The sequence below is a fragment of the Dermacentor variabilis genome, chromosome 11 (genome assembly GCF_050947875.1).
Source record: "Dermacentor variabilis isolate Ectoservices chromosome 11, ASM5094787v1, whole genome shotgun sequence".
NCBI lineage: Eukaryota > Metazoa > Arthropoda > Arachnida > Ixodida > Ixodidae > Dermacentor > Dermacentor variabilis.
The window spans coordinates 57120838-57265016 of record NC_134578.1 but is presented as its reverse complement, the minus strand read 5'-3'; the positions used below and the strand labels follow the sequence as shown (position 1 = coordinate 57265016).

The following is a 144179-nucleotide window of genomic DNA, read 5'->3' as shown; positions in this document are numbered from 1 at the left end:
CAATTAGTAAGGCCTATAACTTCAGCACGTCACGTGAGGTTCCCGGCAGGAATGATTAAGAGAAACCTTTAGTGTTTAGTTTGACTTTATTTAGCTTTTTTGTTGGTTTCGCTTACTTTTAGTTTAGAAACTATGTTTTATTTTTATTTATCTTTTGCTTCAGGCACCACACTCTCACTCTATCGCTTCGTTCTTTATTTCTCCTTTCGACGGTGCGCATGCGCGTAACTTGATAAACGAAATTGATTTGCTTTCTCTCGGTTCATTCACAACTAGCGCCGTAATTTGTTAGTGCAGAAAACTCGCGACAATTGGTTGAGCCCTATTTCAGAGAAATTGCTTATGACGTGAAGCGAGACGGGCATTTTAAGATTCAGTGGCAGCTTTGTCGCACATTCGCCACTATACAAGCGCATAAATGTGCACAATCTTTTATTAATTGCCCTTTCGCTCGAAGAGCGAAGTAACAGCAAGCAAGCGCAGCGCAGCGTAACTGCACCCCGGAGACTAGCTATACGCGGGCGTCAAAGATGTGTGTCCGACGCGATGGTGAGGGCGTATGTGGCGAAACTGCTTCGTCAGAACTTCGGCGATATCGCCCGTGCGCGTGTCCATACATCACAATTACGTTCACAAAGGTGAGAAGGCACGCGAAAACCGCGTGAAATGCCGCAGCGCCACCGAGCGGTGGCATTCGTTGAATCACTTTCGAAAAAAAAAGCACCACGAACGCACCAGCAACGCGGCCACCCGTAAACGCCCGCCGAATCCGACGGCCTGACACTTCAAATCCCTAATATATATTTAATTATTACCCGCACAAGTGGCCAGACTTCCGGCCTCGTTTTGCGCGAAATCACTCGGTGATCAAGCAAATATACCTTGGTATGCTCATCGCAACACACATATATGTCAGCAAGAGCGCAGGTACATTAAAAAAAAATTCTCATTTTTCTTTCTCCGCTTTCCTAAACATTGGGCAGCCACAAAAACGGGTAAGTGTCGCCATCTCGCGGAGTTTCCCGATGTTGACTGCGTGACGTACGAATGCGGGACATATTGTAACTGGAGCCTGGCAAAGAGCGCACTCTCGTGTTAAAAATTTGCATTCTTTTCACTATCTATCCATCTATATATATCTATATATTCCCTTGAGGCTCTGTGTGCACAACTGCGTACACAAAAGCACAGACGAAAAAAAGACATTCAGAATATGTTGCATTCATCGTGAGACACTTCTGATGGAACCTATGTGTAAACAGTATTGTAATACAATTTGGTACGGCTGGATGTTTTCTCTGGTCGTCATTTCAGCAAGAAGCGCGCTCAGTTCTCTCATTGTTTCATTGCGATATCGATTCTACGAAGGCTCAAGGCGTGCTCTCCCGTTGGCAGCATAGTCGGCGTCGTCGTGCCGTCCCGACGTTGACGTCGCATGCACTGCTCACGCGAGGATCGATTCCAAGGTCTCCAGTGACGGCGGAGTGCATTTGGCTGCCACAAAAAAGAAAAAAAACGACGACGCGAAGCGGACGCACCGTCAACGTTCACCGCTCATTAGGCTCGCGTGATGGAGTCAGGCCAGCGTGTTCTGCCTTCCACTGCTTGCTTTACCGTTGCGCGCAGGCACGCCACAGCTGATGTGCCTATTGGTCTGAGCGTAACGGGCAGTAAACGTCAAGCTGCCGTTACGTAACACTTCAATGGGCGCTAACTACAGCCGACGTCTTCCCGACGATCTCAGCTCGAGCGCCATCCGAGATGCGACCGACGTCCGCAAGTGCCACCGGTGGCGCGCCGGTCACGTCAGCTTTAAAGACCCCTAAACTTCGTAAAGTAGCGACACTCTCTTCCTCCGCCTTCACTCTTCCTCGTTTCTCCTCTCACGCTCCCTCCTCGACAGTGGCGCCGCCTGCACCGCTCGAGAATAGCAACGGCGCCAACACGCGCTCCTCGCCACTCTGTAAACGCTTCTCGAGCGAAAATGGCGCTGAAGCACGGCGCGACGGCCCACGTGATGGTATTAGGCCAATAGCGACGCGGCGTCGGCCTCGGCCAGCGCGTGCAAGGAGGAGGCGGCATTCTCCATAGCGTGGCGCTACTTTACAAAGTTTAAGAGACTTTAGCCAGCTTAAAGCCCTTACGCCAGTGTTGTGAGGCACCTGCACTGCCAGGACGCTGTTTCTTCTGCCAAATAGTAGTTTCTTTTCGCGCTACGTCGCGCCAATGTATGTGCATTCCGTTTAATGCATCCGGTGCAACGCTATGAAGGCTAGAGTTTCTTTTTTCAGTGGCTACGTTCGCACTTAAAAATATAGTCGGATGTTTTCGACCGATGTTTGCGAAAATGTTCCTTACATAAGCTTAGTTCTTAATGAAAAAAATTGGCAATGGCTTAGCTCGGCTATGCCAAGATATACGTAGCGAAAGGTAAGGCATAGCATGGTTAGCCTTGGTTCAGGTCAGGTCCAAGTCGGTTCGGTTGTCTAGCTATGTTGCGGCGTTTAGCCAGTCGTTCGGCGCGCTGTTCGTCTATTTCCTGGGCGATTCGTTTCCTCTCCATCTCGTTCCGATGTCGATTCCAGGCCTCATCCTGCTTATCAAAATGGTCCGCGTCCATACTGCCGCCAGAACTGTGGTTGCGGCGCACGCGAGCTGTCCTTTTCAATCCTCCGACATGTTATCAGGCATGCGACGCAGCAGTTGAAGCGAGCGGAGGCGAACGCAACGACGAGGAACACGGTGTGACGTCATGCGCCTCCTCGGAGCACGGCCACGGCGAAATCAGAAGTTCGCGGCCAGTAAAGCTTTAAAAAAAGAATTCACCCTTAGAAACAAACAAACCCTGTATTGATACAGCTGGTAACACGTTGTTTTAGATCAATTTGCTCTTCGTTGTTTTTTTTTATTTGCAGCGCGTTGCGGCAACCTCACGTGCATGCTCGAGAGAGCAAACGTTTCCTGGCACGCAGCGAAGCGTAGACAGAACGCGCGTAGTGATACATTTTGGTGACCGAACTTCTTGCGCACCTTCGACAGTGTTGCACCTGATCTATGCAACCGAGTATAGTCAGAACACTGTCCGAGCGGCTCCATGCGTAATGCTGAACCTTGCTATTGTATCGCTGCTTCGGTCGAAACTGTCAAACTTTCTCACTGTGGTTTATATCGGGCATATTTTGCAAGTGTCTGCAATATGGGCTTTTTTAGTAGACTAGATATGAAAGGGTCCACATTCTCGCATCTGGCGTCCCTGCAAAGAATTCGGCCATGGAGTCGACATTATGAGAACTTAGCAAAGCTCACTCACGAACTGGAAAAATATTTAATCCGTCCTGCAGCTGTGCGCTTTTCATGATCCTGATCAAAGGGGAAACTTGGATCTCATGACACACTTACTACTTACCTGCTCTTAATTGTTTGCGACGTTTTGTCGAATTTCAACAATTACACCCCCCCCCCCCCCAATCACATACAGCATTAAATAATCACATACATTGCTAGCACACGCTTTGCATACTTCTTTTTGTCAATGCATTAGAATCATGCGCAATCACATACAACATTATGCACTCGTTTATCAGTTGTACCACACGGTTCGCAAATATTTCTTTCTTTATTTCTTCCTTACATGCACTGGCATTACAAGATCGCCTGAAAAAGTTTCTTTTACACGAACACAAAATAAGGTAAAGCTTGTCCGCAAATTGGTATAACTGGCGCCTGAAGGGGCTTTACTACGGCCAAAAATGTGCTGGTTAACGGGTCCATGTTATGCTGGATTACACAACGAAATGACAAGCGCTATACTTTTATATCGTCACTGTAACAAACATACTCCTTCCAGTGCATCATTCCTTTGAAATAGTGAGAAGCTTTCCAGAAGCGTTATGCAATTCAATTACGTTGACAATCGTCGTCCAGAGTTTCCACAAAAAAAAATTGCGTGTTCGGCGTTTTTGTAACTGTCTACTTCTATCCGCTACGGAATGCACAGGCAGACTGTCTTCTGCTATATACCCTGCAAAATAATTTACGCCCTTAAAGGTGAATAAGAATGTAAATCTAGCTGCCTACAACTCATAACGTTACACCCTTTTTGGGTGTCACCGGTGTAAGGGTGAGATCACAAATTGGGTATAGTTCGATTCCCTGACTTAATGAGCCCAGTGCATACATCACACGCCATTATTCTATGGATCGTTCCCTCAGCGCTGAAAATATGTCATGCAACTGCTGCGGCGCAATATATTGTCAGTAACGCAGCAGCTAGTAAAGACTTGCTGTCGCTATCGACCTTCTATCGCTGTATCGACCTGCTATCAATATCTACCTGCTATCGCTGTCGCAGCTTTGCATATATTTTCGTTGATTTTTTTCCCTCGCTGCACTAAAGACACATCGTAAGATGAAATCCTTACAATTATTTATCGACCCAATTTCTCTGTTCTTTCTTTAGAGTACCCGTGCGGTCATTTAGCGATGTTTACGCTCCGTCAATACGAGCCAAAGAGAGAGAGCCCGTCATCGAGTACTTGCTAGTCAGAACTGCGTTTCATGCGGCTGCCGCCAATTGCTCTGCTGGACCGCGAGAAAACGTCAGTTTCTTTACAACCCGTGATCTCGTTCTTTCCTCCAGAAACATGTTTCCGGAGAACATCGTCCAAGCCTGCTTCCAGCTGCACCGTACAGTTCGCGTTGCTCAGCCGCCCCGCTATGTCCGCTTGGGTATTAATGCAAGCGAACTCGAACCGGACATCGTCAGAAAACTGCAGTACTCGGACGGCCTCAACATCTTTGGTGAGCGGCAGCGGGCATGGACGCTCAGAGTGATTCTCATTTTCTGCAAGATCTGTACGTGCCTTTCACGACTGGGCATACGCCACGAAAGCCTCGACATTTAGCGAACCACAGACCTAGCTATCTTTTGCTGACACTTATTATTTTAAAATGCTTCGTATGCAGTTTCTATGAGCCTAATTTTTAAAAAGAACGCAACGCACTATTATTGATATCATAGAAGCATGCCACTACGTGTCTCAAGTCTGCTTAACTATTGATTCTACTTTATTAAACGACTATGTGTCGTCGCAAAAAACAAAATGTGTGGTTATCCAGAGGTTAAAAGTTGTAAACGCATTCCTTGGTGAAAGTATTGTGTCCATTCGTCGCACAGTGCTGCAGAGGTATGTGCACGACGTATTGAATGCTCCCCCCCCCCTTTTTTTTAAACAGGAATCATTGTGTTCTGTTCCGTGTTCGGCTTGTTCGCCGGGCTCATGGGCGAGATGACCGTTATCATGGTGGACTTCTTTTCCGTTCTGAACGTGCTCACCATGAAGCTTGCGTACCTGGTCATGTGGTGAGTACTCCGCTATAGCGATACACACAGTGCACAGTGCTTAAGTTGGGCAAATAAAAAAGACAGGAAAAGATTACGCGGAAACACAATATGTGATTATGAGGCGCGCTTTAGTGAGAGACTCCGGGTCAGTTTCAACCACCTGGGGTTCGTGAAAGTGCACCTAACACATGTACACGAGCGATTTTCTTTTGTGCTTTTTTTCACTTCACCCCCCATCGAAATGCGACCGTCGGGGCCGGGATTCGACCCCGCGCCCTCGGGCTTAACAGCGCAACGCCAAAGACACTACGCCACCACGGCGGCTAGGAGCAGTTCGAAATATTAGGCATACTTGTTCACATTCATTGTAAATGGCTATGCTCATGTCTGCATTCAGCGCTTTCATGTTCAGCCGTTGTTTAACACTATAGCCCCCAAAACTTGCTGCCCTCGTAGCCTCTCTATGCCGCTACCGCAGCCTCTTTTATGTTGTTGATATGACAGACGCGTATGGGCTGCCGACGCTGGACGCATATAGCTCCTAAAGGTTGCTCAATACATGGCTGTTTTACGTCATGAAAGAACATATGTGAAACTTGACGTTCTTTGACGACCTATTAGCTTGATAATTCCTCGTCACAACCGAGACTTTTCCCGCCCCTCCCCACGCCTCCCCCCCCCCTGCCACCAAAATACATTAAAAGTAAAGTCACAAGGTAGCGGTTAAGATTTCTGGCCCCGGAAGCCTCATTTCTACGAAGGCTGTATCCAGGAACGCTCGTGTGCGGGGCTATCGCAGGAGGTAAATGAACCGGCAAGAGGGCGAAATTTAATACGGAACTCTTAACGTAACACAGCTCTAAGACACTGCTCCTCGCATTGCGCCTCGCACTTCCCTCCCCATTGCTCGTATTAGGACAAAGAGCCATCCAATAAATAAAACATTTATCCAATCAATCATACCCCCTACGAAGGTTTCACTGCGCATGTCAAGCAACAAGAAAAAAATAAGAACTTCAACAATCATTAAACGTATTGGTATATTAACAATATAGTTTCCATCACTATTCAACTCGCATGTTGGGAATGCTAACTCTCTGTAGCAGACAGGGAGTGCTCACAAACCTGTCCTCCAGGTTTGATAAGTTACTGCTCGTAATGTTTCACCAGCAAGGCGCAAATAGCTATGCATATATATACTACATCGCTGAACTGCGATTCCTCCGTGTTCCGTATCACTGCGCAGGTACTTCCCCATCGGCGTGGTCTTTCTGCTGAGCGCGTCCATCGGCCGCGGAGATGCCCTGGGCGAGCAGGCCATCAACGTGGGCGCCTACATAGGCACCGTCATGACGGGCCTCGCCATCCACTCCTTCATCGTGCTGCCCCTCATCTACTACACCTTCGTGCGCAAGAACCCGCTCGTGTTCGCCAAGAACCTGCTTCACGCATTCGTCACCGCCTTCGGCACGTCGGACAGGTGAGGAAGCCCACACGCGCGTTGTTGCTGCAACGAAGAACACGAATGTCGGGCCTGCGATGACGTGTGATGGAACCGCGAGTGAACCACCGTTCTTTTAGAAACGATCAATGATTCACGCATCCCTCACCGCATTCGGCACGTCGGACAGATCAGGAAGCCCATACGCTATCTTCCTGCAATAGGGAACACGAATTTCAGGTTCACGGTGACGTGTGACGGAATCACGCGTTGATGATGATATGTGGTGTTTGCTGACGCAACGGTCAAGTATGGCCAAGGAGCTCCAGGCCAGTGTTAATGAGCTGGCAGTGGAGCGTTGAATTACGGGAGGTAAACGGTGACGTGGCTGTAAAAGTGCGTAAAATCTAAATGCCATGATAATATGGCAATGTCTAATTATGTGTGTTCATCATTGAATTAATTACGAGTGAATCACGAAAGTCAATTGATCGCGTGTGTACGTGACAGAATGATTCTCAGAAAGAGATCGACCACGGTGTGGTGCCTCAGGCATTTTAGCAGATGTTTCGACAGGTGTAACACTCTTTGTCGAGGTGCAGGTGTCGTTATGTAGTCCAGCTGGTTGTCGCGGTGATGTCCGTGTTCAACGTTAACAGCGCCACTAGCGAAACCAGGTGGTGTGATCTTACTAACAACATAAAACGAACATGCTGAGAATATATATCAGGGTCACCCTATATATTCTATAATTCAGATTCTGGTCCCCAAGGTTCGACCACGAAATGCTCCGTAAGCTGTCGACCCAGGGAGAGAACGAGACAAGGTGGGAAACGCAGGAAGGTTAACCAGAAAGAAGACATCTGGTTTTGCTATCCTAAACTTGGATAGGGTTAAGGGGAGAAGAAAGATAAGGAAGCGGAGAGGGGCTTTCGGGAAAAGCGGGAAAGCATGTGGGACAAAAATTGCAGTTGATTGTCAAAGTCAGCGGTATCTTTCTTATGCTGCCCTGCTGTAATATCCATGCCATACCGTGATTGACGGCAAACCCTATGCGCGCATTCTCATTGAAAAAATAGCCTTTTGTATATACAGAACCAGTGACAACATTCGAGTAAATTCAGTGCAGTAGGTGTGTATTGCGCCGAGCCATAACTGGATGACAGCGATGATAGGGTGAACTGAGATGCCACACTACGACATCCGGGATATGTGGTGACCAGCGGGGGCTGCAAATGGTGGCTCCAACGAGGCACAGACTTCACGTGATCACGGCAACATCACACAGCGCGCGGCTGCTGTCATCTGCGCCAACCAATCAAGGCACCCCTCAATCTCGTCCCCCTACACCCACGCTTGCTTCACCGTACTCTCCTTCTCCTTACTCTTCTATCCTCTCTATATTTCGCACTCGCCATTTTATCGTGCGAGAAAGCCGTCCATCCATTCATCCAAAGCGCATTGGTTAGACACATAAACCCATAACTTTAGAAAAACGCGAAAGTACCAATGTCGTTCTATCGGGTTACTGAAGCGCAGGAACTTCGAGGCTGTCGAATCAAGTGTCGACTAAAGAAGATTTGGATCACGCGTCGAAACCTCTCGTTTTTACGTCCTTATCTACATTACAGGGCTCGAGGTAGAGGTGAGCTCTCGAATGTCACACAACATAGAAGAGTTAGCTCGCAAGACGAGTAGGGGCGTGGGAATATCCGATACTTTCGAATTATGAATCTAGTGTTAAGCGTTCCAATCGAATAGTTACTATTCGTAACACACGAATGTTTTTCGAACATCTCAGAATTATCGAGCGTGCTCAATCCAGCATAAAACTGGGGCAGAAGTGCGATAAGTTTAATCTCCCGTCGCCTCAGTAGCATATGACATGATAAGATACGTAGTGAAGCATGCTACGCCACTCAGAAAGCCAGGCTTCACCGGCTAAACCACGATCATTTGGACACTCGGTATGCTAACTAACTACATATATCTTCCTACTGTCGAAGTGGGCCGCTGTTCTGCGCAGCTCCAACCTCAAGACATAACAGTGGCACAGTCCAGTGGGCCCGAGAGCCGGCGACGAGGCAAGGCTTCAATGTCGCTTCATGGGAGACCTGAGCGCGGGTCGTTAAACTATTTTCCATTTTCCATTAAAGTTGTTTCTATTCATTCATTCCTACTGTTCCGCTATGTTTTAATAAGCAAGGCTTGATTACGTGCGATCAATTGCTAGAAACTTGCAAGCGTTAATGATACTAGGGGATGAACATTATTTTGCAGTAATGGCGAAAACAACTGTCTACTATTCGAGAACTATTGGAAATATATTCGATATTCGATTCGATCGTTTCTGGCACTATTCGATTCGCACACGATTCAGTCTAAACGATTACTCTTCGCACACACGTAGAAACAAGCTAATAATCTTGATGAGAAATAACAAGGTTTATTACAAGTATAATGTTGCAGATATAACCCGATGCAAGTAGTGCTTTTGAAGAACACTTAAAGCTCAATATTAAGTCACTGAACTGGCATTTACAGAAATATTGACCAGTTGTTAAGCCTAATGAACTAAATATGCGACATACATGACGGTTGACTGTAGTTTGAGGCAAAGAATCACCATGCAATACAAAGGGACCATCGCCTACAGAAAACTAGTTTCGCTATTCTAGCACACTGCTGTAGAGGAGGCTGTTTTTTTAAACCGATCTTAAAAGTCGCGCAAAAGTTGTATTTCGAGTGACATCTCGGTTTCACGCTTTTACATTCATGAATGTGATTGGGAGGGTTAACACGGTTTTTCGACCGGTAGAATAAGCGTACTGTTTGTACAGCAACTAGCGACGCCTGTAACAGGTGATCGAACCTTGCACGTACGAAAAACGAGCACGCTAGGACTTTATCGTTCTCCGTTTGCTACGTACTTTGTCCGGCATACTGTCGGAATCGGCAGGATTAACCGTGACACCGTGCGACTGCTGTTCCCCTGTCGCAGTGTGGCGACACTCCCCGTGACGTTCATGTGCCTCGAGCAGAACAACAAGCTGGACAGGAGGGTCACGCGGTTCGTGGCTCCAATCGCTTCGGCCTTCAACCTCGACGGCACCGCCCTCTACGCCGCCATCGGGACCATCTTCATCGCGAACCTGAGCGGCATTGAGCTGGACTTCGCGCACTACTTGGCCATATGGTGCGTTTCTACCGCCGGCGTCGTGCTTTCTTTGCGTGTTGTTGCACCACTCAAGGCCCGGCATACTCACAGACGTTTTCGCTACAAATGTCAGTTCACGGCTTCTTGCGGCTCGAAGTCGTGTTGAGACGTAAGAAGCTCTTGACCTACCATGGTGTGCGAGGAGTCGCCGTCGTGTTCAACTCTGTTGTAACAAGTTGCGCCAGGTTCTTTTTCTTTCTTTATTTTTTAAATAGTTCCACTTGGGGGGTGCAAGTGGGCCAAACCGCAATACTATATACAGGTTTGCACCGATGTTACGTAATCCGTAATCGAAGTTCAACGCCGTCCTTAAGCAGTGTAGATTAGCGTACGCCTTATGCGCCATTAGCAGTTATTCAGCCAGTGGCCTTAGTGCTTGTTAAGCTGTGTGCTACATGCGTCCTCTGAACACTGCGCGATTTACGATGCATGTAATCAGGCCTGCCTGCGTTAACGATCCTTGCGTGTCCCTTTAATAGTTGGTGTTCGGCTAAAAACCGTTTACGTCTGGTCTTGAGAGAGCTTATGCTTGACGCTTTAGGGGTCGTTGAGTATCACTGTCTCCCGTCTGTGAGATCCGAGCAACGGGCTGTTTTACTTTCTTTTTCTTTCTTTCTTTTTTACGTGTCTTGTTTGCGTCACGATACCGAATGTCATAAGTCGTCAAGGCCCACCGGGCCGCTTCCTCGACAACAGGTAATCGGTGACAAACGTTGGACATACCCATGCTGGCTCGGTGATGCAATCGTATCCCGTCACAAAAATCAGCCATCACAAACAGCTCGTTGTACCACCGAGTGACTCCGAATTAAGCCGAATATTTCCGATGCTCTTCGGGAGCTCTCATCCAGAAGAAACTTGGCTAAAGTTTTGCAGTGTTATTCAAGCCATATTTCGGTATCGCCGCTTAGCACAACGATTTGATTTGAAAGTAACGTACTGCATACAGTAACGTAAATGTTTGGCCTCGTTGCTTGCGTAAGACGGATATAATTTCAGCCTGGTAGGCTAAATTAGGTATTCTATATGCTGTCGCCTTTTCGATGTACATACTCCCTTGCACTAACGGTGACGCTGCGTGGAAAGCGCGGCTGTGCGAACGATGAATAGCCGTTGTTTGGATGATTCAGGCAACCTATTCGAAGTGCACACTAAAGCAGGCGAAAAATCAAGCCAGAACAATTGCAATATATTTATTTTTCTTTTCTGAAGATATTCTTTATTAATGTGTTGTTCAGTTATGTATTCTTTGTTTAATTATTCATCAACGTTGTGGAATATCTTGCGTTTCAAGTCTCTGATATTCACGATCGCTACCACTGGTGTCACTGTATGGGAGCAGAAGCGACGAACCCTGTACTGATTCTTATGGCACCAAAAGTAATGCATCGTTATATAGGTAGACATCCATCGCTAAACCGATATGCTTTAACAAACGTATTTATTTATAACCTACGCTCAGATAATACAGGGAGGAATCGACGTGTCACATCGAGTGAATAAGTCAAACATACCAACTCCTACAGCTATCGTATGAGAATGACGGACCCACCAATGTGTGTTAAGTGCAAGTGTGAAGAGACGATCAGTCATCTTCTGTGCCACTGTTCTCGCTTTGATAACCAACGTCAGACTCTCCAGTGTGCCTTGAATAGACTGGATGACAGGCCATTTACAAAAGCAAAGATCTTGGGAGCCTGACCTCACAGTTCATTAGCCCAGAAAGCAGTTCGAGTGCTTCTTCACTACCTGAAGGCAACAGACTTGAGTGCCCGACTATAGACATCCTACACCTAACTTAGTGCATATGAAAGGGCGATATAGACTCATGTTTCACTCGCTTTCTGACTCCCCATTCCTCTCCCCACGTGTAAGGTAGCAAACTGCACTCAGTCTGGTTAACCTCCCTGCTTTTCCTTCTTCCCTTCTCTCTCTCTCTCTCTCTCTCTTAGCTAAAACGATTCACACTCTGTTTTAAATGCATTTCAGCGTCGCCGCTGCCCTGACAAGCTTCGCCAACCGAGGGATACCCAACGCAGGCGTGATCACGATGATCCTTGTGCTGAAGGCCGGTGGCATCGGCCCGTCTCATATCGGGCTTTTGCTGGCCGTCGACTGGATAATGTAAGTGCGGGAGCCATATCTTAGTCTTAAGAGGAAGCTTTTAGCTCGGGGGCTAGCTCCTATCTAAATACACGGGAAAGGATAAGTCGTTTCTCTCGGAAAACGCTGCACCGCATTGGATGAGGTTTGTTGCATGCAAGAGAAAAAGAAAAAAAAATAGAACTATAGTTGAAGGAAAAAACCAGTAAAAAAAAAACAAAGGACAAGATGAGAGGTTCACACCACAACGACTGGACTATCAACTGTGAACCTCTCCTCTTGTCCTTTGTGTTTTTGACTGGTTTTTCCTTCAAGTACGTAACAACTGGCCCAGACTTCAACCCTTCTGCAGAACTATAGTGACTGTTGAGAACGATGGGTGTAATGTTAAGGGATAAGAAGAGAGCAGATTGGGTGAGGGAACAAACGCGAGTTAATGACATTTCTTAGGTGAAATCAAGAAAGAGAAATGGGGGCACGGGCAGGGCATGTAATGAAAAGGGAAGATAACCGATGGTCATTATGGGTTACGGAATGGATTCCAGGAGAAGGGAAGCGTAGCAGGGGGCGGCAGAAAGTTAGGTGGGTGGATCAGATTAAGAAGTTTGCAGGGACAACATGGCCACAATTAGCACATGACCGGGGTAGTTGGAGAAGTATGGGAGAGGCCTTTGCCCTGCATCGGAGTTGGGGGCCCGAGAGAAAGCTTCCTCTTAAGCATTGTCAGGAAGGAACTGTGCGAGAATCTGCCCCTAAACAGAGTTCACTTTGTTTTTATAATTCATATAGTGGAATAGTTTAAATGTACCTTACAGGTCAACATGAAGTGAAATCAGTGACGGGCGCTACGACCAGTAGTGCCTGACGAATTTCTTTCTGAACGATGGAAAGTACGGGAAAGTCATAGACATTAAAGTAACCAAAACATTCACTTGGCAGCTTTCCTCTATCACGTATAGTGTCTTATCGAGCAACGACCATTATGAGGCACATCAGGGCCCTGAAAATGGCCCTGGTAAAATGACTTTTTCATAGATAAAGTCTAGTTGACGTCAGAAGGGAGGAGTAGGGCTGGGCAGGCAATGTAATGCTTAGCACAGATAATTGGAGCTCTTCTTAATGTTACAAAATGGGTGCCAAGAGAAGGGAACAGCAGTCGAGGATGACAGAGAACTAGGTGGTGTATTGAAGATTAGGAAATTTGCAGGCGTGAGATGGGGTCGACTGGCACAAGACAGGAGTCATCGGATATCGCTGGGAAAGGCCTTCGCCCTGCTGCAGCGGAGATTAAATAGGCAGATAATGATAATGATGATGAAGCGATAAAGTTCGTGCTAGCGCAAGCAGCCTCATCATCATTAAATGTTGTCAAGAATAGTACAATATGTATATTTTTGCATTTTACTATCTGGGCATTTTTGTTTTCGACTCCTACAAAAAAATGCAGTCCGACAATTTGAAACAAGGGACATTTTCACATTCGTTTTCTTTAATCTGCAGGAACCGCTGCCGTACCTGCGTCAACGTCTTCAGCCAGTCCATAGCAGTTGCTATAGTCCACCAATCTGTTGAGATGGAGTTGAAGAGGAACCAGAACGCTCTGGAGCACTGGCCAGTTGATGAACTTACCCTGGAGCGGAAGAAATACGCTCTCAACCGCTAAGCACGCCACAACTTCGCTATCGATAAAGGAAGGCTTTGTGCTTAGTTCATCAGAGACCTCAAATATAGCCAACTATAAATTCCGCTCGTAAACAGCACATCCAAACTGCATACTTATCCCTAAGTACTGTGTTGAAGCCACATCGGTTAATTGTCAACTTGCACTGATGCTCAAGGTACAAACACTTCAGGAAAAGAAATCCTTATTATGCTCATGAAAAACAAGAGACCGCGTTATAAATCACTGTACACAAACAACCACACTCATAAACGCGCATGCTTCGAACCAAACGAGCGCATTCATCAACCAATGTATACTACACATCAATAAAGTTCACCTATATGCACGTCCACTAACTGAGAGAAGTCTGTTTCAAATCATCCAAGTTTATGATCCTTAATGTGCCACTTATTGAAGATGCCAAAGTCGAGCCGTTATAACTGCACAACTCATAACGTCCAGTTTTGTACTAGAATTATGGTAGTGATTAAAGAAAAGCTATACCTTCAATGCTCATAGTGCGCGGAAACGAAAATTCCATGGGTATCATCACCATCATCTTAATCGCAGCGCATTCAGCAACGCTTCAAGACGCAATATACATGAACTCATTAGTTAAATAGCATTTTGCTTGCGAAAACATGCTTCGATGCACGGTCACGCTGAAAAGCCATTTTCCAGAACATCTCCTGAATGTGAGGTCCTGGCGTAGTCTGTGACACTATGCCCAAGCAGGGGACTTTATATTTTTGTTTCCCATTGCTTTCTCCTTCTGTTGTAATGATAAAAGCTCCTGCTTTTTACCAAATAAAACATGTTATTGTAGTTTGAATGCATGCTTTTTCTATATTCACAGACTTCAATGGCTCCTTCTCTTAAGTCAGTAAGCGTACCCACTGGTCTCCAACTCCCCGATACGGCCAGGGAGTCCTATGTGGGCTTGAGAAACTCCACTTGGATGAAAAAAGTTGGTTGCGAAAATAATGATTGGTATTTTTAAAATGGAGTGAAATCAATTTGTGTGACCAAGTCCACGGGCCGCTGGTACATAAGGAGTGCCCGTGTGGCTGACCCTTCGCGATGTACGGCTTTCCCAGAGGATGGAACATTAACTCATCCGCCAGTGTTGCATCGCTAAGCTCTAAACGAAGAATCTAATCCTCGAAACGCTGGCAAGAGTAATCGTTTCGCTCGTTACACATCTCACGATGACTGTCGACCGTAATGCGTTAGCATTGAAACCATACAGTGACACAACGTGTTGTCATCGTCGAAATCGGTTATGTATGAGGCGCGTACAGCAGCGAGACTCCTCTTTCGCGGTTCCTTAAAAAACGCTCGGCGCCATCTAGCACCACCGCCAGGATACCTGCGCGTAGCGTCCGAAATGCATGGTGCGCCGGTGCGTGCGAACGCTGAGAAACGCTTCATGCAGCAACCGGGCTCCCTCTCGTGCTTCATTCTGTACACGCCGTGCCATCTGGTGGCACCACCGAGAAGTTCACGCGGCGGCTCCGAGTCGAGAAGCCAGGTGCGCCGGTGCCTGCTGACGTGAAAATTGTTCCCTCGCTTGCCGCACACTCAGTGGCACATACTCAGTGACTCAAGTCGGCAAGAGGTTCATTCAATAGCCGTACATACCGAGTGCTCCAAGTCGCCGCCTAATAGTTTCCTAGAACAGTGGTGCCAACCAAGTCCCACATCCTACAATGACTCATGTCGGCGTGAAAGAGGTTCGTTGAAGAGCGGCACGTATCTACACATTGCCACATGCTCAGTGGCCCAAGTTGTCCCGATGATTGGTTTCTAACACTGTTACCTTAGCACAGCAGCCCGATGCGCTACCATTCGACCACCGACTACCCATTAACCCAGGTAGGTGGGAAGACGGTTCGCAGAACAACTCGGAAACGGTTAGCAGTCGGCCCCAAGAATTGATGAAATGACTCGTCCATGGTCATTCGTGACCCCAGATTTGAATTGTTTGATCTTCTGAAGGTTATAGAATCTTGAAGGTAGTTGAACAATTGTCCTTGTCGCCTTTTTGTGTCTGGTGTCCACTCTTGAGCTAGTCACTTCAGCATGGAATACCAACTAGCCCGGTCTCACACCCTGCTTCAGTTCACTTCTACTTCGTCGGGCTTTGTTAATTGTGTTAATCTTCATCCGTCTGTCCTCGTAACCTTGATCGTAATCACTGTTTGCCGTGCCCGCGTCTTGTGATACTGCATTCGCAACGAGCAGCTTCCCGCAGACGTCCTAGCAGCCTTCGGTGGTTCTGGCCCATCAGCAGGACATGGAAAAAGGATCTGCAAGATCCTACGCTCCGAAGTGTTGAGGCAATCTCGATTATACTGAGAGTCCCTGCACGTTCAGCTCGACCGGGGTCCTGGAAGCCGTCAAGATAAAATGAAGATGCGGCGCGAATTGAGCACTCTCACAGACAACTCTGTGGAATGGCAATGGCGGCACGATTTGTTTTTGCTCCGGCTTCGTAACCGGCCGCTTCACCATCAGTCTTCCAGACAGGTCCACCCAGAAGAAGGCGTCTCCAGTTTTCAGAAAAATGCGCTAAGGAGGAAGACGAAGTCGAAGGAACACATACGACAGGACTGGCGCAGTCCTGTCGTATGTGTTCCTTCGACTTCGTGTTTGTCTTTAGCGCTTTTTTATGAAAACTGCCAAGATGAACCAACTCGCCTAAATCAAGGTATTAAGGCGTTTTCCTACGTCAGACGGACCCTTGCACTGGGCCCCACGTTTGCCGTCGAAAGACGCAAATAACCAGCGGAACTGCTCGCGGTGGTTCACGACGTGTCGAAGCAAGCCCCGGCATGTGAAGCGGAGCGCTGTATGTCTGAAGGCGTGGACATGCTGTGTAAGTTTGCGCCTGTCCTTGTCGCCTTTTTGTGTCCCGTGTCCACTCTTGCGCTAGTCACTTCAGCGTGGAATACCAACTAGTGCGGTCTCACACCCTGCTCTGTCCCCTGAGGCGATTTTTTTAGAGAAGAAGTTATTGTTGAGTAATTATGACTTTGGGTCCTCAATTCCCGAATTGCAAAGTTTCCTCTATAATTCCTAATTAAACAGTTATTGAATATATCCTACTTTAATATAGAGCGGACTGAACGAAAGAGGGACCCAAGAGCCACATCGCCATACTGTGTCTTTGGCGATGCCCTCTCCGCGCACGAGCGCACCCCACGAGCATACAGCACATGAAACGTTCCGCTAAGGCGAGTAGTTTAGCGACCACTTAGCGAATTAAACTTTTTAGCCCGCAGATTATTCAATTAATACGTAAGATGTTGATAAAGCTGCAGACGACAATTATGCTGCACTACACATCGAGTACATCGGGTACATGAGCTCGGACTGCTGGTTACCGGGGCATTCTTTACCATTTGCGCCCAGTCAAGCCGGCGGAAAGAGAGGCGTCTTCAGCCCAAGGTCCACGCCCCTCCTCCCCCCCCCCTTTACTACGCCACTGGCCTTGCGATTTAACTTTCTTTTTGGTCTGCTATTCCGACTTGCCTTTCTACTGTTTAGTGCCAGACAGTTTATGTTCTGTGAATGTTCTCGCTGTAACTACTTGAAGACTTTCATGGTCACTTCAAATGATGTCGCGAAGCCTACTGTCGACTTGAAGGTCAGTTGAGGTTTCGCTAGAAGCTGTTCGAGAATGCTGCCACCTCTTATGCCATTGACCAATTTGTCTCGAAGGCCGGTGTCCAGAGAGTCTCCGAACTTGCATTTCAAGGACCGTAGTTTCAGTTAGACTACGTAACCTGATATGGTTTAGTTTTTGGTCTGCTTCCTGTGGTGAAATATCTCTCCACAGTATCATTGCATTGTGGCTCAACATGCGGTTGCATTATTGCAGGAGTCGCTCATACGTCTTAGACGAGGTCTTGTCTGGAGCTTCCAGTTTGCGTATGAACCTGTACGTTTCCATTCCGAAAACAGACAGAAGATTTCACTTGCTTTTTTGGCGGCATGTCATTAGCAGTTACGAACAACTCTAGTCGTTCCATTTATCATGCCCATGACACTGCCTTTGTTTAGAAGACACCAATTGCCCTGATTAATATGTCATGAAGTAGGCTAAACTTTAAGAGCGGCACACACGGTTGCGCAGTACTGCCTTCTGTCGCCGTGATTTCCCAGTCAAGATCACCGCAGCCAAATTTGACACTGTGTAGAATCCAGGTAATCTCATCCTCGTCACCAGTTGAGGTTTACAAAAAAAAATTGACGAAGCCTGGATTTGACTCGAAAGTAACTGGGTTTATTTGGTATAGGTCTCAGAGCTATACCTGGTATTTCTCCCTCCTCTGGTGCGCCGTTGGGTAAGGACTCTTGCCAGAGGCTCGCCGTCGGAACTGCTTTTTAAGCTTCGCCCTCCTCCTCGACAGTATACCATATGCGGAGCCGGGCCAAAACGCATGGTGACGCGTGGGGCGGGGACGGTGTTTATGTATCCTTTCTTACGCTGTTCCGTTGCTCCGTTTAGTATACCACAGTAGCCGAAATGCAACTTTGTCTGACGAGAATTGAAAATGTGCAATGCTTGCTCTCTTATTTTTATATATTCACGCGAAAGCATCAAATACCTCATTGAGCGCAAAAGCAGGCGTCTGTAGCAGCGAAACGGCACCTAAATTCCCATTGGCTGCGACGCCACGTCATGTGTGCGCCTCGACGGAGCAGAAAGGTTGAAATGGCACACTTACTGCCGCAATTAATTAAATTAAATTATTGGGGTTTACGTGCCAAAACCACTTTCTGATTATGAGGCACGCGGTAGTGGAGGACTCCGGAAATTTCGACCACCTGGGGTTCTTTAACGTGCACCTAAATCTAAGTACACGGCTGTTTTCGCATTTCGCACTTACTGCCGCAATGGCGCACGAGGTATTGCGTGAGGGGAGACGGCATCGTCGCGACGCCACGTAACCTTCACTCTCGTTTTCGGAACCCTGTGTTATCTGCGCGTCCCTTCTTCGCGCAAGCTCTCGCCTGCGTTCTAACTACGCCTCAGTAATCGCAATAAAGAAATTATTGTATAAAATCTAAATACATTCGAAAGGGAAAACGTTGGTGGTACGGAGTTTTGAGCCTATGACCCCATGGCCAGAAGCCGAGTATTATACCCACTGGGCTAAGGCAGCGCCTCCTAGATAGCAGGCCTGTGCACTCTGCTTTATTACATCATGCTGCGTGGACCGAAATTTCCAATGCCAAGGCTGGCGTGACGAAAGCGGTTACGCCAAAATCACCGCAGCTTACTCGGGAGCGTCCTCATTAGATTCTATGGCAGTCGAGCAAGGTAGCATCACGTCTCTGATTGAAGTGCACCGGACATCTGCTATCTAAGAGGCTTTGGCAGAGTGCCTCAAAACGCTTGGCTGCCCGCGAGGAGTTCATAACTCGCAGGGCCGCTGAGCGGCGTTCAGTTGGACATTAATGCTTTCGCATCCACAACTGATTAGAAGTGCTTAGGTGTCCTGGGATTTTTAAGGTTACATATGTAGACCTACATCTCCAACCGCATGCATAATGCATGCCATATGTCTAGAGCGCAGGAACTGACGTAGGTACGTCAAGATGTGGCCTATTTATTATGAACAATACCTCCAAATTCGCAGTTAGCCGTGGCTACATTTGTTTAATTAAACAAATAATATAAGGCACAATCAGCCGCTTCAATGACACTTTAGCCGCTGTCAATGTCCTGCAATGATAAAATAAGGAAGCGTTGAGTAAAACCAAAAGATGCCTGTAACTTCGCTTGGCAGAGGCTTTAAAAATGACGATTATTTAAAGCTTCATCTCCTGCCGTCGCACTCTCAAAGCTTACACTAAGCAAAGATAGCTTTTCTGTATTGAATGCTTAGAAGGTGAATAAATTTATCATGCATGGTCAAATATAAAGAAATTTACCACTCGCGCTCGTCGCCGTAAAGCCCCTGAAAGAGGAAAAAAAAGGCCATTTAGTAAGTATGCTAGTTAGTAGTGATCGTCACTTCACTAAAAGCTATCATCTCATTTTCTTAGTTATTCGTCACAGCATAACGTCTAAAAAATGGGCAGGCTGTATCATGAACGCCGCCGCAGTGAGGGACGCGAAGCATCCTGTGCGTGCTGCAGATGGTGTATGGGCACTAGGGTGCAGCAATGACATAACCAAATACACAAGTGACGTTTATTCACGCATTAAGAATGTTACAAGTTTAACTTATGTCACAGCTGGTGGAGCTCTTACAGGGCTCGCCCGTATTCGTAGTGGGTCCGCTTGTTTTTCAGAGGGTGTTTGGGCATTATAATAGTGAAATGATCCCTCCGCTGGTGACGTCTTTGTGTACCGTGCGCCACTTGAGCCTGCCCCATTCGTAGATGGTTGAGAGAGAGAATAACATTTTATTGAATGAAGAGGAAAGAGGTGTTGGCAGCGCGTGGGTAGGTCCATATTCCGAGGCTCCACTAGCCAGAGCTACTCGCAGGGCCTGGTCGAGGAGACATTTCTGGGTCTCCAAGTCCGCCCCACGAGGATGGTCTCCCGCTGCTCACTATTTGTTGTTTTGGACCTCAACATGGGGGAATTGAATTTTGAGGGCCTGCTCGTACATTCCAACGTTACCTGAGCGAGAGTTGGCTTCCCCCAGCACCACGGGTCGTGGCCGGGATAGGCAGTAGGCAACATTACATGCCATAGCCCGAGGCTGTGGTGGGTATTTGCCTGAATTAATCTCAAATCCCGGGCATCCGCTCCCTGAGACTTGGGGCGGGCGCCTCGTATGTTCTGCGTTCCAGACGCTGGTGCTCAAGGCCGTCGCGTGGAGGCATCAAAGGATCCGATGCGGTGTCTCGGGCTGCACTCTAGCTCGGCAAGCCAATTTTCGAGCTACTAAAGGGCTTCTGCCCTTTAGTAGCCTGTAACCCCCGTGTGTCCCGGGCACCAGATGACACAGTGCGTTTCCCAGAGCGTGTGATCTAGTATGCGTATGGCACACACCGGTACTCTGCCTTGTATAAATACGCGACAAGCCACCTATGAGTTCGTGAGGATCACAGATTGCTGGCCAGCTGCGCCTTTGGCCTTAATTTCTATTGAAACGGCGGCTGTGTACACCGTGCCCTTGTATTTGCTCCTAACTGTGGCGCCAATTTGGAATTTCGATTCATCCATCGCGCTTGCGGCCACTATTCTATGGCCACCTGGCCCCGGAGCTACATCTGTGTACAGTGAGTTAGCACAATTTCCAAACCCCCTTTTTTTTTTTAGTTGGTGTGCCCGAGCCATGCGCCGGCCCTGGTGGTAAAAAGGGCTCACGTTTTCGACAATTGGCGCCACTGTGAGGTTTTCGTGTGTCGTTCGAAGTAGAGCCACCAAGTCTTCCTCGCAGTAGTCTGGTCGTGCTGTGTATTCCAGTGTTTCTAGCAGCTTTCTCCCGATTGTGGATAAGTTTAGGCACTGTATTTGCGATATGAATACCACTACCTTTAGTTCTTCGAATGTATTGTGCACCCACAGTGTATTTAGTCTTGCTGTGGAAGCGCACATAGGGAGCTCGATGGCAGTTTTGTAGGCCGTTCGTATAAGGGCGTCTATCTGCTCCAGTTCCGTTTTACACAACTGCTGGCAAGGGAGGCTGTACGTAATGCGGCTGATGACGAAGGCGTGAGCAGGTCTGGAAGTTACAGCCTCGCTAAACCCGCATGATGCTTCGGCCCTCTTCGTATAATTTTAGAGATTTGTTTGACTTTCGTTAGGATATAGCCCTGACTGTGTTATCTGTGCCTCTGTTACTTTGAAGTCAAATGCCGAGTACGCGCATTGTTCGGACCTCTTTGAGCTCTTCTCCGTCGAGCCAGAGTGAGGATTGTGGTTTGCAGTACCCCCTGCCCTGAACTCTGATGAATTCAGATTTCTCCGGTGCGCAAGCCATACCGCCCTTTACTGCAAACAATGCGCTGTTTGTATCACCTCTTGTAGCATGTTTTCTTTGTGGCCCAGTGATTTTTCTGTTACGCAGAGCGTATTGTCATCTGCTTAGAGCGCGAATTTCAGTTCCGTTATTTGTTCCAGTTCTTTAGCTAGCCTATTCACGCCCATATTGAAGAGCAAAAGAGATAGTATCGATCCCTGCGGGGTCCACGATTGGGCATCCTGAGAGATTCAGACGAGACTTCTACTATCCCTATTGCGAATTTTGGTCCCGTTAGGAAGGAGCCAATGTAGTTGTTCTTTATCCGTGCGCCATACTGCTTAGTTCTTGCAGAATATGGTCGTGAGCCATGATATCGAAGGCGCTTTTCACATTTAGTGCCACCACTACGTGTCCTGCCCTTGTTGAGATGTCGTTGATCACCTCGTCGTACAGTCTTAGGAATATGTCTTGCGTGGAAAAATGCAACATAAACACGTACACTTTGTAAAATAGGTAGTCGTGTTCTTTTATGTGTTTAGTTAATCTAAATATTGTGGGGTTTTACGCGCCAGAACCATTATCTGAATATGAGGCGCTTCGTAGTGGTGGGCTCCGGAAATTTTGACCACCTGGGGTTCTTTAACGTGTACCTAAATCTGAGTACACGGGGGTATTCTCATTTTGCCCCCATCGAAATGCGGCCGCCATGGCCCGGATTCGATTCCGCGACGTAGTGCTTAGGAGTCCAACACCATAGCCACTAAGCAAGCACGGGAGCAGTTAGATAATCTAGCTAGTATGACTCTTCCAAATAGTTTTCCAAGATATCAGGCGAGAAATATGAGCCGCTGGTTTTGCAGGCTCAGGGCTTTCTTGGCATTTGGTATGAGAACTATGGACGCTACCTTCCACTGCATCGCTAGCGTTCCCGTGTCCCAAACTTCCGGAATTAAGTAGTCTGGGAGCTTTTTTCTAGATGCTCATCACTAAGGTTTCGTAGCATTGCGTAACTTTGTTTGTATTGAGGGCGGTGTTCCGTCGTGCGAATTTCGCCGTTGCGAAAAGGTTGGCGTTTGAGATCGGAGCGTCTAGCTAGACCGTTGTACTTCCCAAGGAGGTTTTAAAAAAGTTCCTTGGTACTTCCGTGTGCCTAGAGCCACGGTTTCCGACTCTATGTATACCGCTCCCGAAGCAAGTTAATCAGGGCTTCGTTCGAGCCCTTGAACTTTCCAGCAAGTGGTTTTCGGGTCCTTCTAGTGACCGTTTTTTGTATTTTCCGGCTGCAGCATGCTTCGCAGGATTGCCGATGTTTTGGCTGTCGTTAGTGTGCCTCTCACAAATTTCAGCTTCCAGTTACCTAGCACAGTCGGTTGCCTTTTCTGTTGTTCGGCTATTTTCATTCTGAATTTCCAATTCAGTCTCTGCCTTTTCCACCGTCTGGTGAGCCCCCTCCTGCAATCGTATAGGTGCAGGAGATGGGTACCAATTAAGGTGTTTTCCGTGGAAAGGGTGATTTGCTTAGAGATCTTGCCGTGAGCCTCCCAAATGTGAGAAGCCCCTCTTCTGTGTTATCGAGCCCATTGTCGGGGAAGGGAATGTTTCGGTAAACCGACCACTCCATGATTACTACTTTCCCGGAAGTTCGTCTGATTTTTGGTGAGTGTATTAATAGGCTTATAATGCAGTGGCTATTCCCTAGAGTTTCATTGAGACTTTGCCAGGTCAAATTGTCCAACTGAGCGTAAATGTCAAATCGGGGAAAGTGTGTATGCTGACACTGTTTCCTATCCGCGTTGGAAGCGGATAGGCCACCCAACTCTTTCAGCGAAATGATAACCTTACATGCTGAATGATTTCCAGCTTGTTTCACTCCTGCTAAGAGACCTTCGATTCCTCCTTCGTGCCTCGCTCAGCCAAAAATCAACCTGACAATATCTGGCATCACAAAAAAGCTGATCTATCATCACCAGCCCTTAAACAGCTAATTTTACTGCTTTTGTACGAGAACCACCGTGACTCTATGCATTTATACACTAATAGATCTGTCCTGCCACACAGCTCCGCTGCGGCAATCGTGATACCAGCGAAAATTACAACCATCAAATTTAAGACGACTCACGCGACAACATCGACAGCAGCAGAGCTTCTTACCGCCCTTGATTACATCGGTGATGAAACGCCATACAAGTGAACGATCTTCCGTGATTCAAAGGCGGCACTGCAATCTCTACGGTCACCTTTACGACGCGGATCGCACGAACATCTGGTATTTCAAATTACAACGACGTTGCACCATATAAGTGATGTATGCCATGAAATAACTTTTCAAGAGCTCCCAAGTCACTGCGGGATTATCAGCAATGAACAGGCGGACAAGCTGCCCGTTCAACCCATACTAAGGACCACCGCGTACCAACACAACTTTCTAGATCTGGTTGGATGTTATAAGCATCCCCTTTGGAATCACGCGGTAGGTTGCGCCACCAAGATCTTGCTATCATACTGCCTAGTTGCCCTACCTACATTTAAGAAGAAAAGAAAAAAGAAAAAAAAAACACGATGAATTCCCATAACCAAATTTGCTGACCCCCTACTGTGAACTTTGTTTTTGTACGTCTCCGTTTTCTTCCGCCTCCCTACTTCCATCAATCTTCCTATCGCCTCTTACTAGTCTCTATTGCGAACATGTTTACTTTTCCACTGCTCTCGCTGATCCCAAGGGCTTCAAGGAGGCCAGTGGTGCCTAAATCGACCACTGGGCAGATGTCTTCACATTCTAATAAAACATGGTCCATCGTTTCCCTAGCTTTGCCGCAGCAAGCACATCCTTCTTTTTCCTTCGTATATCTCGCTTTATAAGTGGGTGTTCTAAGGTATCCTGATATCGCAGCACGGAAGCTCCGCTTGCTTACTCGCCAGTACCCCACGTCCCAATGGAATGAGCCACATTTACTCCCTTCACCCCAATTTACGCCTTCAAGTCCCATCAAAGCTTCGCCGTGGAGACGCCACGGTTTTGTATCGACTGTGGTTGGGCGTTGCTTTTGCCAAGCCCAACCTATGCCTTCCGCGTAGGGATGGCCGACACCGCAACCTGTGACCACTGCGGCCATGAAGAATCGATTAGCCCTATTTTGTGCGACTGCCCGCAGTACAGTCCACAGAGAGAATCTCTTCTCCACGAACACAACCAACTGGACGACCGACCGCTATCAGAAGAAGGAATTCAATACTATCCACAGGACCTAACGTCACAGAAGAAGGCCGTGCGATACTACTGTGCTTCTTTCGATCTGCCGGCCTTTGTGAACATCTCTAACTCGAAAGCCCTTCGTGTGTACGTCTCTGTGTGTGCATATTTTTACCCCTTCCTTCTCGGTCCTCTTTCTGACCCCTATCTCCCAACCTCAGTGTAGGGTAGCCAACCGCATACTAACATCTGCTTAACTTCCCTGCCTCTCCTCACCTATCTCTCTCTCTCTCTATCCGTGTTGGAGCCGTTGGCAGCTTTTCTAACTGGAAACCGTATCTGTCGGTCACTTGTATTAGTGGCGCCCCCTTGGGAGTATACCATTTATAGCCCCAGGTTGTGTGAGGGGCATCGAAGTCGCCTAAAAAGACCAGTCGGTTTTTCCGTTCTAGTAAGGAGATCGTTTTTGTGAGGATATTTTCAGAGGTCGTTCCTCTCTTTTTTTGTGGGCTATATACGTATGTTTATCATGATGCTTGTGGCCCTACCTCGTTTGTCGGCATGCATTTTTATAATTTGATGCTTCATAACACATTTTGCTGCTTAGCGGGCACTCGTTACGACGCCCTTGGCCACTAGCGTTGCCACCCGCAAATTATCGGGGTTAGAAATCATATAGTATCCGCGTATTTTAACTGGTATGGCACCGATTTCTTGTGAACATAAGATATCCGGTTTTATCAAAGCCGTGTTTATGAATTGTTGCATGACCACCGCTCGTTAAGCGATGGTGCGGCAAGTCCAGTGCCACATTTCTAGTCGGTCTGCTGTGCATGTTAGGCTACTCGCCATTCTGCTCGCTTTCTGTTGTGTGCGGTTGACGCGGCCGTCTGTTCGAAGGGGCGCCCGGGCTTCCCTTCGTACGTTTACGTGCTGTTTATTTGAAGGTTGGGGTTGATTCGTCAACATAGCTTTTAAGGTTTTGAAATTCTACGTATAACTGCTCTTACAAATTATCCATACTTTGCATTTGTTGCAAGATTTGTGCCAGCGCGTTTTCTATAGGAGTCTGAGCTTTTGAAGCCGGTGCCGGGCAGGGGGTGGGATGGGGGGTCGTTGCCGCGCCCAGTTTCGGGGTGTTTTATAAAGTGGCAGAATTTTGCGGTTTTAGGGACGCCAACTTTCTCGTTTAACGCTATAAATGACCATTTTCACTGAAATGTCCTGTAATAAGCAGGACCTTCAGACCCGACGTGCCGTTGCGCAAAATGTAAAACCCGGGGAATAAGAAACAGACAAAAAAACTTTTTTCTGCCTCCTTCTTTTTTCCCATGGGTTTCATAATTTGCACCACAACACGTCTGATTACCGATGCCCCGACTCGCCCAACATAGTACTCTACTTGGCATTCAAACCCCCAATCAATTCGTCGAGCTTATGATTGGGAGAAAAAACGCCTAGCCCACATCCCAGCTAAACATTCACTTGAGACAACAGCTTGAACATTCGCGTTAAACACTCGTAACTGTGACGTGAACTTTTTTATCTTATCCTAGCTAAGCTTCCTTCTTTCATGACCTCCCATGACAGTCGCCGGCCTCTTCATGCAAGGCGTGACTTATCTTAATAATAATGTAACCTTATTAACGTTTCTTCATTCTGTTTCTTTTGTGATTTTCTCTTTTCCAGATGGGCTTAAGGAAATGACCTTTTTCAGGATAGCATTATAGAGCTGCCACTTTTACCAGAAGTGCCGGCCAGCTCTCACTTTCGCTCTGCACAATTTCTTCCAACAGCGACGTGACTCCCAAAAAAATGAATTTACAAAGTTTGTTGACGTGCATGAGGCGTCCGTTTTCTTGTACTGTCATATATTAACTGGCAATAAGGTAATTTTCCAAGAATTGTGCGCATCAGAGAACTACGTGAATACAAAGAATAATGCAGCATTTTTTTTTCTTTTGTCAGGTAATCGTCGGTACAACTTTCATGGCGCCTGTCACGGAAAAGAAACAATAAGCAGTATTTCGCGTTATAACAACGTAGTTTTATCTATAAGAGTGCTATCTTAAGTTATTAACTGCAGTATTATTGTTCATCGCATGTGCAATTGGAATACAAGTTCTTCGGAAAATATACCCACCTATCTCTTCAGTTATAATGCGACAACTGTTGCCAGAGATTGTCGCATGGTTGTTTAAATAAAAATTTAGGTAATGAAACGACGATGTCGATAACATAATAGCGTATGAGTTGAAAACAGTGGATCACATTTAAGCATAGTAAAATGCTACCCGTAGAACTAGACACATCACTGTTATGTTGCCATGAAGCGTTTACAAAAGAAGTATAAGAATGGGTTTTAAGTGCAGTTGCATCATCAGCGTAGAAACTCACTTGCATTCTTTTTCACAGTAATAGGTGTTCAAGTAAAAATTTTGGCCTTCCAGGTTATCTGGCACTCCACAAGCATAAAACAGTTGACATTCCTGGGCCGTTATATTATAAAAGGCTCTTTTCTTTTTCATTCGTTCCATTTCTGTGCCCGAGCAACGGTTTGCCGCTGGTTCAACACACTGTGGTGGAACTGTACCTGAACAAATAAGGACGCGTAGAGTAAAATTAATTACAAGATGGTAAGTGCCTTCGTTCAGCCTAGTAAATAAATAGTCAAGATTACCTTGTGTAGAGTAGACGTGGAAGTCGTCGAGTAGCTAACTTTTCAATACTGACTTTTGTTTAAACTAAGCCCATATACGTAAATACCAAGCTCCTGAAGAGTGACGATTGTGTGGGTACGGTCATATTAACGTACACGTAATCGTTTTTTATCCCTTTAAAAATATTAAAAATATAAAATTTGAAGACCGCATTGCCCATATTTAGCACTGTTGTTTTCAGTTTGGACCCAGTTGCTCAACTATGGCCACGCATCTGCGGTAATGCGCCACGGAAAAGCAGTGCAGTATGAATATTTCAGACAGTCAGCTGTGTATCATATGTCATGCTTGTTCTAGAGCGAAGCTGTTTAAGGCTAGGTTTCTCTGGATTTTTGTGGCCCGTCAACAAATCTGCGTGTGCGAAAAAAACTCGGTTCCTAAATTTGATGCAAAATCGCTTCATTTTATGCAAAAGCTTGTTCGTCTCATCACAATTGGATATGCACTTTAGCAGATTAGTTATGAATAGGCACCATTTTCAACATCAATAGACTCTCAGGTAGATTTTTTTTATTTGCTTGCTTACGGGAGTATGAGCCATTGCTGAAGCGGGTATGAGCCATTCATTGTGTTACGTGGCGGATAAGTTTCTCGTTGGTGTAGGCATATAAATGCTTACGCATTTAGTAACCGAGGTGATACGAGCGTGTGCGTGCATACCTATTGTCACTTCTGTTTTATCAAAACTATCCCCAAAAGATTAAATGAATATTGGCAGCTAAGACTATTCCATCATTGCACCAAAGTTCATTTACTCGGTGCTTTTCACTTACTGCACCACGTTCATTTACTTTTCATGATTTGGTAGCTCACAGTGAAGTTCTAAATTTGCTGAATTCCCGTCTGCTGTCAATAACTAGGCTTCTACGGGTGGGAAATGGACATCCCCATGTTTATCCAATAGGATAAAGCTATAGCCTTACCAAGTTTCATTAAGCTAATTAACTAAGAAGTATGCTCAATCGCAGGTCACAAACAAACGCGTTTTGTTTCGTGCACTCCTTTGGACTGTACCTCTGTCAATCGTGCTTTGTTTCGTGTGCTCGTTCGGCTGACCTGTCCAACCACGTTCACACCGTGGACTGAGGGCGGATTTGGGAGTACAACGACAGCTTCGCTGGCATTCCACCTTCAGAGAGTGGATTGGCCTCCAATCTTATTTGTTTTTTTTTTTGCAATGTTTTTTAAACAGCATGGAGCATATACGCAGTTTGTCCTGTTTAGTTTGATTACGCGAAGAGGCGCACGTTACTTGTGCGGCAACTAGCAATGTCCCAGTGGCTAAAAAATCAGTAATAGCGTTTTTCTTAATCATTTTCCGGCCGATGTTCAAATTGTTTGATTCCTAAATCTAGCGCCACTTTCTAGGACATCATCATCATCATCATCATCATCATCATCATCATCATCATCATCATCCCATTTTATGTCCACTGCAGTACGGAGGTCTCTCTCTGACATCTCCAATTACACCTGTCCTGCGCCAGCGAAATCCAAATAGCACCCAACAAATTTCCTAATTTCGTCGCACCACCTAGTCTTATGCCTTTTTCTACTGCGCTTCCCTTCTCTTGGTACCTATTCTGTCACCCTAATGGTCCAATGGTTATCTAATCTGCGCATTACATGACCACCCCAGCTCCTTTTCTCCTTTACTATTAATGTCAATCAGAATTTCGGCTATACCCATTTTCTCTCCAATCTAAACCGCTCTCTTTCTGTCTCTTGACGTTATGCCTTGCATTCTTCGTTCCATCGCTCTTTGCACGGTCCTTAACTTGTTCTCAAGCTTCTTTGTTAGTCTCCAAGTCTCTGCCCCATATTTAAGCACCAGTAAAATGCACTGATTGTACACCTTCCTTTTCAATGATAATGGTAAGCTTCCAATCAGGAGCTGACAATGTCTGCCGTATGCGATCCGACCCATTTTTATTCTATGAATTTCCTTCTCATGAGCAGCGTTCCCTGTGTTTAATTGACCTGGGTAAACGTATTGCTTCACAGACTCTAGAGGCTGACTGGCGATCCTGAATTCTTGTTATTGATCCTGAACTCTTGCTATTCATGATTATCTTTGTCTTCTGAATATTAATCTTCAACTCCACTCTTGCACTCTCACTGATAAGGTCCTCAATCATTCGATGTAACTGGTCTGCAGTATTGCTTCATATAACAATGTCATCGGCAAACCGAAGGTTGCTGATATATTCGCCATCGATCCTTACTCCTAAGCCTTCCCAGTTTAATAGATTGAATCGTTCTTCCAAGCACGCAGTGAATAGCATTGGAAAGATTGTGTCTCCTTGTCTAACCTCTTTCTTTATAGGCATCTTCGAAAATATATTTACGTAGGCAGTCTGTACTCCTTGATTACGTAATGCCTCTATGACTGCTGGTATATCTACTGAATCAAATGCCTTTTCATAATCTATGAAAACCATATAGAGAGGCTGATTGTAATCTGCGGATTTCCACATTACCTGAATAATGAGATGGATGTGATCCATTGTAGAGTATCCCTTCCTGAAGCCAGCCTGTTCCCTTGGTTGACTAAAGTCCAGTGTTGCCCTTATTCTATTGCAAATTATCTTGGTGAATATTTTATATAATACTAAGGTTAAGCTAACGGGCCTATAATTTTTCAATTCTTTAACGTCCCCCTTTTTGTGGATTAGTATAATGTGTGCAGTCTTCCAGTTTTCTGCGACCCTTGCAGTCAATAGACACTTCGTATAGAGAGCCGCCAGTTTTCCAAGCATTGTCTCCTCCATATTTGATTAAATCGAATATTATTCCATCTTCTCCTGCCGCTCTTCCCCGTTTCATGCCTTGCAAGGCCCTTCTGACCTCATCGCTAGTTATAGGAGGAGTTTCTGTATTCTATTCATTACTGCTTCGAATGGAGACATTCTGACTCCCCTGAGTACTGTACAGGTCAGTATAGAATTTTTCTGCTGCTCTTACTATAGCTTCGAGATTGCTGATGATATTACCCTGCTTATCTTTCAGTGCATACATCTTGATTTCCCCTATGCCAAGTTTCCTTCTCACTGATTTCAGGCTGTGTCCATTTTTTACGGCTTCTTGTCTTTCTCACGTTATAATTTCGAATACCCCTTGTTTTCGTCTTGTTCATCAGTTTTGACAGTTCGGCGAATTCTATCTTATCTCTTGAGTTGGACACTTCCATTCTTTGTCGTTTGTTTATTACGTCCTTTGTTACTTGGGAGGGCTTGCCTGCTGGTTGCCTTGGTGCCTTGCCTCCCACTTCAATTGCTGCCTCTGAAGCCAGCCTAGTTACGGCTTCATTCATTACCCCTATGTCATCTTCATCTCTTTGTTCCAAGCCTGCATATTTGTTTGCGAGTACCAGCTTGAATTTGTCTGCTTTTACCCTTACTGCCTCTAGGTTGACCTGTTTCTTCTTGACCAATTTTACTCTTTCTCTCTTGAAATAGAGGTGAATAGTAGCCCCCACTAACCTATGACCACTGCACTTTACCCTACTTATCACTTCTACATCCTATACTATGCGGGGATCGGCAGAAAGTACCAAATCAGTTTCATTTCTTGTTTCACCATTAGGGCTCTTCCAGGTCCACTTTCTGTTGCTACGATTCCTGAAAAAGCTGTTCATTATTCGCAGCTTGTTCCTTTCTGCGAACTCTACCAGCATCTCTCCGCTAGCGTTCCTAGAATCGACGCAGTAGTTGTCAATTGCTTGTTCACATGCTTGCTTTTTCCCCACTTTTGCATTGAAGTCGCGCATTACTACAGTATACTGAGTTTGCGCTTTTCTCATCGCTAATTTAACATCTTCAAAGAACTGACCTACTTCATCATCCTAGTGACTGGATGTTGGAGCGTAGGTTTGTACTACCTTTAATCAATATCTCTTATTAAGTTTGATTACGACTACTGCTATCTTCTCATTAATGCTGTAGAATTCGTCAATGTTGCCCGCTATGTCCTTATAGATTAGGAATCCTACCCCGTATTGCTTCTTATCTGGGAGACCCCTACAGCAGAGGACATGGCCGTTATTCAGCACTGTCAAAGCTTCACCAGTTCTGCTAATTTCACTAAGGCCAATGATATCCCAAACCATGTCGATAGTTCCTCAAGTAGTCCTGCTAAGCTAGCCTCACTCGACAGATTTCGGGCGTTAAAGGTTGCCAGGTTCAGTTTCCACTGGCGGCCTATCCGGGTCCAGAGATTCTTATCACCCTCTGCTGCGTTACAGGCCTGACCTCAGCTTTGGTCAGGTGCTCCGCAGCTACTGGGAACTGAGGGCAATGTGTTAAATGTAGGAATCATGAGGGAGGGAATGGCTGAATACTGCACCAGGGAGGCCAATTCCTGTTCTGGTGAGGGAGTGTCTTTGTTGAAGCTTAGTGGGGCTTCCTAATTTGGTTGTACCTGGATTAATATTGCCCCACTCGCTCTCGGCATCTTTTGCCCGTCTCAGGCGTCACTCCAAGCCTGCAGTTGTAGTGTACTGGAGGAGGTGAAATTCAAGCTCACCATCGTCAAAAAAAGGTATCCGTCCCCTTATATAACAAAGGCATTAGTAATGCAGTAAAGATCATCCCAAACTGCTTGGCGCATTCTTTGGTAAATTGTTATATAAAACGGCAATGTATTCCTCAGCAGGCTTTACGACTAGACATCTCGAAAGTGGCGCTAGTCTTGCAAGTCTTAACTTTTACGAGAATCAAGTTCTTGCTACTAAAACCTGGGGATGTCAACGTTAACCCGGCTCCATGGACAGGCTCAGAAAGTGATATGAATTTCAACGCCAAAGTGCTAAAGATTTAAACAAACAAAGCAATTAAGACACACAGTACCTTGACGGAACTAGTTTCCCACATAAAACAAATCGACCAGGCTATATCCGGCATTCAACAAAATTAATCACGATTCAAGAAAAACTGGTTCGTATTCAACTGCACGAACAAAAATTGCTTGAATACGAATAATGTTGTGCAGGCGTAATCAACTAACTCTGTGAACTCGCTAACAAAGTTTATGACTTTGAGAATACAATCCGTCGCAATAATTTCGTAATCTACGGTGTAAGCGAACAGCGTATATTGAGGACACCAAGTGCTTGGGAAAAAAGGTCAAACAAAACAACTTTAATTATATACTTAACCTCAAAATCAACTCTCTAGAGCGAATCATAACCCGCAAGAGCCAGCGATCAGGCCCTATCTTGCGCCGTCTTCCATCTTCCAGGTGCCTGCACTCTCTTCCATCGCGCGCAAGGCACCCAGGGGGTGGGGGGGTCAATCTACTCTGGTGGCGGCTGCGTATGGCGCGGCCGCGCGGGCCCTATCTTGAAAGCGATCTGCGATGGGGACAGGGTGCGCCGAGGGCTGATAGCGTCGTGTAAGCTGTGTTCTAGCCGCTTAGTTGGTGTTGAAGCGAGAGGCAGCACGAAGGTCAATTCGCTCGCTGCTGCTGCCACGCTTCCTCACTCCAGCGTTTTGAAAGCATGTTTACGCGGTCATCGAGTGATCTGTGTTCATGTTTGCTTGTGCGCGCGTGACGCCATGCTTGTTATGTTAGTAAGTGAATGTTCAAAGTTCATACCACCGATAAAACTACTGTCCTTACTTCGTACGGCAGATTTATATACTTATAGTTCGTATGCTAATTTATTACCGCAATCAATGCTTCGCCTATCCGGCGAAACTGCGACTTTTTTTGTCTTTCGGCTGACGAGCTTGCGACAGGCCACAGCTGAATTCTGCGGCGGACACCCCCGCACGCTGCCCCCTGCAGCGCCCGCTTTCGTGAGTGACTGACCACCCCAGAACCCAAGCGTGGATCCACGCTACGTGAGTTCAACCCTTACCAGCATATATTGTGTTTTGCCTGTTTTGTGGTTTTCACCTCAGCCGTGTGGAACGCGCCGCCGCTGTTGTTTTGTCTGTTTTGCCTGACTGTGCTGCCTTTGTTGATGTGAATAAACGCCTTGAGTTAAATACTCACCCTGTACTCCTGACCTGAACCCACCGTGGTCGCAAGTCACTGTGAACCACGGGTTAGGGATCACAGCTCTGACTGTTAAGACTGCTGTGAAATTGCTAGCTTGCGACTGCCGCTCCGTTGGCGCTGTGCGCTACAGAAAAGCGGGAAGTCCGCACGCTAGAATTTCAGTAATACCCCTATAAGGTATTCAGAGCCGCACAAGGGAGTCGTGAGTATAAGACGCTGGAGTTCTCGAGACATCGCGATTGATCTGGCAACACGCTTCAGCGTATTTAGCAGCTTGGGAAATTGTCATCGACTCGTGTATATTAGCATGCTACGAAATAATGGTGTCTAGCGTGCAGGAGGACACGTACCCTTAAAGTAGGGAACACGGTCAGAGCCCAGTGGTGGTCTGCGTATGGAGTCACAAAGGCAAAAAACACGGTCCCTTTTTGAGTGGTCAATGTTTGATTAAATCATTCAGTCAAACCATTCGTTTGAGTACGGTAGGTAGGCCGTGGCGATTTGGTGAGCAACATGTCGTTCCTTTAGAATCACTTCGGGCACATCGCCAGAAAGACGCGTCATCGGTCGCTAAGCAGATACGCGGTGTGCCATGCCTTAGAGTGATGTGTTGTAAAATGAAAGAGCCAATGCTATTAGCTGATGCTCATGGTTATGGAGAAGTCTCTGTGTATTGCGTGAGGTGATTGATTGCAACGATCATCCATCGCTTGCCAACAGGAATCATGGGATAAGGTCTCTACAAGTCGATGCCGATGCGGTCAAAGGAGCGCGCAATACGAGGCAACGGCTTTAGCGGAGCGGTTGAACGACAGGGAGGCTTCTTACGGCGCTGGCAAGCGAGACAAGGACGGACGGAGCGGCAGACGAAGTGGTACATTCGGCGCCAATAGTAGAGGTGGCGAAGGCGGGCGTAAGTGTTCAATACCTCGGCATGTGCGAACTGTGGGTCAGCGTTGAAAGCAACGCATATGTCTGAGCGTTGATGGCGGGGAATAGCCAAGAGTCATTAGCGTCCGGGTCATACATCCTGGTTTAGCCACCCCCGTCGAACCTCATGGTGTGGTCGGCCATCGAAACTTATACGGCCCTCTTAACGGGCCTTGCAGCATCCTAAAATGAGCGCGCTTCGCGTCCGATGAAGATTACTGGTTGAGAAGCTTCCGGAACCGCACCCATATTGTAAAGAATGCAAACAGGCTTATAAAAACTTAATAGAATTTAATTTTAAATACAGTGTAAGAACGTATGTCACTCCGAAGTTTCTACATATCAGGCCTGTTAGTAAAGTGAGGTTAAAAAAACAGCGCGCTAATTTTTGTTATACTAACCTATCACTTTTAACTCATTTCCATCTTCTATGAATACTACAGAAGCGCATATACACACGAGTACAATAGAAGGCACGCATGAAAAAGACTGCTCAAACAAACAGAGTAGCGCCGTGCCTGTGTGCTCACGCGTCTTCTACTCGTCTGTATGTGCTTCCGTAGTTTTCCATGATGAAGTCCGCATTCCATGATGAAGTCGGCATTGCAACACTAGTGCCCTCTCCATAGCGAACAGTCATCCGTGAGTCAACATATGCGGAGCGGGTGCCATATATTTGTGGCCTATAAAGCAGAAAATTCATTGGCATGTATATAAAAGTATAACTCCATCCCGCTCTGGTCTCACATATGCACAGATAATCGATTTCTTCAAGCTGTTTACACGGCGCGCACACTTTAATAGAGCGCCAAATGACTACCGCGGGTTCGAGCACGCAAAGCCTCCATAAGGTGCCACATAAGCGCCTGCTCCGTGTCGTGTACAGAGGGGGAGGTGGTTTCGGGCTCACACGTGAGGTCGAGAGAAGGATAATGGAGGAGAAAGAAAAAAAGACGATATATATATATATATATATATATATATATATATATATATATACAGCCCGGATCGAACTCGCCGTCAGAGCTCAGATGTCGAAGGAATCGTACGTCGCATATATCCAAGACGTGCTAGCCTTGTGCCGCACCATTGACAAAGACATGCCAGAGGCGGACAAAGGTTGGCCGCGTTTTTAAAGGCATAGCTGACGATGCCTTCAGCATACCAATGTGTAGGCACTGCAGCGCGATTGACTCCATCATAACAATATGCCGTCGGTTCGAACAAGCGAAAAGCCGGCGCATTACTCAGCGCTTTACCAGATTGCCGAACACGGCTGCGACATCCTCATGCGAAGGTCTCGTGACGCCCCCTTCGTTCTCGACGCCTAATAACCTAACCAGGATTGTTCGCCAGGAGCTCGAAGCCATGGCCCCAGCCGCTTATCAGGCACCTGCTCACGACCATTTGGCGTCAATATCCCTCATTCAAGTCGTCGTCCGTCAAGAGTTTGTGAATATGAGCATTCCACAAGCCATCTGTCACGCACTTCAGCCCATGTGCGCTTCCGGTCCTCATACTGAACACTTATATGACCCAACTGTTGCTGCTGCCGCTTCCGCTCCCTGCTTCACACCCCGCTACAGAAACCCAGCGTAGTGGCGTACACCAGACGATCGACTAATCTATTCTTCTTGCTCTCGCGTCGGTGACATTTCACGCCACTGCCGCAATGGTCGGTGTTACCGACCAAGCTTCCCCAGTGACCACCATGCACCAAGATCATGGCCCTTCTTATAGCACATCTTGACGACCACTTTCCTGCCCGCGAACCTCACCGTCAATCTTCGCGCTCTGCACTAACGTACGCCAATATCGCCGCATCGGGACACTGGTCTAGCCCATCGCCGTCACCTCAGAGTAGCCAGTCACGCTCCCCTTAACGCCGTCGCTCTGCCTCTCCCACTTACTCTGGCCACCACCCGGGAAACTAGCCAGTGCAGCTCCGGGAGGGAAGGCTGCATTGACGAAAAGGACCCAAAAACCTATTCACCCCTTCTTCCAGACGTGACCGTGCCAGTGTGACCGTTACTGCTCTCATTTATACTGGCACCCACATTTGTTATGAGTTTTAGGCTCCGACGCTGCCTACGAGAAGTGCTGGCACCTGCCGTCTGTCCTACTGTGCGAGTAGCTGACGGCACCCAAACACCGGCTCTTGATATGTGCACTGGCCGCGTTACTATTGCCGGCCACCACACTTCAGTTCTCTTCGCTGTTCTCGACGCTTGCCCACTTGATGTCATTCTTGGTATTGACTTCTTGACCGTCGACTCTTCCTTCATCGATTGTTCTACCGGCATTTTGCGGCTCGAACTGCCATTGTGTCCTGATGACGCACGCCGCATCACGTAACACTCGCCTACGTTCTGTGAAGTTTCTACGACTACATGCTCAGTCTACTACCTACGTCATTCTGTCACCGTTTTCCGCAGTCCCTGAAGGGGGCTATGTGGTCGCTCCCCTCACAGATCCGATCCTCTAACCCAACATCGCACTTCCTCACACCATTGTGGCTGTTGCCAACAACAGAACGAAGCTTCCAGTGCTCAACTTTTCTACTTCGACCCATATTCTTTCTCAATAAATTTCACTAACCTAACTGTCACCGCTGGAAGAATGTACAGTTTCTGCATTCGCTGTTGACGATGAGACCGTGTTTCAATCTGTCATACCGGCGCCAACCAAGGCACTTCTGAACAAAATGATATCCCCCGATCTCTTACTTTCCCAAAGTGAATCATTCCCCGCTGTCCCATTTGTTACCTTGACGTTTTTGTGTTGAGAACAATGTCGTACAAATGTCGTGGCCCATCGCATCAACACTGGAGACGCCAGCCCCCTTCCCATGCACACCGAGTGTCTCACTCTGAGCGCCAGGTCATCCAAAAGGAGGTACAAAAAGTGCTTGACAAAGACGTGATAGAGGCTCCCTCTAGCCCTTGGGCATCCCCTGTGGTGCTTGTGAAAAAGGACAACAGCTGGCGGTTTCGCGTCGATTATCGCCATCTCAGGGCAACTAAGATGAATATGTATCCTCTCCCTCGAATTTATGACGCACCCGACTGCCTCCATGGTGCCAGATATTTTTCATCGCTAGATCTCCGCTCGAAATACTGGCAAATTGCCGTCGATGACCGCGATCGCGAGAAGACCGCTTTCGTCTCACCCGACGGCCTCTACCGATTAAGGTCATGCCTTTTGAGTTGTGTAACCCACCTGCAACTTTCGAATGCATGATGGACACTCTTCTACGCGGTCTTTTGTGATTGACCTGTCTTTATAATCTGGACGATGTCATCATTTTTTCGCCCAGCTTTGAAAGCCACCTCCCTCGTCTGTCGGCCATTCCCGACATATATCGCCGGGCTGGCCTCCAGCTCAATAACTCTAAGTGCACCTTGGGGCGCCGCCAAATCAAATTACTAGGTCACCTAGTTGATGCTACTGGTGTCCAACCAGACCCCAGTTCCCGGTTCCGCGGTCCACGCATGAAGTACGCAGCTTTCTTAGGCTCTGCTTCTACTTTCGCCGCTTTGTTCTCAACTTCGAGGACATTGCTCGACCCTTCATGGACCTCCTCAAAAAGGATGCGACCTTTTCATGAGGCGCGGACCAAGCGACTTCCTTTGCATCGCTCATTTCTGCCCTCACGTCACCACCTGTGCTGGCTCATTTTGACCCAGCTGCTAGAACAGAGCTTCGCCCCGACGCAAGCGGCCATGGCATAGGTGCTATCCTCGCTCAAACACAGAACGGAGCTAACCGTGTTATAGCGCATGCTAGTCGTCTCCTGTCGCAGTCGGAAAAGAATTCCACTATTACTGAGCGGGAGTGCCTAGCTCTCGTCTGGGCTGTCGCATACCTCTATGGATGGCTGTTCGTGGTCATAACAGGCCATCATGCGCTCTGCCGGTTCTTAACACTTAAAGACCCCACAGGGAGGCTCGGCCATTGGGCATTACGATTACAGGAGTACACATTCTCGGTTGTGTACAAATCTGGCAAGTTACACACTGACGCCGACTGCCTATCCCGTCATCCCGTTGAGTCATCCGACTCCATTGAAACAGACCCCGACAACTGCGTCTTATCAATCACAGACTTCATCCATGTGGCCTACGCACAACGCACCATCACCACCGGCCAAGCAACTCGATAAAACGCAAGCGGTAGCGTTTAGGCGACTCCAGACAAACACATACCCACACGCAAAGTACATTAACAAAATCACAGGGGGCAAGGAAAGTGACCAATGTAGGCTCTGTTCATAAACAGGAACACTCACATACAATGTGGGAATGCACCTCGCTCCCGTTTTCTCATCCCCCCGTCAGCAGCGAGACTGACTGGACAGCCTGGTTCAGTTCCGGGGACGTCGACCGACAGCTTGAACTGGTGGACTGGGCGGAGAAGGCCAAACAGGCCCAGGGCCTAACTTGAGCCCGATCACTCAGCCACGTCTCCCTTTACCCTTCCCCTTTTCAATAAAGTTTACCACCACCACAATGTATAATTCCATCGTTGCTCTCTCTTATCTACCATCTGCAATCCGGCACACTCGACTCCTCACTCAACATGTTCTTGCTTCAGGATAACGTTCTTTACTGCCGCAACAAGCACCCCGCCGGCGCAGAACTTCTGCTAGTTGTCCCGCGTCATCACGCAAAGAAGTCCTCGTCCAGTTTCATGACGTCCCAGCTTCCCAGCACTTAGGCGTCTCCAAAACTTATGATCGCATACAACGACGTTTATTCTGGAAGGCCCTTTATCGTTCCGTTCGCCGCTACATAACATCTTTGATCTGTGTCAGCGGGGCAAGGAACTTGCGACTCAACCTGCTGGTCTCCTTCAGCCAATTGACATTCCAACCGAGCGGTTTTATCGAGTGGGCCAACACCGACACAGAATAGATTTTTACCGGATCTGATGTTTATGCTTTCTAAAATGTTTAAGTATTTCTACACACTGCGTACTTTCCTGCACAGCCAATTTGGTCATATACAAGTCAATGCGCTCTTTTTAGCTAATATCAGCTCATTTTTCTAAAGCGAAACGATGACTTTACACGTATAGTACTATCATGTCGTGCCGGTACCCATATGGCAGTCGATGTCATTTTGTATCTCACATAGAGACCACAGAACTCGGATTATTTCCTCTCAACCTCGCTAGGGCATGTCTGCATTATCAAACATGAGCTCAATTTGTCTCTTGAGAAGCCTTCTTCGCACCAAAGTCCAGGTAACCTTGCTCCAGATTTGACGTCGCACTTGGTTGGCTGGAGAAGCCAAGCGTGTTGAGTGTGAACTCATCGCGAACGTGCGAGCTGTTCTGCTCGCTAAAGTATTAGGTGTAGTAAATGATTTAGCTGGTTTGGTTGAGCCTATTGTTGAGTCTGCCGCAAATGTTTTATTTATTTTATTTTCCCGTAATTATACATTGCGCAGTGGCCGCTTTCCACTTTCATTATGCTTCACCGCATAAGCGACTGTACTACGGCGAATCTAATTTTAAGAAACCAGATTAGGCAATGCATTTTTATTTTTATTTTTTTACTTTTGCCGGTTTGTATTGGGTAATGGCTGCAGCGTTTAAATGAACATTAGATAAATCAAACAAAATTACATTTATGTTGTGGCAGGAGCAGGCTTTTCTCGTGTTTATCCAATCTGCAGAACAGCACTGATTGGGACTGGAAGGCAGCTATAATTTTGCCAAGGAAAAGTGAAACTCCAATTAGGAAAAAAAGTTGCATAACTAGCATGCACATTAAAATCATAAAAATGTTCCTGGCCAGACTTCAAGGTAAGTGTCGAGCATGTCAAGTTTTACGTAAAACCAGCAGAGCAATAGCATTTGGTTTCTGCCGTGAGTTCTAATAGTTCTAATTAAGTGGTCTGCAGTTCGTAGATGCTATAACGAAAAAAATTCCATTGATCTGGAATTATGAGATGAAGTAGCAGGCGAATCCTAGCACAAGAATACTAACATAGCAGAATAATTAGAAGCAGGAGAGACTTAATGTAACTCTGAGTGAATTATTCATTTGTATCTTCCTTCATCAGTAAGAACATTTCGGCGCAAAAACGGGAAAACCAAGGACTGCAGAAGCGTACGCATGGCTCAGACAGACTGGTTGGAAATAAGGAACACCCGATAAACTTTATTGCTTTATCAACATGATTGACCGCGCGTTTAAGAATGTCCTAACAAGATGTTCACTAGACTCGGTAGCATGAGCAGGCTTTGCACCAGCAACACCATAGCGCCGAAGGACACGCCTCTCTGCACACTGCGAACATCTGTATCCACCGTTTAGGCCCACGCATTCACAAAAGGGGGCTACACCGTATTGACGAAAAAGTCAGATAGGACACACACAGCCAACACTACGCGCTCGATTAATCTAAAAACGAAGAACGAAGTTAAACGACGCATACGAAGGCGCGTCGAGCGAGCTGCAGCGATATACTGCAGCGATACTAAAACATACAAAGCCTCTATCAGGAGCGGCTACCTATCCTTCGGCCAGTGCTCCCACGATCACGCACCGCTGCGGTGGCCTAGCGTTAGAGCATCCGACCCGTATTCGGGGAGGTACCGAGTTTAAATCCCGGTGTCGCCGGAAACCCACCGTCTTTTTTTTAATGGGTAGGGATGTTACTTGGCCTGGTGCTCGGCTTGTAGCGGGGATTCACATCTTGAAAGAGGACCAAGTAGAGATTTCCAGAGTTGCCTCTGGGCACCTTTTGTCCAACCGCACATGGCATTGTTGAAGAGTACCCGCCGTGGCTGCGGTAGGCAAATGCTTCCGCCAGGAACCTAACGGTAAAATAGGTACAAGCACGCTCCCGCCCTAGTGCTCGGCAATTGTGGGACCTCAACGCTTGGGAAAGGGTGTTTGTCTCCAACCTGAAGGCGTCCCCGCCTGAATAAGTGGCGAGCTGAATAGGTGAATTTGGGATGCCACATGGGGAACTGTCGCCATGGAAGCGGTCCAGCCCTCCTTTTATCAGGGTTTGCTTGTACCCACAGGCTTCTGCAGGATTTTCATAGCGATTCCCACGGGGTGATACCATCGGAAGGCGCTGCCTCAGGACACCGAGACGACGGAAGAGTGCGCGCACTCGCCCTCCGTGTCCAGGGCCGTGACGAGCCGAAGTAATGTGCGTCCGGCGGTGGACAAAGGGACGCCGCCAGCAATGTGAAACACGTACGCACCCTCCAAAAGGGTTCCGCCAAAACTGGGCCAATGGAGGCAGCCCGCCGACTTCGTGGGCCCGATGACCGCCCAGCGAGAATGTTTTGTCACCCGCTGCCATACCGTCAAGGCCGGGAGGGGTGAGACAACAGTTCTCGAAAACGACGTCATGACGCAACTGTGCGGTGCGCGCTCGAGCACCCGTACTATCCACGGTAGACTACTAATTTCTGGAGATTGCCAAATATAGATGATCGGATAAATTTTATATCGCTGACGAAAGATAATATGAAACCACAGAGTTACCTTTCTAGAAACAGGACAGTGCGTAACCTGAACCATCGATTTTTAAAAAAAGACACCCTGCATATATATGTAGAACTTAGTTTTCTACAAACCACAAGAGCACACCAATAAAAAAGATTCGCCACCCTTTAGGTCCTTACCTGAGCAGCATTTGGACCAGCATTTGTGTAGCGTTTTAAACACGTCTGGGCTATTTTCGCATAGTATGGTGAATTTCCGGCAGCATTGTTCGGTTGCACTGTAGTAATAGCCTACTTCCGTACCGCCACAGTCTTCTGGATTCCGCAAGTTTGGTTTCTTGCAAGTGTTTCCACTGTTTATATTTTCGGCGTCAGCTGGCACAAATCCTTAGATGAGAGAGAAACAGACGTTCACAATAACAATATTTCAAGCACCATGCATAATAAGGAAAATAAGAGCGTTATGGTCATTTATAGGGATAACCGGTGATTGTTCCCGACATGCATACAGTACAAATGAGTTCCTGTTGAAATTCCAAGTGCTTGATCATCAGGGGTTGCTTTTGAAAGTTAAAGGTACTTACAGTTGAATAAGAAAAATGCACTTTCGCTATTATGTTCCTTATGATACCACGATTCAGCTTAGCGTTACCTGATACTAAAATTCCACTGTGGGTAGCACATGGTGCAACACCCCAGTTCAAGCCTCACCTTAAACCCCGGTACCAGGGCGACACTTCAAAAGCTTGGCGGTTCGTAGTGCTGCCGGACCCTTTGTTTGTTACGCCGTAGGTGTTTTACAATTTCGGAGGAACACTGTGAGCCGGAGGACAGCCGAGTTATTTTTTTGTTCTTCAAAGCGAACCTGATGGCCACTTCTATTTAAGGAGTTGAAGGGACTCTATACGTTGGTAAACTTACGTGAAAGTTTGTTTAGGTATAAAGACAAAGATCGTAAAAAAATATTAGGCAAGAAGAAGCTTTACAGAGATAATAACAGGACAGACATATCTCCTGTTCCGTCTATAGCCAATAAGAAAGCTTGAGGCAAGTTCCACCCTTCTGAAAACTAATCTGACGAAAGGAATGGAGTGTCTAAGACGGCACACGGTATTAGACTGCCTTCTACTGTCACAAGAAGTAGAGTTGCATTACATTTTGAAAATTATGTTAATGCTAAATGCTAAAAAAATAAAAGAAACCTGCAACCCCAAAAAATGTTTTCACGGAAAAACAAATTAAACAACGAGAAGAATCTTCGAATACCAACAATTGCGCAACCAGTCCACAGTTCTAGAGAAGTTGATGACCTTAAAAACTTATATCAAACACTACATGCAAACACAGCAGTCTTTCATTCGCTAGTTACTCCAAGGGGACCATGCAAATCCTCAGCGCATGGATATTTATTTCGGGATCACGAAAATGGCAAGGAACAAGAATAGAGAAATTATAGGGTCAGATTCGATAGAATTAACAGGCAGTGTGCATGCGCACCCTGCAACAAATGACGATATTGCTGAACGTCCAGTCTTAAAAGTCAGTGCCCCCATACAGCGATGACGACTTCGAATAGCCGAAGTATTGATGCTTCTTTCTTCCTTAACGCTCCTAGCAACGGCTCACTGATGGCGCTGCATCGATACCGGTGACATTGCTAGCATACCGTGTGACTTACAGCGGGCCGCTGAGGTTTCCTTCGTGTCGAAGCGTAAAACTGCACATTTTTCTCATTTAATTCAGGACGTTCGCAAGAAAATAAGAGCTGAAGCTCTCGACATATCTTCATAAAGAATTTATAGGCTCAAAGAGAAGCATGGTAGCATTGCTTTCACTTGTTTTGCTTTTCAATAAATAATACATGAGCTGGAATTTTTGAAGCCCTGGGCAAGCTGGAAAGCAAAAAAAAAAAAGTAAAACGCTTACCGCACCTTTGGGTGAAGAAGCCACCATAGCACCAGCTGCTATGACCAGAAGGCAACGCATGTCAACTGCGCAAAGAGAGAAATGTCGTCTTGTTCGCGAACCAAATTAAAGCACATTAAGCATAAATCCCATGCAAAACCATCTTGCGCGCGACAGCAACAAGAGATGCGATGGAGATGACTGTCGCGTTCGCTCGTCGCCTACGAGTCGTATACCCTGTGCGAGCGACGATATCGAGCGACGTCTCCTCGGTATTGGCGGTATGAGGGCAGCAAATACGCGTCGGAACTAGCGTGACTCGTGCTTTATTAATTTAGGTTGATCTGTTTTACAATAAAAAGCAGCATAAAACATTTCTGCAAGTATTGCAGTAGGTTCTTATTCTTTCACGTATAAAAATTCAATCGTTCGCTCGTTCCGTGCGACAATCGGCAGTATTTCAGTTATTTACATCCAGTACTGGCTTCGTACTATTGGCTAGCCGCTCGTGGCACTTCCGGATGACGAGCAACGAATTCTAGATTTCCAGAACCGAGCGATCGAGCGACAAGGCGGAGGCATCTGTTCCAGCGACGGCCCGTTTCGTCGATTGAAGCCGTTGTTCGTCGCTGTCGCGCACAAAATAGCTCTCATAGGGCTTAGCCTTTACAGTTGAACTGAACAAACTTTCTGTGATACCGTATTTTGGAAAGCAATAATCTCATGGCTCAAGTTATGAAAAAAAAAATGTTCAAGGAAGCATAAGAAGCTGCTGAAGCATACCTTGTCTTATTTTTGCACTGATAATGCATTGTTTCATGGCAAATGAAGACACTCTAAAATAATAATTGGTTACAGTAAGCAAAAGAAAACCAAATCAGAGCAATAATCAAAACGTAAAAACACAGAAACACTCCTCGCGCAGCCGCTGCACATTTCGTGGTTGTTCGTTAAAGTTGTCATATATACCTTTGAACCACGGAGTAAGACATTTAGGAGGTGAAACTCCCGTCAGCGCGAGCGAGCGCGGGCGACCAGATAAGGTCACAATTGTTGTATGTGCCGACGGGGCCGTATACAGTGGCGGCTACGAAGCCACGTACAGCGAAAAAAAAAATGCAGCGCCCGGGCAGGCGGCTCCGGCGCGCTCTCAACTGTGGTAGCGATGTGTAGCGTGTCTGGCACGCTAATTTAGATATCGCAAGAAGCAGCGCATGGGTGACGTATGACCGCAGACCTCCGACATGACGCGCGCTACTCTAGCGCCATCTCGTAGACGTCGTCGACGCACTATGCTTTTCTCCTCACGCTTTCGCCATACCCTTCTCCTCCGCTTTCCGCCTCGAGGTTCCACTGCACTCTTCTCCTCCGCTTTCCTCCTCGCGTCTCTTATCCCTCGCTGGGCTCCGCGTTAGCTCTTTCATCATTCGCTGTGCTCGTGCGCTCGGTTTCACCGACGCCGACGCTCGCCGCATGAACAGGCGCCTAGGAGCTGCGCTCTAAGATCTCATTGTCGAGTCTCAAAATGTTGCGACTTAAAATGCGCGCGGTATAGGGAACACAGTTTCCTACATATTAAACATTTTACTCGAAATCCGTACGACCTCTTTGATGGAGTTAAGATAAATTAGGGCCGCAATCCTGGTGAAGAAGGCATACAAAACATCGGTATAGTAAAGAAGGTATACGCACAACCTGTAAATTTGTTGCAGTGAGATATTTAAGTACGTTGTTGATTGTTTCACTGTGTACTTCCGTACAGAGGACGAAGCCGGCCATCGGCGCACATGTGTAGGGTTTTTGCAGATTCGGCTTCATATAAGCCGATTAGTTCTGTCCTGTCATGTGCTGTTCTGTGTCTGGGCTATTCAGAGAGACAGCTGCGGCAGCGGTGGTCAGTAAAGTACGGGAGGGTTCGCCTTGAAAGCGCCGGTAATAAAGAAAAGTACCAACATAATTTAGCATTCCTCTGGCTCTGACCTCATTTACTGGGACAGCAGCAGGCTGTCACCACAGGCATCACCCTGCTGCCAAGAGCGCTTTCTTCTTTACGATACAGAAAGCGTTGTGTACTTTCGCTACAGTATTGCCTGTCATAGCCTTCAATATGTATATGCACAGATGCCACAGCTGTTAGAGCCTGTTTAGGGCTCGAAACCTTGAAGAAATTATTAAAAGCTTGCGCAGTACCCCAATGGTTGTGTCCAGCTCCCACTTGAATACTGCCGCAGGCGCAACGATTCCAATGCCAGCGGTGGTAGTGGCATTGTTTTGCTTTAACTACACAAGAGCTTATTTCGCTACCTTGGGCGTGTTTTGGCGACCTTCATGCGTAAGATGTAATGCGTCGAAGTGATGAAGCATTTGCATTGGGGAATTGGGATTGTGAAAAGTAGCCCCTTCCTGGAGATATAGTACAATAACAAAGTGATCCGATACCGAAAACAATGTAAACCACTATCACGAAGTTCGCGTAGTGGGGGTGTCCGCGTCTTGCCATCTTGCCTGGAAGGCACGTTATTGCTATGCTGCAAGACGCTGTGCAGAATATAAACAGTTGTGCTATAGCACTTAATTACCGGCTTAGCGCACGCGTTGAATCTGCATATGTTTTTTTTTTCTATTTGAGGCCCCTTATCTCCACCAAAATGGCACGCAAAAATGTCACGTGCTGAAGTAGAAGTCCTATGCTACGGGGACAACCTCGCCCTCACCGACGACAACGCTCGACAAGCCAGGCCTATTCTACGGAGACAACCCTCAGCAGAGATGCCAGTAGTTCACCGAGCAATGCGGAAGAACTACATGGACTCAGACATCTGAGCGCCATACCGCACGTGACTTACTAGGACGTTGTGAGAACTGGTGAAACGATTTAAGAATTCGGGAAAGATATTAGCATAAAGCAGAGAGGTCAAACTCAGTGTAACCATTGTTACCGATCTATGTAGATTTGACGAGGACTTGTCGGCGTGATATATTACAAATGTGTTTGGTGTGTTGGTCCAGATTCATGTATTGTGCGCCGGTAGCGGTGACAGTGAAGCATGTCTAGATAAAGCCTATGCAAAAGAGCAAAGATAGTAGACGATATGGCAAAGTGACACGAAAAAGCGGGGAGCACCCGAACGCCATGCGAACTTCGTCATCACAGACTCTTTGGTCGAAGAATTCTGAACTCTACGATGCTCAGTTACTTTAAACGAAAACAATGAACATAATCTTCATTACCGAAACTAAACTGCCACGGAAACTTATTTTTAAACTCGTTAAACATGCTTATAAGTATATTTCTGCTTCCACATTGCCCTGCACTAGAATTATAGTAGTGCAGAGTAGCAGTAACAACAGTGATAGCAGGAATGCATCAAAAATGGCACTATAGAAAACGCTGAATACTCACCTGAATTATTTTCTAAATGCTGACAACAATGCCGGCTGTCTGTCCGTTCCACTTTTGTATATGGCCTTACATGTGTACCTGCACTGGCTGACTACGCAACGCACGACCGTACCAAGGCTGAGGTGCGCAACTGGAATATTTCCATGACGCAGTAAGTTGCCCTCCCCCATAGTTTCTGATAAATAAGTGCCAGGACGACAACAACGGCCTATAGGATCATGTGAGAATATTTTACAAAATGAGGCTCTGGTGCAATGAGCCTTAAAAGAATGGCAAGAAATAAGTCGCCGCTGCAGAAAAATCCGGAACAATGAGGAAATCCTGTGAATCCTTCCATTCACAATTGTACTACAACACATGCGCAAAGCGAGAATCGGTCTGAAATACTTCATGGTGTCCGACGAGCAGGACAATGTTAGGAGACAAAGAGAAGGGCACGCCTCGGAATCTTCTTCAGACGTATACTTATGTGATTCCGCAGACTTCAGATGATTTAGCAAAATTTGGCAAGCAGACCACTATCTAGTGGCACATGATTGTATCAACAGATGTCGCAAGTTCTCTCAAGGAAAGTTACCTAAAGAAAATTGAAAACTCTCTCGCACGCACGCGTTGCATTTGCGAAACTAAAGCCTGTTAGTGCTGACTGAAAGTCGACTCTGGCATCCTCAGGTTGCGACCAGTCTTTTGACATTCCGTCCCCTGATTCTGCCTCAATATACTTTGGCATTCCAAATAATCCCTTGCCCCAAATACGTAAGGCAAGCTTTCGGGGAAAATGACCACTCTGTATTTCCTGCGATTAAATTCTATTCTATATTCGGGGAAAAAGAGGCAGTACAACCAACGTGTTGGAATCTATATACCGTGAGGCTTTGTGTGTCGAAACACGCATGCACGCACACACAGACAAGTGCGGGCACTCACAAATTACACCGAGCCTTTGTTAAGCAGAGTTGCTGACTACTAACGATAACGACGGACGCCTTGAACGCATCACCCGCCGTGGTTGCTCAGTGGCTATGGTGTTGGGCTGCTGAGCACGAGGTCGCGGGATCGAATCCCGGCCATGGCGGCCGCATTTCGATGGGGGCGAAATGCGAAAACACCCGTGTGCTTTGATTTAGGTGCACGTTAAAGAACCCCAGGTGGTCAAAATTTCCGGAGTCCTCCACTACGGCGTGCCTCATAATCAGAAAGTGGTTTTGGCACGTAAAACCCCAAATATTATTATTATTGAACGCATCTTCGTTCCAGAGGCAGCATGCGCACATGTCCGCGGCGCAATTCGAATCCATTCTATCGCCAAGAAGCGTTTACTTCCTCATTGCCGTACAGCGGCGGTTGCGCGAAGGCGAGCTTTCTTGTTCTCTTTTTTTTTTCCACGCACAGCCTGCGCCACCGCTGCTGCGGATACGCGGGGGCGGGCGCCACCTGGTCGTGCTGCAAGCAACCCAACCGCGCGCGTGCTCCGTTGTAGTGAAAGTTAAAATTATGGTGTTTTACGTGCCAAAACCACTTTCTGATCATGAGGCACGCCGTAGTGGGGGACTCCGGAAATTTAGACCACCTGGGGTTCTTTAACGCGCACCTAAACCTAAGTACACGGGTGTGTTCGCATTTCGCCCCCACCGAAATGCGGCCGCCGTGGCCGGGATTCGATCCCGCGACCTCGTGCTCAGCAGCCCAACACCATATCCCCTGAGCAACCACGGCGGGTTGTAGTTAAAATTGTGGTTGGTTGGCGTGTTCGGCGACAGAACAGCCATGCAGCTCCCACGGTCACAAAAACCCGGCGATGTTCGCAAAAACAAAAAAAAGAAAAAGCCCGCTTTCAGTAAGTGCAACGCCAGTGCACTTCGTCGCAGCTTTGCGGAAACATATCTCGAACGTGCTATTAGCATTTGGATACCTATACTGAGGGGACGTGCCTTGAAGAATGGCTGGTTAGAACTATGCATATCCAAGATTTTCCAGCAGTAAATATGGTTAATAACAACTGCTGCAGTTTAGACTATGAGAAGATGGGGACCTACAGTTCTCGCCATTCTCATGTCCCTGGAACAGAAAATGTACCTTCTAGAAGACGACATGTTCGTCGCCACGTCACTGTTTTTCGTAAATGCCAGTAACTGATCACTGAAACACTAAGCATCGCGTAAACCGCCATATCTTTTGTGAATTCTAGACGATTATATAACTTGGAGGAAGAGAACAAGGACGGAAGGCTGAAAAATAAAGTAGGGAATAAAATAGCCGTGCGTCGTTCCTTGACTAAATTTTTGTTTGTTATCCTTTTTTCAGTTAACAGATGTGCCACCAGTTGAGACGCAAAAGAAAAGTATAATTCAAAAGAGAGTGAAATACAATACCCGTGAATTTATTAACCACAACGAAATAGAGAGGTTAGGTTTTAAATAAATCAAAATTCAGCTGCGAAACAGGAGTGGTACAGCAAAAAGCAAAGCTGAAACGATACATCACTACAAATAACACAATAGAGCGGTCTAACTGAACAGCACTTATGCATATGTTATTCGATGTGTTCAAGTAGTAAAATTATACATTACAAGGAGATTGTGGGAACGTTTCACACCTGCAAAAGGCATTTGTGCTTCGGGAAATTGCGCCACGATTAAATATTTTGCTGAAATGCGTTAGTGCTTGAGTGTAGCTTGCACACTCAAGCTGATCGAACCATAGCCGTACCAAACTTTGTACACGTAAGACGAAAGCTTACAGCAATAATCATTGTATGACGGCACCTACTAAGACGAACCTTGATTGGGTCAGTTGGAAACGCTCGATAAACAAGAATTCCTCTGCAGGGCTTCTACGGGAAAATTCACCCACTTGGAGTGTAAAAAAACTAATTCACGTATTTTAGGAACCGCAATGACTTGTTTTTTTTTAGAAATTAAGTATGCAAGAAAATACTTCTTTCCTGGTCTTATAATTCTTGTAAAGGTCGCAATTCTCCACGAGGTACTTGTGATCAAGAGAAAAGCAGAATGAAAAAGAAATAAACTATGCGAATTCAACACACATATTGGAATCAATTTGAAGCGAAGATTTAGTGAAGCTGTTGATAAAATTTAATGTGAATACTCTGCAGCTAATGGCGATGCACATAATTTTGTCGGCTTTCATCTATTCGCAACGTGAAATCTCATGTAATATTTGGATCATTGCACGCAAAACATCCCAGAGCCCAAAAGTGACCATCGCCGTTTCTTCTGAAAAAGAATGAACTAGTTGGTGATTATGTGAAGAAGATTTCACCAAAGTATATTTCTCGAAAAAAACATTTTGGTGACGTAAGTTTTCTTTAAAGTTCTCGTGAAGTAGCAGACAAATCTTATTTTAAAATATTCAACTTTCGTGTTTCTTTCGTGCGACGTCATAGGTAAACACATGTATGAATTTTCCGCCGTTAATTCGCTCAGTAAAAAAGCAAAAGCTCAGGCGTCTTTAGAACACTTTTGCATAAATATCGTTCATGTTTTGGCCACAATGAATATTTACCGTTCTTCCGGTAGCTATAGTTCCTGCTAAAAGTAATTTTCGACTATGAAATCAAGCACTTTTCCAGAAAGTTGCTATCTGGAAAGAAAAGTCGCTTTCTGATGACGTTCAGAGCTAAATTAAGCAGTAAAGGTCACCAGATAAAGATACAGGAAATACGATGTCCACAACCAATCTCATCGGATGGCACTCCCGAACTGCGGTTTCACGGCAGAACACATATGCGGCGCCAACTCTTTTTCTGACACGCATGTGCACTGTGGCTATCTGTAGAGCGCGCGCGTGCTGTGTCACTTGACGTCAGTATAAAAATCGTAAACCGCGTTTCTTCGGCAGTTCCCCAGTTCTAACTTTGGGAGCTCGGGCCGTCAGGAAGGCCAGAACGGCATAGATGTGAGCTTTTTGCAGTGGCAGAAAGTGGCTAGTTTGACCTCCTTTTGTCCTATACAGAGGCAGAACAATCAAACAGTCATTTCTTCTCTGCTGCTTCACACCAGAACGAAAACGGCGCTTGAACAGGTCCGCGGTCCCTCACAACAGACTATAGGCTGCAAACTGGAAATTTAGCGACATTTGTCCCCTGTACAAGCCGTGATTAGCGCGAGGAAGAGGAGGAGGAGAAAATAACTTTATTGAGTCCTGAGGAACCCCTCCTCACCCACTCTTGGTTTAGTGGTCGGCAGGGCTCGCGGGCGGCACCCACGTTGGGACGGGAAGCCCGTGAGCCTCCGCCCTGTCGTCAGCCCTCTGGAAGGCCCGGAGCTGGGTCTGGTGGTCGTCGCTTCGCAGGGCGTCCACCCAGTCTTCTTCTTTAGTGAACACGGTGCCGCTTAACGCGGAGCATTGCCAGAGCATGTGCGCTAGCGAGCAGTACGATTCGCCACAATCCGGACATTGCGGCTCTACTTCTGGTGAATAAAGGCTCAGTCTGCCTCTCGAGGGGAACGACCTTGTCCGAAGCATTCTGAATATAGATTACTGTGGTCTAGTGAGTTTAGCGTGGGGGAGAGGGAAGGTCCTCCGCGACAGCTGATAGTGCGTTGTTATTTCGTTGAAGGTAAGCAGCGGGTCTCGGTGCTCCCCTCCCTCCCCGCCACTTCGCTCACCATGATCGCCGCGGTGCGTGAGTCCCCGCGCGCGTCCGTGCGCCAGCTCGTTGGCGTTGGGAAAGTCGGGGTGCACGTCGGCCCCCATGTGGGCTGGAAACCATTTGAGGATGTGATGACTTGCGGCTCCCTCGCTGCCGAAAACGGCAGCGAGGGAGCCGCTGCCGTCGCAGGACGCAGCGAGGGATGATTCAGGTTCTTGCATAACTCGTGGCCTGCCAATCTGTAAGGCTTCTAAATCAATTAATCAGCGCCGGGCACGGTATCTCGTGTCCGATAACTATCCGGGCCTGACGACAACCTCGAAGCAGTCATGGTTTACTTTTATCGCATCAATGTGTTGGGAGCTCGGTTTGGCCGAGACAAGGAATACACGTATTGGTAGCCTGAGAACGGAGTGTTGACTGGCTTTTCTCAAAAGTAAAAGCAGATATGCCGAGTGACTGTGGTGGTACCCCAGTCTGGCAGCCGCCTAGATTTCAAAAAGGAGCAGGGGGGGGGGGGGAATGACCCCTGCGATGAAGTACGGCGGGGTAAACTGGATTCCCGAGAAGCAGGCACAACGAAGTGACGGACGGTCGCTTCAAGGGTTTCCCCACTAGAATCTCGGAGGCTTATGTGTAAATTGGGGAAGGAATGAAGAGTTAATGTTGAAGCTAGCCTGGTTTCACGCGGTCGCACGACGTTGTCTCTTCTTTGCCGCGAACGTCATTATTCAAGGTTTTCTCTGAACGCGAGACCACACGAAAGGGGCCGTCATAGAAACGAGTCAATGGTGGCTTGACAGAGCCGCACCGCAGAAAGACGTACGTGGTTGTGTCCATTGTCAGGATATGAACCACAGGCTGCCCGCGAACGATATGTGAAGATTTAGGTTGAAGATGTTCGAGCCAGGAACGTAGCCTCCAAGTGCTGCGCGGCCGCTGGCGGAGTGGCTTGCTATGGCCGAAATACTGGCCTGGAACGCGGATTTCTGATCCATAGAGCATCTCGGCTACGATGACTCCGAGGTCATCCTTTATTGTTCGCAGCCCCAGTAGTACTAGGGGTAGCCTTTCCAACCAGTCATGTCTGTCAAGAGTGGTGGTCAATGACGCCTTCAATTGTCGGTGGAGACGCTCGACCACGTTGTTGCTCTGTGAGTGGTAAGTCGTAGTGTTATGAAGGCGCGTGCCGAGCAGTCTTGCCAGGACAGAAAAAGAAGGAGCTTTGGAATTGTCGGCGTCGGTCAGTAGTTATGCGCAAAGGACCACCGTACCACGACACCCACGTAGCAACACATACTTCCGCCACTGTTTCGGCCGTGATGTCTTGCAGAGGCGTAGCCTCAGGCCACCTTGAATACCTGTCGACACACGTGAGGTGGTACCTGAAACCTTGGCAGGGCGGAAGATGCCCCACCAAGTCTAAATACACGTGGTCAAAATGGCTGCAATGCTGAATGCGTGTACCGGGTCACTTTCACGGCATGACAGGCTTGGCAGCTTCTTGCCCAGCTTCGAACATTTTCGTTGAGCCCTGGCCAGACGAAGTGGTCTGTGATAAGCCTCTGTGTTGCTCTGATGCCGGAATGGCTTAGCCCGTGCAGTGACTCGAATATTGGCCACCGAAGCTGATGGGGCACGAACGGGCGAGGAGCTGCCTGCGATGTGTCGCACGTGACCAATGTTATGTAAGGAAGCGGCACCTCCGCAAGTTGGAGCGCCGAGCCTTTTTCCCCCAATTGGCACAGCTCGGGGTCCCTTTGCTGAGCGGAGGCAATAGCTTGGAAATCCGCAGGGATATCCCAGCTCCAGCACAGCGCCGATCTGTAAAGCAAAGTAAAAGCAGTTTTGCCTAGTGGTTGTAGTGGCGCCTCAGTCAGGCAGCCGCCTCGATTTCAAGAAAGAGCAGGGAGTAATGACCCCAAGGCGAGGCACGGCGAGGCACGGCTTAGCCGTAAGCGGGCTAGCGGATCGAGGAACACGGTGCGCTTAGAAGCTGCCTGAGCGGAGCAGGCTGCGCATGCACGTTGGCTAGCATTGGCGTCAGGAAGGATTGGACTGGATGCAGAAAGCAAGCTCGCTGGCTATCACGTGGCGTTCCCCAAGACGGCACCTTATTTTCCACTGAATAAGATGGACCGGTTACGCATTCAAGCGCACGTCTATATACTTCACGGACAAATAAGTCATATAAATACGTTTTACTTTATAAAAGTGATCAATGGGTCTTTTTTATTTTCTTTCATTACCCTGAATTTGGCCAGAGGGCGCTGCAAATACGAAAGGTCCGCTCCGCTACGCTAAACGTGTAACTAAAACGTGAAAGTCACCCGCCGCTCCGCTGTGGCTTAGCGGGGCGACTCGGAGCGGCGCGTAGCCTAAAGACGCTCAACTAAAACACTGTAATGTTTACTGGGAAACGCTGGCGTCGAACGCTATGCACAAAGGCGAACGGCCGAGGATTCTGGTAGAAACATGGCCTCTTGCGTGGGCCGCGGATGCGCGGAGGCGAGCGCCGTCTGGATGGTGTTGTTGCAGGGAACCTAGCACAGCGCGCCGCTCTATGAAGGGTAGGAACGATGGAAAAGGGGTTTGTGTTAGAGTTTCCGCGTAACAGAATTATTTTTTCTGGTATAGTCAAATTACAATCCTGCGCTATCTTGTCTTGAGGTTGTGCTTAGGTTGTACTTTACGATTTTCCTGACACATCTTACTTTGAAGAATTCAATTATTTCAATAACGCCTCTGCGCCACGCGGAGGGCCCGCGTGGTTGTCATTCGGATTGGATTGGAGCCAACTTTATTTATGCCTGCAGTTGGGCGCTCGCGCGCCCCGACGAGGGCCTATGTCATCTTCGAAGTCACCGTTACTCGGCGCGGGTCACCGCTCGCCGTTGCCGGCTCGCTGGTTCCGTGCCTTTCCAGCGCCCCGAGGACCTGCTGTACGGCCCAGAGCTGATCGTCTCGGTCGTAGCTCTTCGCGGCTGCCTCGAGACGCGGTGGGAGCGTTCTTGATCTTGCTTCTTCTGGATATTTAACGCAGTCCCACAAGATCTGCGTGTAGTCTGCGGTCTCCCTCCGGCAGACTCTGCACATATCTGTCGGATATGTCTCGGGGTACATGCTATTCATCAGTCTCGGGCTCGGTAGCGATCAGGTCTGGAGCTGTCTCAGTACTACCGCATCCGCTCGACTCAGTCTCGGGTGCGGGGGTGGGAGAGTCCTACGAGCCAGGCGGTAGGCCTTCGTGATTTCATTGTAATCCGTCATGGGGTCCTTGGTTCCGAACCACGTCGGACGGTCTGTCGCCGGGGCGCTTGGTTAGCGCTCGCGCCGCTGCGTATGCCGTCTCATTATGGTTCTTATTGCGTTCCGACGCGTCGCCCGCGTGCACCGGGAACCACTTGAGTCGTACTTTTCGTTCTTCTAGTTTGACCGCTCGCAGTACGCGCTCAGCCTCCCTGCTGATTTGGCCTTTGGCGAAGTTTCGCACCGCCTGTCTTGAGTCACTCAGCACCGTGTGGCAGTCTGCGTCGGCGATGGCCAGGGCGATGGCTACCTCCTCCGCTTGTTCCGCTCCGGCGCTTCTGACGCTCGCTGCCGTCCCCGTGACGCCGGTTGACGCCCCTATGACGACCGCTGCGAAAGCGTTCCGTGAAAGATCATTCGGAATGATCTTTCACTAAACGACGTCCGACGCAAGACGCCGGCACTGAATATTATGCTACACGAGGCCTTTATCTGGAGGACGCGTAAGCTTCGCCTTTAAGAGTGGAACGCGACAGCATTCAAAGATCCCTGACGCTTCTCACGCTTCCTGGCAACTGCAGCTTATGTAATCTTAATGTTTACCGGGAAACGCTGGCGGCGAATGCTATGCACGAAGGCATGCTTTCTGGTAGAAACGCCGCCTCTTGCGTGGGCCGATCCCAGAGGTAGTGCACAGGTGCGCAGAAACACGGCACCTTGCGTGGGCCAATGCCGGAGATGGCGCACAGCCGCGCCAAAAAATTGCATAATTGTCAGGCTTTTGTTGCACACTTTTAGTATGTCAGTCTGAGAAGATTTAACATAAAAGGCGTGCACTGTCGGTGTTTTGTTTCATGACATTAGTTTGGGGCTGTCATTCTCAAAATTCCGAAGAATAAGTTTTTCAAGAACGTAAGACAATGTATGAGCAACTTTAGTGATAGAATGGGGTGGCAATATAACCTGCATGTACCGAATGTCATATATAGCAAGGCATGACATATACATATACCTAAATATATAGGGGAATTTTCGCTCATGTGGGCGCCGGCGTCGGACACCGACACCGGATTTTCTGCGACACGAGGCCATTAACGCTATCGCGTTAAAGAAGCTCGTACCCTCGCCGAAGTGACCTCGCTTGAGGACGCCGCGCGCCAAGCAACACGGTCCCCGATCCAAAAATTGTGCGCCTTTCGCTGCAGCGGACCAGGAGTTCACGAAGCAAACATGCAACAGCTTCTGTGAAGACACGTTTCACTTCCGTGTTCTACCAATTCCCATGAATACGCGATCAACCATATTGTTACGGGGAGAACAGACGCTTGACAATATAGTTTCACGATATATACAACGGGCAGAAGACAGGCATACAAGATGGAGCCCGTGCGCGCTACTATCGGCGATCGTCGACTTCGTCAGTCCTCTCATCACCGTTCATTCCGGCAGCGCCTCGTAGCACGACCCCGGCGGCGAAGGCGCTGTCCCCGCTCTTGGTAGGTTTGAGTGATATCGCTTCACGATGTAATCGCCGTCGTCCACAGGGGGATCAGGAGAGACGTCGATGTACGTCACGGCTAGATGCGGCAGATGAATGTAATCGGACGAACACAGCCCACTCGGCGCAGGATCAGAAGGTTCAACGGCATGAGCTAAGGCAAGCTTGATAACCCCTGCAGAGCAGTCAATAAGAGCCGAATGTGCCAAGATAAAGTCAAATCCTAAGATGATGGCATGTGGGCACTGATCCATAGACGTAAAACAAAACTGAAATGTGGCGTCCGGCCACAGTGACATGGGCGGTACAGAACCCAGCAACAGCCGGAGTCGCACCATCGGCTACGCGGATTACAGCGATCGGAGCAGCGGTAAGAACTTTCTTCAGATGAATACGGAGGTTTGAATTCATGAACGATATGAGGCGCCAGTATCAATGAGGGCGATGACACGTGTACCGTCCACGTCTACATTGATGAGGTTGTTACGTCTAGGTAGTGTGAGCAGAGGAATTTCGGGGCGGGTCGTCGTAGCAGGCTCAGCTCTCGGAGCTGCGCCCGTCAGTTTTCCGATGAGCGGCGGGAGTATGAAGGGGCAGGAGAGTGACGACGCAGAGGTGATCGGGACAGGTGTCGGGATGGTGAAGGGGAGCGGTTTGATCGTTCTGCATGGTGACGGTGATGGCGGAGCGCTGTCGTTGTCATTGTGTACCGGCACTTGGGAACTACCACCTGGATGTTGGATGTTTCGTATAGCTCTGCCAAGGCTGCGAGTTCCAAGCACTGCGAAAATGGCGGGAAATGTGTCCAACGCGTCCACAGCAGAAGCAGATGGGCCTGTCATCGGAAGTGCGCCATTCTGTGGAATTCTGATAACGAGGATGAACGGTTGGATGTCTGTATAACTCAGGTGCGGTGGGCTGGCGCTAGTCAGGTCCGCTGATTGGGCAAAGCGTGTGCGTTCCCTATTTCTTGACCACAACGGTTTGGATAAGGGAAATGGTTGCATGGGACTCGTCGGGGTTGCGCACCTCAAGAGGAACTGGGGATGCAGCTTCAATCTCGCGACGGATGATGCGCACAACATTGTCGGATGCAGCAGAAACGGGTGGAACGAGTGGGAGACGGAGGTCCTCGCAGGTAGACGTCGCAGCGTGTTCGGAAGACGTGTGAATTTCGGAGAAACATGGTGACTTTTGCTTTTTCATAGCGTCGGCATTCATTGATGACGTCGTGTATAGTGGATTAGTTCTCTAAGTGGTTTCGAAATGCCTTTATAAGGAACTTAAAAAGTCGAAGGAAATGTATTGCTTTCATCTATTTTCTTCATGTTCTAAATGAACAGATGCATTATGGAACAAGCTGAATTCACTTATATAGGATGGAGCGACAGGAAGGAACCGGTGACGGAAGTCTTACACGGGGGGGAACAGTCAGTGGTGACCATATGATCAACGTATTTAACAACTATTTCATGCAGCGAGATTCCGAGACAGGGTCACGTGCATCCTGCATAGCTCTTGATCCTAATAAAGTAAATACGTTATTTTTAAAAGCAACAGTAGAACATGAAGTTTGCGCTGTTTTCTTGGGCTTCAAGAACAGCCGCAGTTGCTATGCTGATGGGCTGCAAGTAAGGGTAGTCCAATACGTAATAAATAAAATTGCTCCTTTTCTGATATATATATATATATATATATATATATATATATATATATATATAACATGTGTTTCAACGGGTGTTTTTGCATCCAAAATGCAAGTGGCTTGTTGTAGTGCCTGTATATAAGAATCTCAGGAGTACCGCAGAGTAGCATTCACAGGCCTTTCATCATTAATTTATATATAAATGACATAGTCCATATATCTCCAGAAGGTAAATTTATAATTTATGCTGACGACACTAGCATATTTGTTTCGTCTTCATCAGATGCCGATCTTTTTCATAAAGGTAATCTTATTTTAGAGGAATTAAGCACGTGGGCAGCTAATAATCATTTAAAGATAAATACAAAAGGACAAAGGCTGTGATGTTTCTTTCTATAGGTGGGCAAGTTTCAGTAGTAGGTAAGTTAGTTTTTCGCTGCTCAGAGAAAGGGCTAATTAGCTCTATTAAAGTACTTGGTGTGCATTTTTCAGAATCACTGCAGTGGGATGAGCTTATCAATGCGATATTACAAAAGTTCGGTGCGATAACGTGAATTCTTAACTGAAACCGCTGCTTAATTCCGAAGTCAATAAAATTGTTGACCTATAATGCTCTCTTCGCTTCGTATCTAAGCTATTGTCAATTGGTCTGGGGCACTACTACACAATCGAATTTCTCGCGGCTATTATTAATACAAAAAAGAGTTTTGAGAATAACTGAGAATGTGCCGCTCCGGCATTCTGCTGTGGAGTTCTTTAAAAAAATTAAAATAATTAGAGCACAAGACATACATCAGCATAAATTGTTGCGTGAATATCGCCTTAACTATGACTGTCGTAATTCTCTCTTCATGGCTTTAGCAAATCTTCATCCAAAGGAAGTATCATATAACACAAGAACAACAGAAATGTGGAATGTTCCGTATTGTCGCACTGGCTATGGTCGGTGAATGCTTCAGAACAAACTTCCACGTCTACTAAATGAGTTTAATAAAACATAAATCGATATTCGCGAAGTAAAATTATCTTACTTGTACACGTTCTTTCTAGCCTAACATTGACCTCCAGAGCTATTTATGATTTGAATTTAATTATATTGTTTTAATAACACTTTTACTACGCGTACATTGTTATGAAATGTTGTGCTGGCATTCGACGCTGAGGTGAAGTGACATATCTTAATGCATTGTGCCTTAACTTACGTAGGACAGTAACTAATGATGTATTTAATTTTATGGTTTTGTCGAAGTGTATGACAATGTTGTGCTTAATATGATGGTTTTGTGAAAGTGTACGACCATGTGAACAAAATGTGTGTGCCTCTGCTGTTGTCTTTGCCAGTATGGGGCGAAGGACTCCCTCAAGCCATCCTTGAATGGCTTTTCTCTTCGCCTCCCATCATATCTATATGTGATAAACGAATAAAAAATCAATCAATCAAGATGAGTGAAACGGCGCAACAATTTCTTAGCACTGTAATGAAGGTTTTATGAATACGTTATCGCTACTGTGACAAGACCCGAAGAGCTGAAACGATAACAGTCATTCGCAGCATACCGGCAAGACGTTAAACAAAAAAACACAATGAAGATCACCAAGAGGACACGGAAAAATGTCGCAGGAGAAGCATCGCCGAAAAACGGCGAAGCATCGATTGCGATAGCGGATTAGTGGACAGCTATAAGAAGTAAGAATAGTAGTTTTATCTACCGCATAAGCTTGTAAACATAGGCATGCTAACTAAATTAAGAAGCGTGGTGTCATGCGCCAACAAGCAGACCGGAACACATCTCACTCGATGACCGCGGAAACTCGCTGTCGGAACTCTGGGGTGTGGAAGCGCGGCAGCAGCAGCGAGTGAAACGACCTTCGTGCTGCCTCTCGCATCGACGTGAACTAAGCCGCAAAAACACAGCGCGCTGCGGACTTTGTCCTTGCTGCAGATGGCTTTCAAGACACAGCGGCCCTGGCAGGCGCGCGCGGCCGCAGGGGCCACCTGCAGTAAAACCACCGCCCTCTAGAGAACTTAAGGCCTTCTGGCTGACCCTCTCCCCTTGAGCTACGTCACGCAAAAGAGGCCTACATAGAAGTTCCGTGAAGCGTGCTACGAAGGTACGAGCGGCGCACCTGTGTTGAAGATGAGGCGCAAAAGATATACAATGGTTAACCCCAACTATTCGGAGAAGACCGAGGGGACGACGGCAGCGGCAACAATTAGTTCCAGGAGCCCTGTCGCTCCTTGAATAGCTTCTGGGTTGAACAAATCCCGACATACTCGGCCATGCTGTTGCATGCTTCCGAACGCACATTTTTTCTAGACGTGACCAGTGCATGTAGTCTCAGCACTTGTGCTGTGCTTGCGATTGTGTGTACCGCGAGTCTTCATTGCCCCGGAATGTGGAGTGCCATGCCAAGATATGCCTAATAAGTGCTGCGTGCCCAATTGCCGGAGCAATTACATGTACAAATGGGGGCAGAGAAATCATGTCTTCAAGTTTCCGCAAGAAGAAGAAGCCCAGAGTGCCTGGATTAGAGCGCTACCACGTGCAGACTACATTGTATTACCACACTCCAGGGTAAGATGTTCAGAACTTCTTTAAATAGTTACTTTTGAAAAATACGGAAATGTTAATTGCTCAATTACAGAAAGTGCCTTTACAGAAAGTGATGATTCCTCAGAGTTCGACGCCTACGAGGATGGACACAAATGTGAATTTTTGTTAAGACGCCTTTTGTGGTGTATCAGGAATATTTTATTGAAGAACTACTGCTTCAAGATGAATGACAAGATATTGGATGCCATTGCTAAAGCAAGAAAGAGAAAATCTGAAACTGTGCGCAATAAGGCAGTTGTTTCCTTGTTGCACGAATGTTTTATATCCCATTTCTAAACTTATTTGAGTTGTAAGTCAGTGGACTGCGGCAATTAGTGCTTCGAAAGCAAAATTATTCGGTTAAGCGTACTCTAGATTGGAATAAGTACATGTGTCACCAATAAAATTGTTCTTACGCAATTGTGAAGCTAATCGAGTGCGTTACAGTCATCATTGCCGTGCCATAAAAACCATAAGTACAAAAATACAGAAGGAAAAGTTTTTATGGATTCAATTTATTTGAAGTAGTAGGTGTGAGGTATGGGGTATAATAATTCACAAAAAACGTACATTACAAGGACGACAAAGCGCGACGCTATAAAAAGCTGCTGGCATCAATAGCTGCACAAGCTTTACAAAGCTGTTTTGTGTCTCTGCCTCTAAATAAATGCATTGTAAGGGTTCTGCTGCTCATTCCGCAGTTTCGACTGAAGAAAAAGTGTGGAGTAGTCAATGGAAGCATACTGCTGCTAGGTGAACCAAGCCGCGATCCCTTCATTCAAACCGTATCCCCAAGCGCGCCGCCGGCCTCTTCTCCGTGACGACACTCGCCGAGCACTCAGGCCTTCTTGTCTAGGAGGTGTTGAGTAAAACACACACACCCCCTCCCTCTCCTCCCCCTGGAGCCTTGCGCCGCGAAAGACGGCGCGCGTATTCCCCACTTTCCTCCCTTGCGTGCGCGAGCTTGAGCCGGGATCGCCGGCTCACCCTCGCACGCTTTCACTCGCACATACGGCATACGGAACGCAGCGTCGATTTTATCATCCTTGGACTTCATACGGAACCTCACGGCGGCGCTGACGGCAGAAATGCGCTTGGAGTGTACATATAATTTCTATCGCAATACAATATTCTACACAAGGTGGCACAAGTGAAATAGCGAAAACGTCCGCCAAAGTCTATGTAATAGTTGGACGTACCTACATACACTCAAGTTCAAGTTCACTTATTTACCACATACATGGAGTTTCACATAAGTGGTTGGAACGAGGGGAAAAAAGCTGCATTACAAACAGCTTGACTGGCCCCACGTCCCCGGTTCACTAAGGCAGCATGGCAATAAAAGAAAAATACATTTCAACGTCGGTGTCTAATGAGAAAACATGATATGCACAGAAAACATATTTTACAAAAAGTGAGATTTAACGGAACATATGTAACACAGCATGCTTAAAACGGAAGTGTTAGAGAGTGTGCGAACGTTTTCATAAGAAATCTGGAATTTATTTAATGTCTTCGGCAAGCAATAGCTTAATGTTTGAAAGCCATAGTTTGTGCGCGGCCGTGGCACATACCATTTTTCCGTGTGTTTGTTAAGGTGCGAAGAAGGATTTAGTTGCAAGTTAGCTACACTGTGTATATATCCGCGATTTCTTACGGTATCAGATCTAAAGGAAACTAATAAAGTGTATTCATATAGCACATTTAATTTAATTACATTATATTTGACGAATAGTTCTGAAGTATGTGCATTAAATGGTAGGTTTGCAACAGAACGTAGTGCCTTTTTTTGTAGGATAACAAGATTATTTATGGATTGCTGTGTTCCGTTACCCCAAATTAAGTTACAGTAGCGCAGATGTGATGAGAAGAGTGCCTTAAATATCGAAAGCTTTTGAGGAATTGGCAATACACGCTGAGATTTTCTCGGTACGCCCAAGACTTTGCAAAGTTTTTGTAAATGTTCCGTATGGTGATCCCATTTCATATATTCGTGAAAATTACACCTAGAGATTTTACTGTAGAAGAAAATTCAATTCTATTATTATTCAGCATGAGATTGTAAGAATGAGAGAGCACATAAAGTGGAGATTTAGAGCGAAAAAGAATAGCTTTAGTTTTTGAGCATTGCGCAAGGAAAGCACAATACAGAACAACTAAGTGCCGCTCCCAAGATACGCCGGTTCCTTTGTCGAAAGGGAAACTGGGGTTTCACTGATGCAATCATCAGTGAAGTGTGGTGATATTGCATCAGTGAAGCCTCAGTTTTCCTTTCGACAAAGGAACTCTCGTATCTTGGGAGCGGCACTTAGAAGTTGTTCTGTATTGTGGTTTCCTTGCGCGATGCAGATGTTTCTTCTTGCCCCGTTTCTTGTTCTTTCGATCCTTGACAGCAGGTATTTATTCCTGTGTCAAGAAATAAAACGCTCAGTGGTTAGTGCGCCTACGTGGCTGTCTCGTGTCTCCTTCCAACGTCCGTCGTTTTATTTGGCGCCTTCGTTGTATCATGCATAACCAACGCGCCCGCCAGCATTTGCTCACTGACTTCTAAGTAATCATCATATAGCAACGACATATTGAAGTGGCACAGTACAACAGCGACATGGCCGCGAATTCGTGCTATTTTCCCCGTCTTTCTTTCATCACTGCTCGAGACAGCCTTAATTTTAACAATGTGCAGCCCACGACGTTGAAGCTATGAATACTTTGTTTAGCGCAAAACAAGACACAAGAAAGAAGACAGGATAAGGCGCATGGATTCGCACCAACTAGCCCGCCAACGCATTGTGCTGAACGTTGAGGCTATACTGGCCGTTGGTCATCGACCATTTCCGGGCACAGATTACGAGACTTGTTCGGGTCGAATGAGCCGACTCGGGCAGAACGAGGCAAGTCAGCTCAGACACCGAACTTGACATATGGCTGTGACGCACGATGTGTCACGACGAGAAACAGCGTGAAACGTTGCTGAATAACGGCAACCCGCCGTAGACGTGGCGTTCCAGTTAGCCAGAGGGCGCGGGTTTGATTCCCAGCCGATACGGCGGCGTCCTGGCGGAGACGGTGTGTAGCGTGTACTGGGTGTGCGCGCGTGCTTAAGAGGCCAAGGTGTTCAAAACTATTACAGAGTGCCTCAACTGTATGGTAACTGAAACACGGCAAAAAAAAATCACAAAATACAGAAGATTGATGGATGGATGGATGCAAAACTTTAATAAGGTCCTGAGGTACGCGACTCAGCGCGCTGCGGGCCGCTCCCACGTTGGGACAGTCAGGCCTTGCCCGACCGCCGCATCGTGGGCCCTCTGGAGAGCCCATAGTTGCGCCTGTCCGGAGCAATTTGGGAAAAAAGCAAGAACCTATTGCGCCTGTCCTTGTCGCAATGTTAAGTTTTCGGTCATGCCAAAATGTTCGACCCTACTGGGCGGTAGCGAAGAATTGAGGACACTGACCACAGAAGTAAAGCTTTAAACGAAAACAAATTAGTGAGGGGTAAAGGAACGACAGCCAACAGTGATGCCCGCTATGCCCAAATCGCAGGCGATAGCAGTTTGGAAAAATGAAAGACAAGAAAAGTGAGGATTTTATTGACATCTAAAAGCAGTTAAGACATTTTGATGGCACGCCAGAAGAGAAGACCTCAATTCCGGCAGGACGGAAGACAACATGCCGAGTTCTCGTCAGGAAGCGACCGTCCGAGATCCCCACTGTGGCATATTAAGCCTGCAACGATAAAGCACAAAAAATACAGGCGGTGAGCAAATGTAGCGTGCATGTAATGCATATGACGAGTGCGTTGAGCGCGTACCACACTGGAGAATTTCCCAAAATTGAAATTAAGGAAGGGCACGCCTGCGCTGTGGGACCTCGCGAATCTGAACGTTGTGGAAGAGTGCGCAATTAAATGTGCCTGCGCATTCTAAGCGTAGTCGTCTAACTATTCACACTGACTAGAAGAGTTTCTCGGCAGAACTGCCCCTTTCACATCCCGATCGAGGCAACCAGACAGCCGAAAAAAAAAACATATTGAACGTTATCTCGCAGACGCCCGGCAGATGCGCAGTAGTGAAGATATTGCCTGCAATATGCAGAGCCCGCTAGATTAGGTGTGTGCGAAAGCATCAGTGTGTTTCGATTTAGGTGCGCGTTAAAGAAACCCCAAGCGGTCGGTACAAATTATTCCAGAGCACCCCCGCTAAGGCATGCCTCATAATCGGGTCGTTTAGGCACGCCCCCGCCCCCCTCGATTTCTTTTTCCTAGATTAATTCTACCCGGTTGTTCCGCAGCCCTTCGCGTCGTGCGCAATAATTAAACGCGTTGTGCTCGACATGTGTATATCACAGAGCAAGTTAGCACGACACGAGCGCATCACAACCAGAGCCTCCCAAATGTTTAATTTAGCGCGAGCGTTGACAGCAAAACGTATCAGCGCCTTGTAACGGCGACGAGCGGCGATCGTGCGCGCAAAGCGGACTCCTGCACCATCTGCTACGCCGTCCACTTCTGGAGGACAGACGCCCTGCCAGGGGTACCTGCGCCGTCCTGAATATGTGGAGCAGAACATGTGAAAGACTGATATGCGTGATCTGCGATGCGCTTTGCATTTTTACTTGGTCATACTCGACCCGCGCATGCGCTATGAAATTATCCCACTAAATGCCCTTATCCCTTATCCTTATCCAGGATAAGGGATAAGGATCCCACTAAAGACCCTTATCCCACTAAATGCGAGCGTCTGGTGCGCTTGCACGTACTTTCGTGTAAGTACCTCGCCGCTATAAGGCGCTCACATCCCTTGCCATCGACGCTCACGTGATATTGCGAAATATAATGTGGGAGGTTGTACGTACCGCTATTCTCGCTCAGATCTCGGAATCTGAGCCACGTAAACGAAAACCGAGACCGAAGGCAAGCGGAAATTTCCTCAGATCAGTGTAATAAAGCGCAGAATTCAAATGAGCCGATAGGCTGCAGACCTCCTGCCAACCGCGCATCGAACAATTGAGAGCCATCGGCAAGACGAAGTACCGGACTGCTCAAAAGGCTCTTGCGGCGCAGGAGTTGCACGTTTAACAGCCGGCCGATGCAACGACCAGATTCGCTATGGTTCCGGTCTCACCAAGCTCGATCAGTATTGCCACTTTGGTCGAACGAACACGGCAACGAAGCAATATGCGCGAAGGCCGAACGCTAAAACCAAGCACTGAGATATTGCTTCTTATGGCCACAAACGAACGAAAAAACAAATAAAAGTAGCAAAGTTTGCCTTTTCAGCTTGCTCCTCCAGTTCGGAAGCGCTGGACGACTGCTCCTGGTCCGCCCCGGCGCCCATGGGCTTCATCTCCATGCCAGACACATCTTCCGGGGAAGTGTCCTCCTCAGCATCCTTAGCGGTCTTCAGAATGGCCGTAGAAGCCAGCGTGGAAGGCTCCGTTTGCGGATCCGACGAAAGCGACAGGTCACTGCCGACGTGCGACAGGTACATGGTGCCTACGGGATGGCTTCCGTGGCCGGGTCGACTGACCTGGGGCGGTGGCATCGCAGCGGACGCCTCGACCGTAGACTCCGCTTCGGTGCCGACGCCAGCTTCCGCGGACGACGGACCGCGGGTGACGACTTCGGACGCCGAGCTTGATTCTCCTTCCTGTCCATGTTCCACCTGCTCTCCTGGCGAGTCTTCACCGCCCAAGCAGCTGGGAAGCCTGGCACGCAGACTGTCCCGGCAGTTTTCGCAGGCGTTGCAGCAGCACAAGCCTAGTAGGTGCGACATAGCTCTTCTCTCGAAGCGAGTGTACCTCGAGTCAACAAGGGAGCAACCGCCGAAAAGTTGAAGCGTGTGTTGTCGTCCGAGTGGCCCGCAGGTGGTAGCCGGAATGTCAGCCGATGCGTCGTCGCTGATGCTGGGACTTTCGCTAAATGCGCAGTGCTTCGGCCATCGCTTCCTTTATGAAGGTCTCAATAGATGTTATCGGCGCAACTGGACCAGTAGCGCAGTAGCAACCTGAGCTAGGGGCGGGTTAACAGGTTAGCGCAAGCACTGTTATCGTTCGCGCGTACTTTTCTTTAAGTTCGGTGCGCGAAACTTGAGAAAACTTTTACTACTACGCATGCATGATTTTGCTTTTGATTTCGCTCCATTGACACCTGCTCCGCAATGCTTGCATTGTTTGTTATTGAAATATTTTATTCTTGTGCAGTTGCTATGCGCTGAAACGAAACTTGTTTTTTTGTTTGTTGAATTATGTGTATTGCAAATTTGGCCTGACAGAAGATTGTGCTCTCTCTGGAAACTCGAACACAAGCGGAAGTTATGAGATCGGCGATGCGCAGAACGTGTCCGTTAAGAGAAGTTGCTTGCAGTACAGTTGTCGACTGACTGATTTGGTAAAATGCCATAATGAAAACAATTATGGCAGAACACCTTACGATGGCTTTCGACGGTAATGCAAATAACAATATTCACGAAGGCACTTTTATTTAACGCGTGTAGTGATAATGCTGAGGGCTTCATTGCATGAGCTCTATGCCACACTCTGATGTCATCCCACTTTGCTAAGGCACTCGCTTGCGAAGGTTGACCATAACTAACCTCTCCCAGATAGCACGAGGCCTGTGCGCTGCGATCCATGACGTCATGCTACCTTGCCCGACAGCCATATTGACACATGTACTTGTGTACCTTCATCGGGTGACCACGTTTCCCCGCCTAACAAATGTTATCGCTCAGCGCAGGACGGGCTTACATGTATCAGAAGTTTCTAGAATGTTATCGATGCTTCTATCCGCTGTCTGTTGTCGCAGAACCTTGTGTAATCTGATTGCATGTATGCGTGACGCGAATGGTGTAGAACTTTGTGGAAGGCACGCAGGTCCCAGTGATGCCAACGCAGTGACGATGGAACGGCGAAGAAGGAATGAAATTGATCGAACGACAAAGGCATACAACGGCGGCGCGACGATAATGAGATGCGGATATTTAAATTATGACGATAGTATAACGACGACATGGGAACAATGACCTGAGGACATGAGGCGTGACGATGACGGTATGACGACAACCGTATGAAGAAGCGAGAACGACGACGATGGCACGACGACGACCGTACGACGACGGATGCGTGACAGCGTCTGCGCGACGACGACGCAACGGCGACCCTGACACGACAACTGCGGCATAATCACGGCTGAATGGCCGCAGCATGACTACGATAAAATGACGAACAAGAAATAACGTCGGCGGATCGACGAAAGTGGTGACGACGGCAGGACGCCATTGGAATGACTATACTGAAGTTATGGTAGTGAAACGAAAACGTGACGACAATGAGCCGACGAGAGTCGGATGCCGAAGTTGAAACAGTGACGATGAAACGACTGCGACGGCATACCGACGACGGTATGACAACGAATGCGTGATGACGACTGTGTGACGACGATGCAGTGAGGACGACAGCATGACAACGGCTTGAGGACAATGGGATGACGACAAGTGTACGATGACAATGGCGTCACAATGCCGGTATCATGAAACCTGTCTGACGACGATGGCATGACGAGAATCGAATGACGAAGCTGGAGTGGCGATGATGGCAAGACTACGACGGCATGACGACGACGGTCTGCCAAGGGAGGCGTGTTAGCGACTGTCTGGCGTTGACGGCATGGCAAGGATAATCCCGACTGAATGACGACAGTATAATTACAATGAAACGTTGAAAGAAGATTGACGTCAATGGAAAAACGAAGGCGGTATGATGATGACAACGGCATGATAACAATGGAATGGCGTTACTGAAGTGATGGCAATGATAAAACGACAGCATGACGACGACTGCGTGACGACGATGGGGTGTCGACGACAGCATGACGAGACCCAGATCACGAAGCTGGAATGACGACAATGAAACCACCACTACGGCATCACAGCCAGGAGCTCATACCGAGTGGCCCAAGCAAGTCGACAACTTGCTTGTGTCGCCAGTGTGTCGGCGTAAGACAGACGGACGGACGGACAGACAGACAGACAGACAGACAGACAGACAGACAGACAGACAGACAGACAGACAGACAGACAGACAGACAGACAGACAGACAGACGGATGGACGGACGGACGGACGGACCAACGGAACAACGAACAGAGAGACAGACGGACGGACAGATATTCAAAACGACTGAAGCAAAGAAAGAATCCTATTTGCTTTAAATGTGACCGCAAACGAGACAGCGTCACAAAGCCAAGAAGACTACAGTTTTTTAATCCGAATAGCATTCTTGGCAGTGTGAGACCAGTTTTCTTTACGGATATCCAGATATCTAGCTTTAACACCATAAATGTGGGCCTATTCCGAAGGTAGTGCTGTTTACTATGTCGGCCATTCACACAGGTATTGTTACGTTCGACCGGCGCCGCGTCCCCAACGTAATGGCGCCGAGATGTCTAGACGCAGTCGGCGGACGAAGTATTGTTACTGAATTCACAATCCCCGTTACGGTTTGTTTCAAGCGGGAGAACTCGGGGAAAAGTAGGTGATGCGGTGCCGTCTCACGGGCCTTAGAAGTCGTCAGTCAATGGACAGACGCGGCAGTCCATTGACTGCGGGGTCAACACTGCGGGGTCTGCGGGGTCAACACTGGGATCAAGAGGCGCCTGCTCAGGACAAGACCCGTGTCTGCGAAAACCCTCTCACCTTGGTGTGGTCAGTGCAACCTGTGCGGAAGTGAGTGCGTAAACCCTCCCCCTCAAATGCGGGTCGGCTACGATGACTTTGGACGCTCCGAATTGGTCGAAGGTCGAACGGCCGTTTTCCCTCACCTAGGGATCTAGGGAGGACATAGTGTTTATAAGCAGCTGCTGCGCGGCTGCTGAGTGTGCATTCCTCTTTCAGTCGTGCTAGACGGATGAACTGTAACGTTCTCATGTAAATGCTGTAAATAAATTCCACACATTCCTCGTTCTCGATGAGAACAACTCCCTCCTTTCAACAACGTCCTCAGCGTGGATGAGTTGGACGACGGCATGGGCCAGCTACCATCTATTTCACGCCCGACCCCAACCATTACAGTATGGGCAACTTCGTATGTGCCGCCCTGAATTCAAACAGCCGCTCAAAGTTGTAGTAGAAGCACATAAATAACCCAAAGAGTGCATGGGAAAACGGCGCCACGGTAGCTCAATCGGTAGCGTATCGCACGCGTAATGCGGAGAAGTGGGATCGTTTTTCGATGACGTGCGATCGTTTTTTTTTTTCATCTACTTTAAATTCCATTAATTTACCATTTATTTATTTCAATTAGTAAGTACATGTAATTTCCCCTGTGTTGTCCTTGGTGCCTTTGTTTGTCGGCTTCTTATATGGTATGATTAATGAAAATCGAATCCCTGGATTAACCCCCTTTCTTCTCGTTCATTAGATAACGAGGGTGTCGAATCGGATAACACTGATGCCTTCGGGTAGCATATGTGGGTTTATTGACACGTTGCCTTTACCCAAGAAAGAACACGTACTCGTGACGCCTGCGTCGAAAAGGATGTTCTAGATCCGCCGCCAAGGTTTGTGAGTGTTGTCACTGGCTAACACTCCCAGGGTTAGTTCTAGCAGTGACACATAAGTACCCCAGAGAGTGGATGGGAAAACGGCGCCGCGGTAGCTAAGTTGGTAACGCATCACACGCGTAATGCGAAGACGTCGCATCGTTCCCCACATACGGTAAGTAGTTTTTTCTTCATCTACTTTCAATTCCATTAATTTATAATTCTTGAATTGAATCAGTAAGTACATGCAATTTTCCCTTAAAAAATTATGAGGTTTTACGTGCCAAAACCACTTTCTGATTACGAGGCGCGCCGTAGTGAAGGACTCCGGAAGTTTTGACCACCTGCGGTTGATTAACGTGCACCTAAATGTTAAGTACCACGGGTGTTTTCGCATTTCGCCCCCATCGAAATGCGGCCGCCGTGGCCGAGGTACGATCGCGCGACCTCGTGCTCAGCAGTCCAACACCATAGCCACTGAGCAACCACGGCGGGTATGTAATTTGCTCTGTATTGTCCTTGGCGTCTGTTGGTTTCTTATTGTCATGTATCGGAGTAGCGAACAGTGGCGTAGCAACATGGGGGGCCGGGGGGCCGTGGGCCCCGGATGCAAGAGGCCCAGTGGGGTCACATACGTCTGAAGACACCCCCATTTCCGCCGGCTACACCGGGGGGGGGGGGGGGGGGGAGGGAGGGGTGACAGAATACCTATGGGCCCCGGGTGCCAGACAACGTAGCTACGCCACTGGTAGCGAACCGGATGGATCGATGTTATGAGCGTCCCATTCGGAACGGGGTGGTGGGCTGCACGAATAAGCTCTTGTTGTCCTACCTGTGTTAAAGAGAAAAAAAGGAAAAAGAAAAAAACTCACTATGAATTCCCACAACCAAAGTTTCTAAACCCCTATTGTGACCTTTGTTTTTGTACGCGTCCGTTTGTTGTTTCCCTACTTATCTTCCACGAATCTTCACATCGCCTCTTACTAAGCTCTATTGCGGACATGTTTACTTTCCCCTGCTCTCGCCGAACCCAAAGGCTTCAAGGAGGCCAATGGTTACTAAATCGACCACTGGGCAGATATCTTCAAGTTCTAATAAAACATGCTCCATCGCTTCCCTAACGTTACCACAGCAAGCACATGCTTCTTCTTATGTCTCGCTTTATAAGTGCGTGTTCTAAGGCACCCTGATCTCGCCTCGAAAAGTAATGAGCATCCCTTTGAGTTATCATAAATTGTTTTTTTTTTCCTGATTCCGTTTTTTCCTCTTAAGTAGTTACTCATGGCAAGTGCATTTTCCATTGCCGCCACCCATGAGATGTGTAGCGGCTATGGTGCTGGACTGCTAAGCACGAGGTCGCGGGATCGAATCACGGCCACGGCGGCCGCGTCTCGATGGGGATAATGACAAAACACCCATGTACTTAGATTTAGGTGCAGGTTAAAGAGCCCCACCTTGTACAGATTTTCGGAGTCCCTCACTACGGCGTGCCTCCTAATCAAATAGTGGTTGTGGCACGTAAAACCCAATAATTTTTTTACATTCTTTGTTGCGCTGTTGCTCACCATACAGGCCGCATACTTGCTAAAAAGCTTCCTAGTTCTTTTTCTCCACTGCGAATCAATGTTATTCCTGTACAAATACCCTGAACACTCTCCCAGCCCATTTACTTTCTTCCGTATTCCTCAGTCGTTCTTCATAATTAATTTTACTATGAGCTTCCCTCACTTCAAAACTTGTCCAGCCCATATCACCCTGCACAGCTTTATTTGTGGTTTTCCAGTGAGCGCCCTGTGCTATAGGCGTCCCACTGACCTCTGGTTGCCATCGAGTCCTGATTATACCTCTGATTTCAAGCAAACAACCGCATTTCAAAATGCAAGTCCTACTCCTCCAACGTGGGCTGCATTTCTCTGTGGATTCCGATACGAACAAAACGAACCACACTTCGTTGCTCGCACGATGTGAATGTGTGAAGTACAACCGCCATCTTCAAGAACTGAAAGCAGCTACCGGCAGATAAGGCCGGGTCGGTCCAAGAAAGGTGCACCGCTGAGAATGGATATGTTGACTTCGCATTTACAGCCGTAATTTGGCTGAAAGAATAGGGACAAATAATTTCTTATTTGTATTTCTTTCAGTAAAGGATCTAGTGAGTAAACACTGGTATCGTCGTTCTTTCATTGTGTCCCGTTCGCGCTCCTTTCTTTTCATTGTGAAAGCTGCCTACAGCTTGCGCCATTGAAGTGTAAAGTACACCCCTGGTGACTATGCTCCCAACTTTCAGACTACTGTTCGGAATACGAGTTCCGATGAAACAGTCACTGAAGTCAGGACTCTTTTTACTGCGACAGCAATTACATGAACGCTCCAGCCGCATTTCCGCCGTCGCCGTGATGTTCCGTATGAAGTCCAAGGGCGATAACATCGTCGCCGCGTGCTGCATGCTGTATGTGCGAGTGAAGGCGTGCGAGGGTGAGTCGACGATGGCGGCTCAATTTCGTGCGGCGGGGGAGGAAGGCGAGGAGGAAGCGCGCCGTCTTCCGTCGCGCGCAAGGCACCGGGGGGGGGGGGGGGAGTGCTAGTGCGGCGGCCGCGCGGGCGCTATCGTAGACGCGTTCTGCGATGAGACAGAGTGCGCGCCGAGTGCTGATAGCTTCGTGTGCGCTGTGTTTTCGCCGCTTTGTTCGTGTTGAAGCGAGAGTCAGCACGAACGTCGATTCGCTCGTTGCCGCTGTCGTGCTTCCCCACTCCAGCGTTTCGACAGCGAGTTTCCGCGGTCAGCGAGTGAGATGCATTCATGTTTGCTTGTGTGCGCATGGCATCACGCTTGTAAATGCAGTTAGCAATTGTTTACAAGCTTACTACTATCCTTCGTAAGGATAGTGGTAATTTCTGAAGTTTACGAAACTACTATCCTTACTTCCTGTAGCTGTCTACGAATTTGCTATCGCAATCGATGCTCCGCCTTTCGCCCGAAGCTGCGACTTTTTGAAAATGGAAATTTCTTTTCGAGCCCTCCCAGGTCTTTCTGACCATGGCTGCGGGGTGCAGCAGCTCTCTTGCAGAATAGCTCACGCTTTTAACAAAATGATTGAATTATGTGTCCCATGGTGGTACCTAGCCTCGGTCGGCCATTGCAGCAGCCGGATGCTCTAACCATTGGGCTACAATCCGCACGTATACTTACATTATTATTATTATTATTATTATTATTATTATTATTATTATTATTATTATTATTATTATTATTATTTGTTTGGCTTTGCCACGCCGCATAGCTTCAATATGAAATTCAATAAAAGCATGCAGACCTCGTTCCATGCAGGTACTGCACGTATATGGTACTTCTATCGCGCCAACGCCAACCATCTCACATGATCATGCGTTCCGAGAACACACGCATGCGCGCGACCCAGTTTCCTTGCCGCCAAATACGCAGGAATGAAACTACATAGCGCGAGCATAGACCGCACACTCGGTCAGTGCCTTGCAACGGCGATAATCTGAGAGACCAGCAGTGGCACGCGCACACGGTACTCTACAGTGCAAGCTATCGCGTGCTGGGACGACGCATTCCTTGCCGTAGCAGAAGGTTCGCGAAGTCGCTATGTGTGACGACGACCGCGGCGCTAGAGATCGCTTTGAGCGCCTGCCCACTGCAAGTCTCGCAGACCTTCGCCGTCGCGGATGCTCTAGCGATGTAGTTAAAAATGTGAGAGGCTGTGCCTTGGGATCGGTTCTCTAGGACGAAAGCGTTAATTGTGGCTCATACCTCCGATGGCCTTAACAAACGCGTCGTGTGGTCCCATGGTACAAAAGCTATCATCATCAGCAATGGTCCATACCCCCCCCCCCCTAACCAAGCAAAAAATGCAATGGCTCATCCCTCCCGTAATGCAGAGGCTACAAGCACTGAGCAAAGTGAAGCGTAGAGTGTATACATTCATTGGGAGCACACATACAACGTACAGAAATGAGACATCTAGTAGAGTAGTAAAAAAAAAACGCGTGACCTTCTCAAAAGCTCGCACCCACGATAAGGATGAGTCTACAAGCGCTCAGCAAAGTGAAGCGAACAGTGCATGCATTCGTTGAAATCACCCATAAGACGCGCAGAGCAGCATACGTTTCAATCTCCTGCCGAGATTATGCAACGTAAAGAAGAGTAACGTCGTTGGCGCGAGTCTGGCCATGCTATACAGCGCGCGAAGGTGCAGCTGAGCGTCGAAAATGAGCCGAACTGCGAAAGCAGCAACGCCACGATGCGAGACGGCGCATCACCAAGTGTGCAGCAGGCTTTCGCCTTCACGTGCTACAGGAGTGAAACATGCTACCGAACGTTGTTTTTTTTTTTCTAAAGGGCATGGATCTGTTCGTGCATGCGACAGAAGGTTGAAAACGCTGGCTGCCACGCCTGGCATGGAGTACAGGGGCACTGTGGTGCGGCACGTAAAAGCGTCAGATATATTTCAAGCGCACAACGCGCTTACCGTCTAAAAAAGTCACATGCCTGCGTGGCCCACCCAGCGCAGTCATAGCGTGAGCTGGAGGAGCGGCTCCATAGGGACTCCATTTTCAGCAGTACCCACTATGGACGTCAGACTCTGGAGTTTTGCAAGACGCGTAGCGCCACCTGCCGGTGCGAAGAGTCAATAATTGAGTAGTGCGAAGCCCGACTCCCTTGCTAAGTTGCCTATGCAGCTAGCGACGGCGAAACAACAATTTAAATAGATTTTGGTCCATATTGCGAGTGTTTTGCGCATTTGACACCCAGACAGAGAGCTATGAATTTCTGCGCTAATCGGACGCGCCGCCGAACTGCCATAAAGCGCTTGCTGGCTCACTTTTCAGACTGATGGCGGAAACGACGGCAACAGCGATAGCTCCGCGCGCTACGAAGAAACGCCGCAATCGACACTACAGTTGTGTTGTAAATTGCCACAAACGTGAAGGACGGAATAACAACGTTCAGTTTTACCGATTTCCATCATGATCGTATGAAGGGGAAAGGCGAGAGCGCTGGATACTGGCCGTTCAACCTGTTGGGTAATCGGATTACTTGCATTCCCCACAACACATCGGCTCGCATGAGAAAGTGCGACAATTTTGTTCTTCTGCAATTGTGTTGCGTAGCCCTGACGGACGACCGTGGTAACCAAGCGAAAACTCAAGAATTGGAAGCCGCCACTTCGTTGGTAACAGAAAAAACAACGTTGAGAACCATCCTGCTTATGTGCCATCGATATCTCCACCTTTTAACAGACGTCCGCCTCCGCTTGACTCAACAAGTGGAACGGAGAGATTTGGAAGGTCAGCTTAACCAAATATTTTGGTTCGTTTATGAATTCAAAATCCCGTTCTAGAGCATCGTTGTATCGCGAGCACATTTCTATTTTCGGTATTTTGTATGTCCTGCGCCGATACAAGCACGCTTCGCAATGTGCTGAGCCTGCTCGACTGCGTTTTTCAAATGTGAGCAATGAAGTTGCTGTAGGAGCACTGGACGAGTAATTGCGAAGTAACGCACGTGTGTAAAGAAAAAGAATTTCGCGTGTATTTACATTTATTTGTGCGCGCTTGTTGCTCGAAGCGTCTGCGAAAAGTTCAAATTAAGGTACTGAGCGATGCTGTAGCTCCTGCGAGAAAGAAAGATGCAGCGCGTAGGCACTGTAGGAGGCTTCTTTCGCTATGATCTCACGCTGTTTGATGCCTTGGAAAACGTTTTCTGTTTGCTGCCCTGGAAAAAGTTATGAAAGGATACTTTCTCTAAATAATTGCGAGACAAAACATTACGATAAAATACATAAAAATATAGGAGATACTTAAGTCTTGGTGTTCAGGACATATTCAATGTGAACCAATTTGAAATGCTTAGATTTTTATGCTGATATACATACAGACAAACCTGATGCTCTCTGTACTTGCGAGTTGCAGCACTCCGAAATAACACTTGAGACTTTATTTTATATTGTACACGTACTTCGCTCTGCTGAGCTTCCTTTCCGAAGCGTGGATGGGCGGAAGAAGCTTTCCAGGTCCTTGATTTTTAGTAAACCGTGCCTCAACACAAACGAAAGAGAGGGGTCCATTGTGGCCTATGCACCTTCGCTTGCGGACAGCTCTCCTTACACTACTCAGTTCGCGCCAAGGCTCCGATGGGGGCGCTGGTGACGGCTTTTTCCGCAGCGCCGCCTGGGCAGAGTCTGAGGTCTATAGAAGGTCTTCGCGGCTGAGTGTATCTTCATCGTTTTCCCGAAAACGAATTAAACTGTCCGCCCAGGCTCGACGGCGTGCTTCGGCTTGTGCTGCCATCTGCACAGCGGTCTGCTGCTCAGCCCGACGTCGCCTGGTTGCAGCCGCACGCGAAGCTCTACGATTCGCTTCTTCAGTAGCGGTTTGTACCTGGCGAGGAGGCGCCATATAACGGGTACCGAAGAGTGAACAAACAAAGGCATCGGGACTACGCCGCGCGCGCACCTGACATCCCTTGAAACGTGGCGCGATGCAACTGCTACATGTCGCGGACGCCTGCATGGAGATTAAAATGCAACTGCAGTGCAAAGTGTGCACGTATCAACGCTACGCGGCGCTTATCTCGCATGCGTGTAAAACCCCTTGAACTTCGTAAACTAGCACCACGCTTTGAAGAATGCTGCCTCCTCCTCGTGCTCTGGCCGAGGACGACAGCGCGTCGCTATTGGCCTAATAGCATCACGTGGCCCCTGGCGCCATGCTTCAGCGCCATTTTTGCTCGAGAAGCGTCTACGGAGTGGCGAGGAGCGCATGTTGGCGCCGTTGCTACGCTCGCGCCGTGTAGGCGGCACCACGGTCGAGGAGGGAGCGTGAAGAGACGAGAACCGAAAAGGAGTGAAGGCACAGGAGGAGAGTGTCGCTGATTCACGAACTTTAACGGGCTTTAATCGCGTGACTCCTCGCGCGCTAGGAGTCATGTGTAGGGCAAGGTCGATTCAAATAGGTCGCGAAGCTTCGGGCGAAAAGCGGTTCAGTACAGATTGTCACCGACATCAGCATGGGGGGTTATGGGAGCAGTGATTGAAGCGCGACTATGTTTGGAGGGAACAAACATTGGGAAAGAAAAACTCGTGTTTTAATTAAAATGAGAGCACAGTTAGATTCATTGAACGAAAATAAAATTCCTATTCAATTTTATACATTCGTGACGAGTTAAGAAAATACAAGTTGAATTTATTATTGTTAATAAATGCATTTCTTTTCAGCGCCCATCGCTACAGGGGGCGTTGACGCCACTATCACTCGCAATGCAATGCAAGTCTTGAAACTGGCGGAAAGGCGCACTCGTAAAGTTCACCTGTTGAAATACGCCCCTCTCACAGTTTGTGCTTTCTTGCTTGTCGAAGTTTGTCTGAATTTGGCGACGCGGGTAGCTTCATCGCGTCTTAATCTGTTCAGTCAAAAGCAGTGAGTTACGACCGCCAGATAATTGTGTAGTTGTTTTCGTGCGACTGCGCTGACCGACGGGCTTGGCATCCGACAATAGGATCAGCACTCTACACCTAGAGCTTTCGTCGGCTTCCAAAGAAAGTATGTTCTGTGCAGGGATGCGATTTCGACAACCGTACGGCTGGCCTTTTCCTGCATCGCTTTCCACGCTGAAAGCTCGAAACGCCCATCAAGTCGAATGGCGGGGCATTGGAATATATAGCTCCAAATGAAGGACAACAAAACAAATTTCGCGCCTTCGAAAACAAAATGACGTCACGTCTGCTTTTAACGGACATGGTGTCACATTTTTTCTTCCGCCGGAAGTGTTCCCACCACATACAGATGGCGCTAAGCCCCATGAACCGCCGATGGACCGCCATGTTTTGAACGTATGGGCTCCTATGGGAGCTTCGCTACCACGTATATTTAATTTACCTTGTGTAGGGCATGTTTCCACAACCGCGAGTGCCCCTTCCCATGGCAGTTGCCAGCCTGCTCGTCGCTTTCCCTTTCCTGTTAATTGTATGTATGCGCAAAACAAATAATAACTGCGAGCACGTGCTGGCATGGCGCAGTCGTAGAATGGCTTACTCCCGCGCAGAGGGCCCGGTTTCGATACCGCTGGAAACTGGTTTTTTTTTTCTCCGATTCCTGCCGATAACATGTGACGGACACCAACGGCGAACGACATCACCAATCGAAACGGCTATCGAAATAAGAGCCCATAACAGCTAACGCTGTGTTACATGCTAGCAACTATGGTTACACAGAAAATCGCTATATCTTTATTCAAAAAGGCGCGACACCAATGCAGAAAAAAATGCAGGCGGTTAGCCCTGTCGAGCAACAGTAAAAATATAAGACCAGTGAAGGCTCTAGCTTTATCGTGTAGTCATGCTCAGAAGCACGATTACGCAGATTATTTGTCTAACGGCGGTACTGCTGGACGGGCATAGAAAACAGGTCATATTCGACAATTGCAAAAGTAGATCTGCAAGAAAACCGAACGGAATTAGTCATGCTAAGATTTACTGAATAGCTAGTAACAGAAGGGCGCTGGAATATAAAAAAGAATACGCTACAGGATCACAAAACACTGCCAAGAAACGTTTGAGTGGAAAGAAAAAGAGGCGTATTTCAGGCAGATAAGCAAGCAGGAAACCGTGCGCGAAACATCCTAGAAATCAAAGTAGTCGACAGGTTGGTACGGACAGTTTTTCTAGTCATCTCAATTGCTCAAGAAAAAAAAAAGTGTGAGCGCATGCTTAACAAGTGAGTGCGTACTACGATTTCAATTATACAACACGCATGGGTACTATCGAGCTCGGTGAAGGAACAGATTTCAGAAAAGAAGACCACCGCCTTAGCCCTACAGTGTTCAGCGGGTTCAGGATGCACAACCTTGCAGTTCACCTTTTGGGTTCACCCTTGCGCCTGGGTCGCTTCAGGCGTTCTTCCTCCGTCTCATTCGGGGGCGGAGGTGGCGGCGGTCTCATAGGCGGCAGCTGATGCACTGGCGTGGAGGGGATGTCCGGCGAGAAGTCGGAGGAACTGTCTTCGCGAACGATGGGCCTCTGCAGGCCTGAAGTGGAAGGTTCCGCACCGTCGGGCTGGATGAACGGCGACGCGACCGGCGCTCTGACGTGCGACGCCGCCGTCTTGGAGAGTGCCATAGCTATTGAAGACAACTTGGGGTACAAGTCCTCCGTAGAGGACGCCGTCTCGTAGAACGACAGCGCTAAGGCAGCCAAGTCGAGGTACGCCTCCTCCGCAGAGGGCGACGCCTTGGACTGCGCCATCGCTATGGCAGCCAAATTGGGGTACGCCTCGTCCGTAGAGGGAGACGCCTTGGATTGAGACTTCGCTATTGCGGCCAAATGGGGGTACGCCTCGTCCGTAGAGTCCGACGGCTTGGATTGAGACTTCGCCAGAGCAGCCATATTGGGGTACGCCCGCTCCGTAGAGGTCGCCTTGGTTTGAGACATCGCCATAGCAGCCAACTTGGGGTACGCCACAGCCGTAGAGGCCGACGCCTTGGATTGAGACTTGGCTAGAGTAGCCATTTCGGGGTACGCCAGCTCCGTAGAGGTCGCCTTCGATTGAGATACCGCCATAGCACCCAAATTGGGGTACCGCGCAACTGTGGAGGCCACATTTATAGGCGACGACTGCGCCGTCGAGTACGTCGGACCCGTAGTCGTGGGGGGCGTGGTCCATGGTATGGTGACGCTTGCTCCCGGGCCAAACGGAATGTACTCGACTACGCGGACGGTCCTGTTCAAGAAAGAGTTTTGCCTGTAGTACTCGGCGATGCGGTCTAACTCTTCCTTCGTGTACGGCTCGTAACCTTCGGGCAGCAAGGGACCGATGAAAGGTTTGCTACCCTTCGAGGAGCCGCCCTTCTTCGGCGAGGAACCGTCCGAATCGCCCACGCCAAGCAGGGATAGCACCCCGGTGGCGATTCGCTTCATAGTAGACGCTCCCTTGCTCGTTTCCTTGCTCTTTGCTTTGCCCTTTTTGGGCTTCGGTGACAACGGTTCTTTCTCGCGCCTCGAAGACGCCCTGGAAGAAGTGCGACTGGAGCTCCGCGTCGAACGCCCATCGCTACCGGCCTTCTTCGGAGTGGAGGAACCGCGTGGCTGCGAAGTCGAAGGCTCCTGCGTGTCCTTGTCGCTGTCCGCTTTGTCGTCCTTGGTCTTTTTGGCGGCTTTGCCTTTGTCGGCGGGCGAGCGCTCACGACTTCTATCCCTGCCAGACATGCCTTAGCGATGACCTCTCGAGGGGTGACGTGGGTCGAGAGGACGTTACAAGATCGCTTCGCTGAGAACGAGAGACAGCTGCTAGACCGTGTTGCTCGCCGAGACAGGCAAGAAAAAAGGTTGCCGGGACCTATAGTACTGGTTGCAGACGCTTGACAACAGAGAGGCCAGAAAGTCGCTCTTGGCGCACGAAGGAAAATTTTATATTTATAGACGCCGCCAATCTTGTGTGTGCGGTATCAGCGTTTACGTTTGCTTTGCGTTATCCGGCGCAAAGTCCACGTGCTAGTTGATACCTCCATGACGTCACCTCGGCCGTACGCGCATACACACAGGTTATGCCACTTTTCGCTGTTTTGTTTGCTTTCTATTGCCTTTATTTTTCAACACAAATTATTGAGATACAACGAATATATTGGAATCTATGTGAAGCGAAGCTTTCTTGAGACGGTTAATCAAATTCTATATTGTTTTTATCTCATTTTTGCGTCTTTGGCGTGAATGACACTACGTGCACGCATGTGCTCTTGTGCACCCGTGTCACGCTATGTTACACACATGGCGATATAACATCAGTTAGTTGGCGCTGGCAATGATAGAAGTATGTGTGCGACCGTGGTCTCGTTTCAGAGCATGATGATGTAATGCGCTTTTATGGCGCAAGGGTCTATGGTGGCCAAATAGCGCCATGAAATGGCATGATGTAGTCGATGGTGCGTTCAGTGACAAATTATGTAGACGTAACGTGGCTATATCGGGGTCTGAAAATAATCGCTACAAGATGCGTAAAATAAAGCCCATTCTTATTCTTCTGATTATGAGACGGAAATAATCAGAAGAATAAGAATGGGCTGGGGTGCGTTTGGTAGGCATTCTCAGATCATGAACAGCAGGTTGCGATTATCCCTCAAGAGAAAAGTATATAATAGCTGTGTCTTACCAGTACTCGCCTACGGGGCAGAAACCTGGAGGCTTACGAAAAGAGTTCTACTCAAATTCAGGACGACGCAACAAGCTATGGAAAGAAGAATGATAGGTGTAACGTTAAGGGATAAGAAAAGAGCTGATTGGGTGAGGGATTGGATTAGATCTTGTCTGTTTATTTAAATTTTTTTTTCGGGGTACTTTCCCCCGATATCTGGCCGCGCGCGCGTCCGTTTCACGACCGGACTCGACTCACTCGCTCCTCCGCGCTCCCTTTAAGGAAGCGCGGAGGAGAGAGTCGAGTCCGGCCGTGTCCCTTCCAAAACGTTTCGCGAGTACTCCGCTCGGGCAGGGCGCATGCGCCGTCGCGCCGTGAAAAAGGCGGATTCTGCTCCCCATCAGGAGCATATACAGGGCTGTACAGGGACACTACATGAGGACCGCTAGCAGCGCCACCGCCACCGTCATTGAAAACAGTCCTCGCTCCCGTCGGCGGACGGTAGACTAGCCAATATTCTAGGGACCATACCATCATTCCCATGATACTTGAATTATCGCAGTGCCGGATTTTCCCTCTAGTTATAGTGGCATGAAACTCTGTGTTTTTTTTTCCTTTTCTCCTCTCCACTATTGTCGGTAGCGAGCGCCATACGCTGCTGGCGGAAACACTGGTCACTAATGGCGTTTTTCACTGGTCGATTCGGAGCAGAATTTCTTGCTCCGTGGAAACGAATCCGAATTTCACTGGTCGATCTGGAGCGGGTTCGCGCGTTCCACTGGTCGTTTCGGATCAACTCGCTCCGCGCCGGATCGCTCTCACTTGCTCCGCCGCCGAGGCGCGGATTCGGGCGGAAACAGTTCGCGTCACTTCCGTTTTCAAGCGAAATCGGTACCCGGTTGGTACGCACAACATTGTGTTGCTTCGCAAAATGGCTGCGTTCGGTGCTGCTGCAGCGCTCGCGTTTAGCGATGAGAGCGCGGACGACAGCGATTACGAAGTGACGCTGTCGTCCTTGCGGGCGCGACATGGAAATGACGGACTATGCGACTGCCACAGTCAAATTACACACGGGGGACGGCGAGTTTGGTTGCCGTGGAAACGTACAGAACGGAAGTAGGGCATGGTTTTCGGAACCGGTTCGTGCGACGAGTACGCAGACTTCCTGTGTGATCCGCCGCGGAGCGTTTTTGCGCTCCGCTGGCCGATTCGGATTCGTGAAACCCGAGCGCTCGCTCGAGGATTTCGGCGGCCGCTCCAGATCGACCAGTGAAAAACGCCATAACTCGCGTTGCTTTCAAAATAACCATTATGCGTGCGCTCCGATCTCGAAGGCTATTAACCTCACTCGCAGCTCAGATTTTACATGCATTACAGGCAACAGCTACTCGAGATCCAGGCAACCAATTTTTCAAAGCACACCCAAAGGATTGTACCGCGGTACCGACCACGTAAACACCGTGCGCTGAGTCACCAGCCATGGGCACCGCCCACCGCCCGTGATGATAGTGTCGGTCGCGAGCGCCATCTCACGATGCTTCTTCACAACTGAGGGCAGGCTCTTTACGCTGGGAGCTCGATCCATTCCGCAGGCAACTATATATACAATGGCAGTGGTTGCGTACCCTTTGTTGTGTGGCGAAGCAAAGCGGGCGACGCATTCGCTTGTCGGCGCGTCATCAATGGCGTCATGCTGAAGCGTACCAATGCATGTCAGTGGTTGGGCCTTTATCTCTTGATAAACGACTCTGCGGCACGATTCTAACTTAGTTATCTTGCTTTGCTGCGCGCCGGAACTGGGTACTTCCCGGGCGACCATGGCGCCTAAACCTTTACCAGCCGAGTATCGCAAACTAGTATGCGTCACGACAGCGCCGAAGTTCCGCGATGCCGTCGCCATCCTTACGGTGTCGATGCCGAAGCCCGGACCGGATGAGGTGCTTGTGAAAACCCACTTGGCCGGTGTCAATGCTTCGGACGTCGACGCAACCTCCGGCCGGTACGGACAGGCGTCCAAGGAATTCCCGTTCGACCTGGGCTTAGAGTCGGTCGGAAGGGTGGTCGCGGTCGGCGACAACGTCGATGATCTTCAGGTAACTTTTATCGCCACAACCGCTCCCCAGTCACGCGTTTTCGGTTTCGTTCTTAGAGGGGGCGGCCATGTAAACTTTACTGAACGTGCAATCTGTGAAGATCTCTTCGCCGCCGACGCATGTATTCTTGAAGCGAAAAGTGTGGAGAACCTATTGCTGACTTGCAACCAGATTAAGTTTTTCAAATCATCTTTTAATGCGGCCACCTTGCTTGTGTTTACTTCGAGGATTGTAGCAGCAGAACTTATGGAACACGGACACAGAAGGAACGACTAGACGTGGACGAAACTGTTGACTGTTGTCTGTCGCTGTGTTGACTGTTGCAGGTCGGCGCCCCCGTGGCCACGACTAGTTTCCTCAACGGCGGCGCGTTCGCCGAATACCAATGCTTGCCGGCAGAGCGAGCGTACCGCCTACCGAAGCTCGATCGCTTGCGCTGCCGCTCCTGGTAAGCGGTCTAACGGCCGCAATTGGCCTCGACCAGCAGGGGCGCATCAGCGCTGGCGAAACGGTGGTGATCACTGCGGCCGCAGGAGGTCTCGGTCACATGGCCGTGCAGTACGCCTTGGCCGCCGGCTGCCGCGTGGTGGCCACCTGTTCCTCGGACGATAAGCGAGACCTCTTGCACCGCATGGGCTGCAGGGTCATAAACTACCGCAGGCAGCACCTGGGTGACGAGCTGGACAGTGCGCATCCCGAAGGTGTCGACGTTGTCTGGGAGACCATGGGCGGCGATAAATTCGACATGCTCTTCAGCAGGCTGCGTCCGCGAGGCCGTCTCGTAGTGGTGGGCGCCATGCAGGGCTATCTCCAGGGTGAAAAACCATTCCCAGGTGTTGACCTGCAAAACCTGCCCTACCGACTGTTTGCACGCTCAACCACTCTTGCGGGCTTCTTGCTTTCCGACTATGCCCACTTGCATCGGGAGTACTTTGGTAAGCTGTACAGGATGATGCAGGACCGCACCCTCTTTCCCGTGATTGACTTCGGATTGAACGCAGGCGGCTCTGAGCTGAGGGGTGTTGAAGGGTGCATCCGCGGTGTCGAGTACCTTCACTCAGGCAAAAGCATGGGCAAGGTGGCTGTCCTGTTTGAGTGACTTCTCCTGACCTACCTGTGCATCAATAATCGTAACTGGTCGTTTCAAAAAGGACGAAAACAACTCTGGTGATGTATTTGTCAACACGCCTTTATGATATGCCTAGTTGGTGGAAGACAGCAGGGTAGAAAAATATATTACAGATTGCAAGCTGAAATAGATGGAAGGGGGCATGAAACTATTGAGGCTCAGATCTGTACTCTCAGTTTGACATTCATTGGTGTGTAATGCATTTAATTTTATGCCATGACTTCAGAGCTGGGCCATATAGCTGGACCTTGGTGGGCGAGTAATCTGGACTGTGATTGTTTTACACAACACTGCTCACAGGTGACAACAATGTGAACTGAAGAATGCGAGAAGACCATGGCAAAAATTTTTTCCAGTACATGAAGGTTACGACAAATGTTGTGCCGAAGCATGTGTAGCAGTTTATGTGTCTATGGCTAGTCACATACCGAATAGGCACATGATTCCCAGCTGCATCAAGACTTGGTATGGCAATATCTGTATAATTTTTGTCAACAATGCCACCTAGTCATATCCCTGTGTTTATAGGCATTTTTTGTAACTTAGCAATGTACTAGTGTGGCACCAGGAGTGCTTGCTTTACAATGCCAACACAAATCTGCAGGACAGATTAGGCTGATGTAAATTTATCCTGGAAGTGAGTGCAGCGACCACACAATTTTTTGACCTGGTGCCATTATTATGAGCTGGTTTCAACATTGTCGGAAGCACCAGAAATGTGCCTCTTATGTCCAGTGGAAAAATTGCATGCAGAGGCTGAGTGTACTTGCTATTGAATCAATCCACAGCTCGAAAAACTGACTGTGCAGCACATGTTATTTCTTATGAAACACACTCTATGAAATGCCTGCTATCTGTACTACACATAAGCACAGGTGGCTATTTTGTACAATGAATTCCCATGATTACGCACTTGTGGCAATAGCTCAGTGGCACTTCTGATAAGTGCTTACTGCATCCATCGACCACCAATATTACTCAATCTTATACTGTGCCATGTACTGGAGACTTGAGGCTGTTGTGCATGTGTGCAATTCTGTGCCACATACAAAGTTTGAAGGTTTGCATTATTTTTTGCTCCGCAGTAAAGACTCTTTTTGAAGGACTGAAGGCATTAAATAAAGCTAGACCTTGTCATGGTGCATAAAATAATGATGGAAGAATTCAGTCTGGGTGGGAAAAAAAGGGGGATGAGGTGACTGAGTCAAGTAGGTCACGCGATATGTTGTCTGCTGGTAATGATGTGATCAATAAAGATGTGGTTGACCAGGAAGGCTACCCTCATTTCAATGTGGCGACATTGCAGAGACACCAGTCTCTTGGGAGCGAGTGTAATCTATGAAGGAGGTTGATGTACTGCTCAGAGTATGAAGCACCAGACTGATAGTAGGCTCAAGAAGCAATACCCATAAAGTTTCCTACTAAAATTACTAAAAGAAACTCTGGCACTGCAATTTTTTAGCTAATGTGGGACTGATAGTGCACAGATTTATCTGATCTTTGTGCTTGTGGCTTCAGATGGTCTAACTTTATGATCATACCTCCCAATTTCACGATTTTATCATTCAATACCAATTTATAGGACTTGTTTACAATTGTCATATTAACACAAATATTACGGGAATTTTCAATTGCGCATAGTTTAGAGCAAGATCAATTTCAGAAGTGAAGAGTGCATTAGTCTGTGCCAGATATTATAGTGCATTTCTTTAGTCCCATCGATTGCAAACACCTAACTGCAAGGCTGCATCATCAGCTAATAGAACCAAGTGAATCGTTGACAGCTTTAACGTAAATATTTTGTCAACAAGCTTTTGTTAACAGCCCTACAGACAAAGCCTGCAAAGCTTTCATAATCGGTGAACAATGATTATATTTTTTTGTAAATTTCAGCATTTTGTGAATTTCAGTGTACTATCTCTTTCCATATATATATATATATATATATATATATATAGAGAGAGAGAGAGAGAGAGAGAGAGAAAAAGAGATGTTTACAGATTGGAAAAGGATTTTCACACTGCCGTCGCTACCCTGTCGCCACTGACACCACGACAACGAAAGCTGTACTATTGTAAACCTTGTAAAAAATTTACCCTTATATTTATGTAGTACATGTGCATTATTTCGTATGCTTTACCACCAAGCATGACATGAAGGGCTCTCGCCAGAGGGAGCAGAGCGAGCTGGCGCGCAGCGTGCTTCCAGGCGTGAGAGGGGTTAGGTATAGGTCGATATGGGGGCCACTTTAGCGACCGCAGACCAATAAACAATGACATGTCTTTTATTTAATGGTTAATGACACATTGATTTCTTGTAGAATATTCATTAGATGTTACACAGAAGCTCATGTTCGTGAATGGGCAAAGCATACTCAGAGCGAGCCCAGGGGGCCACCTGGGCCCGCTGAGTACGCTCCGCCCAGTCATGTACTGTAAAGTTAGCAGATTACCCAAATACAAGTGCAATAAAAAAAACAAAAGGCTGTAAAATGTGTTAGTGAAAGTTAGCTTTCTCATTGACAGATCTGGTTTTCAATCGCACATATCTATTGCAGTATACGGCGGCCAATATTTTCGGAAGCGTGTCTCTGAAGTTCTTGCTAGAACTGTAAAGTTGATTTTAAGAACCTAGGTGTTTTGGAACACTCTAATTTCCTCCACAAATGTGAAGTAAATCATTTACCTAGACGTTTTATGTTGGCCTAATGTCTATGCAGCTGAAGAAACACTGTATTTACCATCAGAGTATAGAGGGCTTTAACTTTACTAATGTCTCTAATATAAGAGTAAATGTTCGAAGTTTCGAATGCAAATAAAGGGCGTGTGTAATATTTTATTCGTATTTGAAAGTGAACTATTCACCATTTTAGAATATCGAAACTAAACAAATTTCGCGTAGCCGACTGTTAAAACCGGGTTATTTTTCTCCACCTGCTGAACAAAGTATCGCAAATTATAATTCCCAGAAATAAAACAGCGACAAGTTTTTGATGCAGTGCGGGAACGAAAATCAGTAACGCAAGCTTTGTTAGGTTTTGGGGTGGAAGTGTGGCGCTGGTTAAAACTCATTTGGTTAGGTCTTGTAGCCCTACATAAACACCCACGGACGCAAGGACGTGGGAATTGCCGTCGCCGCAGCACAATTGATAGTGCAACGCACGTTTAATGCGGAGGTCGCGTGTTCGGCTCCCACCGCCAACCAATTGTGCTTCCTCCATTTCCCTTTAGCTTCTCATTTTTACGCTTCAGACAAAGGACACAGATAATCTCCTCTATGCTTTCCTTTTCTTCATTATCTTGTCGGGCCTCTGCAGCATGCGCTGTGGAATCCTTTGAAACGGCCGCCACAACAGCATACGCCGCATAGAGCATGCGCCCCGATCGCGTTAAGCCCAGACCACACGTACGTACGCTTGCGGACGCGCGCATGTTCGCGTTCACGTGCCCACGCATGCGCAGACGGTGCGGCATGGCTCGTACGCGTCGAAACGCGGCGTAATCTCGGAGAACAGCTCCTCTCTGTTATCACGCGCTTAAGGCACGTTTACAGTCCGACGTTATCGGCGTGTGGGCGAGCGTTGCTCGCGGTAGGTCACGCTACGGCGGTTGCGCTGCGCCAGCCGATATGCCATCCCCTCTATGCGCGCGCCGTCGGCGGCTATCTTCGGAGTATGCGCAGAACGTTCGCCAAGTCGCGCGCCGTCCGCAAAAGCCGTCTGCGGAGTGTCGTTGGCGCCTTTTTCTTCGCGCCCAATGCATTGTGGTGCAAAAGTTCCGCCGACTCCGACGCGCGAATGGCTCAGGAGCCATATTGGCGCCGGGACCGTCGGGGCGCGTCGGAAGCCGCCGGTTACGTTGGCTGCGCCGGTGCGCCCGACTTCGCCGACGTGACGTAGCGTGCGCGCGCGCGGGCGTTACGTCGGACTATAAACGGCCCTTAATTAGGTTGCCTCGCGTCGGCGCGCGTGGCTACGCAGCTACGGCGCGGAATGTTCGTCTCAGTGAAGCAGATTTATATCCTGCAAGAAAGTGGTTCGTCTTTCCTTTCTGCGCTGCTCTAACAGCTATAAAAGTATAACAATTACGTTTATTAATATCGAAGCATTTTGAAACGATGCGGCGCCTGCCAAGGCGTCTCCGACCGAGCCCAGTGAGCGCGCGCTGTCGCGCGTCTTTCTGGATGCAAACCGCCATTACTAGCGAGGCGCGGCAGGCGCTAGGCGCGCGGACGCGAGCTTGCGCGTGTCCGTACGCGTACGTATAGAACTCGCACGGGGGTGGCCGGGAAGATGGATGCTCATTCAATAAGAGGGCAACTGGGACTGCACTCTGATTTCTTTGGGGTGTTTTTCGACTGTGTTTGGCTGCCCGGTTCGGCGCTTGCTGTTCCGCCTTATACGTGTCGTTATCGACCGTAAATATTGTGGTGTTTGTCTGCTACGGCTCTTCCTTGGTCGCTCCCATTTGCCGGCACACTTGGTTGCCTCGATCTTCCGGTGCTTGCTCCTTCGCCTTTTTCCTTCTGCTATCGGCCGCGAGATTGCGGTGATTGAGCGCTGCGTTACGCCGTAAATTAAAGCGGTTTCTGTTCTTTGCGCCATGGCGCACTGGACAGCATCGCGGTGCGCGCCATGCTGCCCGATGTCAGGGATCTGCTCAGACCTCTCAATTTTTTATGGCTAAAAATCAATTAACAAGTTCAAAACCGCATTTAGCCGTATAGTTGTGCGTTTTGAATATAAAATGCAGTTAAATGAGCAAAAAAAATCTCATTCTTGAGTATACTCGTTTGAATAATTTGAAATTTCACATCGCACTGATGCACCTGTGCTTGGATTTTGGCGGGAACCTATAAAAACAAAAAGGGCGTTTTTTTTTTTCTTTTCGAGTAGTCGATGTCTTACCGGGAAAATAACGAACGTAAAATTTTCAAAGAACATTTTATCAGTTTAACTTGAAACATGTATCTTCATTGTGCTGGTCTGGCGAGCACATTTCTCAGTGTGGAGACGACTTATTACTGTAGGTATAATTCTTGCATTTAAAGAAAGAAAAATTAGAAGGTCCGTTGCGCCGTAGTCGGGATTTAATTTTTCAATTCCTGACATTCTCGCTCTGGGAGACTTTACGCAATGCCATTATCAGCTACAGTTAAAATTCGGTCTAACGAAACTTGATTTTGCGAAGTTCCCGATCTAACGAAGAAATTTCCATTCTCTGGCAGGTATCCATGTGGTTCAAAGTTATCAACCCGAATTAACGAAACTAACTTGGCCGAACTCGTTTTAACGAACTTTTTCCTGAAATAAATGAGTAAAAAAGCGGTGATTTCTAATTTTGACACAGACGGGATTTTCTTCGAGCGTGCGCTGTAAAGCTATCGCGTTAAAACATCTAGGCGCCCTAGTCACGGCCCCAGCTTTATTTTGACGAGGCTTCACGCTGCGCCTATGCATGGAACAGCGGTCATAACACCGCCTCGGTAGGGGCGGCTGTGGTTGCTTTCGTTATTTCATGGCTTATGCGACATATGTCCGGATTATAAGCGACAAATACTATGTCGCGGTAGCTTTTGTGTATCGCTACGTTAAAGTTCTATATATCGAAGGACCGAAAAAGAATTCCTTTCTCGATTTTACGAACTTCCCGTTTTAATGAATTGAGCGTAGTCATCGCTTAGATTAACCAAGTTTCAACTCTATTAACGATGCGACTAGTATCATCTTCAAAACTAGTCCGACGTAATTCGCTACTGTTCATGTCTTGTTTGATTCTGATTGAACTTATACGGACACTCTAGGCGCATTTCTGCCGTGATGTGCCGTATAAAGACCAAGGGCGATAGCATCGTCGCCGCTCGCTGTATGCTCTACGGGCGCCAACGATGGCGGCTCAATCTTGCGTGCGCAAGCAACTCGTAGAGGAAGCGCGCAGTCTTCCGTCGCGCGCAAGACACGAGGGGGAGGGGGGGTGGCAAAGCGCGCTGAGTAGCTTCGTGTGCGCCGTGTCCTCGCCGCTTAGCTCGCGTTGAAGCGAGAGGCAACACGAAGGTCAATACGCTCGCTGCTGCTGCCGCGCTTTCATACTCCAGCGTTTTGACAGCGAGTGTGCGCGGTCATCGAGTGAGATGTGTACATGTTTGCTTGCGCGCGAGTACACCGTGCTTGTTAATTTAGCTAAGCGAATGTTTACAAATCTATACGGCCGGTAAAGCTACTGTCCTCCGTATAGTTGTCTATTAATTTGCTGTCGCGATCGATGCTTCGCCTGTCGGGCGAAAATGCGACTTTGTTGCTGTCCTTTTTCAAACTATCTCCGCACAGTTCGCGATATTTCGCGCTATCCTGGCGAGCACCTCTTTGCCAGTTATAACCCCTGCTACGGTTCTCCGTACTGCGTTCGTGAAACGAGTTTTACAGCGAAATCTAGTTAAAATACGCTAAATCTGTCCAGTTCCGTTGGGGACAATTTATCATATGTCGTCATGCCGTCGATGAAGTATTAAAAAGTACGAAGGCATATAGAAGCATCGAATCCCTCTGAAAATGTTCTCCAGCAAACTGCACCACATACTTTTTTTAAGGGGCACACTAAAGAGTAACACTAAATCAATTTTACCAACACCGGCGTCACACAATGGTTGCGGATTCAATTTCTGGCGGAGACACGTAAGCGGTTATCACGTACGTTCGTTACCTCTTTTTGGGCAAGAACACCCTGTCTACCCACCGGGAATTCTCAGGGATTTTGAGTAGTCTGGAAAAACTCAGGGAATTTGTGCCTCTATGAGGGAAAATTAGCTGTATTCGTATTGAAAGGGTTGAAAGTCGCGGTAATGCTGGCTCGAGTAACAGACAGGAATCGTAATGAATCGTCTTTGACGCACTGTCGTCGACTGGAGGAGTTGCCAATGTACAGTGAACGACCGACTTTCCGGATTCCTGATAATTTGGACGGCTTCGCGGCACCACCACGCACCCCACAGAGTCAGTGTACCAGAACGTCTGAAATTTCGGACGCAAGAACTCTTCGCCGTCCGATTTTTCGGACGTTTTGCCGTGACCGCAGGTCCGAAATGGCATTAGTCAAACCCACCACCGCTGCCACTTTGATTACCTCGCCGCCTCGAACCGGCGCTCTCGCACGCAGATCCGCTGGCAGCAGTAGCCACCACTGCGGCAACGCTAGGCCTAGCTGCTTCGACGTTCACTATGAAGCTTATTGCCGTTGGGTGCCGTGTTTTTTATTGAAAGAATTCGCTGCTGTCAGCAATGGCACGGACTCCGCCTTTTTGGTCCTCGCGATTGGCTTAGAAGCTAGGAAAGCACGATGCGTTGCATAATGCCGGTTTCCGAAAGTCACTTTCTCCTCCGTACAGAAATGTTACTTGGTGAAGCGTACGCAAGAGTATTGCAGTGAAGTATAACAAGCGTGGGAAGGGCGCTATTGCCAAGGGACTCAGTATGTATCCCTTAATTATACGCGCGTGCACCCAGTATTTCTTGTCACAGTACGAGCACCGATATGCCTAATACGTGTACCGAGAGGCCTTCAGAGCGTTTTCGAATGTGCCTGTGGCGGTTTAAGCCCTTAAGGGCAGTAAATGACATGCATTTATTTTTTCTAACTGGCCGCTTTTTCGGACGTTTTCAGGGCCCCTAGGGAGTTCGAAAAATCGGACGCGGACTGTGCAACTGACCAAGAAGATGCTTCAAATGGTCTGTGGGGCGAACGAGTGGCGGAAGGAGGACAAGAACAGAAAGGACCTATGCATTGATGAATGAACGGGAAAGAGAGTGTACCGCCGCTTCTTTCAAGGAGCTTGAGCTAAAAAGTGTTGTCTGACGCCGAGATGCAGGGGTTCCTGATCCAGACCAAAATAAACTCTTTAAAGCAATGAAACGCATCACTGAGGCATTTTGCGCGGGCTGAGAGTTTGTTAGAGCAGTTGAGGTCGACACACCAGCTATTGAGAGAGAATCTCACTTCTGACAAAGTTCGGATCTCATACCATTGAGCTTGCTATCAGTTGATAAAAATAGCTCATATTCGAAAATATTTGCTTCTGCATGCATCTCCTTTTTATTCGTACTTGAGAATGTCCGACTCGATTTGCAATTTTTTTCGAAGATATATTATTTGCTGTTCATTTTACTAACCCCTCTATTATATTCTCTTTTTGGATAACATAAACACTATTCCTTAGTATTCAAATTGGATTAAATCGTCTCTTTTTTTTTCATATGCTTACTAGAGTGACAGCATCGGGCGATATGGTTTCACCCCGTCTTGACATAACACATAGTTCTGCATCAATCAGGGAATTTCACAACGGCACTCCGGGAAAACCTGGAAAACTCGGAATTTGGAAATGTAAACTTGGTAGACACCCTGAACACGGCACTTTCTGGCCTGCAGATCGTCGTAGCGAGTCGCAAAAGGGACCAAATGATCAATAGAACTCAATCAACGAGACAAAAAAAAGTAAAATTTACTCGCAGAGAAGGTACAATTGAAGGTACGGGGGTAAATAGCGCCACTGTAGTTAAACATTAAGCACATTACACTGTAGACTGCATGCACTATTTCCGGGATCGGCCTAGCTGGCCTTTGGGTGTACAGAAAAAAAGAAAGGGTCAGCCACGTGCACACGCTAAAAAATGCAAGGTCGACGTAGCCGCGCGTTAAATACCGCACAAATAAGGTACCAAACTAGTCAACAATGAACATAAAAGAATTGAGATTTAATCGAAATTAGTCAGATCATTTGAACCACCACGTGCGTCGGTCTTTTCTTTAGCATCGACACATGGTTGAGCTTTGATTTTTTAATGCGAAAGCATCACATGCCGCATTACACGAAAATACGTCGTAGTCGGCGCGACCGAAAGATGTTACCAAAAATGGGCGACGGCGCAAAGAGTAAAAACACGTAAAAAAAAATTCTCGGATTGGCGTCAAATTTCTCACGGAGGTTCTCTTAAACGAGGTAAATTAATGGATTTAAAAAGAAAATTTCGTTCGTTTCGATATGGCACCCTTCGAATCGGAGCATTCGACTGCTCGCTTTGGAGCGCTCTAGAGCGCATCCCGCGGAGCGGTTGATACTCGGCTGTTCCAAATCGAGCGCTCGGAAGGCAACCGGCTGGTTCACACAGAGCACCGTGCCCCACCTTAGAGCGTGACCGAGATCCGACATAGTGTCGGTCACATGGCTGCCCCGATTGCTCTGAGAACGTACGGCTGGGGTAGGCCTTCTCTGACGTCAATGTCAAGATGACTCCGCACCGCTGCCAACCGATCTGTAGAGCGGCACGAGCCAGTCGAACGTACTATACTCCAAGAAAACGTCGCACTACTTGCAGCTTACCTTGCGCCCAAGAAACGCGGAGTTTCGGAAACCCAATGCTAGCTTTGCTGTACATGCTTTCAAATTTAGCATTTGGTAGCGCATTCAGTAACTCTACCCAATGCTCCTGTGCCCATCTTGCGTTCTTTTGTGTATACCTTTCTCCGCTCTTTTGTACGCCCGGAGTTCGGGTTCCGTAATCTTCGATTAGTTATCTTGCGTGCATTTCCTTTGCACTCCCGGTGCAGGTCACGAACGGCATGCGCGTCGTCAGCGTGACATAGCATTCTTCGCAGGAAAGTATCGAGCGCACAACATTCGGCACTATCTCGCCTGTCGCGAAGGACTGTACCACCGCTGCATAACACACTCACGCGAGAGGAAGCCGTACACAGTGGTGGTCCAGCCAGTTTAGGATTCGGAGCAATTTTTGGAGCAGGAAAAAAGTCGATCTGGAGCAGTTTTGGAGGAGCCACACCAGCATTTTGGAGCAGTTTTGGAGCAGAAAAATTGTTTTTTTTCTTGGAACACTTGGAGTAGTACAGTAGTAACCTGTAGCCATTTGGCGAAGATTGTCATTACTGTGCAATCAGCAAGTGCTCCTCAACAGTGAAGCAAGACAAACCAACTGCGACCAATTAGGCTTGCCTTCCTACGGACGGTATACCACGCACGGTATGTTGCAAATTTTTTTTATTTGGGTAGGCAAGCAACTTAACACAGCAAGCTGGGCGAATTGGTGACTGAACATATTCCTAGGGGTGGGCAGTTCAATTCCTCCACTTCCTTTTATCCTACGGCCGGGTTGCGCTTCCCACTCCTAATATGTCAAGGAACTTAATTTTACAAACAATTAAATAAAATTTTGTAGGCTAGCGAGAACAAAAATATGCGCCTGGGCGCAGGACAGACATAAAATTACAAATAGGGTAGAACAATTTGCGCCGCCAGGCACAAGACAAAAAGTGATGGCAAATTTCTTATGTGCCTTCCAAATGACAATGTGCTTTGATATGATTTACCGCACTAGACAAAATGTGTATTACGCCCAACAATGCTAGAAGCTCGACATGAGACTATGCGTCTAATGAACGGCGCCAAGATGAGATGCGTCCGTCCTGAGTGCCGCAAAGATGGCGACGGCGACGGAGAACGTTTGTACCATCCCGTACGCTTGCTTTCGTTGTGAGGCGGTTTGTCGGCTTCCCGTATGTCGTGTGGCCTCCGCGAGTAGATACGAATCGATTCGGCGTAAAACCGTAACTTTTGCCGCCGATACTCGGCCGACCTTTCGAAGTACTACCGATTAGGCCTAACGGCCAAGGCAGTCTACCATTGCAAAAATTGGCTGTTTTCCGATGCGACCCGCAAGATCTCCACAAGCCGTTGCAGAAAGCTTGCCGCTAATATGCTCGTATGAGTGGCTAACCGGCGATCGGTGCTGAGATCATACGTGTTGTTTTTGAACCGTCGAAGCCGGCAAATACTGCAATTGCGCATAGAAGTTCGCAGACTGACAGAAAGTTCCGAACTGCACGTGCAAACGCGTGAATCTGCGTGCGTGAACACGTGTATGTGATACGATCTGCGTGCCTTCCAGTGGCTAATCGGTCCAATATCTGCGCACGTGGCGTTGCTATCATCGCCGTTCTCTTTGTCGACATCGGGCATAGGAATTGCTTCGATTGCAATTGATGACCCGGACGACCCTTGCACTAAGACAGGTGTGCCTCATATTTAGATTGTAACTACGCCAAGTAGAAACTCCACAATTACATCTTCTTTTACCCCGAAACCAGCTGAGCGCCATGGTAAGGCTGCGCGCAATGCATCGACCTAGGCCAAGTATTTCACAAAATAGACGAAAAATACAGTAGTAGATAATCGAGTCGCGCACTGATTTACCGTATGTACTCAAATAAATTCGTATAGTTGAGTGCAGCTAACGTCTGATTTTTCGGACTCCCTAGGGGCCGCGCAAACGTGCGAAAAAGAGGAATGCATACCGACAGAAAGCTGAGCTAGTCGGTAAGGATTCATAATGCAAAAATAAAGGTAAGGCGTGCAGACACGGACACAAGTAGACAACACCAACGCCGTTCGTATTGTCCGCTTCTCATGTGTCCGTGTTTGCATGCCTTACCCTTTTTTTTTTTGCATTACGAATGCATATCTTCTTACTGCCCTCAAGGGTTCAAATCGCCACAGGCACGTCCGAAATAGCTCTGAAAGCCTGACAGTACACTTATTAGGCGTATCAGTGCTCGTACTATGACAGGAGACGGCGGGTGCACGCGTGTATAATTAAGGAATACATACTTGCCCCGTGACAATCGCATCTGCCCACTCTTGGTATACTTCACCGCAACACTTCGCGTATGCTTCACCGCGTAAACTGCTATATTGAGGCGAAGCTGACTTTCGGGAACTGGCATTATGCAACGCGTCGTGCTTTCTGAGCTTAGAAGCCGTTGGCCACTGGTGAGGATTACAAAGTCGGCGCCATTGTAAAATAAATTGTGGGATTTTACGTGCCGAAACTACATTCTGATTATGAGGCAGGCCATAGTGGCGACTCCGGAAATTTCGACCACCTGGGGTTCTTCACCTAAATCTAAGTACACGGGTGTTTTCTCATTTCGCCCCCCCTCGAAATGCGGCCGCCGTTGCCGGGATTAGATCCTGCGACCTCGTTCTTAGCAGCCCAACACCATAGCCACTAAGCAACCACGGCGGGTGGCGCCATTGTTAATAGCGGCAAATTTTTTAATAAAAAACACAGCACTAACAGCAACAAGCTTGGAAACGAACGCAGAAGTAGCTAGGCCTAGCGTAGCCCCGGTGGTGGCTACAGCTGCCAGAGGATCTGCGTGCGAGAGCGCCTTTCGAGGCGGCGAGATAATCAAAATGGCGGCGATAGTGGCTTCGATCAATGCCGTTTCGGAGCTGCGGTCATGGCGAGAAGCCCAGAAAATCGGACGGCGAGGGGTTTTTGGGCCCGAAATTTCAGACGGTCTTACACATTAACTCTACGGGTTACCGTGGCTGTGCCTCGAACGCATCCGAATTATCGGGCATGTCCGAAAAATCGGTCGTTGACTGAAGCTGCATAAACCTGCTGAAAACATTGCACTGCAGTGAATTACAACGCGAAAATACCGCACTTTCGCGCAGTCGGCGCATGTGGCACTTGGGTGGGCGCAGCCAGGAGCAGGCGAGTCGAATTGTAGCAAAATGGCGCACTTCGACCCCACTGCATGATATAGTATAGCGGAAACTACAAACACACATCCACACTTGAGTCTGTGCCACTCTATATACACTGTCGTATAGACTGTTTTCCTATGAACGTCCACACTGCGATGAACGCTCTACCACACGGTATGGGCATGTGCAATTAAGCGCACCAGAGCTCACCGCCATAGCACGTCCCGGCAGACGGCAATGGAAGGCAGCGCTGTCCAGCTCCTTCGACGGACCAGCTCGAACTGGTCGACCGAGCGAGCGCATGCGGTGGTCAACACACATTGAATACAGCCGATTTCGACAGTGTACAAGGACGCAGGAAGGAATTTATTACACGAAAGGCAGAGCCAGTATGCGCTGCCCTGCTGCCCACTATAAAACAGTTTGCACTATTTGGAGCTTATCTTTTCCCCAGTCATCGCCTATCTTGCCCGCATTTTCCTTTCTTTATAGCTGCGCACCCGGTACTTGCAGGTCACGAACGGCAAGCGCCTTATCAACGCGACAAATTTTTGTGACAGGAAAGTAGCGAGCGCAGAGTTTTCAAGAAAGGAAACGCAAGCCAGACATATGACGATTACTGTTACAACCCAAGTGGTGTATATATCTCTTATATATTGTGTTCGGCACAACATGGGAGTTTCCTACAATAATTACTAGAGGGAACTCTGGCGCTGCGATCGTTCAGCCACCACGGGAATGATGGGTAGTACATGTATTTGTCTGATCTTCGTGCTTGGGCCTTCAGATGTTGATGTGGCTTCGTTTATTACGCTTTAACTGGGCCTAAATTTAATTGAATTTCAAAGCAGTTTACGCTTTTTTAATGCAGAAGGTAATGAGACTCTGCAAGAACGCATAATCGCTGCTAATTGCAGGGATACCGGTTGTCCATGCGTCCGTGTTATGGTTTCAATATCGTGCTTCTGTGCTTAGATGTCCTGTGTTCGAATCCTGCCTTTGGACAATTTAACAATGTCTATTGATTATTGATGCAAGAGCATCAAATGGCACATTGAGAGAAAGCCGGCGTCTGTAGCAGCGAAACGGCACCTAAATTCCCATTGGCCGCGACGCCACGTCGCAAGCGCGCCTCACCGGAGTAGAGAGGGTGAAAGAGAGCATCGCCGCAACGGAACGTCACCCTCGCAAGCCTGTGCTATCCACGCAAGCTCTCGTCTGCGTTCCAACTTCGCCTCGGAATTATCATTTCAAACTGGCAAAGTCCCAAAAACCAATAAAAGAGGAGACCTGGCGGTGAAATCCCAGCACTTTGGATACATTCCACGAGATTACTGTACGCAAGTCGACTGTTAACTACACCACAATAGTGCTTAAAATTTCGGTCGGCATATTATTAGACACTCGCGAAATTATTCTATGCTTCAGAAATAAAAAACACGCGTGGCTAAGGCAATACGCTGAACTCCGTAACACATGTAAAGACGTGTTTTCGATCCGATTGGTTTCGTTTTGACTGGTTAAGTACCAAAGCAATTGGACAGGAAACCACGAAAACACGTAGCTATTATCGCAGAAGTCATTTAACAATTCGGAAAACACGAATCGCAGGAACATCGGCTTGATAAACAAAATTATACTTTGTTAAAGCACGGCCACCCGTATGCCTCTTACTAATGCCGGCGTATAATCGCTATCGCGCTCACCTATCACTGTTTTCAGCATGCTTCTAGTGAACAACTACATCCTCACTGCAGATAAAAAAATTCTGATAAAAAATGTTCCACGGCGCTTTGCGCGTTAGCACTTCATGATAGACACTCTGACCGGTAAGCTTTCCATTGCACTAAAGAAAATGGGAATGATGAAAACTGTTTGTCAGTCCCTTTAATGCTTTCGCGTTCACAACTCATAAGAAGTGCTTAGGTGTCCTCGGATTTATTGATAATGCAGTACTTTCTTAAAAATGGACATTTTGCAAAGTGATGAAGCCATTTGAGCAGGAACAATGAAGTTTCGGCAAATCCATGCAATACTAAACATTTTCATGCTGGCTGAACTGTCCTGCTTGCCGCTTCCATAGACACTAGTGCCACAGTTCCCTCTAGTAATTATACAAAATTGTATGCTGCACATGAGGAGGGGGCAAGAAAGAATCATGATACATAACGACGATGTGGACAGGAATAGCATCACCTTACATCTGAGTCAAATCGCCCCCTAAGATCGGGCTGCGTGCACGGACCGTTCTTGGAAGCCACGTGTGAGGCCAGAAGAAGTGACGTCGCAATTATGCGACGGTGCTGCCAGCAGTTTGGAGCCAGAGTTACTCCTAAGGTACCATACAGAAACACTATATGGGGCTTTTACTTTCTTGCGTAGGTCAACACTTCCAGCTACGCTATGCAACGTGAAGAAATAAAACTAGGGATGTTAACGCAATCGCGACAAACTGCATCTGCCTGATTATTTTTTCGAAAGGCCAGATTGATAAAGTATTTAAGTTCCTCGCCGATGAGCGTCAATCAAAGCGGTGGACAGAGAAATGAAGAGTCCTGGTATAGTCTGCTCTTCCCGCCAACAAGGTTCTGTACACTAGACATCCCTTACAAGGCACTTCCAGGGGCCAAGAGTTTGTCCACTGCATTAAAGCAGCCAATTGCAACAATGCATCTTATACGATAGAAATAGACGCGAACACTTTGCGTCCAACCGGCGCATAAACCTACAAAACGTACAGCCCCCTGCGCCGTGTCATGTCTCTGCACCATTTCACTGCTACCTAATCACTCCTCCTGCCTCTTGAAAAATAAACGTAGACTGGCGCTTAAAGGCTCATGCGCACATCAGTAAACAAAAAAGAACGTCCACCAGCGTGCATATGCAGGGTCCTGAATATTTGGCTGCACTTGTTCAAAAAAAGATTTTGCATTCACCGCTGCACTGTTCTTGCTCAAATTTTGCAGAACGATCGCATTTTGTTGTCGACTTCATTTAGTGTAACACATGGCACGATTAGTCGCCTGTTGTTTAAGACAAGAATGAGAAACTGTTTTTGCCTATGGAGAAAGTGGTGTCTGAAAAGCCGGCACTTGAAATCGGCCACTTATGCGGCAGCAGCACCTTCTTGCTGCTGCCAGCAGGCGGCGACACAAGTCTGAGCCAGGGCCTGCTTTTCAGACGCACATTCAAGACCCTGTATACGTGCACTGAACTTCCGCTCTTTTTTCCACCACCTTGAATGAGCATCGTCGGCAACCATATTTCGAAAATTTGTTCCAAGTGTTGCGTTCCACATGTGCCCTTCTTGTTCTGCACACGGTCTCTGTCGTTATACCACCATTTTTGAGGGCGAATAGACTAAGGCCCGCTTAGTGTTCGTAAGCCGCTCGTGTCTGCCGTTTCCGAGCCTCTATCAACGGCAGTGCCGGCGCACGTTCCCGACGATGTCGGGCTTTCGTATAACTCGGAAGGTCCGCCCATGTTTAAGCTAGCGCCGTAACTTTCCGCTTCCTCCGACAGGTTCGCCATGGGCGTGGTGTAAATGTCTCCGTCGGACTCCGGGTGCTTCCGCCGAAGGTGCGTCTTGGCATTGTCCAGCCGAGAGAACGTCCTGCCGCACACCGAACAGACATGCGGCTTATCAGTCTCGTGCGACAGCATGTGCCGGCCGAGCACAGCGCGCCGGACAAAGCCCCTGCCGCACTGCGGGCACACATGGGACTTCTCGGCCTTGCCGTGCACGTTGTTCCGGTGGTAGTTGAGGTGCGAGAAGAGCACGAAGCGTTTGCCGCACTCCAGGCACTCGTGCGGCCTCTCGCCGGCGTGGCTCTTCAGGTGCACGTGCAGCTGGGATCGCTGCACGAACCCTTTCTGGCACAGGTGGCACACGAACGGCTTCACGCCATTGTGAGTACGCTCATGCGCGTCCACGTCATACCTGCATACACAAAGTTCGTGATGATTACGATGATTTGAAATTTTAATGGCGCAGCAGCCGTGCAGGCTATAATGTGCCAAGCAAGTTTTTCGAGTTAGCTCATTTGTTCAAATTTGGTAAAATGGTGTACACGGCCGAGTGGTGTACATGGCTAAGTAAAAATATAAGAACATGAAATGTGCTACAGTCCTTGTAGGGTTCCTATGGCATTTAAATAGTTATAAATATCTTCATATGGCACAAGTGGTTCATCGCTCAATAAAGCATGAAATGGAAAGGAATTTTTTTTGTAAAAAATTTTGAAATATCTTTTGTCTCTATTTTTCCAAGCCACGACATGCTATTAAAATGTGTAGAATGTTTAAAAGTTCGCCGCAGTATTGGCATGTTGGTTGTGGTTCGTTATTTGTTAGGTAACTGAGGGTCAGCCTTTTGTGACCAATTTTAAGTGACATAGGATTACCTCATAAAATCTTTGTGGCGACAACTGTGCCATTCTCGTAAAACAGGTTTTATGCAATGAAGCTTGTTATGTTCTTGATGATCCCAGTTTCTGCCAGTGTTTTACAGCTGCTGATTTTAATGTGCCTTTATAATTTTGCCAAGGTAGGCCAACATCATATAGCTCCAGATCTTTGGTGCCGGCTGCCATAAAATATGCTCTTTCATTACTGGGGATTCCTACGTGACTAGGAACTCAGCATAAAGTGATGTTTAAAGCTCTCTTATGACATTTAGTGTACTGATATTGTATTTTCCTCAATAGATGATTTCTATGATACCCTAGATGCGAGAGCTTGAAGAGAGCTCAGCGAGTCACTAAATATGACAGATGGTCATTTTCTCTTTTCAGGATGTCTTCAAGAGCTGACGAGATGGCATAGAATTCTTCAGTAAACACAGTAGCCGACTTGGAAGTTTCATTTGTTTTTCAAATTGATTCGATGTGACTGCAGCGCCTACATTATCATTGCTTTCTGATCCATCTGTAAAATATTTCGTGCATAAATTATATACTGTATCTATTTCAAAATATTCACTTAGTGAAGCCTCTCTTGGTAGACTGTTTTCTGTTCTTCATTAACCTAAAGTCACATTGCGCATGCTTCATCTCCCAAGGAGCAAAAGAAGGTTCATCTTGCAACAGGGTGTCTACCAAGTTCACATTTCTGAATTCCGAGTTCTCCAGGTTTTCCCTGAGTGCTTTTGCAAAATTCCCTGAGTGACGCAGAACTATGTTTTATGTCAAGACGGGCTGAAAACATGTCGCCCGATGCTGTCACTCTCTAGTAAGCATATGAAAAGCAAACTTTAAAGAACGACTTAATCCAGTTTGAATACTAAGGAATAGTGTTTATGTTATTCAAGAAGCGAATAGAAGGGAGGGGCTAGTAAAATGCGCAGAAAATAAAATGTCTTAAAAAAAATCGCAAATAGAGTCTGAGATTCTCAAATACAAATAAAAAGGAGATGCATACAGAAACAAATATTTTTGAATATGACCTCTTTCTGTCAAGTGCTAGCAAGTTCAGTTGCATGAGGCGCGGACTTTGTCACAATAGAGATTCTCTCTCAACAGCTCGTAAGTCAACCTCAACTCTCCTAACATAATCTCAGCCCACGCACGACACTTCAGTGTTGTGTTTCATTGCTTTAAATAGTTTGCTTCAGTTTGTATGAGGGACACCTGCACCTCGGCATCAGTCAACACTGTATTTTGAGCTCAAGCTCCTTCAAAACAGTGGCAGCATGCTTCCTTTCCCTTTCACTCCTCAATGCATAGGTTCTTTTTGTTCTTGTCCTCCTTCCACCACTCGTTCACCCCACGGAACATTTGAAGCATCTTCTTGGTCAGTTGCACAGTCCACGTCCAATTTTTCAAACTCCCTTGGGGCCGCGAAAACGTCCGAAAAATCAGCCAATTGGATAAAATAAATGCATGTCATTTACTGCCCTTAAGGGCTCAAACCACCCCAGGCACATTCGAAAATGCTCTGCAGGCCTGTCGGTACACGTATTAGGCATATCAGTGCTTGTACTGTGACAGGAGATACCGTGTGCATGTGTGTATAATTAAGGAATACATACTGTGTCTCGTGGCAATAGTCCATTCCCACGCTTGTTATGCTTCACTGCAATACTTTTGCATACGCTTCACCAAGTAACGTTGCTGTACAGAGGCAAAGCTGACCCTTGGGAACCAGCATTATGCAACGCACTGTGCTTTCCAAGCTTTTAAAGCCAATCATGAGGACCACAAAGGCGGAGTCGGTGACATTGCTGACAGCAGCGAATCCTTTCAATGGAAAACACGGCACCCAACGGCAAGAAGCTTAATAGCAAACGTCGAAAAAAGCGAACCTGATAAAAAAGGAAGGAATGACTATTGGCTCCTAAAATGTGTTCCTAAAAACAGTTCCTAAAAGGACTGCGCCTGTCCTTGTGTGCTCTCTCTCTGTGGTTGTTTGTTTGCACAGTTATAAAACTGTTAATATGCACCAACTTGCCCAACAAGAAGTTCTTATAAGCTTAATATGTAATGATGGGTCTGGTTTGAGGCTTCGGTATTGACTGAAAGGTATGCATGTTGTTTCTTCTGGGCAAAATTTAAAACCATTTTCATTTGCTCATCGCACTATAGAGTTCTTGCCCAACTGGAGTTGGCACTCGCAAGTAACCATATTACAAGAGGAGCAACAAAGTTGAATGTGATCGACATAAAGATACATTAAGGAAGATGGAATAAATGTAGTTATCGAGTTGAGCTTCACTAAAAGTAGTGTAACACGTAATACTCCATTTTGTGGCACCCCATTCTCCTGTATAAAACAGACGAAGTTACTCCAAACCTGAAGCTATACAGAGGACCTGAAAAATTTGGTTATCCACATAGCTTTTCATTACACCAAGCATGTGCCCTTTTATTCTGTATCTGTGCAAGTCCATTAACACGCCATATCTCCCTGTCGTATCATATGCTTTTGACAAGTCAAAGAAAACGGAGATGCAATGTTGCCTTTGCATGAAAGATTCATGGATTCTCGTTCCTAACCTGAGTAATTGGTCGACTGTACTGCGATTGGCTCTGAAGCCACACTGGTACTGATCAAGTAACCCGTTACTTTCCAAATGATGCATAAGCCTTTTGTTAACCATTCTTTCAAATGTTTTTCCTAAACAGCTGATTAAAGCAATAGGATGATAACCGCTTTGGTCAGAGCATTCCTTTCAAGGCTTTAGAAGTGGTCTAACTAAAGCCTTCCATGCTTTTGGAAAATATCTTTCCATCCACAACCTTTTGAAGAAGTGAAGGATTGTGTCGTATGTGTTTGCGTGTAGGTGTCACAGTATTTCATAGTGTATGTTGTCCGAGCCTGATGAATGGCTTTTATAAATTGATCACATCGAAGCATTCAGTTTTTGTAAAAGGAGAGTTATATGGCTCAGTACTAATAAGTGATATCCGAAGATTTTTCTTTTCTGCAGTGGACTCTATCTTAAGAAAGTCAAAAGTGCAGTGAGCATCACTCGAAATTCCAGCAAAGTGCTCGCCAAATATACCTGCTTGCCCTTTAAGATCTGTTTTCTCGTCAAATATACAGTCTGTATTCTGTATGAACACCGTCAATTTTTCTCACTTTTTCCCAGACTAAATTACTTCTCGTGCTACTGTTTATCAAGCTCACATATTCCATCCATGATGTTCTTCTTGCTAAGTCTTTCCCTTCTAGCCTCACTGCGCTTTTGTTTAAATAACAATAAATTTTTGAAAGTTGATACTTGTTCAGTCGAGACCATGCACAGTTTTGTTTCCTACGAGATTTATCACATGCGTCACTCCACCACGGTTTTAGTCTACGTGGAAGCTTCCCTTGTGAAAGTGGTATGGAGTTTTCAGCCGCATCCGAAATTTGTTCCGTTATTGCGAAAGCATAAATCGTCAATATCAAGTGCGATGATGTCGTCAATTCCTATTTCAGAGCTTTCCAAAAAAAGAGACCTGTCTGCTTTACCCAGCTTCCATCTCTGTCTTCATACTGGCATTGTTGGAGGAACGTCAATTGGTTTAAGTACTATAGGGTAGTGGTCGCTCTCGTGTGGGTTTTCCCCAACGTCCCAAGAAAAAAATGTAGCAAGTGACAGCGTGCCACAAGAGATGTCAATGCTTGAAGTAGATTGTGTTTTCGCAATAAAATATGTTGGCTTTCTATCGTTAGAAAGGTACACATTGCAGTTGTCTAAAAATTCTACCATTTCCCCCCTCGCGTCAGTGTGGCTCTTGCCCCAGACGTTATGAGCATTAAAATCACCCAATAAAAGGTAAGGTTCTGGAAGTTCTTTTACAAGATTTTCTAGCTCGTTTCTTGTGATGTTCTTCCCTGGTGCTAAGTACAGGGAGCATACTATTATTTTTTGTGTCTGAATCTTTACCGCAACAGCTTCTAAATTGGCGTTAAGCTTCGCTTTGTGCACTTGGACTCCTTGAGCGACCACCATAGCGACTCCTCCGAATGCGACTGAAGACTGTCCGCTATCTTTGCGAAAGATGTTATATTGATGTAGAGGTTGTTTGTAGCAACTTTTCAAATGAGCTTCTTGCAAACACATAACAGAAGCCTCAACATCCTCGAAAAGATAGTAAATAGACAGTTTTAGAATAGCATTTGCAAACGAACATGAACGCAGTATGTACGTAAAGAAATAGCGTCTTCCTCAATGCTCTAAACGTTATTGGGTTTCTGCAGTTTAGGTGCGCTATGATAACATACATTATTTGGCGAGTTTAATGTTCGTAATGTTTACGGACGCTAAGAAATAGCGTTATCGAACATGGCGGCACCCAGCGTGAATTCACCCAGCGTGAATTCTTGTGATGGCTACCCTCTTGCTAGCGTTGATCGCCAGTAACTATTGTAATGAGCTTTTGCTTTCTCTAAACTCACCTGAAAGGTTAGTTATGAGCGCATAGCACATCCATTTTCTGAAATCGTTCGGCGAATGTGGCGCCCATAGGCCTGACAAGATGCATCCACATAGTAACAGCAGGATGGTTGCTAATGAATCATCTTGGCTTGGATATGTTTGACATGAGGCACCAGACGGTGCTCTGCTTTATAACGTCTTCTTTACATTTGCGTTTCCGTATGGTAAACTAAAAGACTTGAAAGGGCGCGCACTGTAATATCCCCCAAAGGTGCTTACGTTTAACGTACGTAAGGTGAACGCTATTCTAAAACTGTCTAATGTCATCAATATTAGTTCTCAAACCATGGCAATTCCACTTCACAATAGTAGCCATATTTTATGATGTGGATTATTAAATACTTCATGAAGAAATACTACGCAGAAAGTCACAAAGACAACATATGTAAATGAGCAAAAAGCTTGCAAAAATGCCTTTCAGATCATGTCTCCTTTGGAGGGGCAGTGACGACAGGAAGTCTACCTTCTTTCCGTTTTCCAGGGTGTTGACAGAGTTTTTTTTTTTTTTGCCTACCAGATGTAGGCTCTTTTGTTTGATCCGTGTCCAGCAGACACACTTACATCATATCATTGCCCTTTGGGCATTCATTACTGCTGGTGCTTGGTGAAGGTGCCACTTTCTTGGAAAAAAAGCGGTCCTTCAGCACTGCCGTTTACACCTTCGTGCCCTCTACTGCGTGCTGGCCGATACCAGCCCCAGCAGAAGCCTCTGGGCGTCTTGGGAGAGGGTTGCAATGTGCATGTTATTTCTCTGGGTGAGGGCCGGAGCACTCACACTTTGTCCAGCAGCTCCACCTGGGTTCCAACTGCTGCCGTTCACAGCACATGCCCCCTATGCGCAGCCTGTGCATAAGTACCTCTATCGGCAAGCATGACTATCGTTGGCTTCAATGTATGATATGTTCTTCTGTGCCTTCAGTGCAATCACTTCTTTTTCTTTTTTCCACTCAGGACATCTGGAAAAGGCCGCATGCTGACCCTCGCAGTTCGCACAACAAAACTCATTTATGCACGTTTCATCACCATAGCCTGTTTGACCGCATTTAGCACAAGTTGCCTTTCCGCGACATAATTGGGATCCGTGCCTATATTTCCAATACCGAAAGCACCGGTGGGGATTGGGCAAATATGGTCTTACTCCAAATTACAGGAAAGCGGCCTTAACTGAACTTCGAAGTGTTATAGAGTTGAAGGTCAGCACAATGTATTTGGTCGGAATTTCATTGTCATCTTTCTATATTTTGTTCTTGCAGCCAAAACAACCTCATCACTCAAGGCTTCTTCGATTTCCTGGTCTGTGCATCTTACAAATTCTGTTTCTGAGATTACACTCTTAGCGTAGTTCAGTGTATGATGTGGCGAGACAGACACAATGTTGTCACCGATCTTCTCAAGTTTCATAATCTGTCTGCTATGCTCAGCCATCATAACTTCGAGCAAGAGGTCTCCAGAACTCATTTTCTTTGCTTTGTAGGTCTGACCAATACACTTTTTAAGTGCTTTGGCAATGAGAAAGGGGAAAATTTTTTGTCCAATTTCAGACGTGATCACAAAAAAACTTTGTAAAGCTATCACAAGGTTTAGTAAAGTTTATTACCTCGGTCCGGTGCCTTTTCAGTCTCCGATCAGGTTTTGCTGAAGGGGGAGTTTTATCCATGAAAATACTTATACGTTCGGCAGCTAAACTGTGTGCCCTCCAAGAAGCCCAACACAGGAGTGTTTTAAAAACCACTAGCCATAACTCTGTGACCATGACCAAGGAAGGCCATGCTCACATGGTTAACCCTAGCCGCCCAGAAACTTGGAAACGAAATTAAGTATATAGGAGACAGGAACAATAGAATATTCAAAGGGAAAGATAAATATTTAAGAGGGGGCCAGGAAAAGGCGACTGCCGTTTCCCTCCAGGTGGGTCAGTCTGGAGGTGCCGTCTATGTGAAGCAGAGGCCAAAGAGGTGTATTGCCTTCACCGGGGGGCCTTAAAGGCCCGAACACCCGGCATCGGCTCAATCCCCAGGATGCCCTTTTCCCAGGCATGGCTAAGCCGCGCATGGCTACACATGGGACAGTCCAACTCTCATGTTCTCCGGGGTACGTGGTTTCGCAACGCACCAAACGCCTGCTGATGCAGACACCCCTGCAGGGATAGATAAGGTTGATTGCTGGAGCAATTCACCGCACGTGCTTGCAAGCTGGTCAGTTGACATTTGCGTAAGAATAGCACAGAATTGAATGAAGCACACACACACAAAAAGGAAGAAAATAGCGGACTTCACATGCAGGAAATTTCATTCTGGCAACTTGGGTTATCACTAACCTCGCCAACCATTTTCTTTTGGCATGATTTCACTGGGATCCAGCCACAGGGATGCCTTTCTCGCAGTTTACTATTTTATTAGACACAAAAAGAGTACCTTGCTGTACTTCTAGAATTATCAACTATTCCTATTATTTCACTTTATATTAAATTATTTTAGTCACGGAAGACAGGTGTGCACTACAATCGGGGGCGCGTTAGAATTGAGTAAGTATGGTACAGCCTGGATGAGGGACACCAATGGTGGAGATGGGTCACTGGCGGGCATCGGGAACATGGGAGGTTGAAAAGGTGCTGGAGAGGCAGCTTCAATCTCGCGATGAACAATGCAAGTGATGTCATAGGTGGAGGCCGGCTGAACGGCATCACACGATGAAGTTCCTGCCGTGTTGGGCAGTGGCACTCTTTGATGATGGTGTCGATGGTGTCAACATTGGTATAAATGAGCAGATTAAAAGCGTCGTTGGCAATATCTTTCAGCACATGAGAAACCTTCTCGGACTTGCACATGTGCTCATCAACCCGGCGGCAATGAGCAATAAAGTCCTCTATGTAAGCAACATATGACTCGGTAGATGTCTGTGCACGAGGCACCAGTTCATTCCGCACAACAAGCTGCCAACCAGTGCTGTCACCAAAAAGGTCGCGGATCTCCTCGTTGAAAGAGTACCAGCTTGTAATGTCAGCATCATGCGTCTCGAACCACACCTGTGGTGGACCATTGAGGCAAAACAGCATGTTGGAGAGCATAAGGGTCGGGTCCCACCTGTAGCTGGTGTTGATCCGTTCATAAACGTTCAGCCATTTGTCGGCATCAATTCCACCCTGGCCGGAAGACACACCAGAATACCGAGCATGTCTTTGTATGTCTTTGGAAAGAGCATTTCATTATGCACAATATGCTGTGCTGCAACGTGTGGTGTGCTTGAATATTATTTGTAGTGGTAAATATTTTTTCCTGAGACCTATAAAAACTACCATTTTCTCGCGGTAACGAAGTAGTTAAGGGCTTAAATCGCCGCAGGCACGTCCGAAAAAGCTCTGAATGCCTACCAGCACACTCATTAGGCATATCGGTGCTCGTACTGTTACAGGAGACGGCTGGTGCGCGCATGTATTAGAGAATACATACTGCATCCCGTGACAATTGCCCCTTCCCACGCTGAAGCTTCGCTGCAATACTACACGGATGCTTCACCGCGTCACATTGCTGTGCTGAGGCGAAGCTGCCTTTCGGGAACCAACAATATGCAACGCACCGTGCTTTCTAAGCTTCGAAGCCAATCGCGATGATTACAGAGGCGGAGTCAGTGCTACTGCTGACAGCGGCGAATTATTTCCGTGAAAAACATGGCACCGAACGGCAAGAACCTCAATAGCGAACGTCAAAGCAGCTAGGCCGCGGATCTACATGCGAGAGTACCGGTTCGAGGCGGCGAGATAATCAAAACAGCGGTGTTGGCTTTGATTAATGCCGTTGCGGACCTGCGGTCGTGGCAAAAAGTCAGGAAAATTGGCTGGCGAAGGGATCTTGTATCCGAAATTTCAGACGTTCTTGTCATTCTTGTACAATGACTCTATGGAATACGTGGTGGTGCCGCAAAGCTGTCCGCATTATTGGGCGTGTCCCAAAAATCGGGCGCCCGTAAAATCGGTCGTTGACTGTACTCTGGCAACTCCTCCAACCAAGGACACGGCGTCAACAACACGTTACGATTTCTCTCTTTTATTCGAGCCTTCGTTCCCTTTCAATAAGATGACTCCTGCTTTTTCCTGATAGAAGCACAACTTCCCCTAGTATTTCCAGACTATCCAAAATCCCTGAGAAGTCTCGGTTTTCCCAGTTGGTAGACATTCTGTAAACCCAACTTCTCCCCAAGGTTTTCCCCTTTTTAAATAATAAAAATAAATGCAGGTGTTACAAAACTGCAGAACACTGCAAATATTTTGTGAGCAAGTGGTTAAGGCAGTATCACAATATTAATAATATTAATACATATGTAACTATGCTATATGCCTCGTTTTCGCTTAACACTCAAGCAATAATTTACCGGCAATTTATTCAGGGGCTATAGATCTTGAGAGAATGAAAGCTTATTGTTTTTTAGTACCACGTTATCTGAATACGACAATGGCGCATTGCATCACACTTCTTGCAGATCGCATACTTGTAAACAGCAATAATGAGCCAGGAAGCAAATAACGCACCACTGATGTTCTGCATTGAATGGTACCTTCTCAATGTCACAACTATAGCTGTGACATTGAGATGTTCACCCAACTACGTTCAAAGAAGGGCAATTCCACTGATTTTATTGCATGAGCTTATATTGGGAACCAGTAAAACAGGACAACAAGCAAGAACGAAAAGGCCGACAGGTCTGGGATGGACATGGAAGTATTCCCAATGCGTATGATAATGTATGCCAGCAAGGGCTTGCAAGATAAAGAGAAGAATCACACCTCCTACCATGCATGCCTGTATACACTACTTTTAAGAAAGTGCAGAGAACAAAGTGAAGGAATCGTCAAACCCGTCTCTACCTTTTCTTTTCTTCTTTTTTTGATGATGTGGCTTTTTTTAAATGTATTATTAATGCCTGCCACTAAGGATTGGTAGAGGTGAGTCCGTCACATGATTTGCAAGCATGTTTCCGTTTTGTCTATGGCACAGACTCAACAGAGAAATGCTGTGTTTTGCTGACGCGCGCATGCACAATTTGTGAGAAAAATGTGGGGACTGTGCCTAGGTACTACAGATGCAGACATACTTTTGCCTGTTTGTCCCTAGCCGAGTTACACTACGCGACCACAGATGAATACTTCAGAATAAGCTCGCCCTCCATTCGTCTTTCATGGCATGGCACTCACAGCACTGTGCTTGGGATTTGGAGGTCAGGCATTCGAAAGCTTGTTAAAACATTTTTCTTTCCTCTTCTTTTTTAACATCTGGATTATAGTGTGCCTTCCATCCCTCACTTCTGCAGCAGTTTTTTTTGTCTATGCTTCACCACCATGCCTGGCAGGGAGGGTTCCTACCAAGGGCAGCGAAGCGACCCGGTGCAAAGCACAGGGGCAAGGTCTTAGGTAGATGCCACTTTAGCAACCTCAGAGCAATGAACAATGACACTATACTACTGTGAATTTGTTGTTTTGTATGCTTCCCCATTGCAGACTCTCTACCGGCCACTGCGATCCCTTTTGAACAGAGGTTAAGCACCAGTTCTTACATAGCCCGTGTTGCCATCAGCTAAGGAAAACGGAGCAAAGCACATACTCTTCTGTAGTACCTAAGTGCAGTCCCCAGATTTCACTCTTTGCTTGTTTAAATACAATGTTTGTGTCCAAAAGAAGATCACTGCTTGTGTTAATTGTTTGTAAATGTTACAAGAAAATTCTGAACTTTGGATTGCCAGACAACAAACTCCCCGATTTCTCTTTGATTTTCCTGCCAGACAACAAAGAACCCTCGACTTCTCCCCAGTTTCCCTCTGTAAAAACAACAGCTGATTTTTATCCCCCAAATTAAAGATAAACGAAAATGAAAGAACCTAAATACCGTATTTTCGCGATTCTAAGCACCCCCCGATTCTAAGCACCCCCCTCTATTTTCGCAAAAAAATTGGCAAAAAAAGTTTGCATGCGAATCTAAGCACCCCCCCATTTGTTACAAAGAGCGCGTAGCCAAGACCGCCAAGCACGCTTGCTCGCTCTGTCATCGAGCCGGAGCCGTCGGAGTCCCGACGTGGAACGGCGTCCGCGGTGCGATCTTGCCGCACAGCCGGACTGCAGAGCCGCACGGACTCGTGAGTGGCAGTGATAGTGACTAAGTATCCGACACAAGCCGTGGGCTCATGTTCTGCACCGATTTTTCTTTTGGATGTTTGCAAAATAAAATTTTATTTCTCGCACCCGTCTCGTCGTGATGTTGCAGCGAAAAGGGGGAGGAAGGATCATTCTAGATTTTTCGAATGTAAGCGCCCCCCCTCATTTTGGGCATCGCGATCGTGAAAAAAAGGGGGTGCTTAGAATCGAGTAAATACGGTATACCAGGTCCCACTGTTTTGGGGACACGTTATTAGTACTGGCATACATAGTTGTTTTACTTCTTGTTGATGTTCATATTTATTGGACTATTACTGTTCTATATTGTTGCTCGGCGCAAGAAGTGCCTACAGCAACCGAAATTTTTTTAGCATTGCTGCAAATTCTATAGCAAACGTGGAGGGTCTGATCAGACTGTATGGACATCACAAATAGTGTTGTACATCCTCAAATGTACACATGCACTAGCAATTGCTTCAGAATGAATGACCAGCCAGGTATATAAGTGGACATACACGACCCATTTTATCATATTGGACAACTGCATTCACCACTATTAAAGTTGCCGACTGATTTTTCGGACTCCAAAAATTCGAATATGCTTGATTATTGGGTCTGCTTCGCAGCACCGCCATTCTCCCCATAGACCATAATGTATAACAACTGCCGAAAGTTCGGACACCTTGCAACTTCTCGTCTGATTTTTCAGACACTCCTTGAGCCAACTCGATCGAGAGCACCATGCACCGACTCTGACAGGTGCATGGTTCGACCTGCTGAATGCCATTTTTGTTTTGAACGGAGCCTCCTTGCTGCCCCACGAAGTGGCGCTACTGCAAATCCCTACTCATCACCATCGTTTCTGCCTGGTTCATGGCTACAGCAGTTCCAGTCTCGGCTTAGTAAGCCATGTCAAGACAATCCAGCAGCTGATTTGTTTCTTTCTTCGTGCACGACGCTGCGAATAGGCCACATTTTTCGTTCGTGTGACTGGTGACGGCGTGACGGCGTGGTGATGTTTGCTTTGTGTGCTCTGCCCAGCTTGCGGTGATCCAACGTGGCATACAGAAACATCGCATCAAGTGTCTGATAGTGCCAACAGTGCCCGTGCAGACTGCGCTGGGGAATGCCGGCAAGCAGGTGCCGGTAGGCCTAGCCTGCTCCCTACTGATGCCGAAAATGTTCTGCCGAGACCTGCGCAGTGGTTTCATTGCGATTCTGGACACCGTCTCATTGGACAGTTTCACAGGTGCTGACACTGCTGTACTGACATGCGCAGAACTCGATGATGGCGAGATCATTCGTCAGGTTTCTGCTGCAGCGCCGGATGACGACTCCGAGTCGAAAGATGAAGCACCATGTGCTATGCTTCCGTCGCATGCGGAGCGTGTACAAGCAGTGACTGTGCTTTCAGCCACCTATAGTGACCGTACAACCCTCTCCGAGATTCAGGCTTATCTGATTTCATGTAAACAGAACAGCGTGCAACGGCACATTCACGATTTCTTCAAGCCTACTGTTGAGCCCGAATAAATACTTGGACATAAAGGATTTCTTTTTTTTTTCTTAATCTGCTTTTTCTGACATTTCCACAGTCCCCACGAGGTCCAAATAAACAGTTGGCGACTGTATTGTGATTCGAGTCCTACTATTCCAATTACAAGCTTGCTCAACAAAGAGCTAGAGTCTCAACTAAACTCTAGGCAGTATTTGTCATTCCTCAGTGTCACTACAATGTGACGCTATTCAAGTCATGAACGAGACAAAGGGAAACCTAGGGACCTGATTTTTGTTAATCCCTTTCATGTGAAGCCAGCAGACAATGAAACCAAGGAAAGCCTAGGGTGAATTACTTGTTTTGATCGAAATGCAGACATAACAAAATAAAGGGAAATGAAACACAAGAAATAAACTTACTGCAGGTGGGATCTGAACCAATGTCTTCACATTTCGCATGCGATACTCCTACCAATTGAGCTAATATGTCACCTCACTTTAATGCAATTTTAAAGAGAACCTCTTTTTCTGTGATATCAAATTGGCTTTGATGCTGCATTGATCAGACTGTGTGGAAAGCAGCATAGTTTCTTGAACGTAGCATTCAGTGTTATACCACTGCGAGCAGTGCCTAAGGTGAAGCTGGCAGGTTCTGGTGGAAGAATGGATGTGACAGCTTCCACAATGTGTTTCACCCGATTATCACGATTGTTACCACGGTGTGTTGGACCTGATTTTCCTTTTTTGTTTCCATGTGCCGCACGGCTGTCATGAAGAGGACTTCATTGGTTCCGCATCAAACCGTAAACGTGGTTGCCAGCTCTCAAGTTCAACAAAATTGACTTTCTTGTAACTGAAATTTCATTTTTTCGAACTGAACATTTTTACGGCCCTTTCATGTAAAAAGAAAGAAAGAAAGAAATTAGTCAGTGACTGCATCTACATAGAATTCAAATTTCAATGTCACAAAATTTCGACACAATGAAATGTCAATTTTACCAACTTCATAACATTGAGGTCAAACTGCATTTTCACAGGCCTACCTCATTCAACTCAAGAGCTTGTTCCAGCTTACCTACTATTACTAGAGTAGGGGCAAAGGGCGCACTGATGTTTGCCTTGAGGCTTCTCTGCATGCGTTGACAACCTGTGCCTGTTTAGGTGGTCTACCGATGAGAAGCAATCACCGCACATCTCGCAACAGAAGACTGGCACAGGCTTGGGAGCGATTTTGCTGTTTTTCATCTCTGGAATGTAAAAAGGGCAATTTGCATGCCTGTGTATAAGTGCAAGCATTTCGTGCATGACTGCCAACAAGCACACAGCCTCAAAATATTACAGTAGCCGTGAAACTTAAGGCAAAGGTCTGTCACTTATTGTCCTCTGGCTGCTTCTGTCTCTGACTGAAACGATGCTGCTTTTTGCACGAGCATTCCTCTTGTCCATCACAGAAATGTACAGGCAGCTCCATTGCCAAAGGGAACGCACATCATCAGTGCATGAGCATATTCCCTTCAGTGGCAGCTTGTAAACCTCCACCTTTACGACAGATTATATGCGGAAGATGGTGCTGGCTATTTGCTATGTATACCTGCACAGCGCGTTGACAACACTTCTGCAGCACTCGCAAGATTGGAGCCAGCTGCCCACACATTCCCTTTGGTTGTGCACTTACCTGTACAAATGTAGTAATGTTGCTTATGGCATGCGGAACTTTCCGTGTGTTAATTATAACAGAACTACTTATCAAAAGTGCAGTTTTCAAATGCTGGCAAAAATCCCTGTAATGTTGCACAGATATAACAGTCACCATAGATCGCAACTAAAGCAGTGCCTGCACCACTGGTTACTCTTGATGTCCATAGAAATCTGACCAATCGACATCATGTGTAGAAGTGCATAGGAATATGTGACAGGCTATCTATTTGAATGGAAAAACACTTAATAAAGACAGCGTGTAGTGGATATCGCAATCCTGTTGTCTCAGCTAGATTAATTAAAGAGGCATGTACTTGCAAAACGAATAGTCGAGTGATGTTTACCAATCAAAACAGATTCACTAGTTAACTTTGTAACAAACTTAGAGCATATGCCCAAATTAATTAAAAATTTAATTAAATTATGAGGCTTTACGTGCTGAAACCACGATCTTATTATGAGGCACGCCGTAGTGAGGGACTCCGGAAGTCTGAACCACCTGGGTTTCTTTAACGTACACCTAAATCGATGTTTTTGCATTTCGCCCCCATCGTAGAATGCGGCCGCCGTGGGATTCGATCCCACGACGTTGTGCTTAGCAGCCCGACACGATAGCTACTAAGCAACTGCGGCGGGTATGTCCAAATTGCAGAACTGAAGCTAAGCAGTAATAATGTAAAGGAAGGCAGATTCAATGCAACGTTGGAATCTAAATAACATGAAGCTTGTATGAGGTAGCAGCAGTAGTGAATGAAACGAGCACAGCCCCGTCGCCGGTAGCCGTTAGTTGTCTGCATCAAGGGGACCATGTACGATGCTTGTCGAGGGAAGACTGTCAGTGAGAGGTGTACGCACAGAGAAGTTTGACACCTACATAAACACATTTCATTCCTCTTATGTTATAGCAGCACACCCATTCTGGAACGGGCACATTTAGGAAAGCGCACATAGCCAGTGGCTCAAGTTATTTATATTTACTATGTGCACAAATACATCTGGCAAGGAAATGACGACGAACACCAAACCACAAGAAAAAAGAAAGCCAAGAAAGCTTTGATTTTGCAGAAATCCTGTACTCAGTGCCAGCTACACGAAATATGCCCTCAAAATTTGTTGAAATGTACTGATGTTACAATTAACATCTATCAGATACCCATTTTCCACAGCGCTGAGAAGGACTGTGCAAAATCCATGTCTTTTGAAAGCACTGTGGAAACATCCTAGCCCTCTGCCACAAAGTTTTAGGCTACATTTCTTGAAACTGAACAGACGGCTTGTCTTCACTTTAAAAAATTTGAATTCTGCGGTTTTACGTGCCAAAACCAATTAAGACATGGTTTCGAGGAATGCCATAAGGGGGGGGGGGGCTCCAGAGTAATTTTGACCAAGTGGGTTTCTTTAATGTGCACCCAACGCACCGTATACGGGCACTATTGCATTTCACCTACATCGAAATGTGGCCACCAAGGTGTCCTCGATTATGTAAGTGGGTCATGCGCTCTAAAGTGTTTCTCCACAAAGTTATTCGTGGCTAAAATTCTTAAGTTGGACAAGATGACTATGCATTTTGCCTTGCAAATAATGTTCATCTCTTCAAGTAATCTAGCTGCTGTGACAGAACTGCGATATCAACCACAGTAAATATTCATAGCAAGTTTCATAGTGCTTATTAATTTGGCATACTTAAGTTCCCAGATATTTCCAGCTTTTTCCTGAATGCTTTACAAAAATTTCCTGGCAGAACACTGGCGCAGTCTGCTAGGGCAACACCGACCTAATTTTGATTCGTACACCTAAGTCAGTTGCCGAGTCCCAGAGAGGGTGCATGTTCAAAAAATTTTTCTCTCTCTCCCTCTCTAAAATCAGACTTCATACCACCTTAATGACCAGTTCCACAGCAGCATGACATGACACTGTTGATTAATTGCACGTATGGGTTGTTCTATCTTAAGGTATCCATCACATTTTTCGAAGTTTCCCTGCCATAGCCGCAAATACGGCTGCAGTATGTTAAAAAAAATTATCTGGCAGTATAGTACAGTTGTACACTCTCTCCTCACAATGTTTCTGTGTCTCGCAGCAAATCCTTTCAATTAAAAAAGCTGCAGAAATTCGGAGAATTGTCTACTAATGCACAAGCATTGTTTGGCTCGGCTGTGGCTTCGTTTTTGCTTAGTTTTGCTTACTTGCTTTCCCTAGATTATGCATGTCTACCCATGGCCTTCCCAAGTTGGCCCACAAGCAAATTTAATTTGGCCCATGTCCAAATTCCCAAGTTCCACTGCCTAATTTCAGTTGGCCCGCCCCTACTATAAGCTTCCCCATGCTTTTTCTAAGAATGTTTATTTTACTTTTTTGCTTTAAATTGTTCCTTATAGCTTAAAATCTCCCAATCCTCTACATTTAAACGATCATAATGATTAAATGTCTTTGCAAATTATGCGTTTTTGTGCACATACAAGGCACTACATTTTCCGCATGACAGTGCTCCAAAGCTCGCCAAGAAATCCTCATGCATTAATACGAAATGGCAATGCAACGCACTATTGATGATGGTTGGATCCCACCAGCAACGCAGAGAACCCGGTGAATCCAGTCCCGTGGCATTACCTGGAAACTGTCCTGTCGTGGGCATGTTCCCTGTAAAACATAGCAGTGTTAAAGTTACCTAGACCGAAAATTATATTGTTTCAGAGACTGTATAGAACTTTGTTACCTTTTTCCCATAACAAAAATGTGTAAACAACAAATTGCAACCTCCAACCGTCTATACCTGTGTGTGTGTGTGCGTGCGTGCGTGCGTGCGTGCGTGCGTGCGTGCGTGCGTGCGCGCGCGCGCGCTCACGTGTGTGTGCGTTTGTGATTGTCCTGTCAGGACAATCAATGAACGTCAGATTAAACGGACATCGCGTGGACACAGCTAAAAAGCTTCCCAAAGCTGTCGCCGAGCATTTCAACCAACCAGGTCATAACTTTGATGAACTTAAACTCTACATCTTAAAGTCAAACTTCCGTTCTGAACGAGAAAGAAAATACAGAGAATCATACCTTATCCATAAGTTCAAGACCATAAACAGCCAATTTTAATATGAATATCTGCCAACCCAGTAACCTTGAAAGTCGGGAGATTTGCCAACTGAGGCAGGGGAGGGGAAAAAGGAATTGTAAAAAAAAAAGGTCATTTTCACTTTTCTTTTTTCCGGCTCACACCAACGTCAGAAAAAAATTTGAATGGCTGCCAGTGAATTCGAATGGCTTGACAGTGAAGTTACTGGTGATCTCAGCGATCATAGTGTGACGGGAGATGGTGTGCGCATGTGTATAATTAAGGAACACATAACATATGTCCGGTGACAATGACCCATTTGAACTTTTACTATGCTTCACCGCATAACACTGCTGTGTTATGGCGAAGCTTACTTAAACGAACCGGTCGTTAGGCAAGATATATTCGACCTTTGCTCCACATGTACTACTCAACGCATGTTTCAATATGAACTAAGTGTGGTCTACACTGGCTATGCACAAAAGGACTTGGATTTATATCTATCCTTGGCATGAGGCCAATGATGCAGTTGTGGCTTCATGATAGATTTTTCTAATAATTATTATTTTATGAATAGTTAATCTATGTTTTTATTATTATTGTTATTTGCAGTCAGTTAGGGACAGTTTTTGTGGGAGACTTAAGGGCGCATCCGTACAACTGGAAGAGTTGGTCGGAATTCGGGGGTCTCCTGGACAAATTGGGAGAGTTGGCCGACAAGGATGTGTGCATGCGTAAATGAACTAGCACATAGCTGTCGTACCTAACACCCAGTTCCGCCGCTCCTATGAACAAGTGGGCATGCATAATTGCCACAACTGCGCACGTGGCTCTGCCGAAGACTTTGCCCCGTCATCGCTTCGTTCAGCGAGGCACACCTTCCACGCCTGCGCACGCCGCCGACCTCGATAACAGCAAAAGCTATAAACAGGCTACGTGCCATGAAAAAGCCACTACTCGGCCCAAGACCATTCAACCAGACTTGCTGTATGGCTCACGGGGCTACTGCTTCCTAGGGACTCTGCTGTATTGAATTTTACAAGAATTATTTTCTAAACAAGTAAACCAGCGTATGTAGGTATTCTGTGTCGGGATCCTACACTTTGCGATCCCACAAACCTTTATATTGTACGCTAAACTTGCTAGTGTGCATCAGAAATGACATTTCATGTCGCTATGTTTATCACACCGACTGGTCACACAGAAAAGCTTAGGAACATGAAGAAAGTGTACATGCTTGATGTTCACTGGATTGTTTGCATGGTTTTAATTTTGACAATAACACTGGTTTCATTTCCAGGACCGCTCTTTTTTCTTTCTAGTACAGTGCATTAGGCAAGCATCTCATGATGCATCTCATGATGCTTAGGGCTTTGAGTTGTTCAAGAGGAGACAGAAATAGCAGGCAGCTTTAATGTAAATGGGATGCTCGGAGATAAGCAAGGCGAAGGTCAAGCGAACAATTGGTTATGGCGACAGCTAGGAGGTGAAAGTGTAGTTGAAAAAAATTTAACCGCTGGGTTTCAAATTGAACTAATTACGACAAGGCAAGCTGTGATCCCGTTAAAAGCGTGAGCATGCAGGCGTCATGATGTCAACAATCACGCACTTCATACTGCACACACTGCATATCCACCACTCTAGCTTGTCACAGAGGCACGGCCATGTTTAGAAACATAAGAAAATTTACTCCGCTGAACCTTTAGTAGAGTATACAGAGTAGACTATACATTCAAGAGACTAACAACGCAACAACTTATGGGTGACATTACAATGACGTGAGTTACGTCTCCACAGTGCTTCACTACATAATGGTTGCAATAATGTTCATGACAGCTACCTTTTCTTTTTTGCTCTACATGGCAGCGCTACAGTCATACCACACATTCCAAATTGGGCACCAGAGAAACACATTTGGAGGTAATGCTATTCATTATTACGCACGTGCAGTCACTGACGTTTCTGACAAGGGCGTCTGGCCAGGCTCAGCCAGTGGAGCCAGTGGCGATGGGCTCTACATATGGCACCGGTGCTCGAGCCTTGCTCAGACTTTTCATCACCGTCTTCTCGGCCACCGCACAAGCGACGGCTGTGTAACTACACATTCAATGCACGCCATATGCAGGTTGGTTGAGGAAGCTTCAGTTTCCACAACGGTTCCAATAGCTCGTAAACTACAGAGTAGAGATGGGGTGTTTCTATGCATGGGACTAGTATTGGCATGTGCAGCCGATCACTCTAGAGCGCTCTAGCAGTGACACGGAAATCGTATAAATCAGCAGCAAACCTTTATTAAGAGATTAAGCCTGCTCGACTGTAAGAACAGACATGAAGAAATACTGCATACATGCTCCACAAGAGTAAGCTGATTTAGGGCTACCCTTGAGTATCTCGCCAAAATTAAAAATTTAGCCTCTTCTATGCTTGAGCAGAGAAAAGCAGCAAAGGCTTTTAAAACTGTCAATGTGAAAACTTAAGGTCATCTATAATAATAACAGCGTCGATTTTATTTCACTTCACAGAATAGATCGCAAATCAATTGAACTAAAGGTGTTTTGCAACACCTGACAGATGGCCCAAGCCTCCCCTCGGTAAATCAAGCAAACACAGTTGCAGAATAGCATGTACATGATTTACAAATGACGTTTTCTAATGACACTATAACTAGAATCCTAACAATGTTATCAATATGTTGCAGCATAACAATAACTAACACAAAACATATCACAAATTTTAACTGCAACCCACTTCAATTTACAATATGCATAATTGCCGAGAGACAAAAAAGTAACAACACAGCTATTATGTCTCTCATAATCAAAAACTGTTCAAAGGCTTGGAAGACAGATTAATGTTAATGTTTGATGTGTGCATTATATTTTACAGGTACGGATGATTATTCAGAGTCATGTTGTTGGCCCTTACCGTCACTCTGCAAATGTGCATCTGCTAAGACGTTCCACACTGCCATCTCACAAGTTACAGCTATTGTTTCAAAATAAAAAATTTAACCACCGACATCTACCATGAACACTAGAAGAGCTATCCCCTGAAACCACATATAATGCCCAATGCATTTTACATTCTGTGCCATATACAAAACTAGGGAGCGCTTTACGACTTCACTTTTGAGCAAGTCTGAGTTGGGAGGCTTTCCACCTATACTTCTCTAATTTCCTTCAGTTTCTATGTTGCACAGGTTTTAGATTCAAAATGAGGTTAGCACATATTGCAAACCTTAGACTTGTTAATGAAGTCCACCTGCACTACTGCTAGTTTCTTCTATGCACTATTATTGTCTTGTTTCAAGGAATGAATTGTCTGGACTTAGAAGAGTTCATAAGCGCGGCATCCAGACATAGCAACTGTTAAGAAAAACACACTTTTTTGTAGTAGCTATTAACAGTTTTGAGGCCTGTACTGGCTTCATTACAAAAGTAAACAGCAAATGAGGCCAAGTGAAGTAAGCAAAAATGCAATGCACATGTAAACAGCAAATGAGGTCAAGTGAAACAAGCAAAAATGCAACGCACTGTTAGCCCCAGATGGGTCCCACCAACAGTTCACGAAACTGGACAAATTCGGTCCAGTCATCGTGGCGTTACCTGCAAGAAGCAACAGTAACACAACTGGTACGACAATAAAAGAAGCTGCGTTATCAATCCACAACATGCAACAAGTCTGCAATGTAATATGTTCAATGAAATTTTGCCGCACCTATGACTTTTTTGTTGTTGTGAAGTCATTGTTAGTCAACACCATTTTTGGGCAAATTACCGCTCTCATGCTCAACAGTTAGGCTTTCCTGCGAGCAGCACTCAACATATTCAAGCAAAGCTTTCCGTGTAGCATGCACTGAGTCTAGAACCGGTGCTGTTTATTAATTGCGACAGTAGTTCAGGTTGGCCATCTTTTCTGGAGCTTCTCCCACCATTTCCTTCACTTGTGCCTCAGCTACGCTACCACATTTGTATATACAGGCCATCTTACCATGATTTTGGAAGTAGCAGCATCGTTAGTACAGCTTTCAGCACACTGCATCGACAGGTGGACTACGTGTTGTGCCAACGCAACAATATTTGTACTGCATCCGACGAGCAGACTCGCCAGGCTGTGATGCCTGCAAATTACCTGATACACTGGAGCACATGTACCTCTTGCTTGTCTGCACTATCACTCTGAACGGCAGGCACTGATCTCATCGTTAGCACTAATTAACGACAGGTTGTTCAGGTAAAAAGTGTTACTGGGTCACTGACCGGATATATCAATGAAGTGAGCCATTCAGAATATTTGGTTGCCACAGCCCTAGATTTAAGGCTGTGAATGAGCCCTTCGAACACCTACATTTATACAATCACATCCTACTGCCTGTCCTCATCATTACTCCTTAAGCCATTATTTTTCTCATCTTCCCTTTCCCCCTGAGCAGAGTAACACGCCGGGTGAGACAGCATTTCCTCAGTATATTCTCCTCTCGCTTCCTCAATAAAGCTTCACTTCACATAGATTCTAGCATTGGTGCTGAAGCTATACCAGGTGACAACTTTTTGTGACATCACAGCTGAAGCTCTAGAGCCCAAGCACACTGTTGTACTGCGCATCTGCATGTACTCTGCGAATATAAGCAAGTGTAAGCTACAAAGTGTAGAACAAACCGTAGCAATTATTGTTTTCATTTTTTGTTCAATATTTATTTCATGAAACAAATAAAAAAAAACTCATGCAGAAACTCCTCTGGGAGTTGTCTAAGTATGCGGAAGCCTTGTGCCACTTGCTATCTCCACGCAGCCCAGTGTCATTACCAATGTTATGAAACTTTATTTGACCAGTATAAATGACAGCATTGTGGTGACATAAACTGCTGCGGACAGCAGTGCAAGGTGAACTGACGCAGCAGAAGCTTGATGTGGGCGAGTTCGTTTTGCATACTTGAAGAAAACAGCGTTACGAAGACGTGGACTAAAAGAGGAGCATGTACGACGGACAAGGCGCAAGCAAACTATTATATCAATGAGAAAAATGTCCGTTGTTGGAGGGGGCAACAGGAGACACTTTTTACGCGTGTCGGCTGCAATGAGGGGATGACAGCGATAAGGAAGAAAGCAACGTAGAATGAGGTCAGCATGTTCACATTCAATAAATGCTGCTCTCATTTTGTGAACGCTGTCCTCGCTTTTTTGTTCGGCCTACATTCAAGGTAAGTTTCATTTTTTTTCTTTTATTATTTTTCTTTTAGTTTCATGGGTCGGCTCAGACTCAAGTAAGTATGGCAGAATGATGAAATAAACAAATAAATACTACATAGCCTGTAGGTCCTATGCACTTTTATGTGCCTGAACTTTTGTAGAAGTTCTTTGTTTTTTTCAGGGTGCAAGCCTTACACAAAACTCGCCAATGGTTTCACAAGTGCACGCCTTCATACCCTGGACCCTAATTTACAGCTCCGTATTCCACCCGAGCTTCCACGACGTGACTGCACCCTTCTAGTCTCGTCTGTGGCTTGGAGTAGCATTTTCAAATGCCTACTCTTTCCTTATCGGAATGGCCAGCAGCCCACTTTATGACTTCTGCAGGTGCAATGAAACAATCGAGCATCTTCTTTGTCAGTGCTCTCGTTTCAACCCATAAAGAGCGGTCCTCTCAGCCACCCTAGACAAACTGGACAAGCGCCCAATGTCAGAAAACAAGATCCTTGGAAACTGGCCTACGCGTACATCAGCGCGATCTGCTATGAAGGCACTGCTGCGATACTTGAAAAACACGGGACTTTCTGACAAATTGTGACTGTACACTGTGGGACGTAGGACTGTACGGTGACACTGCGTAACACTAGGAACGCCTTTGCGGGCTGCGTGACAGTGCCCACAGAAACAGTTCGTGTGTACGTGCGTGTGTATGTTTAGGTCTTTCTTTCTTTTTATCCTTCTCTCTCTCACCTATTGCATCCCCTTGCCCCTCCCCCAGTACAGGGTAGCCAACCAGAGATAATCTCGGGTTAACCTCCTTGTCTTTCCTTTGCCTTTCTTTCTCTCTCTCTCTCTCTCTCTCGCCAATTCACTGAATCCTCGAACTGCACTCACAGACTGCTTTTATTCAGCCATCATTGTCACTTCTGCTGCTGTCATCATTTGACAAGCTCACCTCATTTGCGCTCTCCCAAAGCTGATCGTTCTCCATGCCATCTATTACTGTTTGACATTACCATCACCTTAACACTCTTAAAGAAAGTCTCAAATGAAATCACTAGCAATGCGTTCAGAATCCACCTGCCCACTTCTTGCAGCAACACTCTCTTAATGTGCCCCAGAGGGAGAGAGAGAGAGAGAGATGAAGAGGAAAGGCAGGGACGTTAACCAGATATTAGTCTCCAGTTTGCTACCCTACATTGGGAAGTGTGCTCAAAAGCACAATGCAGCTATGCCTGCTAAAAACGCGTCTTGGCACAGTGAAAACCGTTGAAGCCTGCTAGATTTACATGGTTGATGCCATGCAATCTGCGTGATAACAATCCAGCATTTGTTGGTCGTCATCAGCATGGATACTAACTCGTGCTATCCAGTAGCAGCTCGAGGAAATTAACCAGCACACATGCATGGCCTCTGCAATCGCAATGGCATGCCAATGAGATCTCAAAGGCCCCGAACATGGATCTTGTGTTGCGCTGAATTTTCATACCGAAAAAAATGGATGACTACGACAAGGGAGAACAAAGCGCAAACAAACAACTCTGTAGTCCTGTCAGTGTACATGTTTATATGCAAAGTGATAGAAATAGTATACAGGAAGTGGCGAGATCATGATATGCAAAGACTTGGTAGGCCAAAACATCTTTTTGCATGTTAGCAGGATGTGGTAAACCACAGAGCTCGCGCATTCGATGTACATGTTCACGTGCTTGATCAGACAGACTTTTATGCTTTTTTCATTGGCTTCTGCGTTCAGCCTCTTGCACAATCCTTTTGATTCATGTACATGGGGCACATTTTAGAGGTGTAGATTGGGTAAACCAAACGCTGTCTAAATGACAGATTGCGGGATCACAAATACATGCCAGCTACTTACAGCGCCCTGTAACTTGGTGGCGCACTGTAAAAAGTGCAAATGTATGCCCGTTATCAGAAACAAAAATGGAAGGAGAAATCAGGGTCGCCCTTGCAATTACAAATCAAAAAGACAGGTGCATAAGCACTCCCTCTATCACACTTACCGAAGCAGGGACAGAGCGTGCAGGCTTCGACGAGTGGAGGTAAATTTGTTGTTTTGTCTTACCGCATCTTCATATGTCATGATCTTGCCACTTCTTACATTTCCTTCCTATCACCATGCAAATAAACATGTTCACTGACAGGATTAAAGGGTTGGTAATTTCCACTTCGTCCATCCTTGTCATAGTCATTCATTTTATTAGTGTTAAAACTCGCCACAAAAAAAATTATGGGGTTTTACATGCCAAAACCACTTTCTGATTATGAAGCACGCCGTAGTGGAGGACTCCGGAAATTTCGACCACCCGGGGATCTTTAACGTGCACCTAAATCCAAGTACATGGGTGTTTTCGCATTTCAACCCCATCGAAATGCGGCCGCCGTGGCCGGGATTCGGTCCCGCGACCTCGTGCTCAGCAGCCCAACACCATAGCCACTGAGCAACCACGGCGGGTAAAAAAAGAAAAGAAAAAGAACTCGGCACAACACAACCATGAACGTGCACCGACTAGCCTCATTCGTCGCTTTAGTTGCTGAAACTTTTTGAAGACATCGTCTTACTTGCAAGTTACCACCACTTTTTCCTATGGGGCACGTCTGTCTCTAACCTGTTTCTAGCCTCTCTTTGATGGGTCGATCCTGAAGATAGTGCCATGGCATCTAAATATATACATGCCACTGGGGCTGTTGGATATGTGATGAGTCTGATGGCTACGATGACGATGATGCCAATGGTGATGATAACTGACGGAAAAAATCTGAAAGGCAATTCAACTTCTAGTTGGTGTCAACCAAACGTTGTTGTTCCAGCGCAGCTCTCACAATAAATTACACGGTTCATATACCCCATTCTCCCCCCCACTCACTCACGAAGACACTGTCTTTCAACAACTTCAACTAGACGTTGAATTACCTTCCAACTTTGTTTCCAGGTTCTCAGACTTGAAGGTGGGGCAGGCCTTACATTACTTGCACAAAGCAGGCCTTACATGAGTAAATACGGTATTTAAGAACAGTCACATCGTCCCACAGGCCTCATCACGAGAAGCAGCCACACTCTGAATACATTTTCTGCTGCCGTCAAGTTGACTAACAAGCCTAGAGGACACATCTTATGCTTTGCTGTGAAGCTTCTGTGGCTTGGATCAAGCAGGTACTCACGAGAAGGGCCAACCAGTGAAGAGACGTAGGAGCCGTCGGCTCCACAGCCCAGTGCATCGATCTCACACTTGGGAGAGTAGGGCCCAACATCACCTTCACTCGGGTCTGCGCCAACAAATGCAAACAAACTTGCAGACACTTAAAAATAGCATGCTGCTGGGCTAGTTGGCACATGACAGCAAACAAGTGAATTCTTGTGCGAAGCAGGCGACCGCAGAAGGAACAAACATACACACAAACAGGGCTGTCCTCTCTATATGTACAGTACGTTTGTGGTGATCTGGTTCACGCAAGAATCTACTCATTTACTGTCTTGCAGAAACTGAATACATGCTTTCTTACAAGACAGCACTCTACTAGACACAGAGCAATATTTTTAACTGTTCTTAACCACAAAATTTCCCCGACAATATCACATTACATTTTCCTTCCACATAGATGCATAGGTGCATACAGTGGGCCAGTGTTGAAAAGTGAATGTAAGGTGATAATATTGTTTTTTTTTTGTCCCCCAAAGAGAAGAGCTTGACCTAATATATGCTCCAGATTAATTTCAACTCCAATCTCAGCACGAAGACATTACTATTTCCCTGGTGCACTGAGGCCAGGAATAGAATAAGCGTCCTTCATCCATAGTAGGCTCCATCGAGAAAATAAGGTTGTACACTTGATGTTCTCAGGTAGTCCAGAAAGCATTTTACCTCAGGAATTTTATAAAGCTGTTTAGTAATGACAGAGATATACGCAAATGCAATGTTGCAAGACGAAAAAAATATGTGAGGAGGCCAGCGACTCTCCCCACAACAGAGGGTTTCACCCAATGCCTTGACCAGCATCTGCAAGTACCGTAACTTCCCTGCCTGCCTTCTTGTCAAAACCATAGGCCTACATGATATTTACATCATGACCCCATCTCCATTTTAAATGTGAAAGCCTTTCTTTGGCTACCCTACACATTTGATATGTATTTGTGGCCTCAACATGATGACCGTATAAAAAGAATGAAGAAAATCTAGCCCCCACAAGGAATCAAAGCTGGGTCTGCAGCATGTTAAGCAAGTACTGATTGTCAGCGCCATGCCCACAGCCGAGCAGGGGCACAGAATACAAGCAAGAGTAGTGTGAAAAAGCACAGTCACCGTTGTGCTAGCGCCATATCAATGCGCATGCGCAACTTGCACATAGAGAGTCAGAAGGTCTCCAGAGCCGGTGCTTGGCTGCAGGAGCAATGAAGCCAAACAGACACACTGCTATGCTCAACTCAATTGGCTGCGATTGCATGCAATTGCAAGTGCAAAACAAGTGCAATGCAATTAAGCATGCACTAACCATTAAAGTGACCGACAACTGCCCTTAACATGTCGCGAAGTGTTGGTAGAAATGAAAAAGCAATGATTTATAGTGATAGAATCTACCAAGCCATTTGCCATGTAAGTAGCAATTATATATTAAAGACTTTTGGGCTAGTTGGTTTGATACGGTTGTTAGGACCACAGCACACGCGCGACGCGGACAAGAAAGAACGACTAGGATAGGGGACAAGCGCTCGTCCTTGTTCTTTCTTGTCCTCATCACCTAAGCACTATGGTTCCCAATAACTATAAAATTATATAGACATGGAAACTCATGAAAAACAGCACGTGGCACAAAGTGGTGGTGACACTTGGTACTTGAGACATGTGCAATCAGGTTATTGTACGTAATTTGCCTGTTATTAAGTGGACCATATTGCCGTCTTTATATTACATAGACATTCGCACTTCATTCTATGCATATTAAAAACTAAAGAAAAGGTCAAGCTAACGAGCGGCGCTGCCTCTGTGGCATTGACTGGAATGAGTAGCAGAATTGAGTAGAGACATCCCTCACTGCATGGCAGCACACTTGAGTGCTTCTGTACACACGCGAGTTTGCGAGTTAGTACACCAAGTTCCACGGTCTCATTACGAGATACAAAATGCCATCAACTAGTTGTACCGTAAATGGGTGCCAGCACTACACTAAAGGACCTGCTGGTGTATCCTACTCCTTCCCACCAATGCCAGCGTGCGATCGCTGCTGCGCTCACCTGTCACTGTTTCCAGCAGACAAATACATGATCACAATCACAACTGCAGATTGAAAAAATTCTGACGAATAATATTCCCGTGTTTTACGCAATACCACTGCAAGATTGAAACACCATGACCGATAAGCTTTCCATTGTACTAAAGAAAAGTGGGTACTACAGAAGTTAGTTCTTGGTCCCTTTAATAATAGGGGCCCTCAAACACTTTTGAAGCTACTGTGTTTTGGTAGCGAGCTGCAAAGATTCATGGTTTGAGAGATGAATGCAACAAGAATGGCAGCAATAGGGATACGCAGTACAAGTTATCCAGCTGATAAATTTCAAAATACCATCAATCTATGCAACGTGCAACAGAAAGACGGTGGCTTGAAAAGTGTTAGAGGGCCCCTTCAAGTGGGCAATAACTAAATTTGTGTACCTCTCCCTACATTAAGCACTTTGCTATGTACCATTCTTCTGTAACCACCCCCCCCCCCCGCACACACACACAGACACACCTCACACAATGTCCCAAACCCTGGAAATAGTGATGTAAATGTATCAATAACTAAAGTACTCACCAATATGGGTTGGAAAAAAGCCGTCCGAGCAATCAACCGCACAGATGATTTCCTCAGGCTCCCGCTTCGGTGAGAAGAGCCCAATGTCCCCGTTAATTGGGGCAGGACCTACAGGAGAGCACACATTTGCAAGCTGCATAGCATATGCAATCCTTTTCTTTCACATGAGGCTGGCTTTTTATTCTATTACAACATCAACTCTCACACTCTTAGCACATATTTCGCATTACACACTGCAAAAGGGGGTTATGAACCAAGAAACGGGTTATCTTCGTTCAAGCATTCAATGGTCCCACCTTGGCTCTGCCATGACATGTTTGTTTATTTATTTATTTAAAGATACCTTACAGGCCCTTAGAGGCTTTGTGTAAGGGGGGAGAGTACACTGAGAGATTATAACATTATACTTAAATACATATACCGACAATGTACCGTTTTACTCGATTCTAACGCACCCTCAATTATAACGCACGTCCGTTTTGCGTGTCCAAAAAAAAGGGAAAAAGAAAACACCCTCAATTGTAACGCACACCCGTTTGCCATGACCTAAAGAAAGAAAAGTCATTTACAGTACCGTGCACCTCCCTCTTTCAAACAGAAATACAACTTTCTCTCATTTGGAAAAACAAGATTTACTCCCAATGCACAAAAGTTGCAATAAATAAAAAAAGTCGCAGTTTCGCACAAAAGGCGAAGCATTGATTACGATAGCAAATTAGTAGACAGCTATACGAAAAGTAAGGATAGTAGTTTTATCAGCCGTATAAACTTTTAAACATTCGCTTACTAACTAAATTAGCAAGCATGGTGACACACACACACAAGCATGAACACGTCTCATTCAATGACTGCGGAAACACTTTAAATACTGGTGCGAGAATTGACCTTTGTGCAGCCTCTTGCTTCGACGCAAGCTAAGCGACAAGAACCCAGCGCGGTGTGCCTAGATGCATAGACTCTTGTCTCTGCCCCAGATCGCTTTCAAGATAGGGGTCACGCGGCCATGCCGTAAGTAGCAGCCGCTGGTGTAGAACGCCTCTCCTGTTTGCGCCAGTCCCACACAAAAGTTTCTGGAACTCCAAACGCCCGTGATGGGGCCCCATTTCCGTCCGTCTCCGCATATGTGATAGCTTTCCTTTTAATTGCGGCATCGTGATGAACTCGCCATGTCTTTGCAGTCAGCGCTTTCATGCTGATAGAGCAAACGCAGAAAATGGGAAGACGGACGGTGCACTAACCTAAGCCAAAAGAAGCATTGCCTAAGCACACGTATACAGCACACACAGAAAGCTACGGCAGCTAGGTGCGAAGCGCATACAAGGCAGCCATTTTGAAATGCCAATGGCGATATTGTAATGCAGATTTAGGGTCGTACTAAATTCTAACGCGCAAGCAATTTTTGGGCCCATATTATCAGAAAGAAAGTATGTGTTAGATTCAAGTAAATACAGTACTACTGAAAAACATTGTTATAGCGAAGTGGAAGGAAGAGCCAGAATTACTTTGTTATATTCATTATTGAATGCACTGCAAGATGAACCTCCATGAGTATTTTGAGAGGAATTTCACTTACTCCCCTTACTCCATTATATCTATTACTCTGTTATATCCCATTTCGTTATAACAAGATATGACTGTATAAGTTTACTTATTTCAACATATTGCAGCCCCAAAGGGCTATCATAGGAGTGGTAAGTAAAATAAACAGTGCAATATCAGTGGTTCCCACAGGGTTTTTACCAAGTTGACATTTCCAAATTCCCCAAGTTTTCCAGGTTTTCCATGAGTGCCTTTGCAAAATTTTCTGAGTGATACAGAACTATTTTTTATGTCAAGATGAGCTGAAACCATATCGCCCGATGCTATCACTCTCTGTTAAGCATATGAAACAAATGATAACAAAACGACTTAGTCTAATTCGAATACTAAGGAGTAGTGTTTATGTTATTCAAAAAGAAAATAGAAGGGAGGGGTTAGTCAATGCACAGCATATAAAATGTCTTTAAAAAAATTGCAAATCGAGTCGGACATTCTCAAATACGAATAAAAAAGGAGATACATAGAGAAGCAAATATTTTCGTATGTGAGCTATTTCTATCAACTGATAGCAAGCTCAGTGGTATGAGGCCCGAACTTTGTCACAATTGAGATTCTCTCTCAACAGCTTGTAAGTCAACCTCAACTGTCCTGACATACTCTCAGCCTGCGCACGATGCCTCAGTGTTGTGTTTCACTGCTTTAAAAAGTTTATTTTGGTTTGGATGAGGGACACTTGCATCTTGGCATCAGCCAACACTGTTTTTTGGCTCAAGCTCCTTCAAAACGGCGGCAGCATGCTTCCTTTCCCGTTCATTCCTCAATGCATAGATCCTTTCTGTTCTTGTCCTCCTTCCGCCTACAGTTCGCCCCATGGATCATTTGAAGCATCTTCTTGGTCAGTTGCACAGTCCACGTCCGAGTTTTTGAACTCCTTAGGGGCCGCGAAAACGTCCAAAAAATCGGCCAGGTGGAAAAAATAAATGCACGTCATTTACTGCCCTTAAGGGCTCAAACCGCCACAGGCACATTTGAAAACGCTCTCCAGGCCTGTCGGTACACGTATTAGGCATATCAGTGCTCGTACTGCGACAGGAAATACCGGGTGCACACATGTATATTTAAGGGATACATACTGTGTCCCGTGGCAATAGCGCCCTTCCCACGCTTGTTATACTTCACTGCAATACTCTTGCGTATTCTTCACCAAGTAACATTTCTGTACGCAGGCAAAGCTGACTTTCGGGAACCGGCATTATGCAACGCATCGGGCTTTCCAAGCTTCAAAGCCAATCGCGAGGGCCAAAAAGGCGTAGTCCATGCCATTGCTGACAGCAGCGAATTCTTTCAATAAAAAAACACGGCACCCAACAGCAAGAAGCTTCATAGCGAGCGTCGAAGCAGCTAGGCCTAGCGTTGCCGCAGTGGTGGCTACTGCTGCCAGCGGATCTGCGTGCGAGAGCGCCGGTTCGACGCGGCGAGGTAATCAAAATGGCAGCGGTGGTGGGTTTCATTAATGCCATTTCGGACCTGCGGTCACGGCAAAACGTCCGGAAAATGAGACGGCGAAGAGTTCTTGCGTCCGAAATTTCAGACGTTCTGGTGCACTGACTCTATGGAGTACGTGCTGGTGCCGTGAGGCCATCCAAATTATCGGGAATCCCAAAAGTTGCTCGTTGACTGTACACTGGCAACTCCTCCAGCCGATGACAGGATGTCTAAGATGATACATTACGATTCCTGTCTGTTACTCGAGCCAGCATTACCGCGACTTTCGACCCTTTCAATAAAATTACAGCTAACTTTCCCTGATACAGGGACAAATTCCCTGAGTTTTCCCCGAGTTTTTCCGGACTACTCAAAACCCCTGAGAATCCCCAGTTTTCCCGGTTGGTAGGTACCCTGTTCCCAATATATGAAAGGAATTCAAGAGGCGATAACGACTGTAAAACATTCGTTTCTTAAAGCGAGTACAAAGTACCTCTATTTGAATTTCTCAACGTGATGAAGAAAAGGATACAATATTCAACACATGATTTTGCCCAGTGGATTTAGGCCTTCATCCTAACAAACCTAATTTCCTTTATTTTCGTTCTGATTGCAGTCATTTTAGAACTGCAGTAAGCACAAGTCTATACTTGGTACTTCATTCATTAAATGAACCAAAATCAGCTTTGAATAAAATCAGTTCTTGCAGTTCACTGGAAAGCTTGCCACCAAGGCAGTTAGTTCCTCATACAAAGTTAGTTTGTTTAAAATACTAATGCAAAATATGCTTTACATATAATATCTCAATCTGCCAAGTGACTTGACTTTACGTGTTCATGAGAACTGGCAACAGTGTTAACCCCAAGAAATGCTGACAGCACGTGACGAGAGTTGAGAAACCAAAACTGAACACTACTTTGAAGGCATAACTATGGGACTGAACCCTTAAAGTGCCCCTCACCAGGTCTGGCCATTTTGAGCTGACAAGCGCAGTGCATGCAATGCGCACTAACGATCATGTCTAGTAAGTGTTACGCCTCTACGTGCCGCAGAAGGCGCTTACGTTCCATACCATATACCATTTGCCCTACTCCTCGCGGGCAGCACTCTCCCAGTTGAAGAGTCAACATCAATCACACAAGTGCACCTATGTTCATGACAGTAACGTGACATCACCCCACAGTGACACGTTGCTTCAATAGATGAATTAAAGTTTAGAGAAATAATGAAACATACAAACCGAATGTCTGCGTGTTTTTGTCTTGTACCATAGCAAGAGAGATGTGCTTCTGTTTCACCTGCTTATTCCCACATCGTGCAGTCACACGCATGGAGGACGAAACTATGTCATTTTCTACCGTGTTCCAGCACCACGATCATGCTCTCTGCCTCAGTGCTTGTGATTGTGGCACTGACTTATAATGCTAATCAGGTGTTCTTGTGCAGAGCGTGCAAACTCCCGTGCTAGACTTGTCACCGGAAGTGCACCACTCGGCAAAATTGCGTGAGAAAAAAAAATAGAAGGCACGGTCCGTGACGCATTCGTCTCAAGAACCTCCTGCTCCAGTGTGTAAGAATGCAGGGCAGAAATTTTGCTTGCAGAGGCTAGACGGGACAAGTGGAGAGAGTGTCTATGTTGGCGGTGACGCTTGCCCGCTGAAATCATGGGTTTGCGGCATTTCAACTATTTCCATCACTGCTATTAAGGAACTAATTTGAAAAATTCTAACGGTAGAACACTCCTTAGAAGGCATGCAACAACTTCCAATGCATAGCCAAAATTTGCTATGTGGCCTGGTGAGGGGCCCTTTAACACTGCAACACCCAACGCATAATATATAGGCTGTGCTGAATTTGATACCTTAAAGTCTTTATTTAAGGACTGAAAACTTAACGCATGTCTATATTAGGGCTTTTAAAATTCTGGAGCGAGCTTTCAGTTGTGGGTAGTTCTGGAAACCAATGTCTAATTAATTACTATATAATTAACAGGTTTTAACATTTCAATAAGATTTCATTGTTTTGTGCGCAAAGGTACTCTCGATGGCCAGAAATAATGGTGAACCAATTGCCCTAGTTTCCCTTGATGTGATCGAACTCTGTTTAGGCACTAAAAGGTTAACTAACGTACTCATCATTCAGCAGGCTGCTAACAACTTCTATGCTTGAACATTGCCACACTGTAAGTGATCTTGTTAGAGCCAATTGCAATGAATCATTTACACTAACCCATATCAGAAAGTTCTGCTTCTGCTTCCCGTGATGACGCTGATGGTAAAAGCTTTACTGGTCAAAAAGAATTGCAGAAGTGACTGCTGACTTAGACGACCGGAAGCACCAGAATAGCCAGTGGCCTCCGCAGCCCAGGCCACCACCACCTTTTGGATGGGTCAGTCAGAGCAGCACATCGGCGCTTCCCACTGCTTCACAGTGTTCAAACTACCCTGCAGAAATGGTAGCTTCGTGCATTTCCAAATGATGTGCGCGAGCTTCCTGGGTTCATTACAGGACTTGCAAGTACTCGCATGTCTGTCTGGACAGATATGCGCCTAAAACCTCCAGTAGGGATATTGACACGTGTACTTATCTTTATCGGGCGACCACGTTTCGCCGCCTAACAAATGTTATCGCACAGCGCGGGACGCGCCTGCATGTATCCGAAGTTTCTGGAAAGTCATCGACGCTTCTATTCACTGTCTGTTGTCGCCGAACTTTATGTTATCTGATTTCATCGCGTGACGCGAATGGTGTAGAACTTTGTGGAAAGAACGCATGTCCCAACGATTAGTCTGGAACATTCGACGCTTGATGTATAAAAGCCGACGTGCTTGACACGTTGATCAGATTTTCAACGATCGCCGACTGTGTTCGCCGCTCTCGTTGTGCTTTAAGTGTAGCCTGTTTTGTGGGCACAGGTTCGCCCAATAAAAGCTAGTTTTCCCTTTCACAGTATTGCTACTGTGTTCTTTGACGTCCCGACCACGTGACAATATGTATGCGACTTAGGTTTCATTCCACCAATGCCACCATTCTAAAGTTAGTGTCACCCTATGTCACAACAATTGTGTCATACCAATATTGATTCATGGAAATTAATCTTTATCTAGCAGTTAAAGGCTCAGAATCAAATGTACGACCTCATACTCTGCAGCAGCCGTTTACGCTTTCCTTTACTAGGCGCAAGTTCACATGTTGATAAGCATAGAGTTCTCTGTTAGTTGAAGTACCACAACTATTCCATGATGGTGTAGAGCATTTTCACTCAACTTCTGTGGCTCGAATTAAGCAGGGACTTACAGGAGGATGCAGTCAGTGAAGCAGCGTTAAAGCTGTCGACTGCAGAGCTAGCCTCCACATGCATGCGCTCTGACGTGTGTGTTCTGTCATCATCACCCTGGTCAGCATCTGCAAAAGAGCAAAAGTCGCAGCTGATTTGCATGTACCACAGGTTTTCGTACGAGGGTGTATGCGAAAATAACTGGAATCTCTTTCCCGGCATGGACACTGTAAGGTTTCTTAAACACAATGGTAACTATGGTAAGCATCAGGACATCTATGCTGCTAAGCAAGGCACCCCAGCTCAAAGTTGAATTGTTCATTTATTATTTTTAACATCTTATAAATCCGCACTAAACGTTTGTAAAATTGGGGCGATTCAGTACAATGATCAGACGTCAAACAAAATTTTGTTTTTTTTTTTCTTTGCTCTTGTTCCTAGTATCATTTCCACATTCTTTTTTTTATAGAAGTCTCAACATATCTACTTGGGTCATATCTTAGGAGCATAAACAGTAAAGAATGTTCAGTTAGGCTGTATCCTTAAATTATGTGTCTCTAATAGTAAAGCGAACTCCTACTATTAGAGCAGGCTTGGAAAGCAAAAAAAAGATGTAAAAATTCAAGATGGGTGGTGACTGCTCCATGAACTAGCCGTGGTGCCATAGACTTTGATGGCGCGTACTTGGGTCAAGCTAATCGTTTATCAGTAAAAACGACAATGCTGCATGCTAAAGAGGCCAAGAACTCAACCTAGCAAGCTTATACTTTCCTGACCAAACCTGCTCAAATAGAAGAGTATACAGTGAAATCCATAATGTTGCACTTGTAGCAGTGCTGTGGTTCCTGTCCAAAATTTTTAAAAAATAGAAGTTTGGGTGCCGTTCTTTGCAGCAATAATTAATACTTTTTTCTTTAATATTGTTGCATGTGGAAAGACACAGACAGAAGAGGCTATTTACAGGCTATTTACACTGGAGCCAGGCAGCCAGGCTGACACTCACTCGCGCCAAGCGCACTGACCAACTTCGCCGTCGTTCTCGCGGTGGCTCGTTTCTTGAGCATCGCTTGAACATATCGTAATACTACCCCCCGGCGGCAAAAGCACCATCACGGTGCTGTGAAATATCCAAGGCGCGTGGAGAGTTGTAGGGCTTGAGTCGGGCGACGTGGACGATGTCACCGGGTGTCGCAGTGGAGGACGTAGGGGGCGCGGCTAAAACGATTGCATAGGTGACATCGGTCACTTAGCGGAGCACGCGATATGGGCCTGTGCGGAGCATTAAAACAGTTTTGGAACATTACTTTGTCACTCTAAACTGATTTAGGGTTGCAGTTTGAAGTCACGGAACTGAAAAGTGCAAGTAGCAATATTTACAAACATTTTAGTTACTTTCAGGCACTCCCACACTCGGACAGATGCCTCACGTAATTCTGTGCAGACAGCCTGAACGTCTGTGAACGGACGGGCATAGTACAGGTCTCAAATGTGGACAATACCAAGGACGTATTCATTGCTGTTCATCATTTTGAATCACAATCTTTGCAAACTTTCGAAAATTTGACCGCATCTGTTGCTAGTTTACTGGCAAGGAAGCTCACACCAGCAGAGTTCATCTTTTTTTTACTGCGATAGCAATCATACGGACGCACTAGACGTATTTGCATGATCACCGTTGGCATTGGCGCTATTGCACCATCCATTTATCAAAGGCCTGCACATGAAGGATTAGAAGGCCTCCAAAGATGTGAAGTGCGTTTGGTTTTAAAAGAGACAAAGCCAAGTGGACACACCATCACACTGCACTCAATCAGCTTTGCTGAAGCCAAGGCAGCGTTCTGGCTTCCACTGCTGGCATGAGGATTCCCACTGAGCAGCTACGTGCATACCACGCCGTAGTGAATGTCAAGCTAAATTTACGTAATCCTCTTTTTTCGGACGCTGGGCCAATTTTTTTTTCTTTGCCAAGGCGTCATGTCACGTTTTGTGGTTTGCCCGTAGTGTCACAGGTTCAATTTTTTTTCTTTTTTGCAGTGTTGTTCTTTAATGCAGTAACAGTTTTATGGAAACTTGATAGCCTAGTTCAGGGACCAAGTTTTTTAATGTGGAATTGCACTGGTACTCTGATTCTACTGATGTTTTCACACTACGATACCATGCAAGTGTGTGGTAATATTTCACATTACCGCATCATCGTAGTGGGGTGGCACTGAAACCCCAGTATGCCAGCAGATGAAGGCTTGCAAGCAAATGCTCAAAATCCTGGGGTGCATCATTTACCATGGTTCCGTTCCCACATTGTGCACAGAAAGCTTTATAAGAATTTGCAGCTGTTTACAAATCTATAATCGCAATTTTCTTCAAAAAATGTTAAAACAATGTGTCTGCCGTGAGGAAACTACTGAACTTTGACACGTCTTGAAAAGTGAAATACAGGAAAATTTTCACTTTAGTGCTCATTTTCATTGATTTCATTGAGCAGCTGTTTGAAGGGCACATCCACAGTAGAAAGCACCCGCAATTACAACGTCCAATAAAGTTTCGATTGTTGATGGATTGATTACCATCATGTATCTTTGCATCACAAGAGATATTCTCCAAACTTACTGTCACATGCTCACTTTCCTGTGGGAAATTTAAATCCTATTCTTTTTCATTGTCAACATCAACTCAAACCACTTCCAAGAAATATTTCAAATCTAAATAGAAAAACTTTAATAACCTCTGCACACCAAGAAATGCAAGTGCTATGTGCTTGCCCAAACACCTATTTTACAGCATTCATTGCTCTCATTCTCATTGTGCTCTTGCAACCGGTCAATATAGGGCTGCGTGTCCCTGGTGCTGATACAATCTACCTTGCACGGTAGTGTCGCTTTCATAAGCTTCGCAACAGCATTAAATTAAATTGGTATATGTTTAACATCCCGGAGCTGCGCAGCAGGATATGGGAAACACCGTACTGAGAGGCTCTTCATTAAAAGTGACTGACTCACTGGGTGTCTTTAACGTGCACGCAAAGCACGGCAAACTCATTTCCGCATTCCACCTCTATCGAAATGCGTCCACCGCTGCCGGGTATCAAATCCACGACCTCAGGCTCAGCAGCAGAATGCCATGGCAAGCAAGACACCAAGGCAGGTGATGAACGCTGCTACTATGCATTCTTTCACTGCTCTACTCCTAAATCCTTAATTCTCCACTGGAATCTCCATCTCCATTGCACAGTGCACATCACTGGTGAGGAACTACCATCTCCTTGGCCTGTCGTGTACGTACAACACTCGGAACGTATGCACCAAAGTCGTAGCGTGTCTCAACACGAACAGCCTGCTCCTTGCTTTCCTTTTACTTTGCTTTCCAAACGAAATAACTAATAATGGCATAACAGTAGCAGCTCATCTTTTGACATCATGCCCCCATCTTCACTAGTCTAGAAGAAACCAACTTGTCTTTCCATTTGAACCTAATTTTTCTTTAATTTTTGAGTGACGAGACCACGGACATTACTTTTTCCATTGCTAACATTGTTTTAATAGTGTTACTTGCCAGTGACAAGCTGTGCTCTGCTTTTTTGTTATTGTTCGTACTTCAGTCTGAGATATGTATATAATATATAATAATAATCTTTATTTCTTATCTTTCCACAGAATACAGAATGAGGCGGACATAAGGGTAAAAGCCACATGCAGCAGCTTGAGAAAACCCCATTACGGCCCACATTACAGTATGACGAGGAAGCAGCTTAATCATGACAAACGCAGAGAAATACTGGAGACATTGGAATACATTTTGAATTTGCAAACGTACAAGGGCAAAAATACTTACAGTAGGGATCAGTAAGAAAATATACATCCAAAATTGAGAACAACCTTGGTGCATTTGTTAACATTGTGTGAAGTAACAAACAATAATGCAAAATACAAAAAACAGAATGAAACGCCATCCATTAGTGCAGAAGCAGCAAAACACTAACTTATTTTTCAATATTTCTTCCAGTGACATGTTATTCCGTTCAAGTGTGTTTATTATTCCGTACAAGCTTGATTGAAATCAGTACACAGTCCGACAAAACGGTGTAGATCAAGCGGTGCAACGGCATACATTGTACATTGGCACATAGCTTTGAAGGTTGAATAGTGTCAACATATCTGCGTTGTTTGTTCTAATAGCATTCTTGTACATAAGAATTAGCCTGAAGGCATAAAGATTAGGCACTTGAATGATGTTAAACTCGGAATAATAGTTTTCTGTGTGGGCATACCGTGGTATGTTAGCAACTAACCTTATCGTACGTTTCCGAGTAACAATAATCTTAACAATGTCATCGTTCTTTTTCTTTCCTTCTTCCCTTCTTGTCTTGTCTCCTCCTCCCTCAAGAGTCGGCATATACATTGTGCCCTTTCCGGTGGTAGTCGTCAGCCTGCTCCTTGCTTTCCTTTTCCTTTCTTTCAAGTGTGTATATGCATTCAAACCAAGTAATAATAATAATGGCATAGCATTAGCAGCCCACCTTTTGACACTTGCACACACTTTAGTCACTGCTGACATGCTGTTAAGTTCTGGTGCACTGTTTTAACTTTGTAAAGCCTAAGCACAGCTCCTCGTCAAGAAAAATTAGGACGACTTGTTCACCTTCCTTTCTGGCCGTAACGAGTACATTCGTACAAAAACACATAGCTAGGCATAGTCACGAGTTCACTGGCTCACATTCACTCCGCATTCATCACAAGGATGAGAGATAGAGTGATAGTGAGCGATGAAGGAGGCGAGTGGGAGTGACTATAAATGGGAGTGACTGCCGATGAGTTTGAGCAGAAAGAGTATGAAGAGGAGTGCCGGTTAATGTTAGCACAAACGCAAGTTTTAATATGAGTGGACGTGAATACTAAAGTGAGTGGTTGTTGGCAAGTGTGAATGGGCGTGAGCATGTCATTGAGTGGGTGCCAGTGAGTGGACACAAGCTCAAGCATTGGTGGGTATAGGAAAGTGTGAACGGAAGTGACTATGAATGCAAGTGAGCATTGGTGAGTATTGGTAGGAACACGAGTGACTGCGGATTAGTGCGCATGCACAAGCGGGATCACGTACGTGGCCTACAAGAATACTGGTGAGCAGGTATGAATGAGCATTTGCTTATATTACTGACCTATGCAAAAGCAACAATAAAAATGTTGAAATGTTATTTGAGTGAGAACTCAGTTATAATAGCAATTAATTAGTCATTGGTTTGCTGAACTATCCATAACCAAGAAGTCCATTTTAGTGTATCAAAACACACTACTTACTATAAGCAATGCATCAGATTTCCCATGCTTATTTTGAGGTATGAAGCTCAGTACGGTGTAAATGATACATTGGGTATTACAGGTTTAAGACACAAAACGCAATGAGGGAAGTCTAGAGTGATGCACACAAAGCATGAACAAATGATTTTTTTTATTTCCTAAAAAGAAACGGTGGTGCATTTATACACAGAGGTGGTAAAGAGAGGACAAGCTAGCAATGAGAGTTCAAAGGAACACGCACAAAAGTTGAGTCCATCACCAAAAGTCCAACATACATATTACATTGTCATATCCCATTGTCACCACCATCTATAAATTCAGGAACAAACATAAGATAAATAAGATGGATTTAAAACATAAAATAAGTTTAAGATAAATAGATTATCTTATCTTAAATAAATTTAAGATAACATAAATTTTAAACACAAAACATAAGATAAATTTCTTTTGCTGGTAATACAAGAGAAGGTGCACTTGCACATTCAGCCTCGTGTGCAAGGGCCAATATGAAAGCCTCAACGAAAACAAATTTCCACGTTTTACAAGTGTGCTTTCCCCAAACTTCAAGGCGCAGGAACAACGGCAAACACACATATAGCTACATTTCCTGGGTTGCAAATTTTTCCAGTTACTGCAATGCAATTCTCATTCTTGTATTTGTTCACCTCTCTGTCCGACACAGCATCTAAAGTGGCACAGTGGGATGCTGGGCACAATTTCCTTGTAGTGGTCAACAAACTTGTGCACATGCCGCTAGGCCTGTTCTGGCTCTGCGTTTGCGTGCATGCCTACTTCCTTATGTTTAACAGGCATTCAGTTTCTCGAGGACAGCAAATGCAACTTACACACTACGCTTGTTAACCGCCTTCTTCGTTTTACAGTAACCTCCTGGGTATGTCACAATCCTATCTTGTTTCGTTATCTCAGACTCTTTTATCTTCCTGTCAAGATGCTTGACGATTTTCCAGTTATCGAAGACATTACATTCCTTCAAAACTATCTGCGCTTTAGTCCATCAATTTGAACAGCCTTCTCCCAACCATGTGACGATAGAACTCTCTTTTATTCTGCAGCACGCTGGAAATGACCACATTCTTTTCAAAAGCTTCGAACGACACAAATCGTGCCTCGTGATTGTTTTATCTCCTTTTGGCAAGTGCCAGCAATGAATGGCTAAAAAAATAATTATGAGGTTTTTACATGCCAGAACCACAATCTGATTATGAGGCACGCCGTAGTGGGGGACTCTGGTAATTTGGACCACCTGTGGTCCTTTAACGTGCATTTAAATTGAAGTACAAGGGTGTCTTCGCCCCCACCAAATGCAGCCGCCGTGGCCGGAGTTCGACCCTGCGACCCTGTGCTTAGCAGCCCAATACCATAACCATTAAGTAACCACGGCGGGGGTATGAATGGTTCACCTTCGTTTTGTTTGTATCTCTCTCTCTTTTTTGCGATAAGCTGCATGTCTGGCACATGCATTTTTTCACCTAAGCTCCACGCATTATCATGCAGCTGCACAAGCTTCCGGCGCAATCAGTGGCCTTTGAAGATGCCTGTCACACAAGTGGGAGCTCATATTTGTGGCGCTCCCCACACTCTTAAATAAATGTACACCCTTTGGGGCTTACCTTGTCCCACAACAATAATCGTCATCTGCCTTGCTTGCATTTCCTTTCGGGAATGCTATGTCGCGCTGATAACGCGCATGCCGTTCGTCATCACCAGCCAAGGCGCCATAGCTTTTCCACGTTTGACCATGCGTCCTCATTTTCCATGCAACATTGCACGTGCACAGCTAGACCATGTGAAACGGGCTGTACTTCTCTCGACTCGCGCGACGATTTGCTACCGCACAGTGTCCAGGGCAAGCAGCTCGGCGGGTGCGAAATTGAGCATATAAAACAATGCCGACAAAACTCCACGTTTGCTCAGTAAACTATGAAGAATACTGCAGTGTTCGGAAACAATGCTTAGCAGAACCGCATTCCCAAACACACACAACACACGACCGCGAACGTGTGCGTGCAACACGGGAAGTGACTGCAGAAGCTGTCTTCGCTGGAGCCGACAAAGCGCTCCCAATCAGCGACGGCATCAGCTTTCGCTATTCATTTTCCCTGCCTGCTTTCATCACTCGGCGAATACATCATCCTCTGCTGAGAAGCAAATCAAACCGTGGTGACAAGAACACTGACAGCGTGCCTGTTCGCCGTCACTGTGCGTGCTCGACTTGCACAGCGCTCACACATGAATTAAGCACGCCTAGAGCGCCTGCCTGTGAAAGCAACGTGCTGTCAGATATGTGAAGCAGGTCACATAACGTGAATTAACTTACCGTCACCGTCATATTTTTCTTCGCCCCCTCTGTCATGTTCCGTCTCGTCCATGGAGCATCGATAAAAGCATAATAATCAAAAAACGATGTCATTATTGATGTTTATGCCCGTTAGGCTGCCAGCTGCCCTGCTGAATAGTTTCGATTTCGGTTTTCTTTGTCCCGTACCACTGTGTCCCATACTCATTTTGCTGCAAGATTTCACTGGTATGTAGTAGTACCTGCAGGGGAAAATAGCCTACAGCCCATGGCAACCAGATATGTCTGCATAAATACCATTTCAGCATGCCATTGACTGGCGCGACTGCTCGGTTGTGCTTTGTCATAGCTTTCTCAAACAGCCATGAATACAACTAGATTTATAAATGCAATAGATAGCTCGTTTGCATGTGGGTGCAACTGAGTGCTATGTAACAGTGCAGGGGTCATTTTTTGAAGATTTTTCAAGAAATAAAAGCAGTATGTACAATCTAAGATGCCCACAATATTCATGCAACTGTGAAATGCCATAGTGCAAGCTTGTAAAAAAAAATGAGCTTCAATCCACGCTTTCAAGGTGGTTGGCC

General features: G+C 46.6%; 4 protein-coding genes and 1 pseudogene across 8 annotated transcripts in view; 2 read left to right on the top strand and 3 right to left on the bottom strand.

The window, feature by feature from the left end:
* Positions 1-14600, top strand: part of LOC142563289 (excitatory amino acid transporter-like) — a 135533-nt gene extending 120933 nt beyond the window's left edge. The window contains exons 5-10 of the mRNA XM_075673844.1: positions 4640-4800; positions 5236-5362; positions 6591-6824; positions 9787-9981; positions 11992-12126; positions 13606-14600. Coding sequence (XP_075529959.1) covers positions 4640-4800; positions 5236-5362; positions 6591-6824; positions 9787-9981; positions 11992-12126; positions 13606-13768 — 1015 coding nt within the window. The 3' untranslated portion in view covers positions 13769-14600. The remainder of the gene's footprint in view (positions 1-4639; positions 4801-5235; positions 5363-6590; positions 6825-9786; positions 9982-11991; positions 12127-13605) is intronic.
* Positions 14601-19370: 4770 nt separating this feature from the next.
* On the bottom strand, positions 19371-47509 carry LOC142563962 (BPTI/Kunitz domain-containing protein 5-like). 3 transcript variants are annotated; one of them, XM_075674715.1, is made up of 6 exons: positions 47321-47509; positions 43944-44003; positions 42193-42399; positions 27287-27482; positions 19712-19737; positions 19371-19502 (listed from the first exon to the last, which is right to left on the bottom strand). In XM_075674715.1, exons 2-6 carry the CDS (start codon positions 43996-43998, stop codon positions 19495-19497), a joined length of 492 nt encoding a protein of 163 aa, XP_075530830.1. In that variant the 5' UTR covers positions 43999-44003; positions 47321-47509; the 3' UTR covers positions 19371-19494. The 3 variants fall into 3 exon arrangements, 2 of the variants coding, with proteins under 2 accessions (XP_075530830.1, XP_075530832.1); XM_075674717.1 differs by lacking the exon at positions 27287-27482 and having other exon boundaries at positions 47321-47497; XR_012824452.1 differs by lacking the exons at positions 19371-19502; positions 19712-19737; positions 27287-27482 and adding an exon at positions 42050-42109 and having other exon boundaries at positions 47321-47491.
* Positions 47510-64492: 16983 nt separating this feature from the next.
* Positions 64493-66902, bottom strand: LOC142563961 (uncharacterized). Its single transcript, XM_075674714.1, has 2 exons — positions 66189-66902; positions 64493-64644 (listed from the first exon to the last, which is right to left on the bottom strand). Exons 1-2 carry the CDS (start codon positions 66690-66692, stop codon positions 64639-64641), a joined length of 510 nt encoding a protein of 169 aa, XP_075530829.1. The 5' UTR covers positions 66693-66902; the 3' UTR covers positions 64493-64638.
* Positions 66903-83291: 16389 nt separating this feature from the next.
* On the top strand, positions 83292-86086 carry LOC142564623 (prostaglandin reductase-3-like; annotated as a pseudogene).
* Positions 86087-97728: 11642 nt separating this feature from the next.
* On the bottom strand, positions 97729-143706 carry LOC142564619 (uncharacterized). Of its 3 annotated transcripts, none has more exons than XM_075675685.1 (8): positions 143614-143706; positions 136008-136115; positions 129687-129794; positions 127059-127163; positions 122223-122294; positions 118188-118283; positions 115021-115192; positions 97729-101323 (listed from the first exon to the last, which is right to left on the bottom strand). In XM_075675685.1, the coding sequence occupies exons 1-8, from the start codon at positions 143663-143665 to the stop codon at positions 100744-100746; spliced, it is 1293 nt and encodes a 430-aa protein (XP_075531800.1). In that variant the 5' UTR covers positions 143666-143706; the 3' UTR covers positions 97729-100743. The 3 variants fall into 3 exon arrangements, with proteins under 3 accessions (XP_075531800.1, XP_075531801.1, XP_075531802.1); XM_075675686.1 differs by lacking the exon at positions 143614-143706 and adding an exon at positions 142907-143232; XM_075675687.1 differs by lacking the exon at positions 122223-122294.
* Between the last annotated feature and the right edge of the window lie 473 nt (positions 143707-144179).

Bases quoted from the DNA above. Each gene is read 5' to 3' on its own strand.
- LOC142564619 (XM_075675685.1), bottom strand. From the start codon at position 143,665: ATGGACGAGACGGAACATGACAGAGGGGGCGAAGAAAAATATGACGGT. The intron at 136,116-143,613 runs GTAAGTTAATTC...GCTCTTTTGCAG, and splicing joins AGAAAAATATGACGGTGACG to ATGCTGACCAGGGTGATGAT. The intron at 118,284-122,222 runs GTGCGTTGCATT...TATGTTTTACAG, and splicing joins GGACCCATCTGGGGCTAACA to GGAACATGCCCACGACAGGA.
- LOC142563962 (XM_075674715.1), bottom strand. From the start codon at position 43,998: ATGCGTTGCCTTCTGGTCATAGCAGCTGGTGCTATGGTGGCTTCTTCA. The intron at 42,400-43,943 runs GTGCGGTAAGCG...CTCTCATCTAAG, and splicing joins GGTGGCTTCTTCACCCAAAG to GATTTGTGCCAGCTGACGCC. The intron at 27,483-42,192 runs GTAAGGACCTAA...TTATTTGTTCAG, and splicing joins CTGGTCCAAATGCTGCTCAG to GTACAGTTCCACCACAGTGT.
- LOC142563961 (XM_075674714.1), bottom strand. From the start codon at position 66,692: ATGTCGCACCTACTAGGCTTGTGCTGCTGCAACGCCTGCGAAAACTGC.